The sequence below is a fragment of the Scatophagus argus genome, chromosome 6 (assembly GCF_020382885.2).
Source record: "Scatophagus argus isolate fScaArg1 chromosome 6, fScaArg1.pri, whole genome shotgun sequence".
Taxonomy (NCBI): domain Eukaryota; kingdom Metazoa; phylum Chordata; class Actinopteri; family Scatophagidae; genus Scatophagus; species Scatophagus argus.
Window position 1 is genome coordinate 14,672,375 of NC_058498.1, and position 126,237 is coordinate 14,798,611.

Sequence of the window (126,237 nt, forward strand, 5' to 3'; positions counted from 1 at the left end):
TGTGTGTGTGTGCGTGTGTGAGGCCGGTTGGTGATGGATATGTGTCCTCATTTTTCAGCTCATATATCCTGTATATCCTTTGATTAAAAAAGAAAGCAGAACACAACAAAGTGGAAGACAACAACAGATTTGGAATTTTGTCAAACAAATTTTATCTTGATGCTTGGCCTTGACCCTTTTGGTCAAACTCCATCCACTGATGAAGATGGGAAGGAGTGGTTGAAGGGTCTGAACAAAGTAACTCTCCCATTAGTTTGAATAGAATAAAACTGAACAAGGCAGGAGAAGGTAGAGCTGAATCGAAGAAAGACACAGGAAAAGTTAATTAGCATATAACATAAGTGAAAATCAGAGTCAGTGTCAGACATTACGCTTCCATGCAGCTTTTAAATGGAACTTTTCAAACAAAAACAACAAAAGAACTTTGACGGCATACAAAGCAATCAGACTCACACGTCTCAGTTCTGATGATATAAAACAACAGCGACAGGTTTTGGTGTCAGGCTTTCACAGTTAAAGAGCAGTTGATTGTTTCCAGACAACAATCAGGGGTAAACCTTGCGCAGAAGAAGGTTTGAAAGGATGCCACTTTCTCCATTAGCAGCAGCTTCAACAGATCATGTATAGTCAGCCAGACATGCGGTTTGAGCATTGTGAAAGACTCCCTTCATGGTCAAAAACATCGTGCTAACCATCACTGCCATCAAGGGACACACAGAATCACTAGTAAAGAAGACGTACTGGCGGGTTGAGAAGGAGCAGGTATACAGAAAATGCAAATGATATATTCATGTGCTGAACATGACAGCCTGCGATAATCTCCCGGGGTTGAATGTTTCCTTTGATAAGTAGATATAGTCAGGACCTCTTTCCCCACCATGCATATTGCATTCCTCTGCCATACATTCATGAATATGACAGTATGCTCTTTAGGAAAAGTGCATTTACTCCTGTCCATAAAGCTTTTCGTCAGCCTGTCGCACGAGAAGAGACAAGACAGCAAGTAAAACGGAGTCAGCAGCAGCGTTTGTTTTTGTTTTTATTCTGTAGCTGCGGTGTTATAAAGTGTTGTCTGTGAAGGGATCTGTAATGGCAAAGCACGCCGAGGCACCAAATATTACAATTTCACCCTGAAATGAGATGCATAGAACAAGCAAGGGCCTCAGAGAAGGAGTGTGTGTTTGTGTGAGCTGTTACATATAAACAACACAGAAAGAGGGGAATACAGGCAGCGATGAGGTACGGGACTTCAGAGTAGTCTTCTGACCGTGTGCATGCATGCACTTTGTGTTTGTGTGTTTGAATCTATAGATTCCTGCTATTGACAAAGAAAGAAAGAAAGACAGGAAGAACAAAAGGAGTAAATTGGGTGTAGCATTTCAAAGCAGAAACACAGACACTGCAGGTTATGTGTCACAGCTGACTTCTCCTATCCCTGTAGGTTTGTGTTGTTCCATATACCTCATTATTTTAATTTGAGCATGTGAAGGCCACCCACTTACTTATTTTGATTTCAGTGTTTGAAGGGGAATAAAGAGAAATAAAGAAAAAAATCTTTCATTTCGAACTGGACTTCACTTACAAGTGAGGGTTTACCCACTGTGTGTGTGTGTGTGTGTGTGTGTGTGTGTGTGTGTGTGTGTGTGTGTGTGTGTGTGTATGCAGCAGAAATAGCTGGATTGAAATTAACGGCGGAATTTACTGAGCATTTATGTAGCGTGACTGACAGCGTGCGTGGGCGTGTGTGTGTGTGTGAGTGTGTGTGAGTGTTTGTGTGTGTGCGCGCAGAATAATTGGGACTTCAATGCCCACAATCCCCACAGACTCCTCAGCTCCCCTCCGCCCCCCACCACCGCCTACACCCATTCAGCTGCCGAGGCGGGTTTGGATTGGCCTGAATACCGCATGACATCAGGACCCAACGTGGGGTACCTTCGGAACGATTGGTCAGAACAAGGGATATCCACGTCCAATCAGAATGCAGAGACAGCCTCCAGACTAGGAAGTGCTTTTAAGGTGGAACCGATGTTTTACTGGTGTTTCTCACCACAGTCTAAATTAAGATGTGTACGCGTTTACCTTGACTTTCTCTCGCCTTTTGAATGTAAGTTTTGTCCAGTCTGACCACCGTTTTCATCTGGTCCAAAGGTTTAAGTTCATGTTAAATGATGGTGCTCTGATTGTGTGTGGGTTTGTTTTTGCATGGTTTCGTCTGCAAACTAGTTTTAAAGATCCCCCCCTTCATTCTGAAAGCGTGATAAGATGAAGCTTTTGCAGTGTTGCGCAAGAAATGACAAAATTATCGTGATTATTCGTCAACCCTGTGAAACAAGCAAGCCAAAAGAGAAAATATAAAGTGCTTGTTTAATGAGCCAACAGTACTTCAATGCATTCTCCAATGATAAATGTATTAAATACTAGCTTGATGAATCTGCCCAGGCTGTTTGTCCTATGGCCGACCAGGCCCCTCATATGAGGCCCACATCCTCAGCTTGGTAACCACTGTCTTTGGCAGTGTGGGTTTAATGGTGCTCAGATAACATTACATTAAATGGTTCTTGACTTTTTTTTTGACAGTATCCTGATAAAGACCAGTTGAGTATTTAGTCGACTGGGTGATGTTATTCTACTAGAATTTTTTTCTACTGTTATTAGCTGTTAGGTGTCCTTTTTTTCTGGTAGTCAGCTAATATTTGAGGCTGTACTGTCTTTGTTGTACCTGAGCCAGCAGTCGAATGTGTTCCTCTGTGTTATAGATGCTGACCGTCGCTCTGAAGGTGCTGACTCCCCTCAGTGACTGCACTGCAAAGGTAGGCGTCAGTAAAAAGCCCTCTTTTTCATGTATACAAAATCTGTAGATAAACTGCAGCTTATTTGCTCATTTTCTCTATTGTTTGTTTATATTGTTTAGAAAACATTTGCGGTAAACATTCTCAGATAAAAGAAAATCCACATGTACTGTGTGTGCCTAAAACCCGAAACACCTGAAGTCTGTAACGTTCTGAACCTTCAGACTATACCAACAAGTGATGGAGTTAGTTGGCTTTCACACCGTCAACATGGGCAGCCGCTGACAAAAGCAGCGTGTTGCTGTAGAAACATGCTACAGATCAATGCAGTACTGTGATGTGATCATGTTTATACAACTGCAAGCTTTGAACTTATGTAACTTCTGCACTCGGATGATGTCTGCGTCTGTCCGTGTGTCTGTATGTCTGCCCATCTGTCTCTCTGAAACCCAGTGTGAGGAGTCAAGGGAATAATTACCTGCATAATCCATTCTAGACAATTAGATGATGCTGATTAGTACAATGGGCTACATGGGGAATGGTGATGTTGGTGCTGAGGGCACAAGTGAATGATGATGTACTGTGTGTGTGTGTGTGTGTGTGTATGAGGGGGAAAGCTGAAAGAGGGATTTTTGAATGAAAGCAGGTGGGGAAAAAGAGCAGGAAAGAGGAAAATGAATCATCCTGTGGGAAGCACAAAGTCCCTCGCTGACTTTGATGGCAGTCTACCTATTGGACTGTAATGGATCTTTTGAACAAGTTACTGCTGCCTTACAGCATGAAGGCACTGGGTTTGAATTTTGGACATTGACTTTTTTTGTGGGCTAAGCACATTCAGGACACATTCAGGTCTGCAAGGATGTCCTTCCACAGTCTGCACAAGACATGCAGGTCAGTTAAGACAAAAAACTTGAACTTGAACTGCAGGTGCTCTGATGACCTGTTTGGTCAACAGTCGACCCTTAACAGCACAAGTGGTGGACCTTTGGGTTTGAGACAACCCTGTTGATGCTGAAAGGCAGAAGTTCCCAGAGGGAGACGTCCAAACACTGAGAATATGAGAGCTCTTGTTACCAGGCATCAAATGATATGTTTCCATCAGGGCCAGTACCTATTATTAGTAGTCAAAGAGACAGATAACCTATATTTAGAACTGATATACAATTAAGTGAAAATGAAAATAGTATTGGGCGGCATGGTGGTGCAGTGGTTAGCACTGTCGCCTCATAGCAAGAGGGTTCCAGGTTTGAATCCCGGTCTGGGCCCTTCTATGTGGAGTTTGCATGTTCTCCCTGTGCCTGCTTGGGTTTTCTCCGGGTGCTCCGGCTTCCTCCCACAATACCAAAAACATGCACATTAGGTTAATTGGCTACTCTACATTGCCCCTAGGTGAGAGTGTGAGAGTGTGTGGTTGTTTGTCTTTGTGTGTTGGCCCTGCGATTGACTGGCGACCAGTCCAGGGTGTACCCCGCCTCTCGCCCGTAGTCAGCTGGGATAGGCTCCAGCTCCCCTGCGAAAATGGATGGATGGATGGATGGATGAAAATAGTATCTATTTCCATTTTCTGTACTACCTCTCAGATGTTGTACTTCTCACTCAACTACATTTATTTGATTGCTTTAGATAATTAGTTATTTTGCAGATTCAGATTATTTAGTATTGGCTATTATTTGTGAGAAGTTACCCAGTGTTGTGGGTGACTACAGAGAGTGAGAGAGAGGAGATTGTATTTTTACATTAATTAATTTAATCGGCAATCAGACAAAAAACAGTAAAAAAAAAAAACGATCCTGATATTGATAACTGGAAAGAAAAAAAGCTGAATATTGGATCTGTTAAGTGGCCGAGCCAATAATCAGTCTGTCCTATTGTTACTGCCCTGTGGGTTGTTTATTTAATTTTTAGTCTGGCACGTTGGATGCATTTCTTTCAAAGCTGTCTTTAAAGAGACACTAAGTAACTTTTACTAAACAGCAAACACTGAAGCCACGAGTGATAATTATAGGACAGTGGTACATTACATTTTCCCTCATTTTCTGGGATTCTCCTGTGTTATTTTCATTATATGCATCATCGTCATACGGTGGCATGAATAACAAGGAGTGGTACGAGTTCCCAGGCTGTAACATGTCTGTGAGGCAAATACAGGTGTGAGCTACTGGGTCGCCCCCACTGAAGCTTTTGTTTAATCTGATAATTAATTATGCTCCCCACCCACAAATGAAATAAAAAAAAAAGACTCTTAAATCTCATGCTGTCGGTACAGTCCAATTTTCCGTCAAAATATTTTTTTCTCTAAATGTCCACTCCATGTCCAAGACAATGGAGGTTTGTCTGGTTCACATATAAAGAGGGACGGGCCCCCTTTATATGTGAACCAGACAAACCAAAATTACTCATCCCTCACCCTTCTCCTCTAATATCGTTCCAGACACATGAGTTTCTTACTCAAAATAGAACAATGGTTTCTTACCGTCACATCAGATATTGTGTACAAATTTGTTGTGGTGCAAAGTCAAAGAGACTTTGCAAGGTTCACATAAGTCTGCATTAGTTTTCAACAAAAGGATCTGTGGTGTTTGGTAACAGACAGCATTGGATAATAGGTTGTCTGTATGTGACCTTAATTGAAGCTTCAGGGCTGCCCTCTGGCTAACCCGCTTGTTATCAAATGCAGTTTCTGTCTTACTGGAAACCCTCCACGGATGCCAAGACTTGACTGTGTCCGATTTTACAGTGTCAGATTAATGGCTGTTTGATCAAGTTCAAAGGCAGAGCTGCCCTGGATAAACTCATTATTGAGAGTGCCAAAAGACGGCCAGGCCAGATCGGTGTACTGTACATGGAAAGGCTTTAAATACCAGGTCTTAGTTGGTCCAGGTCCATTCTGGACAGTCCTGTAAATAACATGCGCACTGGAGCAGCCAAAAGTAGGCAGCCAGACATTTTTATCTCAGTGTGGCGAAGATATTTGGGCAGTGTTACAGTGGTAATCCTCAAGATACTCGACTTATTTCGACTTATTGATTTTGATGACATCTTTGGCGGTAAGTGGAAGTTTCTGTGGTGTTTCTGCACTGTGTGTGACAAGTGCAGGAACACCAGACAGCGTGTGTGACCCCTGCTTTATGCCATTCGTATCCATTTGCAATTTCTATTGTAGGTAGCACATTTTCTTGGCGGCTATTGATTTTTTTCTTTCATTTGGGTGGCCCAGTACTTCTGTTTGTTTGAAAACAAGAAAATGGAAAAGTAAAATGAATCACTTCTTATGTGTGAGTGGTTTTCCCCCCCAAATACCACCTGCCAACAGATGGTCAGGGTAGCAGATGTAAAAGTTGAAGATGGTATGAGCTAAATCAGCATGGTATTGTATCATCTGGAAATACTGAGCTGCAAGAAAAAAAGATTAATGTTTGCTTACATACCAAGACTTATTTTACTTTTAGGCTGCCCTGCGTCTAAAAGTGAGATTCTCATCAGCAGCCAAGTGTTTCCAAGCAAGACATTTCATGTGATTCATTTTTACCTGAGAAATTATTATAGATCGGCATAACTGTGTCAGTGGCCGGGTTTCAGTCGTGGCCTGTGGACATATACTGCATGTTTGCCCTCTTTCTAATGCACACAAATCTAAGTGAGCATTATATGAGTAAAACATCATGTACACCCGTTAATCTTCTGAATAATTTGGCTAAGTGTACCTGATTTGCTTCTGTGATTATATGCCTGATAGGTCATGAACTGGATGCATTGTGGTGTTTTATACACAAACATTTACAGGGTGTGGTTTTTAAGTAAAATAATCTGCAAGCAATACCAAAACACAAATGATGTGCCTTCTATTATATTAAATAGACTATTATATTAAACTATTATGCTTTCTGGTGCTGATACATCCTGGACCTCTTCCTGAGGAGGTTTATGCAATCAGATCAGTGGTGTTCATCTGTGTGTCTTTACACCTGGTTTTATACGCAATTAATGACAGGCTAGCTATCCAGTCATCCAAGTCACATTGTAACGCATCGTGCAAACTGGGTAATAAACTTATCACTCTGAGTAGCTGTCATGTGTGTGTGCAAGTGTGGATGTCTGTGTGTGTGTGTGTGTGTGTGTGGGTGTGTGTGCGCCTTTGTGCGGTGTAACGAGTGTGTCCACGTAGCTGTCATGAATTTGTGTATGAGTGTCAGAGCGTTTGTGTGTGTGAATCTCGATTCATATCAGTTTGAGCATGAGTCTTTGTGCATGAGTGATTGCTTTGTCTGTCTGACCACAACTGAAAAGGGATCCATCTCTCTCTTTGCCTCTCTCTTTCTCTCTCTTTCTCTCTCTCTCAGCCTCTTTCTGTGCAACTGGGTGTCTCTATCTACTCAGTTCCACCTTAAGAGGAGCTTTAGCAGCCTGTCGTGTTTGTGTTGAAGCCAACAGGCACAATATATTACAGTCTAGGGCTTGCTGCTGAAAAGCCCGCTGGATCCTCCACTGACCTGCTGTTCTTTCCTGCTTTCCTCTTGCGTTTTTTCCACATTTAGATTAAAAACAAAGCTCTCTCTCTCTTTCTCTCCCTTGTCCCCTCCCTCCTCCCCCTTCTTCTCATCCTTCTTATCCTTCATCTTCTTTTCTGCGGCAGCAGTCAAGGCAGAGGCTTCAGTGTGTCAGAGAGAGGGTGAAGAGGAGGAAAAAGCAGAGAAGAAGACTGTTTGGACGGAGCTGAGTGTGTGTTTGTGTTTGTATGTTTCGCCATTGGGCGGCCGGGTGAAGGGGCACGAGGAGAAGAGTAGGAGGGGAAGAGGGGAGCCAGCCTGGATGAAATCCTCAGTGTCATGTCACTACGTGTGAACCTTGACTGATCACAGGCTGAGGTAAAGGGAGAGAGACACTGAGAGGAGGACGAAGAGGTGGAGAGAGAGAGAGAGGAGTAGAAACTGAGACTTTGATTTGACTGGAAAAAGAAGAAGAAGAAGAAGAAGGAGGAAGATCAGGAGGTAAAGTCCGGTGCTTTGTGTTTATGTTTTATCATGACATTGTTGGATAAACGAGCTGACGGAATGAGCCCTCCTCAGTTGTGTGTCAACGGGAATTTGCCTTAGGAGACAGAGAGAGGGAAAGACTGGAAGAAAAGAAGGAGAGAGACTCTGGAGGAGTAAGACTGCTGTGTTCAACCCCGCTAAGGAGCAGGGACTGGACTTACTGAGTGTGTGAGAGCTTGTGAGTCCTGTGTGTGTGTGTGTGTAACCGGTGGAGGGCAGAGGAGTGGAGGGCCAGGTGACTAACCTGGCCATCAAACGGACTGGCAGCCTCTCCTCTCCTGGGATCATGTACCCTCAGGGCAGGCATCCGGTAAGTACCTCCTTATGTCTCTCTCTCCTGTCTCTCTGACTCTTTTTCTAACTGTCTCTCCATCTCTGTCCATGTCTTTCTCTCAACTACAATCTCTTTATGCCTCAGATTCACCTTGTCACTTCTGTCCTCCTTTTGCTCTCTGTTTCCTTGTGCCACTCTGCTTCCCTTATCTTCTGTCTTTCCTCCTTGTATTTCCTCTTGTTCTCTCCTTGTGTCCCTTTGCTTGTTGATCTGCGATCAAGTCTTTCCTTGTCTTTGTGTTTCTCTCATTCTGTCTTGTCTTTTCCAGCCTGTTTTCTGTCGTCCCTCTCTCTTGTTTAGTTATAGGGACTGTACTGTAACATGAGAGGAGCGAGGAGTGAGACGTGACAGGAGGAGGGTGTCTGTGCAAAGAGATTCCCTGTTATGTACACACACGCATGCACACACACACACACACACACACACACACACACGCATCTCACTCTCTCTTTCTGTCAGCTGCAACCAGGTGCCTTTGAGATCCTGTTAATGGTTAGCTGTGTAGGTGGCACATAACCGAATCTGCACTTGTCAGCCTTTGGATGAACATTTGTGTGTGTATATGTTTGTGTATCAATTAGTGTTTGGCTGTTTCTAGGTGTGTGTATATGTGGAGACGAGTGTGAGAATAGATCTGTCCTTATGAATGTGTGTGTGTGTGCGTGTTAGTCAGCTGCTCATTTCTGTTGCTAAGCAAACTTGTGTGCATGCACACACACACACAGACCATTTAATTGATAGTTAAATTCCACTTAATTCATTTCCGTTGCCAATAAGAAAGGTGGTAAGTGCACAGTACTTCGCCTTTAATACCTGCTTAAAGTCCTTTCCCTCCTTCAGTTCCACCCTTCATCAGCAGTGAGAATTTGCTGTTAATTTACCTGTCAGTGTAAAATAAAGGTTAAATACACAGGAGTAAAAAGCACAGACGTATGAATGACAGCATAGGCTCAGCCTGGCTTAGGCCATTCGTTTCACTGTGGCCCCGGTCCGGTTGCTATAATCAGATTTGGTTGTCAGTCTCTTTGTCTCTGGTACAAATGGGTCAGTGGCCACTTTGTCTCACAGCCAGCTAACCAGCCAACCACTCAGACAGTCAGCCAGCCAGCCAACCACTCAGTCAGCCAGCAAGCCAGCTAGCTATCATACAGAATTATGAATGACATTTTCACAAGAGGAAGGCATGAGGAATCAATTATATGTACAGAGAGAATGCTAATAAGCCAGCCTCTGGAATAGAAGGGAGAGAGAGATGCTGAGAGAAACAAGAGAGAAGTGAAAAACAAAGGGAGAAAGTAAAAGATTTAAGAGCCAAGAAAGAAAGAAAAAAGAGTGAGAAAGAATTCTTTAAAAAGGCACGGCCGGGGGTGGAAAGAGAAATGAAAATGAATGAAAGATGCAATGGAAGAATAGAGTGTGAACATTCCTCTGTTCTCTCCTTTAGAGGCGTATCAGAGAGCTTCCTGCTGCGATGTTCGGTGTTTGTGATAAAGTTCAATCCCAGATTGAGCCAACTCCAACCGATCGATAGCCTCTATCTCTCTCCTTCTCTGTCTTTCTCCTGTTTTTCCTCCCTCTCTGTCTTTCTGCTCTCTCCTTCTTCCTCTGCAGCCCTCCTTTTCCAGTGGAACTTTATTTCTGGTGTTGCTATGAAATGTGATCTGTGGAGATGTGTGAGAGTGCAAAGAACAGTTGTGTGTGTGTGTGTGTGTATGTTTGTGGTTACAGACTGTGTGTGTATGAGTGTCTGCATGTACATACACGTGCATGTATGTTTTTCCTCGTAAATTCAGAACAGGCTTACTTGTAAAATATCCACTTTATTTCGTTTTTTTTCACGAGCACAGCTGGAACATAACCCCTGTCAAAACTCTCTCTTCCAGTGCGTATAAGAAAGGCCGAATATTTCGGTTGGATGCTAGAAAACATTACACTAAAGAGCTGATGTGTGCTGCCGGAAAACAAAATCAGAAACCATATCAGTGGTACACTTTGACGATGTGAAAAGAAGTATGAGCTTTGGTGCATCCTGCTTTTCAATAGCTGACTTTCAGACCTCAGATGTCAGCTTATTCTTGACTGCACCAACAGAGGCACTTTTCAACATCGTCTCCTCTTGCAACTGCAGGCCCACAAGATGATAACATAACGTTGACATAAAATAAGGAGGGTTCTATTGCAGCAGCATTAATTTGAGTTTGATTTTCGTACCAGCATCGAGGTGAGTGGCTGCTACAAAAGAAATCTTAAAACTGACAATCATTTGTGTTAAAATAGTGGGTAGTAAAGTAACATGTGATTTGTAGTTAATCTCAGAGAGTTTCGTGGTACTGCGTTAGTATACACTCACACACCTGTTTCTTAAGTGACTTTGCAGTAAAAACACTCAGTGGGCTTGATGTGGTGTCAGTTCAGTCAGGCATCGTGGTCTGCTTCCTGTCAGACAGGACAAAGATGCCTTGAAAGGCGCTCCTCTGAACCCCTCTGTGTGTCCTTTGCGGAAACAATAAAGAAGGTGTCCACACTATAAATAGATAAAACAAACAACCAGTGCTGGAGCAGTGTTATTATCATTATTATTATTATTTTTTATCAAAGAAAAAGTCTGACTTTGTTCTCATTGCGCTCTGGCAGGAAAAGGTTAAAACCGAGGGCTGATTTGCCAGGCGAGTGGAGCTGTAATTGGTTCCACTGGATTTTTTGTGGCAAGCATTATCAGAACTGTGTGAATGTGTTTGTGCATGAATATGTGTGAAGTGTGTAAATTTTGTTTAATGTGTGTATCTGCTGTGTGTGGGATTCCTTTAAATGTGTCCGCGTCTCTTTGGTGTGTTGTGAGCCCCTACATTTTTGTGTTAACAGCGCGTGTTGCCTTGTGTGTTGACCTCGATGTGTGTAAATGTCTGTGGATCGTTTTAATGAGATTCACTTTTGTTTCATGTGTGTACTTTCTTCTTAAGTGTCGAATGTCTTTGTGCGTAAGTATATGTGTTTGTGTGTGTGTTTGTATCATGTATGGGTTTGCATTTGTCCTTGTGATCCTGTTAAAGTGTGTGTGTGTGTGTGTGTGTGTGTATGTGTGTGGATCTGAGGAAAGAAGGAGAAAGCAGAGCTGTGGTGGTTTATGTGTGTTTGTGTGTCTGTGTCTGTGCATGTGTGTGGTTATGCACTGTGTGCCAACAACAATAACAATAAATAATGTTCCAGTTCGACCTCGACTGTTGCTCCGAATGCTCTTGATTGGCTGCCACACCCCAGTGAGAGAGGGAGCGAGAGGCAGGATTTACTGTGTGTTTTCACGGTTAAGAAAGATGTCTGTAACTGCTAGACTGCAAACAGGCCTAATCAGAGCTAAGACTCACACTCACATGCACAAACTTTTGTATTTTACATCATTTTACACGTACAGTATACAGTATATTCATGTGATTACAAACAGCCATGGCTCCTCTCAAACATGCGGGTTTCTGTCGTACTCTGGGCACGTTTACTTAAAATCCAGAGTCTAGACAGGCTTGGCTGCTCTGTGAGTATACAGTGTACTTAAAGCTGTTGCTCTGTGTGTTTGTGTGTGTGTACTACTGAATGTTGTCGTGGCTGTGCTCGAGAGCAGGATGAGCTGAGTTTATTGAGCGGGCGTATGAAAGGGAGAGAGGGGGAAAGTTGGACTGATGCTGAAAGTGTCTATTGTTGTCCCTCAATTGCAAAAATCAAATCAAATCATCTCTGATCATTATTATTACAGCATGCATGAGCATCATTCAATCACTTTCTGCTTTGGAAATGTGTGTCATGACAATCTGAACATCTGTTTAATTATTACCAGCAGTGCGTGTGTGTGTGTGTGTGTGTGTGTGTGTTGGAGGACAATGAGAACACAAGTATGCCAGAGTGTGGTACGATCTAACTAGCTGTTGGAAAATTGTTGGAACCAAGATGTTTAATCATCTGTGTGTGTGTGTGTTTGTGTGTGTTAGTTACAGTGTGCATAGGGAAGGCTTCTCTTGGCCATCAGTAGGGTAACACTTTATTTTTATGACCAAGTAAACAAACTAATGGCGAATATGTGGCCACAGAAATCACATATGCTCGCTTAATAAGGGCAGAGCCGCTCTGTTTCTGTGTGTCTTCTGGATGGATTTTTGGTGTGCAGGAGATGGAATTCGTGAGTTAATTTTGTAGTTGCAGTGGTAGCACATGCTTAGCTTGTGTTGAATCTTGTAAGTTTGTGGATATGCAACTCTGCGCTGTTTGCTTTTGCGCACACTGGAGGACCGTTTTCTGACATGTAGCTGTGTAAGACAGTTGGCTTTTCTCCAACATTTGTGGCTGTAATGAAAGCCATGTACGGTAAACAGCACAGCAGATTGCTGTCACCACCCACAGATGACATTTTCCCCTCCTTTCCATTCTCCTCGTCTTGTTTACTTTTAATTTCTTACAGCATTTCAAAGGCAACCCCGTAAAATGGCAAAAAGTCAAGTAACAACAATACAGCTGCAGAAACGACCCAGAGGAGAAGCAAAAAGTCATGCAAGCAACCAGCAGCTTTGTCATGGGCCACCCAGATTAAGTCTGATCTCTGATTTAAAAAAGATAAAATGAAATAAAATGGATCATTTTCTATCCTCAAATCTTTTTTTCTTTCTTTGTCATTAGACGAAATGATCAGAACGAGTCTTGGATGCAGTCCACAGACTCTTTTGGCTGCCAGTCTTCCCCCGATTTGTAATCCACCGCTGGCTGTGTGACTGATTTGCTGATTGGTTAACTTCTTTTGTTGGGGAGCCGGTAGTGTCGCTCTCTCTAAGTTATCAAAACCTGTGAGGTGTCTGTGGAAATGCACTATCAACACTATCAGAAAGAAAGAGAAGGCTTCATAAAAAAGGTGACAGATATGTAAGTTACATTCCTGTTCTCTCCTGCAGCTCTTCTTCAGTCTTTCATCCACACAGAACAAACCAATGAGCTGTTGCTGATGTTCATTGCTGCTGCTCACTTAAGCAGACACACACACACACACACACACACACACACACGTACACAAGAGGAACTGACACTCCTCTGCCACACTTGGTATTTCTCATCTATTCATGTGCTTTTTTCCTAAATATTTCACAAGCCAATTATTATTTCATGCGCTATCCAAATGTGTCTCTGCTTGTCTCAGAGAGACACAGGCAAAAAGAGAAACAAAGGAGAAGAAGTAAAGAGCGAAACGAGAGGAAAGGGAGGGAGGAGAGAACGAAAGAAAGAAAATGTGTTGTTTATGGGTGTTTTTGTTTGAATGAATGCATCCACGTAGAGGCATGTCTGCTTATGCCGTGTTAATATTCATGCATTGGGTGAAAGTGTGCCAGCGGCTGAGCAGCTAGCTGGAAAAGACAAGTAGATAGATACAATCATTTCTTTCCCAATCACTCACAGACGCGCATCTGTTTCACAGTTGCTGTCTCTCTCCTGCAGCGGCTGCCAGTGGTGGAAAAAACAGGCAGCTGCTTGAACAGAAGACTTCCTTGTGACGAACAGACAGACAGACAGACAGGGAGAGACAGACAGAACCAGACTGACCTAATATTCACATGGAAACCGGGTGGTGGTGGTTGAATATAGGCGACTTCGTTTCAACTTGTGAAAATTTGGGAAAAACATATTAGAGCATTAAATCCTACAGCCATAATGGTTATGGCGTTTAGTTGAAGCTGTTTTAGAGACGAGTTGATTGAACTAGTTTTCTGTCTTGTAAAATGTTCCAGTCAGTACAGTACTTTGTCATTTCTCTAATAACCAAATTTAAGGGTTGCTCATCAAAAATGTTTATATTGAAAAATGAGCTAAATTAATCTTTTAACTTTAACATGTCAATGTCTTTATCAGCTTCTAATATCCAGCGCTGGTGGGGTTGGAGTTGTGTCCACGCAGTGGCTGAATGACAGCCACGCAGGAGTCTGGTGATGGTACAGAGTGATGTTTTTGGTCACTGAAATATCGAGTATTTCATCTTCTTTTCTGATAAATGCGTTTGCATGTCATCACATCAGCGATACTGCTAGTTTACTATGAAGCTCGTTACAGGATGACAGACACTGACAGACAGGTGATGGTTACAGCCACTGGGTCACACCTCCGTCCTGTTATGTGATACAGAGCAATGGGCTTCACCCCCCCTCCTCCCCATTCCCCGCCCCTTGCCTTCCCTCCCTCCCTCCCTCCATAGATAATCCCTCCTAATTCTCTGCTTGCCCGTGCCAGCTCGACCAAATTGTGATTGACTGCTGTCCCGCATGGTGTCTATGTGTGTGTGTGTGTGTGTGTGTGTCTGTGTTTGTCTGTGCACAAGTGACCCTTCCCTTCCGCCTCCACCCCCACCTCCGAGATTAACCGGATCAGTTTTGGGTTTCAGGATCCCCTATGCTAGCTGCTACGGTGTTCACACACAAACACACACACACACACACACAGGCGGTAGGCTGTTTTTTGGCCCTTCGTGATGCGCTATTGGACCCCTAACAGTCTGGGCTGCCATCTGTCACAATACAGGAGAGACCAAACACACACACACACACACACACACAGCAAATGTTTGTTCTGGTGTACATACGGTGCGACTTGATGATCCCGCCAGCGTCTTTGTAAACACTGCAGAATGATGCACCTATATCCTCGTCTATAACTTAACAGTTTTGCTTTTCCTGCTGAAGTGTCCTTGAGCAAGACTCAGATTGTCCTGTTATTACTAATAAGCATGAACTTGATATCAGCTTTCTGTGCTTGTATGCTTGTGTCTTTATGCTGACAGGCAGAGCTCACCACAGGCAGAGTATTTCTCTTTTTGCCTCAGGACCATTTAACTTTGTGTGTGTGTATTGTGTGTATTTTTCATTTCCTTTTTGCTCATAAGAAGTTTTATAGCTCTGGGGTCCATGAAACCCATTCAAAAATGTGCAACTGGCAAATCAAAAGCAAAGCAATTTGGACTTTTTGTCCGATAGATGAAAGAAATTGAAATCTCTCTCATCAGCACAGTACAGAGGACGCCATGTTGACACCGACGGTTGTCACTTGCAGCTCTCTTGTGTAAGTCTGATCTGTGACTGTGGGCTTTGTTATGTGACTTAGTGCCGCTGATGTAACCTGCCAGCAGCACTTTGTTTGTGTGCATCCGCATGAGTATGTGTCTGTGTGTTCATGGCAGCAGATGGTGGGAGCGGTATTACCACAGACCGATGGACAGTGCACGGGGTAAAGCTTCACGGCTGTGTAGACTGCAGCAAAGACAGCATGACTCCCTCGCCCCCTCTCTCCCTCTCTCTCCCTCCCTCCCTCTCTCTCTCTCTCTCCCTCCCTCTCTCTCTCTCTCCCTCTCCCTCTCTCTCCCTCTCTCTGTCTCTCCGTCGTCTTCTTATCCCCTTAGTGTGGGACAGATGAATGGCTGGCTATCTCTCTCAGTCAGCAGCCACTCTGCTCTTTCATCATCTGTCTCTCTGCTCGCTCTTTCATTCCTCTGTGAGGATGTCAGACCAGTCTATCACTCCCTCCATCCCTCAGTCCATCCATCCCTCTCTCTGTCAGATGAGTATCTATCTCTCTTCCACCTGTTTTTCCCCCTCATAAATCCACCCCCCCATCCTCCCACTGTGGGTTTGTGTGTTGTCTGTGTGCCTGCGTGGGCTTAAAGTGTGAATCTGCGTGTGCAGTCGTGTGTTTACTTGTTTGTTTGTGTGTTTTTTGCTGCGCACATGGATACATGGGTGTGTGTGTTTGTGTGGTTATCTGCGTGTGCCAGATCACTATCTACTCCTCCCCTCGCCTGCTGTGTGTGTGTGGTGTGAATCAAGGTCAGTGGGGATCTGTTGGCAGACACCCCCCATCTATCCCACCCACCCCCCTCTACGCCTCCCTCCGACACACACCCACACATACACACACACACACACACACACACCCAGAGGGTGTGTGTATGTTGTGCCCATCCAGCCATCTAGATGTCCCTGCTATGTCTGCCTCAGCTCAGTTTAGCTCAGCTCAGCTCGGCTCTGGATTAATTACTGGGGAACCCACCGCGTCTCTGACCTCCACCGTCAGACTAATTGAAATCTAATTGAATTGTGCTTGTCTAGACTAATGAAGCCCCGCCACTGAAACCGCCAATCTTTTAGCCATAGCTACAGGCCGATAGCCACCCAGCTGCACTGCAGCGACTGCACCGTGCTGCTCAGTTTGGATGGATGGATGGATGAACAGCTGAACAAATGGGTGGATGAATGAACTCCTTACTAAAATAAAAAGTCAAGTAAAAAAGTCCATATGCCTTTTGACTTTAGGGACTGGATTAAAGGTCACCTTATCATCAGAAGTATTATAAAATTGTAAAGTTTAACAGAGAAATTTGATCTTAGCTCCTGTCAAAGCTGAATGTTGTGTTTCCTGTTTACTGTGGCCAAATAAAACAAAACTTAATTTTGAGGTCCACAGCAGCTAAAAACATGTAATATGATATCAGTAAACGTCAACAGGGTTAGATCAGCTCAGTTTTCTTTGCTCGCTGCATCTGTCTGTCATTTAGGCTGGCAAGGTGGGGGTAGGTTGGCTGGATTTGACTAGGGTTCAGCTGGGTGCACGTATCGACACAGGGGGCAGCATTTACAGAGTAGGATGTCGATGACATGGCCGCGTCAGATCGCTTGTGCAAAGGCAGGTGGCATCTAGGCGAGATAGAGTGAACAACTCAATGCTGAGGCTGATCACTGGCAAGTGATAGGAAGAAGTGGCAGAGACATCTGGATCCTGCATCCTCCCCAGGGTAACAGCAGGAGTCCCCCCATGCATGGATGATCAGCCAATCCAATTTTATATATATATATATATATTTGGGAGAAAAAGGAAAAAAAAAATTGCCGGATTGCCGCGTCTTACATAAAAATGCACTCTAGATTTGCCTGCCTTCAAACTAATCCTTATCCCCAAACCTAAACAACTACAGCATCGACAAACATTCACAGTGTCCTTGTTTCTAAAACTTCATGAAGCCGATGGGGGAGGAGGGAGTCTGTCAAAAGTGTTCTGCAGACATGGAGGGCTGGTGGTGGTTGTGGGGGGGGGGGGGGGTTGGACCCCAGGGAGGTGCTTGTTTTGTTGGGCCTTCTTTAGCTTTTAGTAGGTGAGAGACGGTACTGTGATTTCCTATAAGTTATTCATTTGACGTTTCCTCCCTTCTCAGCTCTTTGTAGGCTGGAATACATTAGCAACCTGGCAGAGTGGAGAGGATGCTAATGTGGAAGAGAGGGAGAAGAGAAAAAGAAAGGGTGGGGGCAATGGAGGGAAGGAGGCAGAGTCATTAGAGGATGAGGAGAACAGAGAGAGAGAGAGAGAGAGAGAGGACACGGCTTTATGATGTGTGGGAAGGGGAAGTGACCTTCCCTCTCACTTTCATCTTGGCTTTTTTCTCTTCTTGCCTTGCTCACATACACACACACACACACACACACGCACACACACACACACGGGCACTTGGTCTCTCCCACACTGAAATATATGGTGCATGGAGTTGCACGTGTGCCTACACAAATACATTACAGGCAAAATACATGCAATCTCTTTTCTTAAGCAGGAAAAACACACACACACACACACACACACAGTGTAGGTTTTCATACCCAGTGGGGACATTACATAGACCTTCATTCATTTCCTGCAGACTTACTCAAACCAAAACCATAACTTGCATAACCTTACCCTAACCTTAACCTAAACCTCAGACTCAACCTAACCTAAGTCTTCACTCTTAAAGTTATTCATTTCCCCATGGGGATTTGCATTTTGTCCCGGTAAGGTAGGTGAGTTCCCACGTATAGCTGTGCAAACAGGTTTTTGTCCCCATGAGACCATAAAAACACATTCACACACACACACACACACACCTCTGTATCTGTTTTTCATCTTTTCTTCCTCTTCTCCTCTTTCTCTTTTTTACTGTGCAGGTCCCCTTGCAGCCTGGCCAGTCTTTCAAGTTCACAGTCCTGGAAACTCTGGACCGCATCAAGGAGGAATTCCAGTTCCTCCAGGCGCAGTATCACAGGTACACACACAGAATTACTTTACACACATGACACAGTAGGTATACAAAATGCACAAATGTCCACATCATACTTTTAGGAATATTAATATTAATATCAAATGTTCTCTAAAATACATGTAATAATTACAGAACCAACACATTGCTCAGTGGAAGTGAGTGTTGACTTCTTGAATTTATGAATTAGTAAATATAATATGACTGTGTGCTTTAATCTCTGTTGCTACACTAAACGTACAAGATACTGGAGAATAACATTGACTTGCATCCTCTCATGCTGAATCCAGTGTCAACTATCTCAAAGCTTTACATATTTCCCTAATTCATCCTCTTTGCCCTAATCTATACATTGTCTTCTTTGTAACTGGTATACATTGGCAATGATTAGGAAATTCAATAAAGGATCACAGTTTTACCTACATTCACAGTATAACTAAAGTCGTTGATAACTGAGATTATAGTTTTCATCATACTCATGCAAATTGTAATGCAATTTAGGTCTACAGCTGGAGGTCACCGATGGTCACGTTATGGTATGGCTGACCAGAGGTGACCTTGGCTGAGAGAGGTAAACCATTGTAGGTTAAAACATCCAGCCTCTTGCTCACACCTCAGTGGGGAGACTCAACACCCTGTTGTGAGACAGCAACACCACTTTACTGGTGGATCTCAGTGACACACACATACTTCTATCCTTGTGAGGACTCTCCCTGTAATAATACATTCCCTAATTCTAACCCTTAAAACCAAGTCTTAATCTTCAAACAAGCATTTGAAGCTGTGAGGGCTGGCCAAAATGCCTTCTCTTGGTCATAATATCACGCATGGCAGTAACACTTTGCAAACTGCGACCAGTTATCAGCATGATGCTGTAGCCTTTCCTAATAATAAACCATTTGACTTGGCTGGTAAACTCATACGCTCTTTCTAGTCAGTCCATGTCAGGACCCACTGGACTCTTAACGTGAACACACTACACATGACATATGTAACTCGACACGCACATGAAGTTGTGAAGTGATGAATTAAACACACCCTGTTGGCAGTTGTTACCACAGAGGTGATATTTTTCAGTGTTACTTTCAGCAGTAATAGGTTGCCTGACTGTATGACTAAGAATAATTTTTTGGTATCCTTGCATGGCCTTAAACTATGTTTGACCCCTTGCAATATCTAAATCCTTTGGAAATTCTAATTTTTTTCAGTGGATGCAAATACACCGTTTAATCCGTGTGTGTGTGTGTCCTTTTTTGTCCTTGTGCAGCCTGAAGCTGGAGTGTGAGAAGCTGGCCAGTGAGAAGACTGAGATGCAGAGGCACTACATCATGGTGAGTCCAATCAGGTTTTTACCAGAGCTGTATGGTGATTTGCGATCCTGACTGGGCCACTCGGGAACTCTGAAAAGAGTCTGATGGGTTCTTATACAGGAATTACAATCAAGGGAGTTGTATCTGTGCTTTTGATTAACTGGACTGTTCAGTGTTTATGCCATTCGGGAGTAAAAGCTCTGTTTGTCTTTACACTTCATTGGTGTTCTTCCTGTGTTCCACTCATTCTTTCTTTGTTTTTTTCTCTGTCACTCCTCTGTTTTAACTTATTTCTTCACTTCACTTACATGAATAAGCTGTTTACTTAACTAAAATAATGCCAAGACAATAGACTGTATTTTCAAACCCTACAAACAGATTATACATTTAAGTGGTTCTTGTCACCATTAATGCCTTATTTACTTTACTTACTTACTTACTTTAACATTTTGCAGTTGTACATCTTGAACATCTGTAATAGCGGAGTATAGTTTAAAATTTCCACAAGCTGTGCAAACCATCACCAAAGCAGTATAATATGTTCTTGCACACCATTTATCTTCACTCACAACCTCTCTCTAAAACTTACTTTCCAATATATCTCCTCATTTTTCCCCCTCCCTCAGAGCCCCTGTCTTCTTCAGTCTATTTCTCTGTCTCTTCTTCCTCTCTCTGTTTTTCTCTCATGCGCTAACAGCCTGAGCTCCCTCTGTGTCGGTGTGTCTGTGCGACTAAAGGCTCACATGTATCGTAAGCCTTCGTCTGTGGTACAAAACCCACACAGAGCCGACCAGAATACGATATGCACCATCTGCTAAGCTGCTCGCATTTCATAAACCTGGGAGAGCAGGCAGGATCAGGGCCGTAAGCTAGATAGACACACAGATGGATAGACGGAGAGAGAGGGAGAGAGAGAAAAACAGACAGGCAGACAGGCTGACAGATAGTCTGAGTGTGAGAGAGAAACGCTAGCAGGCAGACAGACAAATGGATATAGAAGCACACAGACAGGCAAATGATAAACAGATTAAAATAGACACACAGGAGATACACCATATGCATATTAATAAAAATCTACTAAAATCTTCTGTTTACAAATGCATCATTGGTCTTAACCTGAATTGAGAAAACTAGCTAAGAGCAGCTACATTTAGTGGCCGTTAGGTGCTGCTTTAGCAGAAAGTAAAGCTATCTGTCCATCGAGAAGCTCAAACCCAAACCAGCAGGAGTTGAGGCAGAGCAGCCGTTGGACATCAGACAGCATCTCTTGTGTACTCATTGCATGAGAAACAATTTTGCCTGTTGTCGTGGCTTGTTTTTGTTCCTCTTCTTTTTCTTCTTATACATGGCAAGCGAAATCCCTCGCGTCACATTGCTGTCACAGGTCAGGATGAGGTTGCAGTTTAGTGTATGTCTGTTTTGAAAGGTAATCCTGATGCAGCATTGTGGCTTCTTCTTTTTATTTTACACGTTAATATGACGTTGTTGGGACATGAATGAGTATGCATTCCTGTTGATGCAGAGAACGTCAGTTGTGTATGCTGTCCTTCAGTGTGACCCAAGACACATTCATATACACACTGCTAAAAGTGTCATCTCAGACCACCTCTAAACGTGGTCTGAGTGATTGGATCTCTGTGTCCCTTGGAAGCATTCACACTTGTACTTAGAGCTGTTTTCCAAAGAAGGATGTTAATACTGGGTGTCTTAAATGCAACAGACTCGAGACAACATTGAGAAGTGAAGGGAGATTCAGTGTCCTTCAGTTGTTACTAGTGACTGCTGTTCAGCAAAACTTCATAAGCTCGTTAGGTCTTTCTGTATGCATACACTTAACTTTCCTTGTCCTTGTCCTTGTCACATCTTCAAACCAATGAGGGGATATTTTTATCACATTTTTCACAACTTTGAATAAATCACATGATCCATACCAATGGCAAAGCCAAAACCTTGTTGAGGTTGTGTTTAGGGTCTTAAACTAACCAAACACTAACCCTAAAGAGGTCCTTTGAAAAGAGAAGGATTTTTCAAGCTGACCTCATTTTATAAAAATATCCTCAATTTGCTTTTCAAAGTAGCAAAAAAATATGAGAAGAAACGTGCACATAAATATGATACAGTGCAGAACACACACAAAGAAAAACCTCTTCATACCACAGACTTCTCACAAACACCCACTTCTCTAATCTCAGGCACTCCCCATTTTAGCTGTGGTTTCACAGAATTACTGTGTGGAACAAACAGCCCAGACAAACATCCACCTTCTCCATTGCAAATCCTCACCACCTGATCTTATACAATAGGAGGGTTGGTGTGCCAGATGCAGTTCCCTGCCTTTCCTCAGACAGGGACAACAGATGATATTTGATCTTGAACTTTGTGCACATTAATTGTCATGGCCTTTGTGACCACTGCGCCATTGGTAAAGTAAGGAGGGGGAGGAGCAGAGTATCTTCTGCTTTATGCCTAAGTTCAACACTAGGCTTTAACAGTTCCCTTTGGCAGGAGGTCAGGGAGCTGCAGATACAGATGATGTATCCATGTAGGTTAGCATGGCACATGGTTAACACTCCAGGCTATAAGAATCGTGCTGGGGCTCACTGTGTTGCAGTGGATAGCTAACACAGTGCTATGCTACTTTATAGGCATGGCTCAGAAATGAGAGGGAGGGAAAGAGGGAGAGAAAATGAGAGGGAGGGGAGTGAAAGAGAGGCTCAAAGGGAAAGATAGCTTGAGAGAAAAAAGGCTCAGAGAGTGTCAGACAGAAAAAACAGGGAGCTGCTGAGGGAGGGAGGGAAGGACACAAAGGGAGGCAGAGATAAAGAGAATAAAAGAGGAGAGGCAGAGAATGATAGAGGCAGAGAGATACAGAGGGAAAGAGAGAGCGAGAGAGTGAAAAAAAAATGCTGAAAAGAAATGAGAGAGATGAAATGAGGAAAGAGAGATACCAGGGGACAGAATTGCAGAGGAGAGATGGAGGGTGAAAAAAAAGATGCTGTGAAGGGATGAAATGAAGAGAGTGAGAGAGTAAAAAAAAACCAAAAAAAAACACAGAGTGCAGGAGAAAGAGATAGTGATGTGTTTGTGTGGGGGGGCGTGAAATGAAAGAAAGAGTGGTGGAGAGGGAAAGAGAGAGAGGTTGCATGCACAGACACGTAAATAATGTGAAGCAACAACGAACTCGGTGCGCCCACAGAGGAGATAACCCAGAAGGCTATATTTAGCTCGTTAGGCCTGTCATCCACACTGAGGCCTGTTTCCACAGGCTGGGGCTGTGCTCACCACGCTGCACTGCTCCTGCTTTACTATTCATCAGTTTTAAGCTCTTTAAATACTAGGGTGAAGGGTTAGAAAGTAGAGAGATGGTTACAGGACTGAAACATGTGGCATTTATTTCTGAACTTGAACACGTTAACACCCACAAAACGTGACAATTAAGAAACAATGCATTTCTTTCTTCATTGTTTGTTTCTCCCGAGGAAAACACCGGCCTAAATACCTTAAGACAGTATCTTTACGTTAAAATGCCAATGACCTCTCGTGGCCATAGGGAGCAAAGGAGGGAAGGACTGTGAGGTTTTTACAGAGGCAGCAAAGGTACAAAGCCTGAGTGGTTCAGTTGGTCGAGAAAACATTGGATTTTGATAATTTTCTGACAGACACCCAACGCCGGTTTCTTTTAACCATGTCCATGGCTGTTTCCTAACCTTAACCAAGTACTCATTTTATTCCAAACCACATCTTTTCCCAACCCTACCAAAGCCATTTTTGGGCCTAAACTTAACCAGTCCTCAACTGTAACAATGTCACATCAAAAAAACAAACAAACAAACAAAAAAAGGTCCTTCCATCACGTCAGACTAAAAAAATGCATGCATTGTTCTGGATGACAAAAAGGCCTGGCTCGCAATCATCCCATAGGTGTTCGGTGGGGTTGTGGTCAGGGCTCTGCGTGGGCCAGTCAAGTTCTTTCACACCAAACTATTCCAACCATGTTTTTATGGACTTTGTACACTGCGGCACAGTCATGCTGGAATAGAAAAGGGCCTTCACCAAACTGTTGAAACAAGATTGGAAGCATAGCACTGCTCAAAATGTCTTGTTATGCTGAAACATTAAGATTTCCCTTCACTTCAAGTAAGAAGCACAGCCCAACCCCTAACAAATATCCCCATAAAGAGGTGTGTCTGGATACTTTTGTCTATACAGTATATTTATCACACATAATCTATAAATTCTTTGGAGGCAAATACCTGACAGTCCAATGAAGACGTGTAGTCTTCATTGGAGTGCTGGACCTTGTTAAAAACTGACTCTAACCCCAGTGCTCCAGATCTTATTTTCTGCTAAGCTAACCTATTCAGCTATGTGTCTGAGAGGTACAGTTTTCATATGTCACATTTTGTCATATTAGTGATCTTGCGGCTAATAGGGGTGAACAGAGGTAATAGTACCTAAGTAGAAAAGACTGAAAACATCCCCACTACCTTTTACTATGTTAGAAGATGTTACACTAGCAAAGCAAAAAGCTGAAGTAAGCCAATAAGTGTGGTAATACTGAGCTGTACTTTTCTACCAGCCATCATGTTTTAAAAGAGTTAATTTCACCGTGTTGCTAGTTATCTCCTTATGCCATGGAACTTTTCAAAGTCGGGAAGTTTGTTTTTCCTCGCATTTTGCTGCTTATATTCTATAGCTGGCAATGAGAACATTTTACACATTTCACGCTGGGAGAGATGATGCCATAACCCTCTCAAATTACTCCCATCCATGGAGCGTTGCTGCAGAGCCAGGTTTGGATATAGTGTTTTTATAGTGTTTGGCAGACCCACTCCCGCTCTCTGTGTACTTTTGGATGGAGTATATGTTTTATAACTGCTGTAATAGACTCATTTCTTTGTATGTGTAGATAGACATTGGCTGTGTGTAACTTCAGTGGTAGCTGCAAACACACCAATATCAAGTCGCACACATTGAGATTGTCTGTGGGCGTCTTGCTTTTTCTCCTGCTGTTGTATTTATAATTCATGGCTCTCAGACTTCACCGCTCTCCTGGAATTCCACTGGGTATTTTTAAGGTTGCATTGTAGCCCCGGCTAATCAGGAGGCGTAGACGTGTCCGTCACATGCTTACACACAGCGAAAGCAAGTCTCTCGCCTGCAGAGCCGTGTTCACCCCTGCTGGCCAGAGGCTGAATCTTGCAGAGAGGAGATACACAAGCACGAGGCTCAGTGGAATGTGAAAGGAGAGGAGATAAAGTCTTGCATCATAAAAACCACAAAAGAGAACATTTTAGCACAGTAGACTGTTGAAGACCTGCTGGCCAAAAGTGAGAAAACCTTTATGATAGACTTAAGGATTTACAATTAAATATATGTTAAAGTTCAGTCACTGCCCTGATTTTCTCCATTTTTTTCTTTTTTTTTGGTAGGATTAAATGTCTTCAGGAAGCTTTTTTATTTCCTCAGTCTGCAGCTTTCATCTCATTCCTACTGTCAAACACAAGACAAAAACTCTTATGGGGGAGTGGACTGCACAGGCCCTTTAATGTAAAGTATAAAAAAAGACATGTCTACTGGAGGGTGACAGCTCACAGTTGGGAATCACATTAGTTGGCCTCTCCATTGCTGCGTGTGTGTTTAAGTGAGGTACAGAAGCACAGCAGGGGGCTGCTGTTAATGAACAGCCATGCTGCTGGCAAGAGACAAAATATTGTCGCTTCAAATTTTAGGATAGAAAATAATGACATAATGAAACGTGATATTAAATTGCATCTGACCATATTTTCACTTCTGTGAGTCTGTGGCTCGTCGAATAGGGAGATGTTGGAAGTGCCATTTTGTTTCGTTTTAAATCTCTGAATCGTGGTCACTGGTTTGGAGGTCGTTCGAACCGGGCCAAAGTGTCAGTATCTCATTTAAGTAAGACAACGGAACCAATGCAAATCGACTGATCATCAAACTCCCATCATCTATAATACACTACATATACAAAAGTATCCAGACATACGTCTTTATGAATGGAGAAGAATTCCCACAGAAACGCTGCTCTTTACCTAACACTGTGTAACACTGGCCCATAACAGGACAACTGTGGTTACCACTACTGATTATAATATTTTTACTTCCTGCTGTTGCTGCATGATAAATTGTCTTAATTGATTCTTTGCTTGAAAGACTTTTACTGTAAGCCTCTTGCAGATGCAGTTTATGAACCGCATGTAAACTGTAAATTTATTTGGACTTAATAGTACAAGTTATAGGGCGGCACGGTGGTGCTGTGGTTAGCCCTTTTGCCTCACAGCAAGAGGGTTTGAATGCCGGTCTGGGTCCTTCTGTGTGGAATTTGCATGTTCTCCCTGTGCCTGCGTGGGTTTTCTCTGGGTACTCTGGCTTCCTCTGAGAAAACATCTGAGAAAACATGCACATTTGGTTAACTAGCTACTCTACATTGCCCCTAGGTGTGAGTGTGTTTGGGGATGTCTGTCTTTGTGTGTCCAGGATGTACACCGTCTCTCGCCCATAGTCAGCTGGGATAGGCTCCAGCGGTATAGAAAATGGATGGATGGATTACAAGTTATAAATCTTGAGCTTAAATCAGGCGATATGATTGGTTGTTGGCTTTTGTATAACAGTCGTATATAACAGTCTAATTCCTTTACTTGGTTCTGTGTGTACTCACCTTGCATTTAAATATGTCTGACTTGCATCTTTCGTATCTGGGCGACACAGTCAGACATTTACAGGTAAAGTACATTTCACAATTTTGTCCTTTAGAAGTACTACAAAATGGAAATGTTGAAGACCAACTTCAGCCTTCGTGGTGGCCTAACTACGGATGGGTGAATTGACCGGTATAGCTTTATCTTCAGGAGAAAATACACTTGCTACTGAAGCTAAAAAGCCTGAGTAAAGTGGAAGTTGGCAAACAGTTTTCAGAGACATCTTACTAACGCTCTATCCCTACTGTCACTGAACACTAACCACCCTACCTGATTGCATGATTAAAACTTGATGGATATAACAGGACTGCGGTTATAAGGCTGAACTGGCAGGCTATAGCCGAGATTAAGCCAACAGGGAAGCAGCAGGTTAAGTTAGGTCTCTGAGCTAGTTTGTTACATAGCAGCTGCGTCCTTTTAGGTAGCCAGGAAGACCTACTATTTCTATTGGAACGGCAACACTTAATGTTTTAACTTGTTAACAAAAAGAATTGACATTGGGTCGAATAACACTCCTCAGCAGTGATTCAACACAGATTATCACATATTTTGCTTAATATTTTGTGTTTAGTAGTATTATATGGCTTCGATTTTATATATTCCATCAAAATTCCACAAAATACCATCAGTAGTTGTATTTTTTATATTTATTTATTTATTTTATTTTTTTTTAAATTTGTATCAGGTATGTCTTTGGCCTGCCAGCAGTCATTTGTTGGAACATTGTGAGCATGTGTGTGTTGTGGTATGTGTGTGTGTGTGTGTGTGTGTGTGTGTGTGTGTATGTGTGTGTATATATATGTATATATATATATATATATATATCAGTGTGTATCGTCCATTCAGTACACCCCCTCAGGCAGAGAAGAAGTGTGTGTGTGTGTGTGTGTGTGGATTAATGCTCTCAGCCTCTTACTGTGCTCCCAGCTCATCTGTCTGATTCAGGCTGACACACTGTGTTCTCTTCAGCAACATTACAGTCACAGACTGCTTGAGGAGGGAGGGGTCAGAGAGGAGGAAGAAGAGAGGAAAAAAATGAAGAAAGAAAATAGAAGTAATAAGGGAAGTGAGGAGAGAGATGGGGACAGTGAGATAAAGAGAAAAAGAGTGAGCAAGGCAGATAAAGATGAAAAAGAAATATGAGACAGGGCACAAGGGCATTGGCAGAGAGAGCAGAGAAAGTAAAAAAAAAAAAAGAAAAAAAAAACAAGGACATCGGCAAAAGAAAGGGAGAGGAAACACATCAAAGTCAAAAAGGGTGCATTTCTCTGCAGGACAGAATAAAGGAGATGGAGGAGAGGTTTACTAGACACAGGAGATGAAGAGAAAACCAAGAATGGGAGAAATAGAAGTAGAAATGAGACTGATGTAAGATAGCAGGAAGGAAAAGGGCCAAATCAGAATAGGGATTGCTCCTCTCTGAGCTAATCGTTACTCTGCCACCTGATAGTGGGAGTTGGCTAGGGGATTTAAGCAGGGCCAGATGAAGGGAAGGATTGAGTCTGTTTTAAGAGCCTTAAACCTGTCTGAACTGTCTGGAGCAGAAGAACCAACAGGATATAAAGATGGCCTCCCTCATGGTACTTACTGTACACAAGTGTTTATAGATTATAAACCCCATCAAATTCAAGGTCAGTGTTATCCAGTTGTTGTTCTGGCTCTCCCTCTGATGAAACTGGCTGCAAGCTGAAGCTGCAGTGAGACTGAATGTCTGCCATGACTGATTTAGTCGTCACCCGCTGACAGGACTCAGTGGAGAAGGCAGACCTGCTAACCTAACCTCTGATGTGGGTTAGCGCAGCACGCTAATAAATGTTTTAACATTGTTGTTGTTGTGTGTGTGTGTGTGTGTGTGGGCGTGCGTGTGTGTGTGTGTGGGCAGTCAGATGAAAGAGAGCTCACCCGAGAGACATCTATGAACAGTGCGTTTGTTGAGGTCTTTACACACACACACTCACGCACACACTCACACTCACACAAATGATGCATGCAGGAGTAAACACAAAGCGCTTGCACACGCGTATGCAGGACGCACACGTATCGTATGAATACAAACACACGTTAAAGTCATGCATGCACAAGTGTAGATTCACACGCACATAGACATACACACATGCACACAAATGTCCCATTTAGATAAATCACCTTGGATTAGACCCACTTCCTAAAGCTCATTTTTAAAGTCTGCCAGCGTTCTTCGCAGAATACACAGAAGAGAGAGAGAGAGAGAGAGAGAGAGAGAGAGAGAGAGAGAGAGAGAGTCTGGCACCATCGTCTGACACTCACTCAACACCGTGAGGGTGGAGGGAGGGAGGGGGTAACGAAAGAGCAAACACTCCCCGAAGAATGGAAGAGTGGAAAGAGGAGGGACACATGAGTGGGGAGAAGAAAGAAGCAGAACGAGAGGGGGAGAGCAGTTCATTGAGAGAAAAGCACGAATGCCTTTTGTCTGTCTTGCCCTGTTGATGACAGTGCAGTGTGTGTATGTTATTAGCAGCAGATAGACGTTGGATATGATGCTCAGAAGAGTGAAACCTTACACTGCGATCACATCAAACAAGAATTACACCGCAACCTCATTTATGGAAAGTAACCCACCTTCTGAGCTGATATAATGAGCCAAAAAACTGCCAAAAAAAAAAATAAATAAATAAAAGTTGAGCGATAATGATGGCAGTAAGTGAGATGGAGACTCTGCTGCACATCTCACAAGGTGTATGCAAGTGTTTTCATGTTTTCAGATAAAATTTAAACTGGAAATTGAAAACAGTTTAAACTTCCAAAGATTTTTATTCCCCTCAATTAGATATAAGCTTCTCTAGCAAATAGAGTTGTCAAAATTTTAAAAAAGTACACAAAGCCATTAGGTTTTGCAATGAACAGTTTTATACATGAGGAAATGTTTTGTTCTGAAGCTCACAGGCACCATTATTATTATGTCTTTTTCTGGAGATAGAGCACATAACAAGAGCTCAGTTCACATTTACCACAATTAATTTATGGTAATATCATTATTAGATGAATATAATATTTAAGGAGCAAAATCCATCCATCCTTCTGGGGTCGGGTTGTGGTGGGGAACAGGATGTTAGGGTCTTCTGGACGTCCCTCTCCTCAACCACCTTTTCCAGCTCCAGGCCAAATGAGATATGTGATCTCTCCAACAAGTTCGGGACTTAGCCTAGGTTCTCCTGCCAGTTAGACGTGCCCAGGAAGCGTTATAATCAGATGCCCAGACCAGCTCAACTGGCTTCCTTTGACTCGAATGAGCTGTTGCTCTGCTCAAAGCTCGGACTGTCTGCTACAACACCTGCATTACTGCTGACACTACACCGATCCGCCTGTCCGTCTCACTGTCCTGTCCATCTCACACGCACATATTTCACCACCACTCATAAACCAGACTCACTTAAACACAAGTCGAAGAGAACAATCCACCAGTTGTACCGCACTTTGCATTATATGCACTTAACAGATGTCATATGCAGTGTAAGGTACTGTAGATGCTGATGTGGATATTATATAATATCTCATAATAGTACTCTGGTAGTGTGTACACTTGTAATGTTCACAATTCACATAGGATGCACATGTATGTCCATATATGATCACATTTCTTGCTATAAGAAACCATTCTTATTTGACATTTACATTACATTTTTTACATTGCATTTAAAATATAAATATATAAATACACAGTCTCTCTCTCTCTCTCTCTCTCTCTCTCTCTCTCTCTCTCTCTCTCTCTCTCTCTCTCACACACACACACACACACACACGCACACACAGTCGTGTTTCCATCACTTTCACAGTCATTACATAGACTTACGTAAATTTCCTGGAGGCTTAACCACCACCTAATCATAACAGCAAACATTACTTGCATAATCCTAACCCTCACCATAACATAACCTTAACCTTAAAGCAAGTCTTCACCCTAATAGTAAATGATTTACGTTGTGTTGACCCTTGTGTTTTGTCCCCACAAGTAAGACAGGTCCTCACAATGTGACTATGTAAACAGATTTTTGTCCCCACCACCATAGGAGTACATATCCACACAAACACACACACACACACACACACACACATAAGCACAAACATAGAGCTGTCTATCCCTGCTCTCTGGGAGGGCATCACTGCGTGCTCTTGGTAAACGACGTCAATTGGCTTAGTGTCCCTGTGCTAGGTTTAGTGCACGCGTATACACACACACACACACACCACATGCACCTTTCAGTCAGCTACACACACAAAAGCCACATATATTAGAGATATTACCCACGGCGCTGAATAAGAACACAGTGACACAACAGAGGGATTATATAAGGCAGAAAGGGGGGGTAATTGTTGGTGGTGGTGGGGGGTTGGGGCAGAGAGGATGAACCTATTAACAAAGTCACTATAACGTCAAAATGCATACTGCACCACTGCAATTTCAACTGTGCATGCAGTGTGGTTATTATAATACTACAGTCTAGACCTGTCATAGTACGACTACTGTACTCAAGTCTGAATGACACACATTATCACAGTGTTACCTGCTGTATGTTTCAGTATTTAGGTCTATGGGCTAAAATTAAACTTGCTTGTTAAGCGTTTGCTTTCACTCTGAATGAGACAAAACAGGAGTAGTAGTCTTATCGTAATTATTTATATAGCATTTACATCTGAGTACTGTGCAAATATGAAGTTAAGTCAGCCAGGTTAATTGGTCACGTGATAGCATCACAATTGGGTACAATTGTGCATCTCTTAAAGGTTCAGTTGTTCACAAACGAGGATGAGCCGGGGTTTACCACTTTACCACTTTGTGAAATGCATAATTGTACCGATAGACTCAGGAACACCGAACACACAAGACCATTTCCAGTAAGCACAGTTCGACAGTAGCACAGTAAGACATTTTGCACAGCGCCACAACTTTTTTGGAATCACAGTTGTATATAAATCACAGAATACGTTGTGTGAATCTTCCTGTGTGCATTCATTAATGTCAAGACTCATCTGATTCTGTAGTACACGCACACACTCACAGACTACAAAGCACAGTTGTCACCACACTACAATCCAGACTAAACCCCCATAGAGTGTTGTCACTAGAGTGCTGTGCAGACTGCACAAATAGTACAATAGTCACTTCACTGCTGTCTAGCCTACACCCACAGGACAACTGCTACCACATTTCAGTCACTCAGTCTTCTCCTTTCTGCCTCTTCAAAGGAAACCCTGACTGGACCACTTAGCTGTGGAGCTGAATTTGTTGTAATGTTTAAAGAGCACATTTTTAGCCGGAGCAACTTTAATACTGGACGATATGGACAAAATTGTGCATTACAAGAGTTTGGTTAAAAATCCTGAGATTGTAACGCTGCTCACAGCCTGATGATCTCTGCTTTGTTGTCTTTAGACTGCATGATTTAAGTCCCAGCAAACGAATGGCCTTCCAAACTGTTTTGTGCTGTCTTAAAGGTGACACTGTTTTCTGTCTGACCTCACTGAAAGGAAGCAAACGAAGAGGAAATGATCCTGCAGGGACCCACAAACCATCACAATTTGATATTGTTATCAGTGATAGTGCAGCAGCTCTGTAGTGGAAGTACAGTGAGGGGCATTAGGACATAATGCAGTGAATAACCTCCTGTTTACACTTGCATATTGCCCAAAACGTGGACGGATAATTCATACATCCTGTGTTCGTGTGTTCTCTAATCCTGATGGATCAGTGGTGGGAAAAAAATGTATTGCTCAACAAAATGGACTTAAAAGTAAAACCGCTCATTTTGCAGAGTGGTGGCTGTGAAAGTTCTAGCATTTTATTCTATTCTTATCTAGTAATACATGTGATGATATAAGGTATGTTTTCCATCCATTTGTAGTACCTGTTAAGAGCATTTTATTAGTAGGTAAAGTGAAAAGTACAATGTTTTCCTTTGATTCAGAAAGTAGCAGCATATGGGAATACTCAAGTTGAGTATCACAAAATCAGCATCCGAGTAAATGTACTTGGTTGTGTCCCACCACTGCCGACTGGGTACACCGTGCAGAAGATTTATTAGACCATTTAGACCAATGCTTTACTCTTGCTGTCTGCCAGGTATTTTCAAGAATCTGTGAGATGCATAACTGAAGAAAAACTCAACACACTTTTAATGGCTGTAGAATGCATTGACATGAATTGCATTTTTTATTAAACAGTCTCAATGAAACTTGACAGAATAAAACTGAACACTTTCTCACTGAGTCCGCTGACTCACAAGAATCAAAGCTATTTAACTTTTGCATTTGCTACAGAGCAGAGTTCCCATCATACCTTTATTGCATTCCTTTTCATAATATTGTGCTGTTTATGTACAGTTCAGCCTCTCATTTTAAGTCCAGGGTGGTGAACTGTTGCTCAGGCCAGCTGCAGAATTGCGTTGTGTTGTAACTTGCAATGTTGCATTCAAATCCTTTGGCCCTGGTGGTTGTAGGTGGGGGGATGGGGAGTGAGGGTGAGGGTGAGGGTGAGGGTGGACTAAATGAAAAGAGAATGTTGGAGAGGAGAGAATGAAAGGGGAGCGAGTGAAAAAGAGAAACGGACGGTAATGACAGAGAGGTGCAGAGGCCGGTGGGAGAGATGGAGGGAGAATTAATAAGGAGAGAAAGACGGGAATTGAGTTAAAAAGATGGAGGAGGGCTGAGGTGATGTGTAATGATGGAGAGGTGATGAGAGAGGCTGATGAGAGATGGAGGGAGAGAGAGGGGGAACAAAGAGAGATGTCACATATCTTTCATGTTGAGAGGGCTGGAGGAGAGGCAGACATGGAAACACAAAGAGCTAACTGAGGTATATGTGTGTGTGTGTGTGCGTGTGTGTGAGCACGAGCACTCTAAATGCGCTTGCTCTTACGTGTGCGCATACTTGTGTGAAGTGCGTGTGCGTTTTTACATGTCAAAGAGATTCATGTGACGACTGTGTGTTGCGTGCGTGAAAACCCATTTGTGTGTGTGGCGGTCTGTCCGTGAGAGAAGTAAAAAAGGAAAGAAGACAGAAATACACAGAGGAGGTGAGATCGACAGAGGGAGAGGAAGGAGAAAACACAGATACAGCACTCGACGAGGACAAGAGAGAGTGCAAATATAAGAAGTGAGCGAGCCAAGCGGAAAATGGCAACAGAGAGAGAGAGAGAGAACATAAAGGAGAAAAAAGAGTGATAGAAATGACTTAGAGGAGGAAGAATTAGAGAGTTAAGAGGGGGCTGAGTGTAAAGCACAGAGACTAAAATGATACAGCAGATAGACAAAAACAAAGAGAGCCAGAGAACAACAGACAGAGGAGGACAGAAAGAAGGATAATTGGCAAGAAAGACAGGAGCAGCGAGCGAATGCACAGGAGGGAGAAGGTGACACATAGCAGAGACGGGACGAGAGGCTGACACCAGAGGAACGGCACAAAGTAAAATAGATTGAAAGGTGTTGTTGTTGTTGTTTTTTTATCGTCCACCATAACGACCCCCGTATTAACGTTTTCTTATCTGAAACCTCTATTTGACAAAAAATGACTCAATAAAGATCGCAGTCAAGGCTTAAAGAAACCTGCAGTGATTGTCAGTGAGTGACACGCTTCAGTGTTCGGTCCTTCCCCGACCGCTTCTCCGAGACCTTCTGCAGTAATGTCACTTTACATCTCCCTGTTGCTCCTGGAGGACAAGGTTAGTTATTCTAACTACCTACTAGAGATCCCATTCAAGCACACAGAATTCAGCTCTGGTCTCACTCTCCGAGACCCATGTGTAATATGTACTTGGGGAAAAAACTGACTTTGCCACTGAAGCAGTAAAATATGTCAGAGCATGTCACCACCAGTGAAACAGCACATAAAAGTGTACTGAAGTCCTTCAGGCTCTGCCCTCGTGAGTTTTATTAGATCTGTTTGTCTCTTGTAGGTCTCACTGCTAATCAACTGTAAACGCAATTTCTTTTTACATGTTTCATTATTTTTTAGCAATTGGTCTCATTCATTTTTGTTTCATTCTCATATTTTGTGTAGTATAGTACTTTTGCTATATGTAACATAGTGAATGTCTGTGGTTTTGTACAGTATATGTAGTACAATAATGTGGAAACCATTTGTTTCTTTAGTTTGAATTATTACACTTACACACAATGTGAGCTGGCAGTGCAGAACTTAATTACGCCCGTGCCAATAAAGCAAATTTGAATTTAGATAGAAAGGTACATACATGGGTGGAAACAGACAAAGATAACAAGTGAGTGAAATGAGACAGGAAATAGAGCGATAGACTGAAATGGAGAGTGAAAGAACATCTGACAACTAAAAAATAAAGGAGGGGGATAACTATAAGGAGGGGTGATGGAAAAGACAGACTGACAGCCTCTGAAAGATAGAGATAGGAGTGAGAGGGAGGGACTGAATGAGGCAGGGAATAAATGGAGAAAGAGAGAGAGAAGAAAGCGATAGAGCGAAAATGGCCAGGAGAACACAGAGAGAGAGAGAGAGAGAGCAGTGTCTCGCTCTCATCAGTCAGAACGTTGCTCATCCGGCGGCAGAGGCTGCCTTTGTCACCATGACGGATCCTCGCTGTCTGCGTGCCGCTCGCCACCAACACCATTACAGCACATTACTGATGTACGCACGCGCACGGAAACACGCACAGAGGAGAGAGAACAACACATTCAGCAAGCACTCACATAACATGCAGGGGTGGTAGGAGGTTTGTACCAACACACACGCGTAGATTCAGATAGGAGCATGACTTGCTCGTGTGTTATATGATCTGGATGCACTATGTGGATTCGATTATTTTCATTATTATTTTGTCTACCCATGTTGTCTTATTCATATTGCCACTCCACAGATTCCAAAGACATTCATTATAAAAACAAACAACAACAACAACAACAAAAACTGCAAATACTCACGCCCAGTCCTGCTCCGACAGAAATGTGCTTTACTGTTCCTTCAATCCAGCAGTGATGTCACAGCATCCTGGAATACACGCACACATCACTGCAGCAATGTGCTGAGTTACGTTATTGCCGTATTCGACAGCATCGCATTGCATTCTGCGTCTGTGTTTCTCCTCGCATGGACAAGAAATACCAGGTTTAATAGGACCTTAGCTAATACAGACATGGACTTATCCTGTAGAAACACACACAAGCCCACACTGAAGAGAGTCTCATTATTCTGAAGGCCGCCATACATAGGTCTTCATAGGCACAGACACAGAGGCAGGAACACAACGCACTACACACACACACACACACACAGATTTCTGCTCATTTGGCAGTCGTGCATAGACTCAAATCGTCAAACTGTAAAATTCCCTTGCACACAAACATACACATGCTGAGACAGTGATCGCACATAACTCACACAAGATATAAATACCTCATTATCTATACACAGACACACACACACAAACTTGTTTTACTTTACATTCACACACACTCTCTCTCTATCTCTCCCTCCCATCACTTCACTGTCTCTTCTCTTGCTTTCATTAACACCACACTGACAAACAGCAGCATATGCAGCTACACTGAGCAGCAGATGTTCAATGGAAGATATTGTGTAAGTCTGAATGTTAATGTGTGCTGTGTCTAAAATGCTAACGATGCTCCTTCGTTTGCGTTTGTCTCCACAGTATTATGAAATGTCCTACGGTCTCAACATTGAGATGCACAAACAGGTAAGAAATACAGTACTCGGTATTTTTTTGTTCTTTCAGCTTGTATCCAATGCTTTCTGTGTGGAAGTTAAATTTACTGAGTAGGCGGGAGGAGGTGAATGTGTTATTGTACTCATACAAACAATGTATGCCAGTGTGTCATTTTGTGTGGGTGGGTTTGTACTAAATTATTTTCATTCCTGTCCTCATTTATATTTTGTATTCATGCCAAGTGACATCTGTGCATGTAAATAAGGTGAACGCATTATTAGAAACAGCTTTCATTAAAAGCTGCCTAGTATGACAAGGCTACAAGGAATAGCTTCAAAATGTACCACAGCATTTGGTCCTGTTTTTTCTGGTCACTTGGTGCACACTGTGTTGGTATGATGAAAGAGGATCTCTTCCAGCTTGAATTGCTTTGTAAGGATGATGAGTGGGGAAAAGAGTTGGGAGTCACTTTGGTCAAAAAGAAGAAACATGGCAAAGGAATTAATACTGATTTTGTTTTTCCTTTTCTTTTATTCAATAGACTAACAATGAGTCAGCAAGAGCAGCAAGCAGTTTCGGCACTGAGCAGTGGAGAGCTGATTTTATTAGTTTTAATAAGGGTCAGTGCAGAACACTGTAGTGTACCTCTCTATGTCTCTGTATGGAATATAAACGCAAGCACTGCTGCATAAAACAAGAGGATTACGGAAAAACAGTGTGTTTTCTGCACAACTATGATATTCCTATTGACTAAACATTTCTATGTGCACTGTCACTTTGGTTCTTAGAGAGCAAAACAAGTGACGGCTGCTGTAGGTGAGAGACGAAACAGTTACTGAAGTGAGGATCAGGTAGTAATAATACTATTAAAATGGCTGCTACAAACAACAACAAATTTATGTTTTACAGATGGTGACAGGCTAACTCACTCTAAATGTTGACAAGGCATAGCTATCTACAGCGTGGGATAGTGTGGAGTGGTGTGTGAAATCACCCACCGATGTAAAGACCAAATGGCAGGTAGAGGGTGATAAAAGAAGGTCACTGTAAATTGTGTATTGTTTCCATTTATCCTCACTGAAAGGACATTCTTGAATGAAGACATGTCAGATGAGCAGCATGCGTTCTCAGGAGCCTGTGACTGCTCATCACTCCTCACACTCGCTGCTAATTTGCTGTCTGGGTCACAGTGCAGGAAGGGAAGACAGAGAAACGGCAGACAGACAGACAGTCAGACAGCAGATACAAGGTCTGTTGACAGACTGTGCAGATGGACAGAATTATTATCTAGTTGAACAGCATCTTTCTCTGACTCCCTCTGTCTCCCCGTCCTTCTTAAACTTATCTGTCCGTCATGCTAACTCTCTCAGTTTTGTGGACTCAAGCACTGTCATGGAAGACAAGATGGGATTGGGTGTTTATTTCTCACATTTGCAATGAATAACCCAGCATACCTCACATATGCATTTAGAAGGAAGCTCATTGTTTGAAACCATCTTTGAAAACGCCTTCAAATGAAAGCCTCTGCACTTTAACCTCATAATCACTGTGTCATTTCATGAGCAAGGTAATTATAGCACAGAGACATCAAACAGTGGGTTTCTGTCCAAATACTTGCAGTGCAGCGCACACACTCACCCCAGGCTCCACTACTGGCTGACATGATGCCCAGTGGTTGAAGTTATGGATGATGCATGATGATTTTAAGAGACCATCGCGGTATATTTTGATTGATCAGTATCAGCTATATTATGTCTGATCCAGAAGCTGCTGTCAAGAATTATTACTGTACATTCTGTTACAACACAGGAACCTCTCATCTAATTCACATTTTTCTGAACAACAAAGCAAAATGAATTTGCATTTGTACCTCAGTGAAGAGTCTGTCCATAAACTTTTGCTGCAGCACTTCCAGGCTCTATGCGCAGTATCAGCTACTATGCAAATCAGCTCGGATCCCAGTTTCGTGTCAGCTGTCTAGGATTATGAGAGTAGGATGGGTGGCTGTTGTCAAACGAGTATTCAGGATTTAAAATCTAAAAAAACAGATTAAAATCCTGATCAGCTGCATATTGGCAAAATGATTATGATTGCCGCATCTGTAGATACTTGTGATATGATTCAGCTGGAGAAGTGATTATGTCTTGTGGCACCTTGATGTAAGGTAATATTTAATTTAAATGAAAACCGATAGATAGGATGGGTGATATGGAACATGTCAGTGTAACCCTTAAGGCTCCGGATTGACTTTGTGCCTCAATATGTTATTCGAAGCTAACGTTATTTGAAATTGCCCCCCTCCAGGCTCTTTATGTCAACATGTAAATGTTGTTGACTTGAAGCACCAGGCAAAATGCACAGAAATGTCTCCTTTAATTACATGAAGAGAATCTATTACGCGACCTTGTAGACATAACAAGGGAACAGAGATAAATAGAGATGGAAGGAAAGATACAGGCAGAGTTTGAAGAAAGACAGAGAGTGGGAAAGAGAGAGAAAATTGTTGGCAACAAAGAAGGACTGGACTGGACTGTCAGCTCTTGTCGCCAAAAAGAAGAAATGGACCGGGGTGCTGGCTGCACCTCTGAGAGATGGACAGAGGAGGAGGAGGCAGAAGAGGGAGATAGGTGGGGGAGATGACAGTGGGAGGCCAAAGAGAGAACAGCATGGAAAACAGGAAGAGAGGAAGGAGAGAGGCGGAGAAGGGGTGAGTGTTGGGGACGGCAGAAGGAAACCAAAAGTGAATGAGATTCAAAAAAAAGAGAAGTAAATGAAGAGAGAGAGGCCTGGAGTCAGGGAATATGAGAGAGAGGAAAGGTAGGAAAAAAAGCAGCAGGTAGAAAAGGAGCACGCGTGAAAAAAGTGATCCAGAGAGAAAAACAAGTGAGCTGGTAAAAAGGTTTAACAGCAGAGGCAGTAGGCGAGCCAGTGAGAGAGAAATATGAGGCCGACAGTGAAAGAGACCTTAAAGTATCGCTGATAGAAAGGAAGCGCAAGGGGAAATTGACAGAAATAGAATAAAGGCAAGAAGGGAGAGACTGAGCTTGATAGAATAAGAAATTGAGGAACTGGTTTAAAAAGAAGAATATCAAAAAGATACAGATAGTAAAAAGAGATGACGTAGGGAATCTGAGAGAAAAAGTCGATGAGGATAAACCACAAAGAAGAGAGGTTGTAGTTTAGACTGTGTTACAAAGGGAGAGCGGGACGAAAAACTGAGTGGGATGGTTTGGGGGAAAAAAGTAAGAGTAAGGTAATTTAGAAAAATGAGGACTTTGAAGATATAAGAGACCGCAAGAAGAAGAGAGAGCATGATGGAGAAAAGTGCAGTGGGAGAGTAAGGGAGATAGAAAATCAGAAAAAAGAAAAACGAGAGATGGCAGGGAGAGCTAATGTTGGAAAAAGTGTGAGAGCGGGGATGAGAGGAAAAGAGAGGATAGAGATTAATTGAACGGATGAAAGAGGAGAGGGTAAACAGGAAGGATGGAGCCTTTGCAGAGACAGATAAAGACCTCAGAGAACACATGAGGGGGAGAAAAGAGATGGAGATGAAAATTAGAGCCAAGAAAAGAAAAGCAGCAGAGGGAAAAGGAAAGAAAGAGGGAGGGCAGTCGAGAGAAAGCTATAAGAGAAAGATGAAGAGAGAGAGAGAGAGAGACATCAAGGGAGGGAGAGGAGCTTTGCGCCGCAGTGAGAAATAATGAATCATGAATAGATTTAACAGTATCTGCTCTTATTTCCTCTCCTCCTTCTCCTCTGTCTCCCCCCTCCAGCCTCCTCCTAACATCCTGTCGAGATCACTGCTATCGCCTCTCTCCCCTCACTGTCTCTTTCTCTAGCACACGCTCTGTCATTATCAGTGGCAGGGCCATCTCATGCCCCGGCATTAATTGAGCTGTAGCAGTCATCTCGTGCCTTCCTTTTAGCCTCTTTTGCTTTTTTTCCCCTTCACCATCTCTCTCTCTCTCTCTCTCTCTTTCTTTCATTCTTTAAATTTCACACTCGCTCTTTATCTTCGCCCCCTCCCTTACCCTCTCTTTCACTGTCTTGTGCTCCCTTATTTCCTTTCTCTTTCTCTCCCTTCATCTCTTCTTCTCTCTACCTTTCTCATTCTCAGATGATTTTATCTGAACTATATGAAGGCACAAAAAAGATATCCCCCTCTGCAACCTCCTCCTCCTCCAAGCTGTATGGATGCAGTGAAACACACACACACACACGCATGCATGCATGCATATGCCATCACATTATCTCCCTTGGTTCACTTCCATTATCATATCATAACATATCATGAATATACTATCTGCATCCCCTGGAGGAGTGAGGTAGGCTTTAAGGACTTTATGCTGCTCTCTGTGGTTGTTCTATATTCATTGATATAGCGCTTCTGGGGCCTGGATAGTTATTGCCTGTATCCCCTTGCTATGTACAGACACACAACATGTATATTCAGTGACTTTGTAATTCTGTGGACTCACTCAGGGATTTTCCATTGACACTTGTGGCCGCTTTGAGACAAACCATACCACACTGATTGGCGTTTCCATCACCAGTTCAACCTCCAGACAGGGGCCAGAGTCCGTCCAGGCTAACTCTAAATGTGCTACCGTGACATCTTGCCAACTGCGGCCAACCCGTGATGACCCTCCTTCTCCCACCTCAAACAAGAGTGCGTTGTGGTACTCATGTCTGGGCATGAAACTAGAGAAGAAAGAAAGACATTTTTAAAAGTCAGTGTGTCTTCAGCTCTCAGTTCTCTTGTAGTTTCTAACTGAATCTCTGTGGTTTGAAGTTCACAGAGTTTCTCTCTGTAGGAGTCTTGTTAAGTTACTGCTAGTGAAAACCTAATATTTCCAGATTTTTATTTATTTTTTTTTAGCTTCAAAATAAAAGTATTTAAATAACGCAATAACGTGGGAGTTTTATTGCAAAGATTTTCCACTGAATTAGATGAGTTTTGTTAGCAGCTTCATCAATAATACCACAGGGAGGAAGAGTGCAAGTGGAAACAGCCACAGTAGTAGTAGTGAGATTTTAGATGAGGAGCTGCAGTGGATCGTAAGTTGAAGACAGACCTTCAAGTGGGTAGCCCGGTTGTGATGGAAAATGCAAATCCCTGCTGTGCCGGGCTGACATGCTGAGTTACACCATGTTAAGCCAAGCCAGCACATGCGTATGGAAAAGCCCCAGCAGTGGTTACTGATACGTTGCTGTGCTGTATGTGTGGTTGGTGAATGGGTTGAAGCAGCTTTTGTAATGACAGCTGATTCTAGCAGCTGGACAACAGGATGATAGCGGAAGGTGAAGAAGAATAGGCTCTTTGTCAAACTTGTGTCCCACAAGACTTGTGACCAGAGTGCAGCCTTGGGAAAATATGAAAATATGGAAGGCAGGAAGTGAATGAAATATGCCTTTCCTTCCATCAGCAGCAAGCTTCAAAGGGTCATTAAACAAAGCACAGTGCTGCTCAGAGCTTCTAAGTGGCAGTAAGATACAAGCACAGCATTACCTAACAGCAGCTGAATGTTCTTATCTATGATCAGCGTACAGTTTTTGGTGCATTTCCTGTAGAAGTCTTCATAGGTTAAAAAACTTGATGTGCATAAAAGTAATCTTGAGGGGGATAAAAGCAAACTTGACAAAAAGGGACCCAAGGATAGTCTAAACCAATGCAAACAGTATAATTAGACTGGCACCAAAAAACCACATTTTGTCTTTTGAGGCTTACAATGGACTATTATCAGGAGCTGACAGGATTCTGCTTTGATCCATTCAGGTATTATACATATTAACTCTCCAGTCTTGCAGCATTAAAATGAGACGCTACCCAGATCTGATTAGGCTGAACATAGTTTAGATCCGCTTGCCCAGCCAGGTCTCCATTTCCCAGGTTCCACACATTCAAATCAGCCCACCACACCAAGTTGACTCATTCTGTTTCAAGATGTAAACAGTGAGTGTTTGGGGTTGATATCAGGGAAGATTAATATTAGAGATGATCTGATTAACTTGATACACACTGTAGTTGTAATTATTGAAACCTAATTGTTTGTCTTGTATGGTCAGCCACACTAATTAAAGGCACCTTTATGGGTGTGCAGGGTGATACCAAACTATAATGTTTTGTTCTAGTATGCTGAAATGCTTGCAGCAGACATATCATTGTTGATTACTGAACAGTGTGAGGGTTTGATGACAGGGAAGGAGTAATGTCTTGCTGTCTGCAAGGGCTGAATCTTTTGCAATGACACCAGATAGTCTGAGGCGGTAAACAGCCAAAATATGTAAGCACATGTATGATCCACACTATTCTACCTTCTGGCCTTGCAAGCTGAAATTACCTTTAGCTGTAAAAGATAGCATATCTCTCCATTCTGTCGTGTGGTGAAATGTGTATTTTGACGTGTGGCTGATTTTAGCAGTACGGTCCATTACTTCTTTGCTGGGATAGTGTCCCCCAGTAGACTCCCAGGGCCAGCAGGGAAGCTACTGTGGCAGCATTTCAATAACAGTGTAGGTAAACGTGTTTCTGAATGACTGAGTTGGGACCTGACAATGCATCACAAAAAAAGATGACTGTAATGCTTCATCCGTACAGTGGTGCTGTCGCTGCACCGTGCCCACTTCCTATCAGAAATAAACACCACATTTCAGTGTCTTAGTTTTGCCCAGAAAGGGAACAGCAGTGCAATGAATACCACATGGCTCTAGCTTGCGTTGCATCATTCATTTATTCTCCTCCTCAGCAGTCACTGCACAATCATATCACTGGAAACAGGAAAATCCCCCAATTTGGATGACTCAGTGTTGTTAATTCATTGTGATTGTGCGTGCACAACCATTAAGCTACTGCTTTTAAGTGTATAAAATGTCTTCCTGATTTATTTAGAAACCAATATACTAAGGACCCAAATAGGAGCCAGTGTGAGTCAGGCCTGTGTGGTTGCTGATTGAAATACTGTAGACTCAAAGGTTAAATTCCTTCAAAGTTGTGCTTTTTACGTAACGTCGCACATTGAACTGTGACACCAATTTAGCTTTTCGGGATAAATTCTTGATGTTAGGAAGCTGAAATTGTTGCATTTTTGTTTGCATATTAGTAGCCCAATGCGGCAGGATGTCAGGAAGGCTCCTGGGCAGCGAGGGTGCTTAATGAGAGATTAGACAGCAGAAACCTGTAGGGGCCCGTGTAGTTGAAAGCTGGGTCACAACTGAATTTTCAAAATAGTTCATGCTGCGTGATGATAGCCTTCTAGGTGGTTTGGACATGAGCAAGCTGCTGGAAAATGAAAGAAAATAGTGCTTATTTTTCAAATACTTTTATTTTGCTTTTCATTTAAACTCAGAAAAGTAGAGCATACGCAGGCAACAAGAACCCAATAGCCTGTGCATGAATTTAAGAAAAGTACACTGTTTAGTTCATACCACATACTCACAGAGCTCAACTGCTCGAAAGTAATTAAAAGTGCACACATTACACAATACTGTTAAAAACTGTACATTATTTGGCAAAACTCTGTCGCAGTCCATTTAAGTATGCCGTGTTTCTAAGCAGCAATTTTTCACATTTTTTTCACATTTTCAGCATAATTATGTCTCATTTCTCTTGTTCTCATTTGAATTATAATCTGTCAGCAGTAAAGTCCTGAATTGGACTCTCCTATAATTCTTATGATACTGAACTTACATATTCACGTTTTGTTCATGTTACTTTATCTTTTGCAAAATTTAGGTGTCCTATAAGTGTTTCAAATACTCTGCACCCACGTTATGAGTAAGCTCTCCATCATGCATAATATGCTTTAACTCAAATTAAATATTCAGATCATGTAAGCACCTCAAATATTTTGTTCATGAATAAACTCATAAAAAGTGTTTGAATTCCTTTACCTCTAAATGTAACTCTTTTTTTTTTTTTTTTTTTTAGTCCTCCGTAATAATTTAACAGGTTAACAGGCAGAAAGGTGGCCTAGCGATGCGATTGAACATCCCATTAGTGAAAGGTGTGAGTGTGTGTCAGTGTGTGCTTGAGCTGATGGTGAACCTCTAGCTGGTCACTGATTTTAAGCAATTCAGGGTAATGGCAGCATGAATTAAAAAAATTAAAAATGACCAGTGAGGAACTGAGTAAGTCACCTGGCGTTTTACTGAACGAGCAGCTCTGGTGTCAACTTTGCAACACCTGACCTCCACAGAAAGTCACTGAAATGAATACTAACCAGGTTATCACTGACATTATGTTTCTGTATTCACCACCATATGAATGCCAGGTTCACACACCACGGACGGGATATTATAAGAATCAGTGTTGGTATACGTACAGACATTACATACATTACAAGTACCAGAATGCTAGATAGAGAAGCACTGTGTCTCACACACCAGGCAGGATATTATAGGAAGCTGTGTTTGATAGTCAGGATGCTCAGCAGCCAGACTGTTTCCCCTGTGGACTCCTGAGGACAGATGAAGCAGCTGGCTGTCCTTCCTTCCTGCTCCCTCCTTTCATTTCACCACCACGCATATGAAGCCGAGGGTGTGTATGTGTGTGTGTGTGTGCGTATGTGCATAGTAAAGAGTGAAAGGCCCAGACTTTCTTTTATAATCTCTGTCATGTGATAATTGGTGTCATATAGCGAATAATGTTGGGATTATTAGCATTTTTAGCAGTCGTGCATTTACAGTCTAAATCGAGCTGAAAAGAAAGATATAAATTGGAACGAAAAGATGAGAACTTCTGTTAACAGAGTGAAGAAGTGGAATGAGAAAATGAATAAAACAGGAACATGGACTGAGGAAGATTAAGACAGGGTACAAACAAGCAGGAGAAGGAGATCACATGAGAGAATGTTTATCTGTTTGTGTTGTATGAAAAAGTGTGTGTGTGCATGTGCTTATCCTCCTGCCTAATTAGCCTGAGCTGTCTAGCCTTTTTATGCATGTGTTTGTGCTCGTGTGTGGTATGCGACGCGCACGCGTTGGTATATTTGGCTGAAGTTGTGACCCGAATCCTCATTTCTTCTGGGAGAGAGTGAACGAGACCAAGAAAGAAAGTGAGGGAAAGAGTGCAAGCAAGAGATGCCTTCATTTTCAACTCACCCCTTTGGTTTGTAATAGGATTGGGCTTTTCTCTCTTTGCCCCCTTTTTTTTCTCAATCTCACTCTTTCCATCCCCTCTGCCTCATCTTTTTTCCTTCCTGTCATTCCCTCCCTTGATAATCCCATGGTTGTGGTTTGAGTTTTTTCTCCTTTTTTTAACTGATTTTATTTAAAGGGCTGGATTAGGTTGAGCCTGTGTATGTGGGTCAAACAGAGCAGGCTTTGGAGAGGTCAATGACAGTGAGTGTGTGTGTGTGTGTGTTATGGTATATGTTTGCTCTCTCTGTGATCATTGGTGTATGCAGTCCCTCTCTGCACATGCTGCAGCATCTGTGCTCTGTATGTGTGCAGCTTTGATGTCTCTCCCTCTCATTCCCTCTCATAGTGTGCGTGAATGCCTGTGCATACATGTGTAACAGAGCTCATTTGTGAATAATGAGGCATACGGAGCACGATAGAGTGCGATATAACCCTTTAGGAATGATAGAAAATAAGTTGAGAGGAGAAAAAACAGGGAAAAGGAAGGAGAGAAAGAGGAGAGGAGAGAGAAAACGAGTGGTTAAATTCCCAGGGAGCTAGCCCTTTTAGCGTAATGGCTTTGTCACTCTGGCAGAAGGGCTCTGAGTAGCTGCACAGACTGTATTGGCTTATCGGAGAGTCTGCATGTCTTGTGTGTCTTCGTACATGTGCATGTATTTGATAGCAGCTGCATGTTCCACCATGTTCTGCAACCAGTGCTTGAACTGGAAAAATACAAGGTGCTGGTACCCTGATGGAGCAGCTGCACAGCATGTGACTTTTAATCCAGGTATGAGTGCTAAATGTCCCATGTGGAATGTGAAATCTGTGCATTAAAAATCATGAATAAATTCAGGAGGAGCATGTGCTTGATTACTTATTTCTTTTAAATCCTGAAATGTAGTAAGTTTAATTGATGGCCCAGAATTAATGTGCAGTATATTGTTGAAGGATAAAAGCTTTTTTGCCTCTTGTGGTGTGGCTAAAAAGATGACAATATGCTGACTGAAATGTCTCAACAACTACTCAATAGATTGCTGGGTTATTGTGTACTGATATTCATGGTCCACAGCATATTCATGGTTACTTATCTACTGAGATATCCCAACCTCTACGTGATAATTGGCACAGAACAAACATACACTGGGCGGCACAGTGGTTAGCACTGTTACCTCACAACAACAAGGTTCTGAGTTTGAAATGGATCTCCTCTTGTCTACTGCCCATAGGTGTGAACGGTTGTTTGTCTCTATACATCAGCCCTGTGATGAACTGGCCTGCCTCTCGCCCAGTGTCAGCTGGGATGTGCTCCAGCTGCCCTGCGATACCGCAAAGGATATTCGAAATGAAATCTGTGATAAGATAATCAAGATAAGATAAGATAATCCTTTATTAGTCCCATAACTGGGAAATTACAGTACAGTAGAATAAACAGTGGAATAATGGATTCATGGCTTCCACATGATGTTTTCCTAAAGAATTTCGGGCTCTACTGACGTTTCCTCTAGTGCCACCTTGAGTTTGGCAAATTTTGTGTGTGCAGCTAACTGTTGTCACAAAATTTGGTTGAAGCATTCAAGTTCTCTGCAGGATGAACTGGTGATCCCCTGACTTTTCATCTAGCGCCATCATCAGCGCAAAGCCTTTAATTTATCTAACACTTTTGTTACCAAATACCTTCTAAATTTATGACATTCCTATGAGCCTCGGCTCTATTTTGTGGGTGCACCTTTATCTAAAAGCACATTAGCATTGTCATCTTGAGCATCTTTACGTGCTGATGCTAGCTTTTACCATAATGCCTTGCTGTGCCTCATTACAGCCCTACAGAGCTGGTAGGATGGCTGCAGCCGTGCTCAGTCTTTTTGTGTTTTAGTTTCATTTAACATGTATCATTATAACATCTGCCACCATAGACAAGGCCATATTATACGGGTCATGTTTCCAACTGTGAAGGCAAATGAAATGTCATTTTGAAATGCTCAGTTGTAACACAGATAATACCTCCCTTGGTCTGATTTTTCACTGCAGCAGTTAGAAACAGGGAGAGTCAGTCAGTGAAGATCTCTTTTTTGATGGAGATTTCTCAGAGGCTTTTTTTTTTTTTTTTTTTTTTTTTTTTTTTTTTGCTTTTGGTATTCTGAATCACTCTCCAACAAGGATGTTTTTCTTTGTTTAGGGTTCTAGTTGTGCGTACTGTACCTGCCGTCAGAGGTATGGGTACTAATGTGGACAAAAATCTGATGTCTCTGGAAGCAGGACCAACCAGTTCAAGTGTTGTCTCTGTATTCCTGCACCACAGTATGTGCATGCTGTAGCACCTCAGACACAAACAACAATGAGATGCGTAACGTGTGTGTGTATATGGATATTTGTGCATGACATCCACATTTTTACATGCCTTTGCATGCATGTATATTATGCAGCCAGCTTCGCTACTCTGGCTACTTTGTGTCTGATTGCATTGCGGCTGATGTGAGTTTGAAGCTGTATGCAGTCTGTCGATGCAAGCTGGTGAGCTGGCACAGTGTGAATATGACTAATAGCTTAGTGTATTATATAGCCAGAGAGAGAGTGTGTGTGAGAGAGATCTAGTTGGTTGTAAAACTACAATCTCAGCTGTCAGTTGCAGATTTTGTCTCAGTCACGTGCCCTGCGAAGATTTCCTGTGTGTGCAAACAGTATGTGTATTTTTTTTAAAGTACACGTGTATTAGTGAATTATTACATGTGTGTGTACCATAAATCTGTGTCCTTACAGACAGGCCTATGCATGCGTTTTTGTGTGTCATATGTTGATAACTGTGCTGAATATCCAACAGTGTATTTATATGTCTGTGGTGTGTGTGTGTGTGTGTGTGTGTGTTGGAAGGGTAGAAGTGAGCTGTCTGTCTGTATTTTTCACTCTAAATGTTTCTGCTGGCTGGTCTGCTGTCTATCTTGTATTGTTACTGCACTGAAGGTTGAATGTGTGTCTTTATGTGTGTGCATGTGTCTGAAGAAGTGTGCGTTTGTATGGTTGTGTGTGTGTGCGTGTGTGTGCGCTTGTTGGTCTCATGCTGGGAGACTCTGCTTGCTGAGCACACAGCTCTTTGTGTGTGTGCTCTCGTCTGCTCTGTTTGGATTGGTTTTCTGTGTGCCCTTGTTGCTTTTGCGTGCGTGCAAAACTGTTTGTGGTGGCTTGTGTGTGTATTTGTGTGCACTAATCTGAGAGTGCATGTGTGCACATGTGTGTGCCTTTTAGTGTTTTTGTCTGTGAGTGTGTGTGTGTGTGTGTGTTTTAGAATTTGTGTGTGCTTTGCTGCTCCCCTTCCTCAGCCTCTCCCTCACGCTCTCTGTTTCCCTTCCTCCCCTTCCAGAATGGAGGGGCCATCAATCAGAGGCAAGGGGGATAGAGGAAGGGAGGGAGGGGAGGAGGAGGAGGAGGCGAGAAGGAGAGGAGTTGGCTCCGCGCCAGGGAAGAGGAGTTGGCATGCTGCCCAGAGGAGAGTGAGAGAAGGAGAGAGAGAGAGAGAGAAAGGGAGAGAGGGCGAAGACAGGAAAACAAGACTGAGCAAGAAAAGAAAAGAGAGGGAGGGAGATTGTGTGAGAGAAGCAGGGCAGAGGGATAGAGCAAGAAGGAGAAAGAAATGAAAGAGAATGAGAAGGAGGGCAGGTAGAGAGAGCAAAAGAGCACGGCCGAGAGCACTGAGCGAAAAGAGAGCATGAGGGGAGAGAGAGAGAAAGAGAGAGATACTGTGAAAGTGGAAAAATGAGCCAGCAGAAGAAGAAGGCTGATCACATGGAGAGAAAGAGGGAAGAAAGAGGGAGGTGGGGGAGTTGAAAGAGAGAAAGCAGGAATGGTTGTTTTTATTGAACAGCTCTGTGGCTGCAGCCTCAATCGGTGGGTGATTAGTACGTCATTGGCTACAAATATTTACCTTAAACTGTTCACAGAAGGGAGAGCAGTCCAATTAGAAAGCAAGGGACAGAGATAAGCTCCTGGATTGTGTGTGTGTGTGTGAGAGAGAGAGAGATGCACATACCCTGTAACTCTTTAAAATAAGTGAGGCTATTCGGCAGCTGTACACATGCAGTGCACATGCTGAGATGATGCTGAGGTGATGTGTTATATCAGTGATGACACAAAAAAAATTAAAGATAAAAAGATAATGTGATGACATTTTTTATCCCAAAGGTCAGAGGTCAGCTTCAATGTTATAGCATAATGTTATACAAAAACAATTTTCTGGCCTTTAGTCAACACCATAACTCAGACTGTGAGTTATCACATTTTGATCGGACAGTGGATTGGTAATGTTAATCACCACTTTGATTGTCAAGATCATTCGTGCTGCAGAGTTGCAGATGTGTGTGAAGCGTCCATGTTTCTAGGATTTGTAGCTTTTCGTTTTTCCTTCATATTTTGTCATAAATTATTGTTGTCAAATTGCTGTCCAAAACCCCAAAATATTCAGAATGACATCATTCAACAAAGAAAAGCAGCAAATCCTCAAAAACGAGAAGTTTTAAGGAGACAATATTGACATGTTCTGCTTCATAAGCGACAAACAATTCATTTATCTAAATAGTTACCATTAATTTTCTATTATTCTGTTATTCACATCAGTTTACCAACTGAACTCTTTACTCTTAACTTTAAGGTCTAATTCTGTTGTACTGTAGTGCAAACCTTCACACACACCGTATGCATTTATAATCCAGGGGAACAGTGGAATTAGCCTTAATTTCCTGATTGACAATATTGTGAACATCCAGTCATAGGAAATATAATGGTCTCAACCTCAGCACTGTAGCCACTATTTTGCATAATGAAAATATGTACTGTATAGTGCATGAGTCTTCTGCAGATGGAGGTAAAGATACTCAAGTTCTTGCCGTAACGACCCAAAGAGAGGTGCCAAAAATAGAAGTAAAACTAAGAGAGGCAGGCAGAGAATTTCGTTGAGAACAATAGGAGTAGAGGAGTGGGATATCACACACATACATATACACACACACACACACACACACATACGCACAGCCACCCCAAAGTTGGCTCTCTCAGCCGTAGTGGGACTCAGAGGCTGGCACAGCTGGCAGTGACCGAGCACACTGGGCACCATCTCCCTCCTCCCGCGCCAATCTCAGCCCACGCTCGTCACATTCAAATTCACCAAGCTTTATCGGCAAGATGAACATGGTCACTGTCGCTTGCCACCATGCTGGGAGAACAAATACAATGCTGATCTTTAACAGGGAAGTGGCTTCCCTGTTCATACAATCCAGGTTCACTTTGGTGTACAAGGAAAAAAAACGTGAGCTTGTTTTCTGTCAGTTGATTCCTCTTTTTGAGCTTGTCTGCCTTTCTGGTCTTGGTGAGAAGGCATTTCATATGGATCGCCATATATCACCTTCTGCCTCTCACGAGCCTGTTGATATGCAGCGGTTACACAACACCACAAGACGCCTTGCCGTTCCAAGCGTGTGAAAGAAAATAGCCACGGGGCAGATCTTACTTCAACAGGCCCCCTTCCCTCTAAAACAAGCTCATTATTTAAAGAAAATTCCACATGCTGATATGCTGTTAGACCATTAGTTTTCGATGGCTTGTTTTGTGAGCGAGCGTTAATATTTTCTTTCTCAGTGTATACCCACCACCTCATCTACTCACCTGTCTTGTCTATTTCTACTTCAGTTTGTCATCTACTACATTTCCAAGAATACTTTTCGACAGCCCTCACAGAACAGGCAGGAACGTGCTGCATTTGTGCTGTGGGTTAAGCATGTGGGTGGAGGAGGAGCAGTAGCAATAGTGATACCTATTGCAAAGTAACTGAAAAAAGACTGAGTGTTTTCCACTCAAGAAAAATTAAATCAGAGTTGCGCCTCTTGCGCAAAGCACAGCTCTTGCATTTGGTCTTCTGAACCAAGCTTTGGTGTAAAAAATTGCTTTCGCTGCCTTTTATGCTGATGCTAAAAGTTGGGTCAAGGAAGAGTTTATTGCTTTGATAGCAAATATGACCTTTACTCTGTATGTCATGTAAATTTTCATCATAATGAACTGTTAGACGGTTCTTTCTAGATGATGCAGACCAGTTATTGCAAAATTTATTAAAAAATATACGTCAGAAGCAGGCTCAAACTTTAGAGCCCATCAGATACTTTATTTATTGTTATATGGAGTATTTTCATAATCCTTGGTTGCTTTTAACAGTCTGAGGCACATGATGTACTACAGGGACAGCAGACAAAGCCACAGTCAACTTTCCTTGCCTTTTTGGAAACAGATAGAGACATACCTGTCTGTGCTGTCTGTTGTTGTATGTCTGGTTACTAGTGAGTATTTAGCATTTAGTTTTTTTATTTGGAGGTGTGTGTGCGTGTGTGTATGTTACCTTTTCAGGTTGTATCATTATGCAGCAACAAGGCACTGTGATCATATAAACGTTTTGCTGGCTGTTATTATCATATTGTCAATGATCTGACGAGATCTGAGCATTCTGCCACTGTGTGTGTGTGTGTGTGTGTGTGTGTGTGTGTGTGTGAGTGAGTGAGTGAGTGAGTGAGAGAGCGTGTGCACATGCGTGTGCGTGTGTGTCCCTCAGGCTCCGACAGGCTAATATGCACCACAGCCTCTGGAACAGGCTGTCCTTGTCCTGCAGTACATTTTCTTCTTTTTATTGTCTTTCTTCCATTTTCTCCTTTTCTAATCTTACTTTCAGCTTTCATCCTTTCATCTCTTTGTCTTTTTTTGAGAATAATTTTGAACGTTTTTGCTATTCCAAATGAAAAGCTGTAGTATCCTTCTCTCTCTCACCCACACTTTTATCTCCCTTTCATTTAAAGCCTCTCTTTCTCTTTCTCCTTCTCTGTCCTAATGCCAGTTGGCAGCTTATCTGCCCTCAGGTGTTTATTGACCAACCCCCGCCTCTCTTCCTTTGTACGTACCCATCCGTTCATCCCTCCATCCGGCCGGTCTTTGCCAGTACTCCCCGGTGGCTGTGCTTTGGCAGGGCTGTGGAACGAGACTGTGCCGTGTTGTTTCTGACACCTGGCCCAGCTCAGACTGCTTCAGCCCGGCTCACTTTCGCTCTATTGTTAACCCATCGGCTGATTGGCGTCTTCTACCCCTTCCACTGCCTCCCAGTCAGAATGTGGAGTTAGTGATGCATATATGAAAAATGTACAAAATACACGATGACTGTAGTTGCTATGGTTTAACATTTAGCATTCTTTTATGCTTTTGTTAATAACAATGAATTAAACAGATCAGTGTAATCATAGTGTTGAGAATTACAGCTTCATGCAGCTCTGCGTAGCCTTTAGTTTAGAGTCTGCATGGTGCCTATTACAGGTTTTCATGGTGCCTCCTGACGTTGTGCAATGGGCAGCTGAAAACTCAAAGCATTCATTACATCTGAAACACAGAGCTTTCTTACTCCTACCTGACACTTTATGTGGTTAAAATCATTCATTAGTTCAACAATATCATCACTGGCCATTATTGGAGATAATTAATTAACTAATCACTTCAGAACTTGTTGGAGTACGTTTATTTTGTCAGTGGACAACATTTAAGCCCTCATGGCTGTGCAAAGTGACTTATTTTTCCTCCGCTGTTACAAAGAATCGAGCTCTTTCTTACTGAAAACTGCACTGAAAGAAAAGCTTCTCTTTGCTTTATCTATTCAGTTACATCTATTGGTATTAGCTTTCAGTCAAACCCACAGTCACCTTAGAAATAGTCAGTGAAAGCAGTTTCACAGACAGACCATGTTAAGGTCAGTTCTCTCCTAATCTGTCTGATTCAACTAAGCGTCCGTTCTGTCAGATCAGCTTTTATCTGGTCTAAACTGAGCAAGGTCATCTGAAATGATCAGTGGCTTGAGGAGCACCTTTTCGTTCGGTACACGGCAGTGGGGTGTAGCTGTAGAGATATAAGTGAGGGAGAAGTGATGGGGAATAGATAATACAATATGTTTGAACAAATCAAAGCAAATGAGTGTCTTATGTGTACCTTTTATGTACAAAGTCTTATTATTTGTCCATGAGGAAGATGATTTGCACCAGAGGTTAGTGCTCAGCAGTGGTGCACTCGTGATGGTCGATCCTGCCACTAAATAATATCACAATTCACAATCGATTCTCCTCTGTTTTCTCTGTTCCTTTCCCTCCCTCTCACTTTCCTCTCAGTGGTCAGGACACACGCATTACACACACGTATCATTCCCAACGTACATGCATACATTGACACATATACGATGTGAGAAGACTTTGTCCTTGGAATGGAGTTGTGTGTCTGGCGATAGTCAGTTTATGAAGTCATGATGACACTGGCTATAGCTGACAGGCTGGGTGATTGTGTGTGTGTGTGTGTGTGTGAGAGAGAGAGAGATAGAGAGAGAGAGAGAGAGCCTTTGCATGATGGTGTATAGCCCCGTCATTCATTGCACTGCCTTCCATCGTCCTTTTGCTGTGTTTCTTTTTTCCTCTCCAGTATCTTCAAGTGCCTGAACCACATGTTAGTGAGGATAGATTGACGCTAAGAGAGAAAGCAAAGTAGGCAAAGTGAGGGAGAATGTGTGCATGTAGTAGTAGTGATGTGTGACAGCAGAGTAATAAAGAAAAAAACACAAGAGAGCAACTGATGTAAGAGGAGGAAAAAGGGCAGCTGAGAGGAAGGAGGGAGGATAAATTAGAATAGAGAGAAAGAAGTGATATAGAAAAAATATAAAGATGGAAAAAAATGAGACAAAACGAGCAAGGGAGAGAGAGAGAGAGAGTGAGAAAGAGAGAGAGAGAGAGGGACGGCAGGATGGGAGGAGGAGGATGAATAGGGTAATAATGGCTCAGTGTGAGAGCTGTTGTAGAAAAAGACAGAACGGCTGAATGAAGAAGAGAACAAAATGAGGCTGAGGGCACTCAGACAGATAGAATTAGACACACCGCAGAGGTTCAGTGTGTGTGTGCGCGCGCACGTGTGTGTGTGTGTGTGTCACACTGAGAATGTGTGCTTACGTTTTATGTTGTGCAGGCAGCTGTATTCTGCTGATGGTTGCTAGGATGTGTGTGTGTGTGCATATGCTGTATGTGTTTGTGTGAGCCTGTGGTAAGAAAGAGCATTTTTTTAGATTTTTTATGATTTTTAGGAAATGCACAAAATATATGTATGTTATGTTTGTGTGTGTGAGACAATAAGAGAGTGAGAGATGAAGACAGAAGTGTGTAAGAGAGTGTGAGCCTGGGCTAAATGAGAGTGTGATGGTACTACAAGATCAGATGATGACTGGAGTGCTCCATCCATCCTTCCACCTTTGTTGCAACCCCCCCACCCCCCAACCACACACACACACTCACACACACACTCACACACACGTACACACACACTGTTCTCCCCTCAGTCTCTTGGAATTGTCACTGACAGGACAACTCACTCATTAGAAGGGTGTTGTAATGCAGCAGAGGCTTAATGTGCTGTAAAAGACTGGCATATTCCACGTTCATTGTGCATTTATGTACAATCGTATATCCTTTTCTCTCTCCTTCTGTTTCCGTCTCTTTCCGTGACAGGCGGAGATCGTCAAGCGTCTCAGTGCCATCTGCGCTCAGATCATCCCTTTCCTCTCTCAAGAGGTGAGTGTCACCACGGCCAGACACACTCAGAAAAAAATAACACAAACTGTGCACACACACTCCAGTTCTATATCATATATTCTTGGCATTCATAATAGATAACACCAGAATGGACGCAAGTTAAAGAGAAATTCTCAAAAAAAACAAAAAAATCATTCAGTGTCATGTGAAAAAACATGAAAGATTTCTAATGTATTTATTATGTGATACACTCTGCATGCTGCAACAAATTATTGTGTGAGTTAAAAAGTTTCAATTCAAACATGTTACTTCAACTTCATGTAGTGGTGGAAAGCGACTACTTTTATTTACTCAATTACTGTACAAATTTTTCAATTCCCATTTTCTGTTTTTTATACCTCTGTTCCACCACAATTCAGTTTAACTTCCTCTCGGCTGCATAAGCCCCATAATTCAGAGGCAAATATCACACTCTCGTTTCATACTTGTAGTTACTAGTTACTGCTTCAATAAGCCACGTGTTTAAGAAGTCAGTCACTCAACAAACCTATTGACATTTTATTAAACCCCCATTTTACTTAATATGTCTTCATTTAACACATTTGGGATCTTTACTGCATATGATTGAAACTGGTTTGAAACCTGCTGAATGAGCTAGAAGAAGCTCAGTTCTGTTTGTGGTTAATTGTTTTGTTTATACTTTTGTTTGTGTAGTTATGGCATAGAATAAAACTGCGGACACAGATGTATCAGAATGAGAGAGTTATTTGTGTTGTGTGCAATCACAGTGATAAAATAATTTACAAATTTTTCAGTCAGAAACACTGACTTCTTAGTTTTGCAGTGTGGCGAATACAGCTACCGTTGTAACCGCTACTGCATCATGGTCAGTTCATCACGTCAGCTAGTCAGCTGACTTCTTCTTATGTGGTGCTGTGATTTTGTCCCAAATGGTTTATATATTTCAAAAAGTACTGCTAATAAACAAATTCCCACGGCAGTCAGCCCCAATGGAAACAATACAGAACTTTGTTGGCATTAGAGCCAACTACGTAGGCACAAACAAGGCTCTCTGACTTTGAGAGTAACATTAAATTATAGTGTTTTCCAAACATTTAGATGCCATTACTTTTCAATTAAATACACCCACTCCTCATTCAGCAACATAATCACCCATCACATCACTTTAGATCTGCTCAAAACAACCTGAATAGGCAGGATCTTTGAAGATAATATTATTCTATTGTATATTTGTGTATACATGCCTGTGTGTTAGCGTGCTGTTCCCAGGTGTGTTCTGGTGGTACGTGCGAGTGTGTGGCTTGGAATACAAACCTGCAGACACACTTTCTTTTGTCTGTGAGTGTGAGTGTGCATTGATGAGTGAGCTCCCTGGAGACAGGATGGTCATAGCTCTGTCAGTTTGATCAATATTGACACTGTGTGTGGTACGTGTGGTGTGTGTGCGTGCATTCATGTATGTACAGTATGTGTATTTGTGTGACTGTGTTTGCGTTGTGAGTGAATGCATGGTTGCTCAGTCCTTTTCCATTTATATGCCCTGTACAAGCAGAGATGAGTTGATGTAACACCTTTTCTTAAGTTTGCTTCATGTAATGGTTTCTTTTGTGCTCCTGCAACATACATAATGTTTACTTTACACTATGTAATGTAACATACAGCGTAGATACTAATGCAACCTGCATTTCTACTTTTTTTTTTCCACGACTCTGAATGTGTGTTTATATACTACGTGTGTGTGTGTAGCACCAGCAACAGGTGGTCCAGGCAGTGGAGAGGGCCAAGCAGGTCACTATGGCTGAACTCAATGCCATTATCGGGGTGAGTCATCTCCATTCGCCATGACGACGCAAACCCACACGCACATGCACACACATCAACACGTACATACACATTAACTATGGATGGTCCCGCTGAGCTGACTGCCACTGCTGAGAGTCAGATGAATGAATTTCCTCACTGGTCTCTGAATATGGAGATCAGAGAAATTCATCATCAAATAGGTGAAAGCATTAACATAAACATCAACCAAGATGTTTAGGTTTACTGTTTGTGCCCCAGATGGTGATGTTGATCATCCTGAATCTAGATTCAGTCAGGCAGGTATTTTACACACACACACATATATATATTTTTACAAGTGAGTGCTTTGATAACATATGAATTACTGTGGCTAATGGGCAAATTTTTTCTGTCGTTTCTTTGATCTAAATGAAAATTGGCTCTTTGAGAATTATTTAATGATGTATCTGCGTTTTAAGTGTTCTGTAGCCACCCTGTTGGAATCAGAACCAGCGGCTCCAGTTATATAAAGATGTGGAAACTGCAATGTTGCACCCAGTTTTAGTCGATAGTTTTGGAAGATAGAAGATACCACTGAATCTACCAAGATGTAATGATCACTGCTCCCGGTGAAATGCTTAGTGAGTAGCAATTTGGAAAGCTCCCAGCTGAGAGCAGTTTAAATAAATAAGGATTTATGTAGAGAAATATACTCACATGTTAGTACAACCAGTCCAGCATGACAAATAGCATAGGCCTTAAACATGGAAGCTTTTGCTCAGCCTCCCTGATGTGGGAACTCTCTTTTCAAAAATATCTGAGAAGTGACTGTAATCACATCAGTCACTTCCTCTAATGTCATTAACTGCTATTGGAGCATTGATAACATTACTGTCTAATTACTGTGCGACAACAATATGGTTTACACCTCATTAATTGAAGCTCAGTTTCCACATATATGTGTGTGTGTGTGTGTAGTTCATCAACGCTCCCTGGACAGCAGGCACTTTATATTTAAGTTAAACTGATGCTGACTGACACAATATAACTATAGAGTCTTATTGAAAACTTAATACACAGTCTAAATGCACCTACGCTTGCATTTAATAGCATGTGATCCCCTGACCAGGAGCAACACAGCATACACATGTGTGTGTGTGTGCACATGTATGTCTTTACACGTACACACACAGACGCTCTGATGCTCCTGAGTGCCCCAGTAGATGGGGCTTTCCGGAGCTTGTCTGAGCACTGATCACATTACTGTCTACTTAAAGCCCTTTGTTCCTCCCAGCACTACAAACACTGCTGTCCCCAAGGTGTGCGCCTGTGTGAGTGTATGTGTGTCGACCACAACGGCTTCACAAAACAACACACAAAAGCACACCGTAACGCTCCCTTCAGGATAATAGCCTTTCTTTATCTGTAGCTGCTCCTTTGCTCTCCACTCTCTCTGTCCCTGATCACTCTCTTTTCTTCCCCACTCTCTTCTTGTCTTTCTGTTCATTTTCCTTCTGGATTTCACCCAGAATCATCTCTCCCTCTTCGTATGGGCCTGTCCTCATTTCTTCCCTCCTATTGTTTTCTTTTTCTGTGGCTATGTCTTATCTTCTGCTCTCCCCGCTGCACACTTTCCCTTCCTGTGCTCATTTATCCTCTCTTCCTATCTTCTACCTCCCGCTCATCTAATTCTCCTTCACTTTTCATTGCTTCCATCATGATTTTCCCCTGTTCCTCCCCATCATTTACTCTGTGACTCAAATATTTTCTTCCCCCTCTCTTAAACGATCTGTGTTTTCCCTTTGCCTCTGTTCCATCTTCCTCCCCCTGCCTTTCCTTCATAATAAATCCCACTCACTGACTCTTCTCGTCGTCCCTCTGTCTCTCTTTTGCTTCTCTTCTCACTACACTTTCCCTGTGTATCTTGATCATTTGATTTCCTTCTCCCCTTCTTTCTCTTTCCTCTTTCTCGTCTTGGTGTTCATCTTTCTCACCTCTTAATCCACTAATCTTTTTAACATCCTACCTTCCTTTATCTTATTTTCCTCTCTCCATATGAATTTGATTCCATTTAACTTCATTCCTTTCTCCTCTCTCTCTCACCTTCTGTATTCCAAGCACAACCCCCACTCCCTCTAACTATTTCTTCCTTCCCGTTCATTTGTTATTTGTCATTTACTCCTGCATATTTTCGATTAATTTCTTCTTTTCTCTTCTAACCACCGATCCCCCTTGTCTGACACCATCCCTCCTCGCCCCCTCCCTCCCCGCTTTCTCCCTTCCCTGTGGCCACAGCAGCAGCAGCTCCAGCACCTGTCTCACCACGCCCCTGGCATCCCCCTGACGCCACACCCATCAGGCCTGTCCCTGGGCGCTGGGGGCTCAGGACTTCTTGCGCTGACGGGGGCCCTGGGGGTCTCGGCCCACCTTGCCTCCAAAGATGAGCGCAACCACCTTGACCCCGAACATCTCAGAGGTAAAGAACTGCAGGCTTTTAGTCCTTCCTTTTGTCTCATTTTCAAATTGGTCTTCAGCAGCCAAATTCAACAGGCCAAAAGGACATTTGCGCAATCTAACAACAAATTATACTCTAATAAAATGAAGAATTGTGTCTCCCAAATAAGTTAGATCATCTTTTCTGACCTTTCAAATTACTATCAGAGTAACAGACTGTTGGAAATCATCCAGAATGAAGCCATCAGATCACACACATCCAAGAATCATTGTTTTCTAAACAAAATATTTAGTTTTTCTGCATGTACGTGTGTGCATTCGTATGTTTATTTCAACTGAGTGCATTTCATACTCGAATGAGCACAAAGCAGCGGTGAGAGAACCTCTGACAACAGCCACAGAATAAGAAATAGATCGTTTTATCATTTCAAACAAGATAACATGCAAAGCAATACCAGGCATCATTTGTGGCAAGTTTTTGTGTGATTTGTACAGCAGATCACCTTTTGGACTGAATTTGAACTTCCTTGTTTAGATTGCTGTCATAATATGGACAGAGGCATTCATGGCGCTTGATTACATGCAGGGGAAACGATTTCTCCCAACGAACTTTCATTCACCCCAATAGAATATCTTATCTTTGCGCTGTGTTTCAGGCACCATGCCAACAGAGACTTTCTCATGAATAAACTGAGAGCTACAAAGAAGAAAAAAAAAGAGAAGGAGTGACTGAGAATAGAAAACAAGAGAGACAGAGAGATCAGTGTGTTCATATCGGCGCGTTAAACGTCTGTGTGAGAGCTTATGCGTGTCTGCTGCTGGGTGCGTTTCTGTTCCTACATGTGAGAGGACGAATGAGTGAAAAGACAGTGAGTGTGTAAAGAGGCAGCAGGGGAAGACAGTGAGCTTTGTCTGGTTAGAGAACAGAGAAAGGGGAAGATAGAGAGGAGGCTGGTATCAAGCACAATAGCGGGTCTGTGTCTTTATTAGAGAGGAGTCGTGGTTGTTCAGCCTAACCTTGGCTGACTGGGGGACTGTTGTTATTATTATCAGGACTGACGTCAAACTCTCTCTTTTTTTCTCTTTAAATCCCCCCCTCCCCCCTCAATCCCTCCCTTTTCTCTTTACTCTGTTCTCTTCCCTTACCTTTCTCTGCCCCATCCCAGAGGGAGCACCCAGCAGGGTGAGTAGTTGTGTAGTATTGTGTAGTATGTTCAGTGTGTGTGTGTGTGTGCACGTGTGACAGTGATAAACTGAGGGAAATGGAGGTGCGCTGTAAAGTGGCCTCTAAAAAAAAAAAAAAAAAGGTTGGTTACTGCTGGAGCTCAGCCAGGAGTAGCACAGTTCAACACCAGCACAATAGCCGCTCAGCGCTATCAACCTTGAGCTTCTCAAGGTTTTCTACATCACACCAACACCTGAGCTCACAGCATTTCGCTGTTATCTGGAAAAAAAAAAACGTACAAACTGAGTGAATGCATGAACAGGCAACTGCTTGTTTTTCAGGACCACAAATTCTCTGATAATCTGCAAGATTTACAGAACAAGTGAAAGGATTAAAACTCAGACAAATGCTGCCCTAAACATGCCAGTTACTCAGAAATTCTTGCTTGAAAATGTTTGCTTGAGTCTACATGCATGTGTATTATGTATCTAGTATATAACATCACCTCAGTGAAAGAACCACTAAATATTTCTTCACAGATCACAGCACTCAGATCTATTTGTAAAGATCTTTCCCAACAGAACCTGCTTTGTTATACCGATAGTTAACGTTATTGCACAACAGTCAGTCACTATGGGAGCAGTGAGGAGCAGGTGTGCATGGGGAAACCATTGCAGAGGACTGGAAGAACAATCTGTCCATGATTGTTTGGTTTTACTGCTGTCACCTCCAAGAGAGAAGCCTGTTTTGTGACTAGTATATTTCCAAAACTGTGTCCTAATGAAACCTGATTCTATGCATTCATAGGTACAGTAAACACTTTTTTTTTTCCTTTAGTTGTCTTTCTTCTAAGATGATTGCATGTTGCCATCACACTAGTGTTCTTTTAGCTGAAGAGGTTTATTTGCTCAGTTATTCATACTGGGTTGTTTGAAGTTCAGATTCAACAGTTATTTAATTAGCTGTGAAGGTGAGGTGTGACAGGAAGGTGATTAGCATAATTGAAAAAAAAAATCATTCTCAGAAAAACTGAGTAAACGCAACATGTAGTGAAACATGAAATGTATACAAGTGCTCATCTTGTCTCACAGGTTTTGCACATATTTTATGTCACTGTAGTTAAACGTCCCCGTTAATCGCTTGGAGAATTAATGCGGTGCAAATGGGCTGATTGAAATTCAGTGGGCGTCTGTGGTTTGTCCTATTCTCTTTGGCTGCTTTATGAAAGCTGTATGAACACTCCCTTACTGTACTGGCTGCAGTGGACAGCTGGGCTTCATCAGTGTTACTGTTGATAAGAGAGAGAGAGAGAGAGAGAGAGAGATTAGAGGGAGATGGAGAGTGAAATTGGAAAAGGTAAGAGAGAGAGGGACTAAAGAGAAAGAAAACAAGAAAAATAGGGAGGAAAAGGTTGTTAAAAAATGCCAGTGAGTCTTTGTTCTGGCTTTTATTGCAAAATGAAAATGATTTAAGAGCGCTACTGACTTAACTTTCCCTCCCTCCCTCTCTCTCTCTATCCGCAATGAAACCCTTAGCATAATTTAATTGCTAAACACAATGCTGATAAGCACCAGGAAAATATTTCTCTTATGAGTTGAGGTTTGTGCTGAACTTAGCCAAGCATTACAGCGTTTGGGGAGGGGAGGGGACAGGAGGGAGAGATGCATATCAATTGGCATTTGTCAGAGAACCCCGCACCAGTAAAACATGCTGGAATTTTAAATGGAGGGGAATAAAAGGACAGCGAGAGGAAGTCAGGAGAGGAGGGAATGAGGCGGCAGTGGAGGAGAAGAAAAAGAAGAAGGAAGAAGAGAGGGAAGTTTGTTGAGCCGCACTGTGGTTCATTGTGTGGTTTTCTCCGTTCGTCTGTCCGGCGCTCCTTCCTGTTGGCCCCGTGGGCTCCTTCCTGTGTGACTCACTGCTGTGTTAAACCCTCACTGCTCTTGTCATCCCCATGGGGGAGGGGCAGGGAATGACAAGTGGCCCTCATCAAACCTCTGGCCCCTGCCCCAACACAAAAACACCACAATGCTTTGATCGGCTTTTCTGAGTGCTGAGCGCCAGGTCGGGCTGTATTGTAAATATGCCTGCACAGCTTTATAGCCCAATAATGAGACTCATATTTTACATGAGGACTGCTGTGTCGAGGGGAGAGCACTAATTAGCCATATAGGCTGTCTCATGTGCTTCTGTGGCTACGCTTTAACCTGTGCTTACGTCTGCTGTTCTTGTTGTGTGTGTGTGTGTGTTACGTTATCATGTGTGTTTTATGGGGCTTTCTGTTCATGTTTGTGTTACTGTCCTGTGTGCTTTTGTGTGTACATGTTTTGTCACATCATGAATCGGAAGCTCCACTGGTGGACATGGGTGGGATTTATGTGTTTGTACAATGCTGGGTTTGTAAAGAGCTGCGTAGAATTATCTGTTTTTACATTGCATGTGTTTTCAATGGCTTCACCTAAGCTTTCATCACCTGTCTTTACAGTGGTAGTATTAGTAAGTGTTTGTATGTTAAATGCGTTTGTCTTCCTCCAGAGTAAGTCAGCGTCTTCTACAGACAGTCAGCCCAATGAGGAGCGCCAGGGCCCGTCAGGAGGCTACTCCTCCTCGCAGGGAGGAGCTGATGCAAAGAGGAGGCGCTGTGATGACAAAGAGCCCCTTGCCCCACACTCCTATGTATGTGTTTCTGTACGTCCTTGCCTTTATAAGATGAAATAAGCTCAGCATTAAATGTTGTCTGGGAAGAAACTGAGTAGTTGCAGTAGTACACATAGGATACAATAAAAAAAAAAATAGAAATGAAAGTAAATAAACAAATAGCACATGAATGTGTAGCAAATAATTCAATTTAAATACCACAAATGTGCTCTTGATATCTATGATATGCATAATTTTTGCAAAATACAGCAAAGTAGTCACAAAGTGCATATGTGTGTGTGTGTGTGTCTGTGTGTGAGAGAGCTATCCCTTTTAACATTAGAGGCCACACAGGCGTCAGGGGCCCGTGGCCAATTAGAGTTGTGTTTGGGTTGGATGGGTCCAATGGGGAGGAGCAGGGGAGCCACAGGCGATGTAATGCCAGGAGAGAGATGGCCAAGGCAGATAGCTGTAATGAATTAGATGGCTGTGTGTTTGCAGTCTGGAGGATTGATTGACACTGGGAGTCTGTCTGTGCAAGATGGCCTGCAGCTAAATCAGTTTGGCATCCACAACAACAATCCAAATCTTCCCATTAGTTGTGAGCAAGAACAAGCACAGTTAGTTTCCACTTTCTGAATGTTTTTCTGTCTGTCGAGCAGCATTACAGCTCCCATTCCTCTCTGTTTGCCTTTTGCTCTTTCTATATCTCTCTCCATCTCTTTGTCACCGCCTCTCAATTTCTCTACTTTCCCCACTCTCTGTCTTCTTGCTGTTTTCTTTTCAATTTTCATTCCATCTCTCATTTCTTATTTTCTTCTTCTTCCTTCTTTTGACTTTTCTCTTTTCACTTTTTCCATTCATCGCTCTCGCTCTCTCTCTCTTTCCGCCGCTGTCTGTTTCTGTATTTTTGTTCTAGGAATAGACTGTAGACATAGCCCTGTTATGGCTCTGTATAATTAGGTACTGATGTCACTCCACACTGATGTCAATGGGAATATCAGGCCATGATCACATCAAAGTGCTGTTGCCATGGTGACTAAGTGCCATCATTCTCACCCCAGAAAAGAGAGAGAGAGAGAGAGAGAGACGGCTAGACAAAGAGCAAAAATGTTCTGTGGATGGAGAAAGAGCAACTGTGTGTGTGTGTGTGTGTGAAATTGTGTTAGTATGAAGGAGATGTTGAGTGAAAATATATGGTATATGGTATCTCTGTGTTAAATGTTGCATGGTGCACAGCTAGTGAAAGGAAGCAAAGAGCAGCCAGTGATATTGATATATCGATCCGTGTGTGGGCTTGTGTGCGTTTCCGTCTTTATTATTAAAGTCGTCCGTACACATACTGTATCGTGCATGTCTGTGTGGGTGATAGAGAGAAGAAACAGCTAATAAAACAGCTGTCTTACATCTGCTCCTCAGGACAGCGATGGAGACAAGAGTGAAGACAATCTCGTAGTGGACGTCTCCAATGAAGTAAGTTGACTGTCTGCATCTAAATGATTTTTTGGAATCCAAATACTAGAGGTGGCTACAGTCAATATTTTTATATTAAAAGTCCACTGTGTAGGATTGAGGAACTAAATATGAATACAGCATTCATTCATTCATTTATGTTTTCATCAGCGTATACACTAATCATCTGAGTCTAAGTGTGGTTATGTGTTATATCGGCTTGCCCTCTTCTAGGGAACCTGCCATGTTGCACCGCCATGTTTCTACAGTAGCAAATAGTGGTGAGGTTACAGATTGCAACCCTAACCCTAGATGCCATCAAATCTCACTCACTGGGCCTTTAATAATGCATAACATGACTTCTCGCATGCCGATAATCACCTGAATGTGTTCTTCCTTCAGCCCTCCAGACTTTCAGTTCTTGTTTTTTTTTTTGTTTTGTTTTGTTTTGTTTTTCACAGCCCACAACATTACTGTTTTGGCTCTCTCTTCAATCTTGTTCAGCTGCAGCAAGCAGCTGTTGACAGGAGAAAAAAAAAACCTGATAAACACACTGTACGCTACCTGTTCAGCAAATGGGAAACAGACACAGTTAGCAATGACCTGGTGAATATAGTGCAGCATTTAGCAGCTCAGGAGTCAGATATTTCCCTCAGGAGACCAAAGAAGAGCTAAACGGACAATAAATGTCGGACTTTGAAATTGCAAGTGGCTAGAAACACGACTTCAAATGAACAATAGTGTTGCTTAGTGTCTGCTGGACATGTTAAGGAGTTTTCAGTATAAATTTAAAAGTTGATAATATGTCAGTGTTCTGTTTACAATGTGCCCAAGAGGCCAAAACCTGACTTATTAGAGGTCTCAAACTAAGTGCTAATTTATATAAAATGATCTGTGGCCATGCCTGGCACTTCAGTGTTGAAGGTAAGCAACATTTGCCTCAGAGATTAAAATGAAATATATATAATTTTGCACCATAAAAGGTTGCTTCCTTTATTTCCTTAGCGAACAAAATTAGTACCCAGAGTGGAAGAATACTCCACACACATATTTCATGAGCCAGGTGCACTGGAGAAGGACACGTAAATCTTGCAACTTTAGGAAATTACTATACGGAACATAAATTTGTGGTAACTCACCTGAAATACTAACAAAATCAAATGTTATTGAATAGAGAAGGTGACCTGTTAGGGATATATGGGTCACACTGTCTAATCGAGGCTTAATGGAAAAGTTTTTTTAATAGGCCAACGTCCCAGAAACTTTATACTCTTTTAACTACGTTCACAAAAATCATTCATGCATCAGTGCGCCCTCACAATTTTACATCTCCACCATGGAAAATAGCTAACTCACTCACAGAACACACAGTCTTTGCACACACACACATCCTCACAACTACGTCCTTGTGCAAGAGCTGTACATCCCTGTTACAGAAAATATCTTTGATTTCCTTACAAAGCCACAAGTTACAAGCCGCCTTTATCCATCAGAAGCTGACACTGTTGCAGCCCACACATGAATAAAGCATGTAACCATTGTTGGGAGGGCCGGCGTCGCTCGTGGGAATAACTGTATAACAGCTTGGAACCACCCCCTGTCCTCTGCATAAGCACGTCTGTCTGGCTGTCGATACTTCAGTTTAACACACTCTTGCGGTCATATATGTGTGTGGGATGTCAATTTTTATTTTATTTTATTTTTTCTGAGAAATTTATTGTTTCATTTTGGTGTCATTTTTTTTTGGCCATTTTTTTGTTTTTATGGTCAGTTTTATTTTTTCCTGATTTGTTTGAGGTTAAATTTGAGCATTTTGACAGTTTTGCAAAAGGAAAAAATATCCTGATTCACCATTCACATGGCTGTGTTGTAGAGAAGACCACATTTACATATAATTGCTTGAAGAATGAGCGAAGTCTGTACTAAGAGACGTAATAGGTTAAATATCATAATTTCTTTTTTATTTGTTTTATTTTAGTTACTTTGTAGGCTTTGCATCATTATTTTAGCTCAGTCACTCTGCCTCGCCATATCACACTTCCTTATTGAATAATCTACAAATTATTTTTTTAGATTAATCCTTTGTTCTGTAAAATGTCAGGAAATAGTTGTTTTGTCAGAAAAAGTCCAAAACCCAAAGATATTTATCTTTATCATCAGAGACAATTTATTCATGCCATCAAAGACAAATAAAAGCAGTAAATTATCACTTTTGTGAAGCTCAAATTTGTGAAATTTTGTCATTTTGCTAAAACCACTGAAACGAATTGCTCATCAAAACGCCTGCAGATGAGCCTTGTTTTCTGATGATCAACAAATCAAGTCATCGTTTCAACTCTAAACAACATAGTACTCTCTGTGCTGTGTGTGGTTGTTTTAGTGTCATCGTCAGTAGGAAGCTTGGTTTGTGTGTGTATTGTGTCTGCATTTGTGAAGTGTGAAATGATTCAGCAGGTATGTAACCAGTTCGGCTTTTCGCTACAGTTTCCTTGTAAATAGGAAGAGCTATGATGTAAGCTCATTACCAGCCGCTGCTGTTTGTGTTGTCAGCTGTCTCTCCACACACACACACACACACACACACACACACACACATTCCCAAAGACACGGTCTGCCTATCTCTTCTCATCTTCTGTGTATATTTTTGTTCTCTTTCCAACCTCTTGAAGCCTGACTCCTTCCTCCTCTCTCCTCTCACCCCGTTTCCGCCTCCCCTCCTTTCTCCTAGATAACTGCAGTCTGGTTCGTGTAATATATGCAAAGCCGTTTATGCCCCTGGAATATTTTAGTTCTCTAAATACTTCACGCAGTGTACTAAAATATGTTTTATCTAAGCTCTCTGTATTTTGATATAGCACACAAAAGAGGAACTGGTCTCTTGTGTGATTTGGAAACTGGTACAAAAGCAGAAAGGAAAAAAAATGTGACAAATGTGGGTAATGGCAGAAAAAGGGAGGGAAATTCTCTGGTGAATGGTGAGTGTGTGTGTGTTGAAGAGAGAATGCACATGCATGTGTTTGAACATAGACGCAAGCCTGTACATGTGTCGAATGTCTGTGTGCGGTCGTTTGAGTTGATGATTCTGTGTGTGTGTGTGTGTGTGTGTGTACAGAAATGTCTGTGCTGATCACTGTGACCCAGTGAGAAGTGCTTACTGCAGCACTCTGTTCTGGGGGAGGCAGCGCTAACTCAACAGTGGCTCCAGTAATGAAAGCAGCTGTAACAGCTACATCATCTCCAGGTCCACACACTACTGTACCCGTGCCAGTGACAATCTCGACTGTTTCATGTAACGTTTCCTGAGCTCCTTTACAAATCACAATACAGACTGTACCACCAAAGGTTGTATCTTATCCGTTAGGTGAGAATCTGCAGCATTTTACCATAAGTGAGTGTATTTCAAGACTCTGTAACCAGCTGCTGGCACACAGAACAGATGTGTTTGTGTTTTGCAGGAGAAACAGCAGCGTTTTGTGCTTTTTGTTGGGGTGTAAAGTCCCCCTCCAGTCTGGAAATGTGTTTTCCTTCTTGTTCCTAGAGTTGAATGCCTGAGCTTCACTGTGCAGAAGGATGTATATGCCGTTTGACACTTTAAGGTTGTTCTCAAGTTCATTGCTGAAAGAGTACATTTTCTCTGTGCTCACTGAAAATCAGAGTTTAAGAGGCGGAGCCTGCGAGCATGATTTGCTCATATAATCATATCATACAGGAATGTGATGTGGAAGCTTCAAGTGCACATACACTGAGAGATGGCATTTATCACGAACAGAGATTTACCCATGGTGGCTAAAAATACATCAAAAATACTTGTACGAAAAACACAAAAAGTGGGTGTTAAAACTGTAACAGTGATGCATAAAACCTATTAGGGACTGCATTTTTGGGAGCGTGTTGCTTCAGGTGAGACAATGAATATGATCCAAGAGTTCCATTTGGAATAATGGGGTAATAACTTTTAAAGATTATCAGTCACTACAAGCACACACAGTGGGTTATAACATCACCAGGAAGAATTATACAGAGGAAAGACATGTTGGCCATTATTTTATCTTTCATTTCTTTCATTGTGAGCAAGAACATAAAATGTTGATTGGTCAACACTGTGCCTTGCGGAACATACACACATTTCTATAGGTGGCAAAGTATAGGAAGAGCAGTGCAGAAACTGCTTCCCATCAAAAATGTCAGTGTGAAAGAACTGCCGAGCACTACGTTAAGGACAAGGATCCCTTCTTTGAAGAGAAAATGTCATAGTGATTAAATGCTGTGAAATGGACTTGACAGCAAGACTGAACACCATAATAGCTGAAGCACTCTATGACATCCTGAGACTGGAAAAAACAGAAATAAACACCAGTTTAAACTTTGCTTAAGTTTTTCTTTCTTTCCCTCTCAGGAGCCCAACTCTCCTGCAGGCAGCCCTCCTCACTCCCCCCACGGGAATGGGTTGGACCGGGCTCCTACCCTAAGGAAAGAGCTCCCGGGCTCCTCAAACACAGGAGAGGCCCCCTCCACCCCAAACCCCCGCAGCCCCACCCCAGGGAAAGTCAAGGACCCCGCACAGGTAAGACAGATAGATAGATCGATTGAATGATTATGTGACCCATGACTCATCGTGTTTTTATATGTATTCATTTTACTTGTCTGATCTCTTCACAGATGGATAAGTCCCAGTCTCCATTGTCCAAGTCTGGCACCCCATCCCCGTCCCACCGTGATGCCCTTACCCCTGGAGCACCAGGAGCCCCAGGAGCCCCTGGTCCCAGCACCTCCTGCCTTCGTCTGGTCAGCAAAGCAGCATCGAGTGCAGACCCCCTTGGTAAGACCGTGAGATAGAATAAATTTTAAAGCTAAAAAACTGTTTTTGTAATATTTTAACTGTTACATACATTTCTAACTGTCCTCTCTTGGTTTGTAACTACTAACTCAACGGTACTAATGAAAAGCCAAGCTAAAGTTGCAACGTTTAGGTCATATAACTGATCACTTAGAGGAGAAAGCAATTATAACACTGATTACTTTAGATTTACTTTTTGATGTAGCTGCCCAGCTTGAGGTCAGCTGGACCATATAGTTTCTTGAATTAGGCTGTGTTGACTTGGATGGGTTTTGCACCCAGACTGCCCCTGCCTTTCATGCCATTTATCCTCTTATCCCTGCGTTTTTCCGTTTCCTTATTTGTTTATGTCTATGCAGTGACATTACTATTGCCTTGAAAGTTACTGTTTTCTGTCAGATTTTTTTTTTTCTTTAATTTGATCGGAGCAAAGTAAAACAAAGCAAATGCCTATAGGGCTGGCATTGTGAATATTTAAAACCATAAGAAAAGATTGAGATCCCCTTAACTGTTACTATTACAAGTGTGCTCTTGAGCAAGGCTCTTAACTGCTGTCGGCTCCTCTGTGGCCAGCAGTGAAAACTGTTGTTTCAGCTAATAAACTAATGAAACCAATAAAGCATAAAAGGATAAAGGAGAAAAAGATTCCTATTCTTCTCAGCCCCTCTGTGACTGTGCTTGTGTGTCATGTACTGTTTCCCCTCTTTATTTCCATCCTTCAATCCCTCCTTCCTCTGTTCCTTCCCTCCCCAGCTCTCCGCAGTCCCATGTCTGTGCCCCCCGGTTCATACCCGGCTCATTTTGGCGTGGTGTCCCACGCAGGACTGAATGGGGAGCTGGCCAGCCCAGGAGGTTTCGCCGGGGCTCTGACCCTCTCCCCACAAATCAGCGCAGCAGCCAATGCCTACTCCCGAAGCCCCATGGTGAGTAAAGACAATTTATTCATCTTTGTCAAGGTTTGATTTATAGTTCAGCGTCTGATCCTGTGACTGTCATAGCACCGTTAAAAAATTGATGAATGTGTTCTGCGTTATCAGGTAGAGTCGCACATCCATTATATACCCTACATAAACACAGAGTAGCCCGAGCAGTCCAGTCAGTTTATATGGCCTCCTGTAGCCCGCATAGCTTCAACGTGTAGTTACATTTTTGTTGATGAGCAAGTCCGCTGTGGCCAGATGGTTGTGTAATGTAGCTACAGCCTTGGCACATAGATCCCACAAGACTTCAACATAAGTCATCCTTAAGCTAGGGTCTTCAGTGCAGTGTCCTGTTCAGCACTCTGTCATCAGTCTGGAGAATGGCAGTGTGTTCACAACATCACATACTAGTGACTGTCAGCACACTCACACACCTCAGCAGTTTTCAGAGTGCGGGCTTCTGTTTTGTCGTATTATTGGTCACCATAGTCACCAAATTATTTTTATCTTAAAAAAAATAGATTCCTTTGATATTATTGCCTTTTATTTAGTCTGTCATTGCCACGTGTATTTAATGAATGTTATCCAGAAATCAGTTGGTGCATCTTTTTTTTTTTTTTTTTTTAAAGTTAGTCCTTGTCAAGATGTTAATTGTTTGTCCGTTGTTTTGTTCCCACCAGGTGGCGTATGACTCTCGGTCTCACCTGAGGGCCCCAGGGCTGTCCTCCTCTTTGCCTGGTTCCTCTGGTGGCAAACCGTAAGTTTGTACTTCTGAAGCTCGTGAACAGAGTTCTTCTTCAGCATGCATGCAGCAAACAGATGCAATGACAACACATCTGGTACAGAGTCAGTTTGTTAAAGCTGTGCTGTCGATACTTAGTAATAAAAATTGGGCGTTATTTGAATTTGGCAGACACATTTAAAGCCTTTTACTACCATTAGCATGTTCATAGTTAGCGTGGATATTTGCAGTATATTCCACAGTTACACAGGGCAGTTAAACAGTTAATTTTCTTTTCTCTTCATTGTGATTAAAAAATAAATATGTGGAAGCTGGGCAGGATAATCACCTCAGGCTAAGAAAATAAATATGGACAATTTTACATATTTTAGACAAACCTTGCTGTGTGATAATTCAAAATATTTCACATTAACCTTGTCTTAGCCTGAAGTACTGTAGATGCTGTGGAATTTCAAGTATCCAAATCATCTTCTCTAGCGCACTTGCACATAGTCCATTTGGCTTTGCTGACTGAGAAATTGTGTTGTTTTTGTCATTCGGTGCAGAGTAGCAATTCATTCTTGCGGTGCTAATTTGAAATCATAAAGCAGCATTGGCTCCCATCCACTCCAGTATTGATCAGCCATTAGCAATGCCACAATGACTCTGCCCTGTAATACAATATGCCATTATGCATTCCCGCCCACAGCAACAGAAGGCCAAGTAATTGCCAGAAATCAAGCAAGTATTACTGAAATTCCAGGGCTATTATGGTGTCATCAGATTTCACAACTTGCACACAAGTTGGCTGTGCATAATGTATGTTTACCTGCTCTCACTTACTTATTGATTAATTGATTCTATGTTGTCTGTCCTGTCTTTGGCCCGTTTCTCCAGTCCTTCAATTTCCTTTTGCAGCACTTTCTTGTCCAAATTCTGTTTATTTTTAGCTGTTCTGAGGTATTGAATTATTTCTGTTCCCTTCCCTCCGTCTTCTCCTCCAGTGCCTACTCGTTCCACGTGAGTGCAGACGGCCAGATGCAGCCGGTGCCCTTTCCCCCTGACGCCTTGCTGGGACCAGGAATCCCACGCCACGCCCGTCAGATTCACAGCCTGAACCACGGAGAGGTGGTGTGCGCCGTCACCATCAGCACCTCGACGCGTCACGTCTACACAGGAGGCAAGGGCTGCGTCAAAGTGTGGGACATCAGCCAGCCGGGGAGCAAGAGCCCCATGGCCCAGCTGGACTGTCTGGTGAGACATGAGGGAAGACGTCAAACAGGCACACAGACAAGTGTTAAAAATAGGACTGGGTACATAACGAACATTCACACATCAGGCCATGCAAACAAAAGTGCGTATACGCCGTATATTCCACTGAACTGATTTATTTTTATTGCCTATGTCGTCTTTCCTCTTCATATTTGATAAGTGACATCAAAATGTCCACATTAATTTCCTGAATGTCCCCAATCATGTTACCATCTGTACCATAAACACTTTCTTTCTTGATCCACAGCAGGCATAAGCTAAGATTTTTTTTTATCTTGTCCAATCAGAACAGGGATAATTACATCCGTTCCTGTAAAATCCTCCCCGATGGGCGAACCTTGATTGTAGGAGGTGAGGCCAGCACGCTGTCGATCTGGGATTTGGCCACGCCCACTCCTCGCATCAAGGCGGAGCTGACGTCGTCTGCTCCCGCCTGCTACGCTCTGGCCATCTCCCCTGACAACAAGGTCTGCTTCTCCTGCTGCAGTGACGGAAACATCGTCGTCTGGGACCTTCACAACCAGACTCTGGTCAGGTAAGGGCAGAGAGGGAGGAGAGGACAGTGGAAGGAGAAAAAACACATAAAAAAAAAACAATAAATGCCACAAATAGACTGTAGTCAGGAGAGAGCACAGAGGGGAGAGGGAGGGGGGTGGGCAGTGAGAAAGACTGGAGGACATGAAAACATTTCCGGAACTTCTTGAGGAAGGATGAGGAAAAGAAAGGTTTCCTTACCTAAGGTAAGGTAAGTGGGAGGTGAAGTAGCTATGGGGGAAATGGGTGGGAAGAAACAGTCAGATTCTGGCAAGGTAGGAGAAAAGGATTTGAGGGAGATGGGGGGAGAAGAGAAAAGGAGAAATCAAGTGTGTGTCTGTGTGTGTGTGTGTGTGTGTGTGTGTGTGTGTGTGTGCGCGTATTCCAGTAGTTGGGGGACAAAAATCTGTTTACACATTCACACTGTGGGGACCCGCCTCACTTATGGGGACAAAACACAAGTCCCCACAATGTAAATCATTAAATATTAGGGTGAAGATTTGCTTTAAGGTTAGGTTAAGGTTAGGATTGTGTGTGTGTGTGTGTGTGTGCGGTGATAGCAGTAAATGCTACAGGGTGAGAGACGGATTCGGATGTATTTGGTCTGACACTGACATGAAAAAAGAAGCAAAGAAACACACAGGATGCAGAGCCTGTAGAGTGTGTTGTGCGTCTCCTCCCTGCAGGCAGTTCCAGGGCCACACAGACGGAGCGAGCTGCATCGACATCTCCAACGACGGCACCAAACTGTGGACAGGAGGGCTGGACAATACTGTCCGCTGCTGGGACCTCAGAGAGGGACGCCAGCTCCAGCAACACGACTTCACCTCGCAGGTAAACACACACACACACACACATTGTCTCCCTCATTCACTCCTCATTGTCACAGCAGAGCTATAGAGTTGACCACTGTTGTCAGATGAGTTTCGATCCACAGTGTAATGACTTTCTCTACCACTTTCCCTCTCTCTCCCCTCCTGTTCTTTCTCTTTCTTTCCCTTGTATTTATTCATTCACCCTGGATTTGCTTCTAATACATCATTCTTCTTTCTTTTTTCAAAATCCCATCATCTTTCCTCCTGTCTATTCTCACTCATCATCCTCCTCTTTTCCTTGATATCTTTCATTCCCTTATTCCAACATAATTCCTACATCTGTTCTCCCTTATTCTCTCCATTGTTTTCTTTCTTTCATTAACCTTATCTTCCTCCCTCCCTCATCCCCCATGTTCCCTTATGTCGACTCCTCCATTCCCCGCTTTTGTTTTCATTTCCTTGCTTCCTGCCCCTTTATCTTCTGTTCTCCCCTCTTCCTGTCCCTCCATGTTTGTCTCACTCCATTTCACTCTGTCTCCTTGCTTTGATTCGTCTCTTCCCTCTCCGTCTCCAGATCTTCTCTCTGGGCTACTGTCCGACAGGCGAGTGGCTGGCTGTGGGAATGGAGAGCAGTAACGTAGAAGTCCTGCACGTCTCCAAACCTGACAAGTACCAGCTGCACCTCCACGAGAGCTGCGTTCTCTCCCTCAAGTTCGCCTACTGTGGTATGAGCACACACACACACATAACGACTCGCATCGGTCCCTGAATGTTTCTAGTATATTTGCAGCCGCTGGCAAACACTTTTCTCTGTTTTTCGTATTTCAGGGAAATGGTTTGTGAGCACAGGAAAAGACAATCTGTTGAATGCATGGAGGACACCTTATGGAGCTAGTATTTTCCAGGTGAGAGATGAGTGCATCGCTCTGAGGATGTTTATGCTCTCTGTATATTTAAACATATTTGTGCATATATAAAATGATGTATGTGCATATGCATCTGTATTTTAGGCTACAAAGTCATCTGTTAGTCAGTTTGGATAGTGTTGTTGAAGCTATCTGTTCTCACACACACACTGAGCCCTAGAGGCAAAAGTGGAAAAAAAGAGTGGGTTCAGAGGGAGAAAGGGACCGATAAACATTTTTTTAAATTCCAGGTTTGTTGATCCTTGGTGACTTGTGAAAGTTTATCAGGGAGTGCAGGCTGCCAAACACACGCGCACGCAAATGCAACACAGAACAAATAATTCCATCGCGTTCAGTTGCTCCGTTTGAAAGATGAATACGCAGGGGTGAAGTATTTTTTTGCTGCGCCAGTTCATCTGGGTGTGAATAAAACTAGCAAAAGGAAATCAAGGTACATATAAGATGGGTGTTTAGTGTGTGTGTACCATATTTCTGTAAGCCACAGTGGGCAGCAGGGTTGGCAGCTCCTGTCCCTCCCTGTGCACTGAAAGGAGAATGCTGGCTATCTGCTTTGTTATCCAAATGCCAAATGTTTCTCCAGCTCCCTCCTGTCACTGTGTTATACAGAGCTGCTCTCTCTCTCTCTCTCTCTCTCTCTCTCTCTTTCTCTCTCATTCCTCCTCTCTGGTTTATCACTGTCCTCTCCACTTTCTGTCTCCTCTCTTGCCTCCATGCTCCCTTTTTCATCTTTCTCTCTCTCTCCCCGTGTCTCTCTGTTTATTGTTGTCCTTTTCTCCCCTTTCCTCTCTGTGTTAATTCCTTTTTATCTTTCTCTTTGAATCTACCCTCTCTACCCTCACTTTTTCCCCTCCTTGTCTTTTTGTTTATCCCCGTCCTCTCGATTTTCCCTTACATATTTTATCATCTTCATTTCTTACAATCCCCCTTCAGTGTTTTCCTTCTCTTATTCACATTCTGTCCTGCTCGTTGACTGGTCCTCATTCTCCTCTTGTCTTTGTTGTGCCAGATGAGCTTTATTACTGTGGATATTATTATTACCAAAGTCTAAATGCATGTTACTGAATACAAAACAAAAAACAGAAAAAAAAAATTTTTTGCATTTGGTGAGTAAGAAAAGCTGACAGCCTTTTGTCTTCTCTTGGTATGCAGCAGCATCTGCCCAGCCAGGCTGTCTAAAACTGCACCTTGTCAAACTTTTCCTCAGATTTTCATCGACTGAATTGAGTGAAGGTTGTTATTGAACAGAAGTGTTTACATAAGCAGTCCCTGTTCGATAGATCAGGTACTTCCCTGTTCAGGTGCAGGTGAGATTGTTTAGTGTTTGAGAATTTCCCCGCTGTGGGACTAATAAAGGCCCATCTTATCTTAACTTTTCTTATCTTGTCCTTTGTGTGTGGATTCAATTAAAATGAGTATCATAGCCACCCAGGTAATCACATAATAAACATGATAATGCTAGAGGTAGATGTTAAGTCCATACTATCAGGGCAAGTTTTCCATCATGTCCCCCCCTTTTTTTTAAGTCTCTCTTTTTCACATCTCTGGCTCTTTCATACTCATCCTTCGGCTTGTCATTGTAACCCACCACCCGCCAACCCCACCCACCCACCTGCTGTCTTGGTGTTATATGAGGTATCCTGTGTGAAATGGCCTCTCACCGGAGGCTTGGTGATTGACAGCCCTGCTGTGCTTGTGGGGGGGGGGGGTGTTTAGAGAGGAGGAGGAGGAGGAGGAGGAGGAGGAGGGGTCGACACGAGAGTGGAAGGATGGAGCGAAAGGAGAGCCTAATAGGAGGAGGAGGAGAGTCTGGGAAGAAAGGAAGGAAGATAAATGAGGATGGAGCCGTGAGAGGGAGAGGAGGAGGAGGAGGAGCAGGGGGCGTAGAAGAAGCTTTAGATCATCTAAAGTCAGGTGCCCCGGTTTGCCTTTCAGACGGAGAGCAAAGAAGGAGGGGAAACAAAATGGGATTGTGCATTTTGCTGGTTCATGCAGACCATCGGACTAGTGCTGCTAGTGACTAGTGCAGTTAAACCTGCAGTTAATGAGTCTGCATGTCTCCAGAGACTGGGACGGAGAGAGAGAAAAAGAGAAAGAGAGCTCTGTGTCTCACACTGAGGCAGAAGAATGAGTCAGCATCCCGGAGCTCTGGAGTTGTCTGTTTGGAAATAATTGCAGACTGTTTTGAAATGCAAATATGTCTTGTATGATTGAGCATTAAGTGATGAGTCATATCTTTTCTAACATTTTCTCTTTGTGTTTGTGTCTCTCCATCTGTCTCCAACCATCTATCATCACATCTCTCTCTCTCTCTCTCTCTCTCTCTCTCGCCTGCTCACAGTCCAAGGAGTCCTCTTCTGTGCTGAGCTGTGACGTCTCACCGGACGACAAGTACATAGTGACGGGCTCTGGAGACAAGAAGGCCACGGTGTACGAGGTGGTGTACTGAGGGCCGTGACAAGATAGGAAGAGACAGGCAGGAGATTTTGGGGTGATTTTTTCTTTTTTTGTGTGGGGGGGGGGGCAACCAGTCGCTCTTGATCCTCATTACATCAGCAACAGCAGCACCCCCATCTCGCTCCCCCTGACCCTTGCCCCAAATACATTACCCCCCCTCCCCCTTTTCGGTGTGATATAAACTACTGTGGAAGCTCCCAAATGCCCCCCCCCCTTCCTCTTTCAGTTCAAGGAAGAAGCATGATAGCAGAGAGAAAGACAGAGAGAGAGGGAGGCAGAAAGGGAAACAGCGAGATAAGAAGGACAAAGGAAAAGGGCGGTGGAGCATAAAGATAAGGTGGGGAAGCGAATGAGGGAAAGACAAGGAGGAGAGAAAGTGAGAAGGAAGAGAAATGACAGGGAGGAAGAGGAGGAGGAGGAGGAGGAGGGAGGCAGGGTAATTAGGGCTGTTTCCTGATTAAGAGCTCAGTGGAAGGGAGGCCCCCAGAGGAGGCGCGGAGCGGCACTGTGGGAGCGCCAGCCAGGAGCACTGATACCACACAATCGATTCATTAGCCAGACAGTGGAAGCCTTAATGAGGCTGACGCCGCAGCTCGCTCTCCCCAGCGAGAGGTGTCAGGAGCTGGGGAAGGATGACGCTCCGAGATGGTGGGGGCTGCTTCAGATGTCCTCACACACTGACGTGAAACATGGACCTGCTCACAAAAACACACACAGACGCACACAAGGCTCACGTCATCAAGCAACAATACACATACACACACGCACCACACACACACACACTAAGATACACCCCCTTGAGGTAATCACAGGAAGACAGAAACACACACACACAACACGCAGAGCACCCAATTAAACATTCATCGTAGCGCTCCTCGTCTCACTGCTTAATATCTATTTTATTTTGGTCTGACAAAGGCAGCGTCTAATGAGCAGCGGAGTCAATGGGATTCTCCCAGGGCCCACAGACACAAACAGAGAGCATCAGCCGAGCTGTTCCCTCTAATTCCTCTGGATTGTTCTCCTGACACCGGGCGCTGCACTCACTCTCATTAAAGGCACTGTCAGCTAGATGAAGTAGCAGCACGCCAAGTTCACTGTAAGGCAGAAAAGAGGGCAAATTAACACTCCCCGATTATGCTATCATCAGCAGCCAACTAAGCAGCGACTAATCCGAATCCTTTTAAATTGTATGCAACTAGTTGCTGTTGTCATTTGCAAACCAGATGAGATTACGTGTTTATCGGAGTCATTACATCCATCTCTGCCTGCCTGCTGATGTGCGAGTGTTCAAAGTGCTCTGGCTAAATCTTCAGTAAGCTATTGATTAAATGAGATGCTAAAAAAAAAAAAAATAACCCCTTAAAGGAAAAGTTCGACATTTTGAGTGCTTATTTGCTTTCTTGACAAGATTTAGATGAGAAGATCAACACTCTTCTTGTTCGTAGGTCAAGTATGAAGCTACTGCCAGTAGCATGTCAACCTTAGCTTAAAGCCTGAAAACAGGTAAACTGTCACAAAATCCAGCTACCAGCACCTTTCAAGTTCAACAAAAACTGAAGGGTGAAAAAAAAGACTATTTCTTGTCCACTGGTTTCCACTTGGTCCCAGCCAAGAAAAAGTCATATGACAGCCCTGTAAAATGGAGAAATATGTTACACTTCAATTATGATTAAACAAGCAAGATAAAAAGTTTTAATTGGGGGGTCCACGGGTAAATTTTGTTACCTTTAGCTAAGAGTTTCCATTTGTTTCCTGTCTATATGTTGAGCTAAGCTAACAGCTAGCTATAGCCTCATATTTACTGTGCAGATGTTAAGACTGGTATCAATCTTCTCATTGGCGTGTCAGCGATAAAAGTGAATAAGTGTCTTTCCAAAACATCGAACTATTCCTTTAAACTGGATTACCTTACTTTTCACTCCTCCTTGTATCATATTCCAAACTGGCAGGCAAACTGTTTATCAGAGCTCTCTGCTTCTATAGAACATGCGTCATCAGTGTGTAGAATAAAAAGGCACATCTCCAGCTTTTCTTTTATTACTCATTTATTTCAGTATTTTTTATGAATTGTGATTGCTCGTCTTATCTAACGATATGTTTATGTATTGGGGTTTGCCTATGACTGTGTTACGGGTTTTGGGGGAGCAAACGGAGAGGGACGCACTCACACATGGACGCTTACAAAGTCAAGTGGAACACAGGTGGGGAAAATATCTTTGTTCTGTTATCTTTTTTTTTTTTTTTTTTTTTTTTTTTTAAATCCTTGGTGATGGTGACAAGCAGAGAAAAAAAATAAGACCCTCTGTTTTCTGTCTTCTGTTTGTTGTTTCTTTTTCCAAAAGTGGTATTAAATGTGCTATAGTCTATTTTCAGTCCTTATTGTGCAACTAAACTATGTCTCTCTTGAGTCTGTGGTCAGTGTACAGCAGGCATCGGCTGCGACATGACGATACAGATTTAGCCATCGAAGAGGTCCCACTTTTTAGTGCGTGCTTGTCGCGCTAAAACTCCACTTCTGCTGATAGAGCGAGACACATTCAGTGTTACTCAGTAGGTGCAGTGAATGGTCTCACAGCAGCAGTTCTACAGAGGGATGAATTTTACAATACAGTAAGCAGTTTAGTTCCAACTGTATAAACTTTAAGCAGGATCTTGTCTGCGTTTCACACTGCAGCCTGAGTGCAGGTTAGAAGAATTACGAGGGACTTCTACAATGGCTACTGTACCAGTGAAGAGTCAGAGATCATCTGTACAGTTTAATGCCTTTGCCTGCCTCGCTCCCTTTCTGCTCGTCAGCCACAGGCAGACCTAAATGTAATTCTCATACACAAGCTTGTATAATACTCAGAATGATGCTGTACAGTATAATGGCTATGCATTTGGTGGTATAGCGTGAATATTCGGGACATTGTATTTGATACTCTTCTTTAACTGTCAGTAACAACCCCCCCCACCCCCAACCCGCCTGTGCTTTCTCTGTTCCAACTCTATAAAAAAAACGTTTTATTTCCATTTTACAAGCCCATGTTTGGTTTCTCTTTTAAAAAGCCAAGGAACCTTTTTTTTTTTTTTTTTTTTTTTTAAATGCACTGTGTCTTCTCCCCTCCTGATGCGTTTCCCATGTGCTGAACAAGAAATACTGTGTGTGAAAAATAAACCAAACTTGTGTTCATCCTTTCAGGATTCTGGCGTGTCGATTCCCCCCTCCCCTCTGATTTAAATCCTGAAGGAAAAAAGCCAAATAACCAAAGAGAAATCATTTATTCTCTCCACATTGAGGACCCGTTTTTTTTTTTTTTCCAGCTGAAAGTCAGCGTTTCACCCGCAGGTCTCCCAGCACCCTCCTCTCCCAGCGAGGAAATAAACCTTCTGCATAGTCCAAAAAATGTCAAACTTTTCAATAAACTGCAAAACTTGAATTTTATGAGAGCTCTCAGCAGTCCAGCTTTCACCACTGTAATGCTGACACACCGAGGACATTGTCTTCCCCATCACACTAACAAAAAAGGCATATTGGTGAATCATTGTTTATAACAACGCGCAGTAAAAATCGTTAAACACTGGGTTACAGCTGACCAACTGATTCCTGGAGAGTGGCCAGTGTTGGAGGTCTGCGCTCATCTCTTTTTCAAAGAGATGAGCGCAGACAAAAAATAAAGCAGAGATACTGGAGCTCATTTACATAGAATTACATAGAATTTTAAAGTGATGCTGACACGCTGGGCCTAAACTTAAAATATGTCCAATCTATTCAAAGACTGTGTTGTTTAATTGGCAGCTGAAATCCTCGTTCACTGAGGTAATCCTTCTATAACCTTAACCAAGAGTGATATGACTAAAGCAGGCCACCAATCTGTTTTTGTATTGCTTTACTCAGCTATTTATTCTTCAGGTGGAAATGTAAAGCAATAACAACCTTGAGGATTGTCTTTTCAAAATCACAGCTCCAGTCTTGCACCAAAATAAGTTTAATGAAGCTAAATGATTTAATATCTGCATGTACACAGTAATCCTCAACTCTGGATAGGAGATAAATGATTTACTTTCATTGTTTCCTGTCCTTCACTGTTCAAGCTTTTGTTCTCAGTAGGACAGTCAATGCTACACATGTAACTACTGAAGAAATCCCTCTTGGACATTATTGCTGTAATGATCCATTCCTCAGCCTACTGTTTGCAGGTCACCTTTGTCTTGCCACACTACAAGCCAGCTCAGCACAAAAGCACAACTGTACAGCTGCACTATTTACAGAGAGCCCCATTCACAGAGGAGCTGTGAATGCTAACGTGCTCACGCTCTGGGTTTGAATCGCGAAACACTTTGTCGGACATGTGAGGGTGCAGACGATGACTAATGGAGGAGCTTTGTGCTGTTGTGCTCCCTCAGTGAGAGAAATGTTTCCATCAGAGCAGAGCAGAAGCAGCACTCACCATTCAAATCCTTAATTTTTTTTTTTTTTTTTTTAGAAATCAAAATATTTCCAAGACGTTTTCTGGCACCTCACATTGAGCACAAGCCCCTCTGAGTGTTATTGTTGAAATAAATATTCAACAAGGGCCAGAGCAGTTTAGGTTTGTTATTTCTCAACAGACAAGTGACCGACACCCTGATCAGTTTTTTTCAAAGCAAATCCAAGTCACGGTCGTTTGCCTTTAGAGAACTTTATTTACATGTCCATTTATAGCAAGGTTCAAGGTTCATGTTGCAGTTGTGAAAATACCTGTCTGCCTATATGTGCCCTAACAAATACAATAGGAAAAAAAAACAAAACAAAACAAAAAACAAACATTTAATGCTGAATGTTAAGGATGACGATGATACAGCAGAGGCCACGTCCCCGTAACTGGAGAGTACCTGTTGTGAGCTGTTTGACCAGACTTCAGTTTTCTGTCCTCTGGGTTGCGGTGTTCAATACTGGTTTTCCCCAAATCATCTCCGGAATAAGTCTGGATTTGTTCTTTTATAAAGAAACACAACCAAATGAAAAGGAGCGAAGACACTTCAGAGAAAACCGAGCCCTGATCTGTCATGTACGTACTGAAGATGATACAATCATGTTGCTGTTGAAAGTTAACCAAGAGAAAGAAAATAGCTGGAACTTCACAGCACACCATCCTGCCATCTGCCAAGCATCTGCTGCACCCGAGGAGCAGCCACGTGCTGCGAACTGAGCTGGACCGAACCAGGCCAAACTGGACCAAGCTGACCCAGGCTGGGACTTTTTACACATCACAGAATATGGACCGTATTTTTCCAATAAGAACATCCAGCCCTCCCTGAACCCTTCCCACACTTCCTCAGTCCCACGTCTCTGTCTTGCTCCACTCGATGCAGTCCAACTGTTTGCGAGAAATTCAAAGGCTAAAAAAATATTTTTTTTGCTAATGTCTTGTTCACTACAGAGGTTTTATTTTGTTAAAAAAATGGAAAAAAGGAACAAAAACAAAAGTTCTTTGGAGGAATCGACAATTGCGCAGCTATAGACTAACCAGCGTTCTCAGAGCATTAAAAACAAAGTTCAGAGTTTGTTTTATTCCAGAGATGTGACTTTGTGCCCCCTTGTTTCTCTCACTTCTTTCCCAAAAGTAAACAAAACAACAAAGTAGGAGTTGAGTGTCTTGTTTTTCATGCCACCGACGCTCTGTACAGTCATTGGTGCAGGAGGGAGCCTTGGCCCCACCCCCCTGATGATTAGTTTTTTTTTTTCAGCCAATCAGAGTTCAATAGATGACTTCATAGACTGTGGCCTTCTTGTCCCCAGAGCCGGTGACGATGAACTGGTCGTCAGGGGAGATGTCACAGCTGAGGACTGACGAAGACTCCTTCGACTACAGAGTGAGGCAGACAGGAAGCCGTATTAGCTCTGGACAGTCAGCGAGTTATGATTTTGTACAAACAGACACACAGAAATTCACGCGTTGACTGGTTTTCTAAATCAAAATTGATGTACGTGTGCCCCAAAATGCCCTCCTAGCATTTTAGGCGAGATGATGAAAAAGCAGGAATACTATTTCACTTTTGACAACTGATTTTTTTCCAGACCAGAAATCACAATTTATCAATTATTTTGTAAATGACAACAACAACAAAAAAAACCCACTCTGTTCTGGCAGAAGGATAAAAAGCCTACCTGGAATATGCTGGATCCATAAGGGGTCCGCCACGCATTCAGGAGGTTATCTTTACCTGTGCTCACGAACCATTTACCTACAGGATGAAACACACAGAGCCATCAAGAGATAAAGCCTCCAGGGAGGTGAGATATGGAGGCGCCTGTAGAGGAGGCGCTGCTTTTGTAAAGAACACGAGAGGAGAAGAGCAGGAAACAGTTTCTGAATAACGAGGAGCAGGAGATTCGTTCTGCTTCCCTGGCCTACACGCGTGTGTGCGTGTGTGCGTGCTCATACCACAGTAGGCGAACTTGAGGGAGAGAACGCAGCTCTCGTGGAGGTGCAGCTGGTACTTGTCAGGTTTGGAGACGTGCAGGACTTCCACGTTACTGCTCTCCATTCCCACAGCCAGCCACTCGCCTGTCGGACAGTAGCCCAGAGAGAAGATCTGGAGACGGAGAGGGAAGAGACGAATCAAAGCAAGGAGACAAGTGAAACGTGGAGCAAGAAAGCATTTTTAATCATCAGCAGCCTGTTAAGCAGCACATCAATGCATATTAGTCTGGACTGCAGCCAGTCTGGTTTGTGTTTAAACGCATGTGTGTGTGTTTACCTGCGAGGTGAAGTCGTGTTGCTGGAGCTGGCGTCCCTCTCTGAGGTCCCAGCAGCGGACAGTATTGTCCAGCCCTCCCGTCCACAGTTTGGTGCCGTCGTTGGAGATGTCGATGCAGCTCGCTCCGTCTGTGTGGCCCTGGAACTGCCTGCAGGGAGGAGACGCACAAGAGCTCAGCCTCCTCTCTGTTCCTTCACAAACACTTTATGACACGCTGTAGCTAATGCATCGCACCAAAATGCACAGCTTCATTATCTTTTTTACATCTGTCATTCCTTAACAGATACCGAATGACAATTTATATCGCAATATTATTATTGTCTTCAGGAGAAGTTACAACAATTACTGCATTTCTCTCTGTAAGCAGCTACACTATATTGTGTTATAAACCCTTACTAAATGTCAACTTTATACTCACAATTAGAGGGCTTCAAATGATTTGTCACCGTTTACTTTTTTAGTATCTACGGCGTACTTTGGCATTTATACCTCATGGTTAGCTAATCTGCACTGCCATCCCTACATGACTGCAACTGTGTTTTAGCTGGTGAAGCACTCAGTTTTCAGGTGGGTCAGCGTTTCAATTTGAAACTTAAAGAAATAAATAGAAATTTGCACCATTTGCACCACCAAAAATGACTTTTAGAAATACAAGCTGCATCTGCCTCCCTGTTAAAAAGACACGAACAGGTTGTGCTTGACGATGCTGCGTTCATCCTCCACACTTCGGTTGTCCATCTACAATATTTGCTTTTCCTTTCTCTCTCTGCTTTATGACTGACAGTGCAGATAGTGCAATTTCAGAAACTGCACCATTTCCTCTGTCTCTCTGTGCCGACTTCTCTCTCTTCTCATTTCCCACTTCATAACTTCTCCTCTTTTTTTCCCCCATCACTTTCTCCTCTCCTCACTTCTCTTCTTTCTTGTTACTTGAACAGTATTTTCCCTGAATCCATCTGCTGGACTAGTCAATACGACATCCTCTCCTCCCTCTCTGCCCTTACCTGACCAGAGTCTGGTTGTGAAGGTCCCAGACGACGATGTTTCCGTCACTGCAGCAGGAGAAGCAGACCTTGTTGTCAGGGGAGATGGCCAGAGCGTAGCAGGCGGGAGCAGACGACGTCAGCTCCGCCTTGATGCGAGGAGTGGGCGTGGCCAAATCCCAGATCGACAGCGTGCTGGCTTCACCTCCGACAATCAAGGTTCGCCCATCAGAGAGAAGCTTGCAGGAGCGGATGTAATTATCCCTGTTCTGGACACACATGGACAAATAGAAACATTTATGTGCATTATTGTGTGGTGCTCTGTAATTGATGATAATGAGATACAAAAATGCAAAGCTAAGCGTGTTGCTACAGAAATAAATAATGATAAAAAAAAAAAAAAAACCACTGGAGGATTTGGCTTTAGGACAAAAACTCAAAGGTGATTCATCATCCAAAGTGTATTTTTATGTGTGGAAAAACAAGCGCATCACTTTTAGTTTTCCAGGTAGTAAAGCAACCTTATTAGACATCACATGGACAACAAACTTGAAATACAAGTCTCACCAGACAGTCCAGCTGGGCCATGGGGCTCTTGCTCCCCGGCTGGCTGATGTCCCACACTTTGACGCAGCCCTTGCCTCCTGTGTAGACGTGACGCGTCGAGGTGCTGATGGTGACGGCGCACACCACCTCTCCGTGGTTCAGGCTGTGAATCTGACGGGCGTGGCGTGGGATTCCTGGTCCCAGCAAGGCGTCAGGGGGAAAGGGCACCGGCTGCATCTGGCCGTCTGCACTCACGTGGAACGAGTAGGCACTGGAGGAGAAGACGGAGGGAAGGGAACAGAAATGGATGAATAAGTGAGAGGCTGCGGCAAAAACACTCAAACAGATGGAGCGTGTAGTGAGAGAGAAGAGAGGGCAAACATTTCATTATTTGGTCTTTGTTTCTAAAAGAGTATGTAACTTTGAGCACTATTTAAGGCTGCTAAAAAGGTTCAGAACAAATTTCCCTCAACCTAACCACATCTACTTCAAACTGTAATTCCCACATTTCCAAAAAATACTTTTGACAGACTGGTAATGAACGACTAAAACATGACATTTATTAAAGATATCTGCATCACTGAAAAATGCTGTGTTTAATGGCTTGAGTCTGCTGAAGCTGCTCACCGGCATCACGTCGATACTCCAAACTACAAAGTAAAGTTTAGCCAGGAAGTCTCAATGATAATAATATTTTTCAGGTGCTTTAAGGGTGAATACCTACATAAAAGCTCTTGATATAGGATCAGACCACTGATTTCAACAACGGTGCTTTGGTGCAGAATTAAAATATTTTCTTTTTTTCCCCTACAACAGCTTTCATTGTTCATCTTTTCTTTTGATGTTGGATTTAAATTAGATAAGAACCTGAGAGCATTTAATAATGAGCAGGTGAAGATCTGAGTGATAGCAGGCAGGAAGGGGGAACTCACGGTTTTCCGGAGGCAGCTGACTGCAGGCTGGCAGGCAGCCCAGGGACCCTCATGTGCGGGTGGGGAGACTCATAGCCCACCTGTAACAAAGAAATACCATAATATAAGACAAAAACACCTGAAAAGATACATAGGAGATGATTCACTCATAAAAGCAGGTAATAGAGAAATATTATCGGATGAAGCATCAGAAACAAAACACATAAAAGCAAGGTCACAGATTCTTAACGATTAATGACAATGCAGCTGCTCTCCATATATCCCTTTTGCCCTCTCTGACAGGGTTATATGCTATATACGACAGTGACTTTGGAAAGACAGATTATATGTCAAGGGTCTGGCTCACCACAGGGGACCGTCCGTAGCCTGCGGCAGCTGCTGCTGCTGCAGCTGCAGCTCCATTCATCTGGGGGGAGACCAAGTGGAGGCCGGCGCCGTAGCCTGCTGCCCCGGGCAGGTCCCCGTTCACACCTGGAGGGGGCAGGCCGAAAGCTCCTGGGGGGTACGCTCCCTGCACTGCCAAGGGGTTTCTCAGACCAAGAGCTGGGGGCCACGGAGAGGAAGGAAAAGAGAGTTCATTTGTTGTGAACAGGAATCAGCTCCACATTTTATTAAAGTGATTCCCTCTGCAGAGCTTTTCAGTGTGAGACAGTTGTGACTGACAAGCTGTGAACAAGCTGCTTCCTGCCATACAGAAGGTAACATCACTAGCTGCAGCACTGGACTACTACTGACCCCTGCTGGCCAGTGCACCTCCCTGCAGCAAGACAGCAGCAAGTTAGTGTGTGTTCACACACATATCTGTGAATTCACTTTCTACGCATGTAGCTGCGTCTACAAGCGTATGCATGCACAGTGTGTGTGTGTGTGTGAGAGAGCTGAGAGGGGATAACAGGTGATGTGAAAAAAGAGATACACTGGAATAGATGCAGACTCATTATGAAGCAGCTCACAGTCACAGTCCATCACCTCTCCTAATCTTTCCATTTAAAAAGTGAGGGGCGTTGAATATTTTTGCCCACAGCTGCTTATTAAGTCCAGATGGTAGTGGGTGGTGGGGAGCTTACTGACACCCATACCAACTACTGCAGCCCTATGTTGATAGAATCATTACGTATAACAAAGCCAGTCTAGGCTAAATATATCTGTGCAAAGGCAGGTTCATTTTTTTTTTAAACTGATCCTATGTGCAGTCAAAGTTTGAGTCCCTGAGAGAGACTGAGAGGAGGGATGGGGGCATTTGTCTTCTGGTCTCCTGAGCAACATGGAAATGTTTTCACCAGCTTCAGGCTTCAATACTCCCACTTAACAATAACAGCGCAGAGGATGCGTTCTTTGGGAAATGAAAGTAAGCACACGAGATGTTCTTACCGAGGTCGACGCCAGGCTTGCCAGGGACAGGTCTGAACTGCGGAGGTCCACTTGGTCCCGGAGTGTTGGACTCCTGAGACATAGGTGTCCCTGGCTTCATACCCGGAGTACTGGACTTCTCCCTCTGCAAGAGCAGAGAAGCGTTAGAAAATAAAAATGGAAAAGAAATAAATGTAGAATGTAAATTAGAATAAACATGCTGCCTTTAGACTTACATAAAGACAGGAAAAACAAACAAACAAACAAAAAAACTATTTAATCGTGAAGGACCGAGCCTGCCAAGGAAGAAGAAGAAGAACAGTACAGAAAAGCACACAAACAAAAGAGAATGACAGTATGACTGAGGGCAGATGAGACCTGAGGAGCACTGAGGGATGTCAGCAGCCCAGACTGAATGTGTGGGATGTTGAATATACAGCGTAACATCTCTGAGACAAACTATTGACCCAAACAAAACAGAAGAATAAACAAGGTGCTGACAGCATGGAAACACTGATGTTCCGCGCTGATGTATACCAAGTGTGTTCTGCAAAAGTGATTCAAATATTTCTCTTTTAATGTCTTTGTGTGGTCCACTTAACTGCACATGAAAGTTGCACACAGATGAGTCCATCTACCTGTGGGGGCTCTTTGCCACGAGACGGAGAGGCGGCACTGCTGGAGGAGGCCAGGGAGGTGGGGCTGGCCTGTGGGGGGCCCTCCTTACGGGTCTGGGGCATCTTGTCCAGGCCGTTCTCCCTGGACGAGTAGGACTGCACGCTGCGGGGGGACGACGGGTCCTGAATTCAAAACACGTAAAACTTGCTGAAGTAATGGAGGTTAATTCCTATTTATTCCATTTCTGAAAATAATATGAGGATTCAGCATTTTAAATGAATGAACCCTCAAGTTGGTATTTTCAGTATGAAATTCCTGCTTTCTGTTCCAATCTGTTGGAAGAAACATAAAAAAAAACTGTTTCATACTAAAAAGACCAACTTGTGCTTAGTTTCCTGTCCAGTTTTGCACAAAACAAAGACTGTGGAATTTTCTCTCTGTCACTTACACTGGAAGCCCCTTAATGGTTGCAGTACGGACTTGAGGAATGATTACAGCGAGCAAAATCCACTTGTGTTCAAATAGGCACACGACTTGAAAAACTGCTCGTGCCATTTCTGTTTTTCATATAATGATTCCAAACTAACTGGAGTGAAGATAAACTAAATTACTTCCTGGCACCAGAGAAGTTTTCCGAACAAGACCCACCCAGCACTGCACCAACTGTGGCAGCCGCAGTTACTATTATGGACAGAGGACGCATATTCAAGATATTCTTAAGAAAAATTTACAGATCGTGTAGATGAGGTTTTTTTTTCTTTTGTTAATCTATATGAGAAATGAATTTCATTTTCCAACATCTTATAACACTGCTCCATTTTGTCGGCACTCACTTATGAAACTAATAAAACAGTCATATCTGCTGAATTGTACATAGAGGTGTAGAGAGCAAGTGTGAGTATGCACTTGATGGTGTATGTTGTAAAATAAAAGTAGGGAGTAGTGATAGTGGTGGTGGTGGTGGTGGGGGGCTATTGTTGTTATTATCATTATTCAGATGGTCCTGCTGGGTGTGTTTATATGATGTATGCAGATGAAAGCAGAGAAGAAAGGCTAAGAGAGGCCGCCGGCCGCCTACTAACCTCATCCACCACCAAATTATCATCACTCTTATCCGCATCGCTGCCCTGTGAGTGAAGAGAGACAAAGTGAGATTAGATATTCTCTGATGTATGGAGATTACATGTAGAAATATACAGCACACACATACACACACACAAATAGGAGTGTGCTTGAAAAAGTTTTATAAAAAATATTTTGTGCTCTCTCAAGAGCTGTAATTTGTTACGCAGCAAATAGAGGAAACATTTTATTGCCTAAGATGAGGTGGCTTGAAGTAAATGCATTGGATAATACAAATGTAATTAATTTAGATGTTTAACTTGGAGAGGTGCAATCCTCTAAGGCACAGCTGTTTTTAATATTGAAGGTCTTCTTGATCAAAGCGATAAAGCAGAACTACCCATGATTCATTTATCTCACACTAAAAATAGTCTGTTGCAATGCTTAGTAAATCTGTTTTTCACAATAACACAGCGCTGGAAGCAGGGACTGTGAATATTTCAATTACTGTCTGAAAAGAGAGCAGCTCTCCACTGGTCCTATGTGACGAGGACTGGCAGAGTTGGGTGAAACTTTCCTTAAGTTACTTAAACATTTAACAGTGTTATGAAAGTGTCTCACATAGTCTGTCATGAACTCCTTCTCATCAGCTTTCCTCTTCTTGCCATTGCTGAGGTAGTCTGCTGAGCGACCCTTATCCCCATTGGACAGAGAGCTCTGCAAGGGGGGGGGGGCACAAAGAGGAGGAGGAGAAGGAGGAAGGAAGGAAGGAGAGCAGAGTGAAGAAAGGGGAGTGCGGGAAGGGAGGACAGAAGAGGGTGATAATGAGGCGAGAGGGACTGCATAAATCACATCGGGCACATAAGCTGCAGAGAGGAATGTGAGAGAGTATCAGCCGGCATCGACTGGCCGGCTCTCTGTAGGAGTGAGAGGAAGAAAGAGAACGCTTCAAGTTTTCTCTAAGGCAGCAGAAAAAGAGCGTGGAGCTTCCAGAGCATGCTTTGGTACTGATGCACTGGATTTTTTTTTTTTTTTTTTTACTGCCACAGTTTCACAGTGGTAGTGATATAGTGTTCGTGAAGTGTCATCACACTCACAGGGCTCAGCATCAGGGACAGCAGTCTTCGCTTTTAATAGCAAATAAGATAATGTTTTTACGCTTTAATGCTAATTTTACAACCAGAAATATCAAAAGCTGCCAAAACACGCCTATGTTCAAGTCTAACATAGGCTTAAGTAAGTTCTAAAAGTATATATGTCAGTACATGCTAAAGTACATGCAGTGAGTGGAAAGGTATGATTACTTACTGCTCATTAAACCTTGGTTGGTAAAAAAGCTCTATTTTACAGTAATCCCCTAATAATTTCCAAGACGTTTCCTGGAAAGAACCATCTAACGTGGTACGAGTTACAAGAAAAATACAGCATGCAACATGTAAAATATGCCTACAGGAAAGCTTACAACAAAAGCTTCCAATAACAAATTGCAAATGAAAAAATGTCTACTTAAATGTCTCACTAACAGCTCAGTTTGTTCCACGGAAAATATAATAACTACAACTACAAAAGAAAAATAAAATGATTTTCTAACAATAATAAGAAGAATTTTATATTTTACATCTATATATAGACCTTATTATTTGGACTATAGCTCTCACAGCTTTAGAAAACAGGCAAAAAACAAACACCTGTTTGCTGAACAAACAGGTATGAGTCTATTTGATATACGTGATAAGCGTTCAGTAATTTGTACTCACTGGTCCTGCTTCACGGTCTGTTCAGTCCAAGCAGAAGCACCCAACACATCCAGGAACAAGACCACAGGACGGCAAACACAGAAAAAGAAACACACACATTTGTCATATTATCTACCATTATTTTACATCACTTCATGACGACTGGAAAAAAACAGAAAAAAAAGACATCCCTGAGGTGTTTACACTGCAGCGACACATTTTAGTCTTCAACTCTGGTCACAGCCCTAACCTTTTAGTCTTCTTGACTTTTACCTTTCTTGCTTTGAGAAATTCTAAGGGAAAACAACAACAAAAACAAAAAAACAGAAAAAACCAAGCATCATTTAAAGTGTTCCTGTACCTCTGTGGTGGTCTGCAGCAGCAGCGGCAGCAGCTGCTGCCTCTAGGTGTGCTCTCTCATCCTTGGCAGCTAGCTGGGCTCCCAGAGCCCCGGACAGAGCCAGCAGACCGGACCCTCCGCCGAGCGCCAGGCTGGGGTGAGGCAGTCCTGATGGGTGCGGGCCCACTGGCAGACCCTGGGCATGCTGGGAGAGGTGCTGGGCCTGGAGCTGCTGCTGCACAGAGGAAGAATAGAAACAGAAAAGAAAGGAGACAGAAAGAGGAAAGACTGGGGTGACTTACAAGCACTGGAGGAAGTGGCTCACCAGGAAACGATCAAGAGGAAGAAAGGCAGAAGGAAAGAAAGGGAACTAAGTGCTGCGATGTGCACGAGAGGAAAAATACAAATAGGGGGAAGCTCTGCAGCCAAATCAGCGTGATGGAAGATAAAGTGGCAAATGTCTAAAACTGAACTATTATTTAAAGTCCGTCTTAATTCGCTATGAATCATATTCGCATTCTAAATATTTGGAAAAATGACATGGCCAATTTGATAAGGCCTATCATTTATTTGATGCACATTCAGGCACCTGGTTAGGCTACTTGAACAAAATAAAAAGTTTTCCAGTTGTTGATATTTTAGAATCTAACAGTAGCCAGTAAATGTGTACATTTTAGACTGGGCTAACTGATGTTTGCCTCAAAAAAGAAAAAGAAAAGGAGGGAATATAAATAAATGGCAGGATAAGGTACACACGCTATGAGGCAGAGGGGGGAGCCCACGTACCCCTATCGAAGCATTTAGCTCCCCCATGGTCACCTGTTTGGCGCGCTCCATGGCCTGGACCACCTGTTGTTGGTGCTGTGGAACAAACCAAAAAGTCAGCAAGGGCAGGTGGATTCAGAGTTAAATACAATGAGTTCTTGTTTTTTCCTCTGTAAACTGAATACATTTTAATGATGTGTAACATTTCTTAATTCTTAATCTCACAAACAGTATATTTGATAGACTGTTTTTTTTTATTCACCCTAGGAATCGCAAATGCATGCAATCATTTGGCAGTTGGAGAATGTGCTTTGATGTTTGTCCATCTGTAGCTCTGCATGTGTGTGTGTGAAAGTTATTGCCCATTGTGTGTGTGTATGCATGTGCAAGGCCCTCTGTGTGGGCTGCTGTTAGAAGAGAGAGACAGCTGGATGCAGTAGAGTGAGTGTGTGTGTGTGTGTGTGTGTGTGTGTGTGTGTGTGTGTGTCACCTCCTGTGACAGGAATGGGATGAGCTGAGCACAGATCACGTTCAACCGCTTGGCAATCTCTGTCTGCAAGAGAGGGGAAAAAAATGCTGTTGCTTTGATGAATAAACACACACACGCACGCACACACACACATATATAGATATATATACAAATACACACGAGCACACAAACACACTCAGCCAAGACTGAGCTCGAACAAAAAGAAAACACACACACAACACACACTCTCAGCGTGGCTGTGGCCTGCTTCTCTCAGGGCCAGTGTGGTAAATATTTCAGCTGCTTACATTTGGTCCATGCAAATGGAAACTCTGCCAGGGAGTTTGGCTAAAATATTCATGGACAGCATCTGCTGTGGCCTCAGCCAGCCCACACAGAGTGTGTGCGTGTGCGTGTGTTTGAATGAAGGAGGTGCAAGATTCACCATCTTTTCTCCCTATTTGTGTGTGTCTCTGTGTGTGTTTCTGATGTGTTCTTGCATGTCTCTTTGTCAGTGTGTGTGTGTTTGCATTTTGCATGCTTGAGTGTGTGTATGTTTCCTGCTGGGGGTCAGTGATTCTTGCTGTGGGTGTGTGTCTGTCTCGATCTGCTCTACTACACAGCCAGAAGCAAACACACACACACACACAACCCCCCCCCCCTTTCTCTTCATCACCACCTCTCCTTTCCATTGCACTCCATTTATCGCTCTTTCCATACATCCCTCGTTCCATTTCTCCCTTCCCAGTATTAGTGCAGCAATCAGTGTTACAAGCACTTTCATGTGATGGCTAACACACACACACACACACACACACACACACACAAACATGTTTAGCGGCAGGCCCAACAAGGCCGTTAGGGCCAATAATGATATGCATGCAGAGATCATGACAACATCATTATGGCCGCAGGCCGTTTGTCTTGTTGACAGCTAGACTCTGTTCTGTGTGTGTGTGAGAGGGTGCGAGTGTGTGTGATGTGTCAGAATACATATGCATGTGCACACACACACACACACACACACACACCCACACACACACCCCACCCCATTCTCTCTCTAAAGTGATTTATTGATGCCGGACTGCACTTCCACCCCCTCCTTTTTCCTCGCTCTTCCTCTCTCATGCTCCCTCTCTCGTTCCTCTCACTTGCCCACATCTCTCCCTCCTTCCACTCTCCATTTTTCAGCCAGGCTACATGCTCCCCTCCCCTCCATCCTCTGAATCCATCACCCCCCTCCCCAAGGGAGACACAATGATTTCTTGTTAGAGAACTCCAACTACTAAATGACATCTTCAGGAGAGAGAGAGAGAAAGAGTGGGAAAGAGGGAGAGAGAGAGAGCATGAGCAATCGGGAGAAAGAGGATAAAGAGGGAAGGACAAAATGGGAGAGGGGGAAATGAGAAAAATGAAAAGAGGAGGCGGAGGAAGGAGAGGAGGTAGAGGAGGAGGAAAAGGGCAGATTGGGTTGAGGGAATGACAGCCAGTAAATGAAGGATGTGGGAGGGAGAGGAGAAATAGAAAGAGAAAGAAGAAACAGAAGGAAGGCGGGGGAGGAAAATCGAGATTGGGTGGTGGGGGGGTAGAGTGGCAGCAGCCGCACGACAAAAGCAAAGTGATTGAAATGGCGAAATGAACGGAGAGCGAGAGAGAGAGCAAAAGAGGGAGAGAGAGGGAGAGGGAAGGGGGGGAGAGGGGGAGAGAGAGTGTAGACGGCAGGAAGGCAGTGACCTGATTTAAAGTGAAATTCAGCATGGACTGTATGTCTGTAAGGAGACAGGGGTGGAGGGAGGGTGTGCAAAGAAAAAGAAGAGAGAAAGAGAAATCAATGAAAAGGAAGGGAGACAGAGACAGGGATGTTGAAGAAATGGAGATTAAGAGAGGGGAGCATTAAAAAGACAAAGTAAGACGGGCAACTGAAGGGAAAGAAGAAAAGGGGGGATAAGGGACAGAGCAGCAGGGCAGGAGTGGGTGGTGGAGGGAGCACAGTAACAGACAGGGATTTATGATGGGTGAGAGACGAGGCTGTTCTGAAGACTCAAGGAAGGGCAGAGTGTTCTCTGTCTGCCTGTCTGTCTGCCTGTCTGTCTGTCTGTCTGTCTGTCTGTCTGCCTGCCTGCCTGCCTGCCTGCCTGCCTGCCTGCCTGCCTGCCTGTCTGTCTGTCTGTCTGTCTGTCTGTGGTGGAGTAAATTCTGAATTCTGTTTGTGGATCCTATTAAAGCGTCCACTGCATTAAGGCGTCCGTCAGAGAGAGGACTGACACAGTAGTCGTAAGGATGTAGTTTTGCATACGCATTATAGAGACATGTCCCAGCCAGTACTACACAGAACTGTCCCGACTAATATGTGAGTCAACTTGTTTGCATTATCTTTGTAAGGGATACTGGATTATTTTCAGATGTGCCCTTCCTGAGGCGACGTCTCCAACTTGACCAGTCTAGGCTCGCAAGGCTGGCATTTGACTGGCTAAAGGAAGAGGGCTTGAAGGCTCACGCCACGTGCATATTTAATATGTGCAATATCAACTGCCAGACATGGAGGAGGCAAGAGCTGATCAATGTGTTGACACTTCAGTCTTTCAGATGACTTGCTCCCTTTCTTGTAACGCACAGCACACGTCATGTAATTTTCTAAGTGACAGATAGTAAACTAACTAACTAACTAACTACGGTAGTAGCCAGGTGGATTTAAAATCTGTAGCTACCCAACATCACCAGCATTCCCAACACACAGACAAAAACTTATATTAGAGATCATATTTCTCCTGTATTGGCTTCTCTATACTGGCTGTCTGTAAAATTCAGAATAGAGATTAAAATTCTCCTCCTCACATACAAAGCCCTAAATGGACTTGTGGTTCCTAGAGTCAGCAAAAGTACAACAGGAACCAGAGCCTTGAGTTATCAAACTCCCTTCCTATAGAATCATCTTCCGGTTTCAGTCCGGGAGGCAGACACCCTCTCTACGTTCAAGAGTAGACTTAAAACTTTCCTTTTGATAAAGCTTATAGTTATGCTGCTATAAGATTAGACTGCCGGGGATGTCCCATGATGCACTGAGCTTCTCTCTCCTCCTCTGACTGTCTTTCCATACACATTCACGTCCCTTCACTGCATGTCACTGGCTTGACTTCTTCCCCAGAGTCTTTGAGATTTTTCATCTCTCAGGTTCCCATGGATCCTGCCTGGGCCCCCTGCTGTGGTCCTGCTTGACACCAACAACTGTTATTACCATCTGTTATATTTCTGAATTATTATTATTATTACTACTATTACCACCACTACGACTACGATCATCATCATTATCATCTTGCCGCCCACATTGAGCCGGGGTCTGCTCCAAAGTTTCTGCCTTTTAAAAGCACAGTGGCAAAGGGCTTGCTCATGGGGGTTTTGTTGGGTCTCTCTGTATGAAAAATTAAATTACAGTTTGGTCTAGACCTGCTCTAATTAGAAAGTGTCATGAGACAATTTCTGCTGTGATTTGGTGTTATATAAATAAACTGAATTGAGTTGAATTAATAATGTCAATTGATGCTGGTTAGCTAGCATTAACTAGCAAACTGTCCCTGACTTCTGTTGTCCGTAGGCCTGCAGTCAGGTTGCTAGCAGGAGGAAATTATGTGATTTGAGTTTTCAGTCTATCAAAGCAATGAAAATGTCACCTTTAATGAATCATTTTGCATGCAGGAAACACAGCAGCGGGCTTATTATAATGTGGAATTATAGAGAGCATTTCAAAAGAAACTTAATAAAAAGAGACTGAAAAATATTAGTTATTTTGAGAAGAGCTGATTGGGACAAAAGAAAGAACAGTAAATAATACGAGTGGAACACAAAGCTTTAGGAAATCCAGACAGGAGGGACGAGACAGCAGAGACACACAGAGGAGAGGAAGGAGACGGAGCTGGAGTTCACTCACCTGTTTGTGCATTTCAATGTTAAGGCCGTAGGACATCTCGTAATACTGAAACACAGCAATACATCAATCAGTACACATGACATAAATACATGATCAAGAACATGAGTTGAATGACGTGCTTTCATAAGTTGAGTACATGTATCAAGAAATTCTTAAAATTATAGTATGAAGAATATCATTTTGAAACACTTCTCTGATGCAAGAACAGAAGACAAACTACCCGACTTAAAAAATGTATTTCTGCCACAACTTACGTGTGATGTTACATTTACCTTTACTGACAATTCAGGGCTGGCAATGTTTTTACACAAATAAATTCAGTGTGAGCCCTGAACCACTCACAAAGTCTTTTCCTTTGCTCCCAGCTTCAGATGAATCCAGCCCTCGTCTGTGCATTCTGAAAGAACACAGCTGTCCCAAAAAGCACATTGCTACTAATTTCACCTTGACTCAGCTGAAAGTCAATGGCAATAAATTGACCCTGAGGTGCGTTTCAGGAAGCAGGAAACCAGAATTGAGGCAGGGAAATTGTCAGCGGGCAGAAGAAGGTGACAGACTATTGCAATAATCACGTCTAATGTGAGCTATTTGACCCTGGCTTGTAGCCGAAAGTACAAGGATCTGCAAGGAACGTGGGAGGAGATGAATGCCACAGAGAGAGACAGGTGAGGGTCTCTCTCTCTCTCTACCTTTAGAGATGGATGAAAAAGGACAGTATTTTAAAGTCAGATGACTCGAAAAGTGACAGGCTGACATTTGCTTTTCAGTGTGACTGGTTGTGGAGAGAGAAGATTGGCAGTTAGGCAGCCAGAACGGGCTGGCAGGACGGGAGAGGAGATGGCAGGGGTCCTCTCTTTCCAGACATCTTTCCTGGCAGTCAGCGTGTGTGTGTGTGTGTGTGTGTGTGTGTGTGTGTGTGTTGTAGCACAAGTCTGTGTAGGCGTACGTATCTACGTGTTTTATGTGCATGTTTCCCTGCAAGTGTGTTCTCTCCGTGCCTGTGCCTGTGTGTGTGTGTGTGTGTGTGTGTGTGTGTGTGTGTGTGAGTGTATGTGTGCCACCATAAAAGACGCCTTTCCTGGCAGCTGGCGGCTCTGCTTGGCAGTTGCTGTGCCAAGTTTCGCCTGTTGCTTAGCAACATCCAAACTCATCCAAACCCAAATCATCAGCCAGGATGGGAGACCTGGTCTGTGCTTGATGCCAACTAACCCCCCTAACGTCCCTCCCTCCCTCCCTCTCATCCCATCAGTAAAACTTCAATCCCCCCCACAAGTCCCTGGTCTGTGCCAAGATTGCTGCATAGCTCTTTTTTGGCTCAGCAGGTTCTGGGCAGCCTACGCTCGGTCAGCTGAGGTTGTGTGTGGCTCTGATCTCAGGTAAATCAAGGCTGGATGTTTGCAGACTTAGAAGAAAATACAAAGAGTTTTAGCCTTTACTCTATCAAGAAAAAATATCTGCTAACGTATGTATCCTCTAGGACTCATACAACCACAAATCTACACCTAGAGAGCTGCCTCTGAATGGAGAACATTTATGCCTCCGTGCTATCAGAGGACATGTCTGTGCTTCATGTGTATAAATATTGTGGAAACATTCCTGGATTCAAACCACGGTCATGTGCCTGTGTCTGTAACTTCCTCTGCCCGCAGTGATGGGATGTAAAAGCTTTAAACTTGAAAAGAACATCTATAACGCAGCAGTTTTCAGAGAACATGTGATCACACTGACACATGGCAAGCAGTGAGCCAACAGTCAGACAACAAGTCTACATAGCTCAGCAGGAAGAGCAATGGGCTGCAACAATGGTTCATGCAATCAGTTACTCAATCACTGTCCTCACTAACCAATTAATCTTTATAATGTTATAAAATACCCAAGACAACTTCCCAAAGCCTGAGATCAAACACTAAAATGTCTCATTGGAAATGCCTTGGATGACTTACACGAGTCACCAAATTTCTTGCCAAATTAAGTCCCGCTGATCAACTTTGATTTATTGACTAATTACATCAACCGTGGTAGATTTCAGCAGTGATTCTGCCAGGGATCAATGTCTGATGGCACGAGACAAACAGAACAGGGACCTATTGATTAATAAACAGCTTCGCAGACTTACTAGAGGTCAAGAATGCCACAGGTTTCCTTAATATGATGACATAAACAGCCACAAATGTAACACAGATGTTGTGCCAACACTGAAACTTTTTCATTTATATTTTCTTGCTTTATTTTATTTTGAATTACAATCAGAGGAGTGCAGACAAGCTCCTTGAGTTATAATAAACTAAACTGAGGTGAATTTATCAGTTATTACGTCTGTCGCCAACTGTAACAGACTTGCTTGTTTCTCAATACTATCGATATAACACCTATGTTTCAACATGGATACCAAAATTATACTTTCCTTGAAACCTTACTTTGAGAAATATAAAAAGGTTTTCACAAACCTTGTTTCATCTAAACAAAAGAAACTCAAATGTTAATTGTTCTGTCAACACAAGCAGTCTCACAAAGACTTTGCCTGAACTAAATTGGTGATTTAGATCAAAAACAATGTGATGAAAGAATAAAGAAGAGTATGAATCAGAGCACACATTGGACGCCACATTTCTGCACTTAGGAGTCTGACATTTTACTTAAAACTCTGTGAGTTGGTACCATAGGCTGTATGTGACGTTGGTTGGTACCAAATGAGTATGAGGTTCTATACAGCCGCGGACAGATGTGGGTACACATCAGCAGCCTGGGACTGCATCTCTCAAACGAAACCCTTGCAAACACAAGCACGAGGTTGCACGCCCATGTAAGTGCTGTTTATTCTGCAGTCCTGTGTGTGTGTGTGTGTGGTCTTGTGTGTGGTTTTTGGTGGGTGTTGTTTGGCAGCTGTTAGCAGATGAAAGGGATTCAGTGGATTTGGCACCGCACTTGTTCTGAGTGAACGCGACTGTGTGTGTGTGTGTGTGTGTGTGCGTGTGTGTGTGTGTGTGTTTGTCTCACCATAACATAGTGTCTCTGGATCTCTGTCTTCTCTGTAGCCAGTTTCTCACATTCCAGTTTCAAACTGCAAAAGACAGAAGAGTGGGGAAACAAATTAAGGCCAGTGAGTTCTGATGTGTATCATATCCCAAATAAAAATACACAATGCAATTAGCAACACGACAACAAATTACTCCCAGCTCACTCTCTCTGCCAACCCCTCCCCTCTCTTTTCCTCCTCTCACACTCAGTGGGGGTGGGGGGAGCAGGGTGACTGGGGTGCTGACAGCCCATTATCACCTCAGAGCAGAGCAGAAATAGACGAAGTCACGCTTGGAGCCTGAAACCCAGCCAAGACTGCAGGCAGGCACATCCAAGGTGTCTCTCTCTTTCTCTCTGGACAGTTTTCAATCTATCCATGTGCCCTCCATCCTCCTCACTTTGTTGCTTCCCCAATTACCAGCCGGTCCGTCTGTGTGTGTGTGTGCGTCTGTCTATCTGCACTCACCCCCACCCCCCTCCTTCCTTTACCTTCAACAGCACACTTTACCAAGTTTCAGTGAAGTTGAAGCTTCTGCTTTAAGTGGGTCAAAAGGGGCCAGGTCTGTCTGGATGTGCAATGAGTCTGCCCTTTTCATGGTTTAACAATCACTTCTCTCTTCCTGCGTTCAGGACATGAACCAGTGTCTGTTGCTCAGTCTGTGAGCAAGTTGGGCTGCCACAGCTACAGTGGGGTCTGAGTGGAAGCAGTCTCTCACACACGTCTCTGTCATAGCAGCCTCCTCTATGTCTCTGATGCATATCTTATATTTCTGTCTGTCCTCTGTGTCTGCCCGTCTCTCCTCCCACCCAAACCAGTTCCCTATGACCTCTAAAACTGGTTAATGCCAGTGGCTGGATTTGCAAACACACACACACACACACTCTCTTCCATTTTTAAATGTGTTTATATCTGGTCCAAGCACACAAACTCCTCCCTTGTTACCTCTGCAACTCTCTCTCTCTCTCTCTCTCCATCACCCCTCCCTCCCCAGAGAGGTAGTATATTTTGGGTCTTCAGCAGTTTACGCCGACTTGTTTGCGGGCAGCAGATAGATTGATGGGGTGGGGGGGCACTGTGGTGTGGTGAGGTGGGACTTTGGAGGCGGCTGGAGGGAGGTGGGGTGTTCGTTTGGTGGAGGAAAATTAGAATATGATTAATACCGCAACATTACCCCCAGCCGCAACAGGTAATAACGGCCCCATCCGCTCCCCTTCTCCAGCACCGCGTGCACACACACATATAATTGACTCATTTATCATTGCCAGCCAGTTGAGGAGAAGAGGGACGAGGGAGGAGAGGGAGAGATGCAGGAAGAAGAGTGCGAGAGGGTGGTGGGGGTAGTGAGGATTAACCCCCCTCCCCTCCCACCCCCACCCTATAGATTTTATTACAGTGGAATTGCCTCTCAGCAGAAGTCACTCACAGCTGGGTTGTGAACTAATGCAACTCTGTGTGTGCGTGTGTTTGTGTGCACAGTTGCCAGTGTGTACTTGGGATGAGCTTAGGAGAATCAATGGCTACACGCCCACACACATACATATATATACACACACACACACACACACACACACACACACACACACACACCTACCTAACAGTTACTGATTGGCACAGAGATAACAACAGTAATTGTTGTGGAATATAAGATGTGATGCTGTTATTTGTAGGGTAACCAAAGATTGTTTTATTAGAAATCAGCAAAAACAGTAATTAGCTTATTACTGTTTTTTGATTTATGACTTAATGGCTTCTATGAAATGTAAAAAAACAAAAAAACAAAAAGACAGCACTCATCAAAATTTTCCTAAGTAACGCTTAATTTCGCTTTATTTGTCTGATCAAAAACCCAAAGATTCAGTTCATATGAAGCAGAGAAAAGCATCAAATTCTCACATGGGAGGAGGTGGAACAAGAAAGTGCTTAGCCCTTTTGTTTTGATAAACAACGTAAATGATTAGTCGGTTATCAAAATTATGTAAATAGTTCAAGTCTGGCTGTCATTATGAACTGAATTCTCTCTCACCCCTTATTTCTCACCCATCTAATAAAGCTGTAAAATAAACAAAACATGTATATGTATATCAGCTTTATCACACGATCCTTCAACTCAAATGTGAGATTATTTTTTCACTATCAGGTCATTTTGAGAAAATTGACAGCAGGTCAGGTTATTTGTCTAGTTTAAGGTGATTCAGTCCTGAATGTCAGACTCACAAAACCACACTGGCTCATCACATTTTGTTCACAAATGAGCAGCAGTCAACTATTCTATTAAATAACATTAATGAGAAAAATCATAGCCTCTACACCCGTAAAACCAGCTCTGTTTTTGGCATGGTGCTAAAGAAATTATACAACAGCACTACAAGGTTATATAGCAAACACACACACACACACACACACACACACACACTGCAGACGGACGCTTGTGCTTACAGGAAGCACCCCAAGGTCGCACAGAAAGAAATAATCATTCCCCACAAAATGGACTTCAAGGAACGAAATTACTGTGTGCGTGTGCGTGTGTGTGTGTGTGTGCCATTATGTGACTGTAGGAGCATAAAAGAGTTGGAGGAGGGAAGAAAATGAGGGAGAGATGGGAGGAGAGTGGTGAGCAGGAAGTGGGTATTTCATGTTGAAATGATTGCCTGTAATAATTAGTGTTTGGCTCAGCACCATTTGCTGAGAGCGAGGGAGGGGGAGAAGGTTTGGAGGAGAGAAACACACAGCAACACAGAGAAAGAACCAGCAAGGAGAAGGCAGATATGACTCTGTGTGTGTGTGTGTTTGTGTGAGTGCCACGGTGGGCTCGGTTCCTCCAATCTTTCACTGTCGGTGACAGGAGATAAGATGATCAGCCGAATGCGCTACAAATCTGCAGCCTGCCAGCCTTCAGACAGCTCTGTCAGTGCTGCACTGCTACTGAACACACACACACACAAAGAGAGAGAGAGAGACACACATAAATGCTCTCTCACACACACACACACAGTAACCCACCAACATGCCACTTTTTTAGTTGCGTTTCTCCATGTATGTGTGCTTCTACACACTAAAAGCACAAACTGCATGCCATGCACAGAAACAAAATGCACACATGAGCACATATACAGTATATACACACACATACAAACGCGAAGAATATACACAGGCATGAAAACACACACACACACACTAACAAGGGCCCACAGAGAGTGAAGCATCTAATTAAGATCCTGCACTTTGCAGCAATGTGCCGACTGCCTTTTTAGTCTCCATGTTTGAAACAGGCTACTGGGTATTGTAAAAATGTCAACTCTTTCCAGTGTTTGTTTTTCTTCACATTACTTTTACTTTCACTACTCCCTCATTGATTATTTTACTGAAAGGAACAAAAGACATTTTTCAGCTTCACTCTTTTCTATAAAACGCCTTCCTTGCTGGTGGTTTTTGAGTTGTTTTTTTTACTGCGATATTTCATAGAAATAGAAGTTTGTTTTTTTTTTTCACAAAAAGACATCCGTGTGAGCACGACTGCAGAAAGAGAGAGTTAAATCAGTTGAGGCTAGCTCGTAAAACAATACTGACAAAAAATAATCAGCTGCATGTAGTTTTCTGTAAAGCAGAACTGGGGAGTCTCTTCTACAAGCACTAGTCATGAAGGAGCCCCAAAAAGCCAATCAAGTTTAAAGTAAAAAAGTTTATCTTCTCATTCTACATGACAATCGTATGTGTGGTCTCAATAAATCCCCACCACAGCGTAGAGGACACTGAAGTGCGAAGATTTACCAATGTGACAGACATGACATTAACAGCAGTCAAACAGGGCCCGAGATTGAAAGAGAAAGCGATTATTTGAGTGATGGTTCATCCAATCAGAAGAAAAGCAATAATTCTGATTATCATCTGTTTACTGCCTTATACAAACTAAAATGCTGAAGATTTCCTTTCTGGCTTCACAGAGGTGAGTATCTTGACAACACACTGCATCACACTGCATTTTGAACAGCTGGTTAGACAAAACAAGCACCCCCCCCACTGCACAATCTTCTGACAGTTTATAGACTAAAATGACTAGAAAATAATTGGTAGATTAATCTATGAGAAAAATAACTGTTATGTGCAGCTCTAAAAACGCTGTGTTTTTTGAGCAGCGAAGGGAACGTGAGTGAGCTCCAAGACTGCTGAGCCACTGAAAGCTGGCCAGATTCTTAGTGTTTGTTGTTTATTTTCTTATATCATGATTTCGGTAACTTCAGACCATTTTATTAAAACAGAGCGTGTGTTAAGACACATTTAACACTTGAGTCGTTGCTTGTTGTTTTGTTAAAATGTGAAAGGATGTGTAAAAAAAAAAATGTTCACAGTTACCAAAGAAAAGGCATCAAAAACAGGACTGATGGGTATCAAGTGACAATTCACTCGAATATCAATTAACCTACAGTTTATCAAGTCATATATTAATAGCAAATCATAAAATAAAAGTAAGAAAAGATCCCAGAGGTGTTTTAAAACTCAAAGGTATTTGATGTTCAAGTGAGTATAAACAAAGAAAAGCTGAAAACTGTCACATTTGAGAGGCTGGACAGAGAATTTTGTTTGCATTTTTTGCTCAATAAATAACTTCTAAACAATCCCCAATGTAGTAACACATTCATTTTTTTTTGTCAATTGACTAATCAATAAAAAGCACTAACTGTTTCAGTTCTACATTTAATAGAAACAGCATAATGCTGATAAACATAACAGAGAATCTGAGAATGTTTTTTAACATCTCCATGTAAAACTGCTCAGCACTAAGCCCACTGGCGCTTATTAATCCTGGCATGCTGCTACCAAGTCTGGTTCACCATCGCTTGTTCTGCAGTCTGGAGCCCATCGTTGTCTTGGCAAATAAGCATCATCAGTGACACAAGTGCAATACAAACACAGATACACCAACCAGTAAAGAACACACACACACACACAGATGGGAGCCATGTAGTGACTGCACCAGTGTCGTGCCTTTACAGTGTCAGTACCATTTAGCCTGCCAGCCCGCAGGTATGTGACTATTCACTTTACATCACATTAACTATTGATCAATCCTTCCTCTCTGCTCCACTGGAAAAACCTTCAGCTCCTCTCACAGTTTCTCTCTTCCTTCACACACACACACATATACGTGCACACACATGCACGCACACACCCAGACATGCTCACCATGGACCCACCCAACTGTGTACTCTTTCATCATCTCTCAAGGGTGTATACAAGAGCAAATACACACCTACACACACACACACACACACACAAAACAGAAGTGGGATCTTGTTGCTGGGATCGTCTCTGCTGCCAGACTCACTTTAAGGGCTGCTCTTTCATAAATATTTGACACATCACACACAGAGAGAATTAAAACAGGGAGAGGTATCACACAAACCAAACCACAAATAGAATACACACATAACTAACTGTACGTAAAAAAACCCCAAAAAAACACACCGCTCAAAAGCAAATATAATTTCATCATTTGGTGAGTGGCAGGCAGGCAGGCAGCTAAAGACAGAGGATCCCTGACTATTTTAATCTAATTATATCTGCAAACACACAGCCGTTGCTGGATACACGTACTCTGAAGATACTTCAGCTTCTCAGCCTCCTGCAGACCTTCATTCAGTGCAGCTCAGACACGACTCTGCTTTGACTGACAGAGGAAACGAAATCTAATTTAACATTCGTGTTTAAACTGTTAACCGAGTTATCATCTTGTTTAAGAACCCAGAAAAAAAAGACAACAGAGCTGAAGACTAATATTATGAGGTACTTAAGCTATTTGTGGTGTAATTTTATGATGTAGCATGAATCAATCTACATACGGAGAATGACCATTGTTTTTCCTGTTAATCAATTCATTGTTAGGCCTATAAAGTACTAGAAAATAGCAAGAAATGCTCCAAGAAAATTTCTAAAGTTCACGGTGACATTTTAATTTGTCTTGCTTTGCCCAACCAATAGTCCAACCCCAAAGATGTTACATTTATTATAAATTAAGAAAATTCTTACATAAAATGGGCCCCTTAAATGTGTGCTTAAAAAAAGGTAAGAAAAGTGAAATGGAATAGCTGCCAATTAATTATTTTTTCTAGCTCTACTAACAAGTACCGGTATTCTCATGGATGATTAACCAACTGACAGTTCTTGAGAACATTTAATACATGAAATGTTAAAAAATGACAAAGTGAGCGTCACAAACCTCAGGCATTTTGTTGCAGCCAACAGCCTGAAATATGAGCGACAGAAGAAGCAGAGAGAAGCAGCTCACAACGAGAAGCGGCCAGCGTTCGGTACATTTGACTGATGAGTGAACCGTCAACCAAATGACTACTGTGAATCATGACCACCTGAGATTAACCCGTGACAGCCGTTTAATATGAACGAGCTCCACTATATCTGGTCAGTATCACCAACCTCTCTCTTGTAGCAAACTGTAACATCGGCTGGTGACGGACAAATATTTTAGAAGATGACACACACTTAGGCTGGGCGCATGTGGCAGTAGTTAATGCAGCTGTGTAGTATTTGGTCAGAGATGAGTGGAGGGCCTCGTAAATGATGAGTGGCAGCGTGTTAGCGGCAAGTGGAGAGCCTATCTTACTCTGCAGACCACACACAAACAGGTTGCATTATGACTGATATACGGCTGTGTGTGTGTTTATAGAAATAGAATTACAGTAATGAGAGCCCTGTGTCAGCAGCTCCTCCCACCTCCCCTCAGTCTGCTGATTACAGCCTGTTTAGATAGTTACACATGCACACACACATGCACGCACACACACACACACAGAGCAAAAATCAGAGCAACTGACCAACCAATGACCCTTTAATTAATTAACCCTTCCCTTTCTTTAGCCTCCTTAATCTTTCTCATCCCTTCATACCAACTACACATGTGCCAAAAAAAAAGCAACACCCAAATTTAGAAGCACACCCTGCCGCCCACCCATCCATCCTCCCGCCTACACACATAAAATTGCAGCTCATCAGTGCTAATCCCTTCCCTCCATCTCTTTCCTGCCACCTAATCCAACATCTATCAGAATCCAGCCACCTTCTCGGCATACAAAATACACAACTAAGCTCGGCTATTTCTGGACAACATCTATTTGCGTGTGCGTGAAGATAATTGGAGAGGCCCTCGCATGTGTGGAAGAGTGTGTTAACCACATGCATCAGATTGGGAGTCTCTCTGAATGGATCAGTGTGCTTTGCGTCTGGCTTTGTGGGCGTCCAGTTCATGTTTTCCCTGTAGACTGAATAGTGTACAAGTGGGTCTGATTACATGAAGGTGGCTGCCATCACATGTGGATCTGTACTCTGGCCTGTCTGCTGTAAGACTAAACAAAGCCACTGTTAATCCTACTGACCGCTATCTGTCTGGACCTTTCCAAAACTGCTGCCAAACTGACTTTTCACGGTTATGTTTGGAAAGTAAACCGGAATCTAACAGCTTCTAAGAGTTACACTAAAGTAGGTTTGCTGTGCTGATTAAGTAATGTTTAAGGGTGATTACTGTTTTTACTACATAATGTTGGTTTTATGACCTGAAAGTAGCACAAGACCCAAGAGAAGTCAACATGCATGACTGGGTGCCTTGGTGATTGAGATACACACAAACAAAAAAATGCCTGAGTAAAAGCCATCTAATACAATCATTTTCCTCATCTGAAATGCATTTAAAATGACGTGAGCGTAGAACTGAGCGTAACCTCAGATGCCACTTTATTATGCACACCTAGCCAACTGTCCCTCTTCCTTTATGGGTCTAAATAGGGTGGAGAAGAGAAAGAAGAAACACCTCTCAACTACAATAAAGTGCTACAATTCAACAGCAGACAGATCAACAGATCACAAAGTTAAACCAATAACAAAGATCCCAACCTTTGTAAAGGTCAGATTTATTTCAGGACTGTTCAGGAGTTTCTTTTAGCAAGGTGCACCTAATGAACTGGCAACTTGACAAGTTTGTAAAAGTTGCATAATGAAGTTGATGCTCAGTGTAATTAAACGTGCTCAACAGTTTGGCTTAAAAATCACAAAAGACTCTTCAAATATGGAAAACAAAACCTCAAATATGAGTCGATTAGTTTATAATTTGACTGAGATAAATTTGTGACTTCGGACTCAATATTCACTTGACTTGTTGATAATAAGACAATGCAATCACATCATCACAGCTTCAAAATCAGTTCACAATCAGGTTGGTGGTTGCTGGTGCTCTTGCTGTGTCTCTAAAACAGAAGCAGCATGTTAATACCTCCCTGTCACATTAAACATACATCACAGACACACGCAAAGTCATCTAATAACAATCTATAATAGACTTTTGCTACTGTTATGAGGTGTGGTGACAGTATCAGCTTTCAGTTGTAGCCAAACTGAATCTGCGTTAATCTGTTGTGTTTCTGTGCTAAATATCTGTAGAAGGTTAAACAAATCTTTCCGGGAAAACTAAACCTGCTAAAACAGTGTGCGGCGGTATTGAAAGTGGAAGATAGAGATGGAATCGCAAGCTAGCTCTTGCTTCCAATCGCGTTCTTAATCTCATCATTCCTTCATTGTTTATCCCGTTTGCTAGTTCTCAGTACTGGTGCTTGGCAAGAGGGCGACGCTCCAGGTGTTTTGTAACATGAGGTGTAACGTTGAACGGCTGCCAGTGGAGTCGATCACACCATCTCAACGGACGGATGCAGGGGTGAGTCATGCTCACTTAATGGCTTGATTTGTCTATGTAGCGCTGCTCTAAGTGCAGTTCACAGGAGCTCTGCAAAACGTGCATCCAGATGAGCAAATAGATATCAAAAAGAACACTGAGCTAAAACAAGGGATCACCATCACAGCCTTTAGTGTTGCGCTGGTAAGTGCGGGTATGTGGGACCTTATCTGGCAGGGGTTCATGTAGGATGACATCGACAATAATCAACAGGAAACAGATGCAGGTGTTGGGTAGAAATATTCTGCCGAAATACATAAAAGACACCTACACACTGCTATCTCTTTCCCGGTTCTGTTGTCACACATGGTCATGGCAAGAGTTCATCCACAAATGGTGTCTTTGTTTTCAGATCATTTTGGTTAGATGTTTTGATCATTTGTGGTCAAGAAGTTTTTACATTTACGTAGAATGAAAGAAGAATGGGGAATAGACAGCAGTGTGCAAGTACTGTTTCATCTTTTGGAACTAGACAATAAAAAAAAAAACTTATCAAAATATGATTCTCACCATCCTAAATGACCTCCTTAAAATGTTAAATAAATGAAGCACTGAACTCTAACATAGAACCACATGTTTAACACACCAATCAGCCAACATCCCACTGTTTTAACTTTCATTGTACTTAACATATACAGTAAGTGAAACAACATGATAAAGGAAATACATGGAATAATACTTATATTAATCAGCTGATAACATCTCTCGATACTGAAGTGGGTCCTATCTTTCATTCCTTTAAAGTACAGAAATGTCTGCATGTATGTGTGTTCAATCATTCTAGGCCCAGTTGGACTGCTGAGCTTGTGGTGAGCAGAACAGTCAGAAGCATAGGCGTGCATGCATGCCTGCGCACACACACACACACACACACACACACAGCCATACAAAAGAAGTTTGAAGTGGGACAGAGAGGGAGGGAGGGGAGCTACTGGCCGGCTAAATCAAAGCAGGATGAGAGGAGAAGAATGAGGGGGAGGGGACCCTGTGAAGGTGTGCCACAAGAACAGAGACGGGAGGTAGTGAGGGAGAGGGAGAGAGAAAAGGCCGAGACTCGAGAGCCAGCCCAAATCCCACATTCAAAATGCATTCTGGGCACATTCCTGCACATCAAGCACACCATACAGTAATGCAAAAAGAGGAGCCAGCATATGTGTGTGTGTATCTATATCTAGATATATACAGTATATAGATATCTATATACACAATAAAACAATCCAGTCTCGCTCAAACTTTGACCAAAAGTCAATGCAAAATCAGGCCACAGCACACTGCTTTGGACCAACACACGCAAATGCACATTTCTGGAAGATTACTTTGTAACGTGAAAGAGGCAATCGTATTTTTTTACCCCTCCGAAATTGTAAAATCTTATCTCAAAGTATTTTAAACGTCTGTGCAGCGTTGTGGTATCCGATAAGCCTTCAAACTCACAGATCTTTTGCCAAACAAGCCTTCCTGAATCGCATCACATCATCTCACCTGTACCTGATGCATCTGACCAATACAGACCCTTGTGTTTTCTTAAATGCCATGTTGTTTTTCTAAGTAACACAGTGAGGAAATTTTGAGGGGAAATGCCAGCACACAAAACTCTAAAGTAAAAACTCACAAACACCCACCTGTGGTACTGGGTCTGGAGGAACTGAAACTCCTCCTTGATGCGGTCCAAAGTCTCTGGGTAGGTTAGTTTCAGAGACTGGGGCGTCCCCGATGCTGCCGCCGCTGCCGCTGCTGCTGCTGCCACCACTGAGGCTGAGGACCCTGGGGGTGGCTGCAGAGGTGCCTGAGAGGAGAGGAGGGAGCCGATTTAAGCATTTGAAAAGACATGTACAGTACAGAATTGCTGCAATACTTCTCCCAAATATGGTTTTTGTACTGTGTCAAAATCTTAGGTCCAATGGCTGAGTAACTTAATGAGTAATATGGTAAAAGAAAAACTTCAAGAAATCAAGAAACTGTATCTACAGGGAAGATAAAAGAACCACAGGAAGTAAATTTGAACACCACTTCTGCACAGGCAGGCCAGAATGCCTGTGTGTAACTATCGTGAGGGGCTGTCCATTAAAGAGACATTGTCATCACCAGCAGGACCAGATGAGACTTGAACAAGAGGGTGGAAAGGTACAAGAGCTTCTTAGCCAAATGAACACTTTGTTTAACTGAAAGTCTGAGAAGATACAGAAAAAAAAGAGAGAAACAGTGTGAAGGCGGGGCTAAAAAAGGACACCATCATGGCCAAATACTCTCTCAGCCCTGTGCTTAGTCTCCCATCTCTGCAGGGTTCAGAACAATTAGGAGACTACAATCATAGGGGTAATGCTGCAGGACAGGCAGACAAAAGGGGGCTGAGAGCTGGACTGGGAGGGTGGTGGGGGCTGTCCGTCTGTCAGTCCATTTGGCTCTCTGTCAAGACGGGGCCAACGGGGGCCCGGGACAGCCAGTTCACAAGCTTCACGATGCTCAAGTATGACTGGTGAGGTTAAGTTAGAGCAATAAATTGTCAACTGGTTTTAATATGGCTCTGTTAGTTTATTACAGACCAAAGTCTTGTCGTTGATTCAGACTGTTTTTGCTCGTTTTCTCAGCCTGTGATAGGGGGTGTAAAGAAAGAGGGAAGATCGTGGGAGGACACAGTTAGATTCAATGCCAAGTAGGATTGCTTGATCTCATAACAACCCCAAATAGCACAGAGTATTACCTAACATTTTGTAATCAAGAGTTCTGAGAATAAGCCTGTAATGTTAATGAGGTTCTGGTGGCTTTTTGTAATAGAGATCAAGGTTATTTTTTACAGATTTCTAACATTTGCAGAAACATTACTTAAGATTTGTGTAAGAGCTTTACGTGAGGTGGAAACTGTTAGCAGATCCAGCAGATTGCAGACACAACTTGCCAGCCATGCCCTGCTGCAACATTTTTTCCCCAGGAAGGCAACTCATTTTTCTCTAAAGTGCATCCTTAACCGGCAGTCATGTAGTGTGCTCGCCTTTGTCTGACTCGCTGGGGATTCATTATGCACTCAACTTGCTTGCGCAACTTGGAATAAATATTATAAATAAAGAGGTATAGTTCTGTAATTTTTAGACATTCAAACCTGCATATATGTTCATTACAGAATTTGCTGGGCAGAGCCTGTTTGTAAGTAATGAAAACCTACACCGGACTCGGCAGTGAAATAATACATCGTAGTATTAGTTTTTTTTTCCCCTATATATTTTGGTTGCTATTTAAAGCATTTCTTCCATTTCCCTGCTTGTTTGTGCCTTTGTAATCCCATCCCTTCCCTTTTATGCATGTCTCATCTAATAATTTCTTTTAAATGAGATAATGTTAAGTCTGTAGGTCTCTATAAGCTTTAATGCTACCTGGCTCAACCCAATGTATAAGATGATTTTTGTTGAGCAAATAATTATACATAAGGACACACTGTTAAAAAGTACAGACATGGAGTATAGAATGATTAGACCACCTATACATTTGTCCTGACTCACGCTCACAGGAAACCCAAAAACAATGTGTCCACATTTCCAGCTCACCAAAACAACAATACAAGCGGAGTTCATAAATAACAGGCATACATGTGTGCAGCCCGGAACAACAGCAGTTAATCACAACATGAACCAACTCTAGGGGACGCATATGAAAGATAATCAAGGCATTTGCATGGTGGCATGACAGGAGCAGAACGTGCAAAAACACACACACAGTCCATACATGCATGTGTAGGAAAACTTGCATGTTCACATGTGTGTTTGCAAATGAGAGTGTGAGATGTGGTGACAGTGAGGAAGAGACCAAAAAGAAGTTTCAATATATGAAACATTGTCAGAAAAGAGGAAAGCAAATACTATGGAAAGGAGAGGGAATGGAGAGAGGGAAGGGGAAGGGGGAGGGAAAGAGAGATTGAAGGGAAAAAGATGAGATGGAAAGTAAAATGGAGAGATAAAATGGGTGAGAGTAGCAAGTGAGAGAAAATCAGAAATATACAGAGAAGACTGAAATTTATGGTTTTAAAAGGAGATGGAAATGACAAAAGAGAAAAGTGAGAGAAAGAAAGGGAACACGTGAAAGGAAAAAAAAGAACAAAAAAGGAAGACAGAAGAGGGGCTGTGGCCTCATTTTTCCTCTTTCTAACAAGCTGCTCTCAATCTGTCGGCCAGATCCCCCTCCTAGAGCACAGACAGCCACACACAAACACACACCTTTTCCTTTGCACAAAAACCCACGATTAAGCCACATGCACGCGCGCACACACACAACACACACAGAGCAATTACTCTTTACGGAGTTAAAAAAAAAAAGAAAAAAAGAGCACCAAAGCCATTTTATGGGAGGATGGAAGGAGGAAGAAAGAGGAGACTATCCTTCTTTTATCTTTTTATCACCCCCCCATCTTCTTTCATTATTTTTTTGTGGCTTTCTTTTTTAACATGGCACCGTCTCCAGAGGACAGGTGAGTGGACAGGGAGCAGTTTCCTCAGAAATGGAGGTATGGATGAGACGATTATTTATTTATATTTTATTTATCCAGAATAAAACACTGTCGCTCTGTTGGCTCGGCCAATAACAATCATTACACACAGCTCCAGTCTGCTCCTCAAACTCATTTTCATCACAGCTGATCACATATAAAGTGATGCAGACGCTTTGTCCTGCCCCTGTGCGTGTCATCCAGAGGTGCAACATACCCATGGGCGTCTGTGGCCAGCGCACAAAGTCGTCTCTTTTGCATCTGTGGAGTACGCGCAAAGTCATGCGCCATTCAGACGTCATTCAGACACACAACGTACCCTTCGGGGTCTGTGGGCAACGCTCAAAGCCTTGACATGTGCTTAATATGAAAAGTCACTTTGGTTAATTTTAGGAACAAAAACTAAATGGTTAGGTTCAGGAAAAGATCAGTGACGTCTGTTTCCTTCTACATGGGATGTGAGCTCTGGTCTCCTGGGTGAAAGGCATGTGTGTGACCCACCACTCCACCCTCACCTCCACACCTCTTGGGGCTTTCTCACTTTGTAAACTATGTTGCATTGTCCAGTTGCTCTGATCATCTGATACGGACGTGGGTGTGTTTGTTTTGGAGGTAGATTAAAGCCTGGTACATCTCATCCAGACCCTTGTGCGTCTGAGGGACTTGCCAATATGATGGTGTTTGATGGCCTGGGAATGAGACCTGGCTTAATGGTCTGCTGTTTAGGTTTGTTATGATGATTCAGATTGGTGTGACAGATGCCATCTCTGAAACACAGGCACAACATAGATGTGTCCCAGCATTTGTAATCCCCCTTCCTCTTACAAACCACTGCTCATTTTCTGTCCCGACTTCTGATCCAGCAAACAGCTGAGCAGGCTTTACCGTGAGAGGTCAGGTCATTGAGCTGACCTGATGACCTGCGGGAATGGATCTAGGCTGGGAGCCTCACCTGATAATCCTGCACTCGGTTATTTCCTCCCTCTTGGCCATTTCCTGGCTCGCAGGCAAACAAGAGACATGCCGTCTACCCTTGAACAAAGCTTACATAGACTGAAAATCACTGCTATACAATTACAGGCTGGATCTTTCTGTGGCTCGTGCAGGTATAAAGTCGGGTTCTGTAATACTGAAGATAGATTAGATGAGGTTGGACGACACGCGCGTTTCCTGATATGATTAGAGATCATCTGATTACTCATCTGTTTAGACAAATCAGTGGAGAGGTGTTTACACGCCCTGAGAAGCCCGGCGTTGTTACCAACCTGTGGATCCATTTCATTCTGGAAAACCACCCAAGAAAGACAGATGTTAAATTTACGGGTTTTAAGGCCACCTATTGCACAACCTCGATGAGGCAGAGCCCAGATATGACCCTGACACATGAGGTTCACAGGCATGCACATACACACCCACACGTTCACACTAATCTCTCTCTCTTTCTCTCTCTCTCTGAGCCCTGGAAGGCCTAAGTCAATTTCGGTGATTAAATGGAGGACCTGATGATGAGAGGATAAGAGAGAAAGTGTGAACGAGTCATCTATGGGAATAGAATTAGAAATTATTTAAATCCAACCTTTCATCCTTTCAGTGAGATAGGATATGAAACGATCCAACACACCTCCTTTAAATGTGCTAACTGGAGACAAACAGCTGAACACCGACCACAGCCCTGTGCTAGCAGGGCTGCAACACAACAGATCAGGTTATATGCTCTGCACACACATTATATCCAAGGTCACATGCAACAAAAGCCATGAATGCAAAGGCACAAACACAAATGCACAAGCAAATGTATGCATGTGGAAAAAATGGTGCTGGGAAACAAACAAGATCCGTGCACGCAATAATTTCTGACGTGAAGGGACCATTAACTGTGTGGCATTCACTGAATGAAATCATTCCTGTTTTCATTTGAGTTAACTCTAATTACACCACAAGCAACAAACCACTATGACCTCACATCCTTGTTCTAACCCCCACCCTCAAAAAAAAACACGTGCACATGTACACACACACACACAGACAAAATTGCACACCCACACATACCCACTACAAACACTAAGTGGATGTGTGCACAATGCAGTTCCACAAGTATTTACAAGCACACATGCACTTTATTGTATTTGCACATGAATGTAGCTCCGACGTCAACATTATAATGGGAATCCGCAAGAGTGTCCCAATCCTCACTAGACACAGTGACCCACGGTGATAAATAATTTGCTAATGGAGCTGAAATAAGGCCATCAGTGTTATGATGTGGTTGTGTGACCGTAGAAATATTAGGTTCTCTTACAGGAAAACTCTGGTGTCTTCATTGTACGCAAAAAAAAAAAAAACCTTGGATGACCTCTCATATTTTCTTTTGCCATTTCCACTGCTGAATATGCAGATTCTTCTAATTTCATTTAGACACAAAGCACAGACTACTTTGTAATGAGTGGTTTCCACGCACTTTGTTTATTTTCTGCTATATTACATTTCTCATTACAAATCCTGCACACTGATTGTGCTTTGGATCAGAGAATCCAGCTTATACCAAAACTCCACAGGTGGTATTTTGTCTGTTCACAAAGAAATAAAAAAAAAACCCCAACACTATAGGGCTGTCCATAAATCGAACAGTAACTATAATGATAACTATAAAAGATAACAATGTGAGCATCCACACTGATGAATGGATACTGCTTGGCTGTAAGTGTTTCTATCGTTCATCAATCACTCTGAAAGTGATCCTAATAATTATCATTTGCCAGTTGCTGTTATAGCTGTGGTGTGGACTGCCATCCACCAGAGCTCAAACGATTTTTAAAATGATATATTTAGATAGTTGTGCTTATCGTTCTTAGTGTGGACGCCTACAGCCATGTCAGCACCTCAGTGAGACTGTACTTGGGCATGGCGGTGGCATGAGCCATCTGCCAATGGCAGCATGCTAAAATGCTCACAATGACACATTGATGCTAAGCAGGTATAACCATTTTAACCATCTTAGTTTAGTGTTTTAGCATGCTAACATTTGCTAATCAGCATAAGCAGGCTACAGCTGAGGCTGAACCAAAAACTACTGGACAGAATGGCAGCACCAGATGGAAAGTCGGCTGGGTGGAGGTGGGCATTTGGAGTCATCCTCAGGACATCCTGAATCTCTGTACAAAAGTGCACCTTATTCCAGCAAATAATTGTTAAGATATTTCAGTCTCGAAGACAGCAGGGGATTGACTGACTCACTGCCATTCATAGAGCCGTGTTGCCAACACGGCTTAAAAAAAAACTGATCCCAATGTTTTACTAGATTTTAAATTACAGCTTTTTTTATTTGTTTTAATCGGAGCCGGATCTCTCATCTGTCTCCTTTAGCTGGGGAGATGCTGTGCTGCTGCCTCCCTTCATATAGCTCAGACCATTAGTCAGGCCACTAATTACACTGCTTAACCACGGAGTCGATCATCAGAGTAAACACCCACCGAGCTCTCTCTCTCTCTCTCTCTCTCTCATCCGACTACCACCAAGGACGCAGTGACAGTAGGTCTAACCCAGAACAACATTCCTGAATGTGTATCCACCCACCCACACACATGCCTGGGGGGGAAAAAAAAAACCCCACACACACCTCCCCATCTCACCATTAAACATGTCAACACACTGTCCCGTCTCAGAAGCATTTGAAGTTAAAGCTTCTTATATCAAATTATTCAGATGCGACTGTCAACATTCAGTGGTGATTTGCATCGTTAAAGCGGCTTGCAGTAGGGAAGAAAAGACACAGGTTCATAGCCCCCACCTCCATCCCTCCACCTTATATCAAGTGGCTATCTGCTGGAGAAACACGCTGGTAATCTCCCAATGATTCCTGCACTTTGGAGGGGCTGCACCTGTTTCATTAGCACCACACATCTTTCTTTCTCAGCCCACCCACCCCCACACACACCCTCCACCTCCTCATTCTTCTCTCTTTCCTCCCGCAAGCCTCGTTATTCAAATTTCCCTGCTGTCAGCCCACATTAGCGAAGCGCCACAGTTTGCCTGTCAGCTGGCTTAATTGCTGGAGGTGCCTTCTTTTATTAGGTAACCCCCTCTGCTCGTTTGTTCCTTCCACCGAGACGCAACTCCACAACCGCTTGTATAAGCCAGAGATTCTTTCAGCCTCCTTTCCTTCATTTTCTTCAGGCTTCTCTCTCTCTCTCTCTCTCTCTCCATCTAATCGGTGGCTGAGCAAAGCAGGCAAGCTCCTGATCGATAGACACACTCTCACTGCCGGACAACAGTGGTGATAAAGAGCTAAAAGCATGCTAGGACTGGGGAAGTGGAGGCTTGCTTTATGCTAGCTTTGAGGACAGAGAGGAGAAGACCTCATCTGAGTCACTCATTCAAAGTACTCTCCCCACAACAGTCTGTATCTCCTACCTGGCAATCTCCCCCTTCACTGATATTAATTTAGAAAGACCACCTTTGTTGAAGAGGTTGGGACAATGAGAGATAGGACACATGTAAATAATGTGGCCACACTTATTTCACCGACTTAATTTGGGCACTATTACCAAAATCAGGGAGCAGATCTTCACATTAAGACTGTCAAAAAACTACCCATAGTTTAACCCATACTGTAACAATGACAGAGAACCAACATATAACACAACAATCACTGGCCACCATTTCTTGGATAATTTGAATCTAATCTAATCTAATTTCTATTTAATTTTTAATATGGCACTGGTACCAGGTTTGGTTTTCACTTACATACTGTAGGTGATTAATTAGACAGCTTAGGTGACACTCTCCAATGATATAACAAAGAAAAGGTTTAAAGTGCTGGATTCGACAATGTGCTAACGGATCCACTTGATGAAGACATTCACAAAAAAGAACACTGTCTTTGGAATTACCTTTGTTTGTAGAGGTTTGTTTTTTTTTTTTTTCAGTTCATGGAGACTGCGCTAGATAAAATGAACTTCTCAAGACAGTCCACCGGGACAAGCAAGAGGAACAGTCAGCCATAAACAAATCCACACAAAGTATATTATCTAGTCCAATGTAATTTGGAAGATTGGGATAAACACACCAGAACCAAAAATCTAATTTATTTAAACAGTGTGGATAGCAACCAGTCAGTGGTTTAAATATGTGATCACCATTTGCCTTGATATATTGTAAAACACTATCAAGACGGATAGAAACGTTGGCTTTAACTACAGCCAAGGTCCACCAACAATAGTAGCCTCTTAGCAAACCCCTCCCCCCAGCCCAGGGTATTGTTCGGGATAAAATAGTTGGTCGAGGGCTGGTAATATTATCCCCAATCTTAGTGAGACCTTTGAAAGTTTTGGATGTTTTTGATCATTCACTGATAATTTAATTTATCTCCCACAGATCACATTAAAAAAAAAGAAATCAGTAAAGCTACTCCCCCCCCAGAAGCAAAGAGATGGACACCAGACACCTTTTAGGCTCTAGTGAAACAGAGCGATCCTGCTAACACCACCATTTTGTTTTTTAAATGTATTTAGTTTATGTATTAGTTTTGTTTCATTTATGTATCATTACAGGCCAACAAAACAAACTTTTATATTCTGCTTTGATCTTTTGCTTTCTTCATCTGTTTATGTCTATAGTGTAGATTTGTATGTTTCTCTCACTGTAGTAGATTTGAAAGAATGTTGAGAATTTAAGTCAGTCAGCCATGTCTGTCACATCCTATATACTTCTCAGTTAGACTCCTTTATTTGTAGAAATCCTAAAGTCGTCAGTGCACATATGATGTCCTGAAGCATCTTCACATTTCTGTATTTAGTTTATGTAAAATTTTATGTAAAGACACCACAGCATAAAACATATGTTCACATAATTAGATTCTTTATCAGCTTAGGTGTGTTCTGTGTTTAGTCAGGAAACATAACAAATGAGCGAGATGTGCAATTAAGACTGTGATCTTAACCTGTTGCAATTTACACAACAGAAAGTATGCCTTCCAAACATGTGTGTCACACGGTGGAAACAGTCTCCCCCAGGACAAAAGGTATTGGCAAGTTCAGATTTTACATTAAATCTTGAAAAGAAGATCTGCTGTAAGTAGCTATAAAAGCAGGTTACATTATGTGCTTGAACCCACAAAATCTCTTTTTTGGGATCTGAAAATGTAAGTTCAATTATTTAATAAACGGTCGCTAACCATTTATTAATACGAGTCATGTGTTTGTGAAATATATGTGTCACATGCATCACAGCAGAGCAGTAGCCATCAACGACAGGTTACAGGCTGCCTTGCGTTTCAGAGACCGAACAGCTTGCCGGGTTCAGTGGCCCTTTACTTCGAGGTGCAAACAAGGGCCACCTTTCTGAGGACTGGTGTCCCGCGCTGTGCTGCTGAGAGCTGCAGAGGGTTGAAATGAAACGGAACCGCTGGCCTAAACATTCCACCCAGACCCGCCGCAGTCTGCTCCTCTCACCCTGGGATGCCTGCCCATACATTAAGATGTGGTTTGGAGCTCTCACAGGAACACAGCGAGGAGAGGCTGGATGAGAGGGATTGGGTTTACAGTGCAAACCACAGACCCACAGTCTGCCTCATGCCCTGCCTTCCTGCAGTCATCTATACTACATACACAGCTGCTGGTGCGTGCATGTGTGATGTTTGTGTATGTGCTGTATGTTTGGGTAGAGGCGACTCACAAGATTCCTTTATCGCTCAAAGGAAGTACAGGCTGAAATAAAAGTTACAATGCATTGCGTGGCTGCAATTGGAGTGTTACGTAAACACACAAAAGCTACAAAAAATAAAAACAAAAACAATGGATGTTTGTGTGTGTGTGTGTTTGTGTGTGTGTGTGGGGGGGGTCCTACAAAAAGGAATATTTGTGGAAAAACTGGCATACAGACATATTCACATGAAGTTATACCTCACAGTGTGCTTAATCTGGTTTTAATGCATGGGCCATGAATGTCAAAACACTGTCAGGGGTGGGGTGCAGGGTGGCATGGCTGAGGGAAGTAGATGAGGGTTAGGCAAATGAGCAGGTCTTAATTGATACTTCACACAGCTGGAGGACCAGTGTTTATGTATTTCAGTCGGCTCAAAAGCTCTCCACCTAACTCGACTAAAATAAATTAAAGCCATGCGGCATGATTATCGCCCCTAACCTCGCAGAGATCTGTCCCAAAACACAAAATGTACGACAGTTTATCTTTTTCATTTTTTTTTTTACTGCCACAATGCTGGCTGTTATATAGTTTCTTGAAAGAGAGGGGCCAGCTTCTAGTTTTCAGTCTATCAAATCTGCAAGTGAGGGGCATGAATCACCCTTGATATGACTGAATAGGAATCAAGAGCAAAAAGCAGATTTTCTTTTTTTTTTTTTTTGAAAATGAGTGGCTCTTTAGAAGGGCAGACCATTGAGTGAATGTGTCAACAAGCCAAAGCCGCCCCCCCCCCACCCCACTCCAACACACACACCGTGAGGAAGAGAGAACAAACACACACTTCATCATCTGGGTCAACTCCACAATAGTGTGGATACAGAAGGAGGCTCCATGTTTCTGAACTGCTGGTGGCCACCAAAGACATGAGATCCATACACAAAGAAACTCAGCAAAGTTGGACGTTGTTTAAGATGAGCTTTGCCATACTACACCACACTGACAGCAATCTGCCTGAACGTCATAAGACAAAAATTACACAGGACGTCAATTAAAAAAAAAAGACAAACAATATGGCATGTTGTATATAACAGCGTATGGAGCATCATACAGTATTTTCCCCACCAAAGCGTCCCCGGAAATACACACTAAGAATGGCAAAGACAAAAAATTTCGGCTTGTACTTTTCTTACTGTGGCTCAATGAGGTTTAAAAATCAAACCTGGCGTTTATCACAGACGCGTTGTATTCAATGGAGGTTCCTGATAGACAAGACAATAACCTCGTTAAACCCATGCACACGGTTACATAGAAGCGTAGCCTACTTACCGGTGGTCGGTTTTGAGGAAACATTGTAGCCGCCGACTTGTATGTCTCCGTGTGCGTTTTTTGTCCGCCTTCTTTCTCCCTTTTGGGGCGGAAAGCTTCGTCGAGAAATACGAGCAGTCGATGTACTATTGTTGGTCTCAGAGAGGCATTTGGCCCGGTTTCAAATGCAAAAGCGAAGCTAGTCTCAGCTCGCTCATTCCTTGCTTCAAGACTCCTTTGTTCTGGGTTATATCTCCAACCCCAAACCGCACCGCGCTCGACGTGTAGTGAGGACGGGGAGAGGAGAGGAGGAACACCCGGTCCACGGGAAGCCTTCTTCCAAGTCCTCAACTTTGCGCTTCCAGCAATTATGAGATCGCAATTGGTTTCCCTCTCCGGTATCTCGTCGCCGCCTGTAGCATAAAGGCCAGAGGGGGGGGGGGGGATGTGGTTTTGCTTGTGGCTTCGGAGACGGACACACCACCGGCACATTCACTGCAGCCGCAGCCTCTTTTGTCTCGCTCGTTGGCCTGCACTCTTTTCACACAGCACTCCCAGTCCCTCACTTCTCTCACTCCCCCCTTCTCTGATCCTCAATGGGACATAACATATGAGAAGCTTTCTTTAAGGAGGGGGTAGACCTCAAGATACGGTTTACCACCTCCCACCCCCACCCTCTACAGTTTGTTTTTATCAGAATTAAGAACCTAATGATGGTTTGTTCGTGCTGTTGTTGTTTTGTTTTTTTTTCTTCAGAGGAATTAATTTAATCCAATCTGCCTTTTAAAGTTAGAAACACTGGACAAATATGAGCATCACACAGTGCTGTTCTTCAAATAGCCTCATGATATTTGCAAAAAAAAAAAAAAAAAAGACAAAACACTGCCGTTTTCTTTTTCTCCTGTTATCGCTGCATTGTAATTAGCTTCGGCCTCATATAGCCATGTAATTGAAAATCTATCCACGCAATTAGGAAATTTTAATTTTATGAAAAGTGCTACAAAATTCTTTAAAATGAAGGGGTTCAGAGGAAGTGTTCAGTGATTGAATGAAATCTCCACGTGGGGCTCGGCCTCGGCACAGTAAACACTGGTAAAATGAGCCAATGACTATTGAGAACACCCACGTGGGGCGTGCTGACCGTTTGCTGATTGGAGAGTACAGGTAGCACAATGCTCCGGACGTCAATCAAGCAGGCTACAACTGCTGTGTGAGGTTAACCCCTTCCTGGGTACAGGGAGTGATTGAGGAGTTGTGTGGTGGCTGTATCAAGATTCAGTGGTTTTCCTTTTTCTCCCCACAAACCATCAATGCATTGAAATATCTTACACCCCCCCCCCCCCCCCCAAATTTCGTCCTTGTTGGTGCGGAAATAAATAGACTTTGTTCTAACTTCTGCATCATCCTGCTCATTTCTAAATGTCAAAAATTAATCATGGCCATAGGGAACTGACCAAACATGAAAAGACTGAACAGATCTAAATAAAAGCCCAAGAGGGCACCAGAGCCCACAGAAATAAAGCAGTGATAATGCTGCAACGCTTGCGTGGCCATATATTGAATGTGCATTGTTGTTGCCGCGAAAATGGAGAATTATTCTGGAGACGAAGGGAGAAATGGTGGAAAAATTGGTATTCTGGTGGCAAGACCCCTTTGGCGGGGCTCATAATTAGAGAGAGAGATATTGAAAAAGCAATTTCTGACAGTGGAAATCACAACCTGCCAGAGGTGGAGTTGGAAAATATAGATGGGTGTGTGTGCATGTGTGTGTGTGTGTGTGTGTGAGTGAGAGAAAGAGACGGGGAGAGGAAAGGCAGAGGGGGAGGGAAGGAGGGAGGGAGGAGGAAGAGAATAAAGGATGAAGGACAGCAGGGGGGATGCTGAGAAAGACGAGCCAGTAGGAGGGTTAGAGATTGAACGAGAGGGAGAGTGCACACGGGTGATGAAAAAAGTGTGTATATGTGTGCCTTGAGTGTGTGTGTGTGTGTGTGTGTGTGTGGTGAGCAGACGAGTGAGGGACTGAAAAAGAGAGAAGGTTGAGAAGAGCAAGTGGGGAGAGTGGAGAGGGAAGGAGAGAAAGAGCAAAAGAGAGAGAGGAGAGAGAAGAAAGATTTTATTGCCATTTTTTTCCCATGAATTTTAATGCAGAGCACTGGTCTCCCTCCTGGATTCTGGGATCACATTTATTAGAAAAAAAGTCCTGAGGAATGCAGTGCCTTGCACTCTGCTGCTGCACCGAGAGATGTTTCATGTTGGTGTGTGTGTGTGTGTATTGGTGTGTTTGGGGGGGTTACTTGCCCGGCTGGGCTGCAAGGTTGGGGGTGCACAGGATGTATGAGGCTGCATTGCATGGTGCTGGGGGGAGGCATAATAATATAGATGATAGAAAATGATAAGTGAAGGACACATATTATTGCTATTGGCAGGTCAGATGAAGGAGTGTGCAAGGTGTGTGTGTGTGTTGGCTGAGCTCCAGTGATTAAATACACCAAGTCCACAATGCCCTTCTCTTCTCTACAGAGCAACGGGACATCAAAGTGGTCCCACAATGGGATGACACACAATGGTCGTAATGCTGCAGGAGCTTTTGGTTTTAGCTCAGGCGTGTGAGGTCGTAAAGAGACTATTCTGTCAAACACATGTATGCTGAATGCAACTAAACACATGCTTACCTACACACACCTGTCTCAGAGGGCAAAACAGTGGAAAAGTGCCCAAGGGAGCAGTAACATCTCTTTATAACCACAACTTAAACCACAACTTAAAGCAAGGAAGAAAAAACAGCAGTGTGAAACTAACAGTTATTCACACAGTGGGCAAATTATCACCAAGCAGCCAAACATGAGGAGCGTGTCGTTTCTGAATGAGGTGATGAAAACATGGTCGCCTCTCTCAAAGCTTCAGAGATGACTTCATTCCAGTGTTGTTGCCAGCAGCGGTGTCATTGTCAAACTGTGTCTATGATATTAGCACCAGATCTACTGGACAGACATCTGGTCAAAAAGATGAACTATCATGTCTTTTCTTTGGTTCACCGGAGGGCAGCACAATGAGAGTCTTTGGATCAATAAGCTTCCATTATCTTTTGCTTGTGGGATTGTATATTAAAATCAAAACCATCAAAAAAAAGTATGAAGTCCAAACCCCCCCTAAAACTAAAGCTCAAAGGGAAAATCCACTTAAATAACAGCAGAATTGCTTGTGCACCATGCGTTTATTTGCCCCTTCTTGTTGTTTAGTCAAGTATTTGTTTTAGTGATGAAAGGCCAAATTGAGACAACCTCATGTCACTTTAGTTTATTTCCACTAGAGCTACTTGTACAATTGATTTCTGAAAAATGTTCAGCTATGTAAAACATCAACACCAGAGTTTTGGACACAGTCCTTCAGAATCAAAGAACTTCTGTCCAGACCTACAATTTGGCACCAATCATATTGGTGGGGGACCATTGTAGACACAGCAGGGAAACCATTTTCTCCTGCAGCAGCAAAGCCTCTACAGTCCAGAAGGCATCAGAGCTACAACGCATGCGGCATTTTGAGGGCTTTTGTTTTTCTTGAAAGTTTTGGGAGATGAAGAAAGTCACTAGCCTGAGTGATCTCTAAGGTAAAGACGGGATTTTTCCTTCAGTTCAACTTTGCTCAACTCAACGCCAGACAAAAAAAAAAAAAAAAAAAAAAAAAAATCCTGTGGGAAATAAAATGGTACTAGAGGAAGATGTCTTAGTTCAGGTCATAAACTTTTGGTTTTGTGGTGTCCCTATTTGCTCTCCACCCTTCACGCCACCAGCACCTCTCCCCCCAATTTCCCCAGTGCCTTCGGGATGGGGTCGAGAATGGCTCCTGCCCAGCGTGAGCTTGAGTGACAGGAAGACAAGGCCACAGTGTTGTCATGGTGGTGCCCTCCCCCACTCTCAGCCCACCTCACGTCGCCCCCACCCCTTCCCTGTCCCTCATCAGACAAGCTTGGTGTCAGCATAGAGACGGCACCGTGATTTATTGGTCTCTACTCCTCTGGGGTACTCTGCTCCTCCTCCTCCTCTTTCTCCCCCTCCTCTCCTAACACACACACACAACCTCACCCCCCTCCCTCCACCACCCTCCATTTTTCCCATCCCCCCCCACCACCCCCTTTACCACCACACCACTCCATCCAACCCCTCCCCTTCTGTCCTCTCCTGCTGCATGGCCCCTGGGGGAAAGAAGGGGTAATGACCCACATCAGCAGCAGCTATGCTCACATGCACACACACACACACACACACACACAAACACACACCTCTTTGCCTCCTTGCAGGCAGATACAAATAAATACCCTCTGTGACACGCAGACGTATGCACACATAAAACAGACGCTGACACATTTACGCCCACAGGCATGTGTATGTGGGACTTCCAGTGCTGCGTTGTAATGCTGTTTCTCCTCTCAAAAGTCTCCTCCAGTCTTTGTGCCACATAACACAGCACTGATGAGATCAAAACCGAACCATCTACTTCTATGGTATTTGTAAATAGTTCTTTCTTTTAATGAAGAGCTGCCTTGTAACCTTGGAAAGAGGAAATGCGCACCTCTCCTTTTCAATGGCCTTTTTGTTCTTAATAAAGCAGAACAATAAGATGATTTTGGTCTCTCTACAGTGAAATGTAATAAGATCTCCCTTTGACTTTCCAAATATCTCTGAATGCACCAGCTTGCACAATTTGGCCATGAAATCCAAAACTGCATTGCATGCTCACAGAGATAATGATGAAGCAAGAGGACTTCTAGAAAACAAAGTTTCCTCATGGTGTCTTGTTGCAAAAAAAGATAACTTGTGCCAGTGGAATTCTTAGACAAGGTCAATGCAACAGTTCATGCTATCACATTCTGCTGCTTTGAAGGGCCAAGCGAGGAAACGGCATCTTTTCAGCCGCTGCTTTTGAATTCAGGCAGTCGATCCACTCTGAACGGAGAGCGAAGAGGTTAAATCTGAGCATTGACTTGCAAATGCGACTGACAGCACTCTGCGCGTGCTGTCAGTCATCTCACAGCGAATAGATGCTCTCTGGCAAAAAAGTATGCAGTCACTGCCACAGGTTTCCACTTTACATGAGTGTTGGCAAGCTGGAGTGTGCAGGTCAGGTGTTAATTTCAGTGTTAAAATGGGAGGGAGAATACATAAATTATTTTTTTCATGCAGAGGAGGACAAGGGATGGAGTAGAGAGAATAAAATGTTCTGTTGGATGTTTGCGGTGTCTGGCTCCAAAATGAGGCCAAAAACATTGCTACTCTCGCCCTTCATTTCTTAACAAAAGGCAACCAGCAATCAGCAAAAGAAAGCAGATAACTCGCATTTATGGTTGACACAATGACTGTCGAGATACTGAACTTTAACTAAAATTAATATGTAGCTCTGATTGGCCACATTTGTAAGAAAGTGAGATGTTAAATAATGAAACAATTTCAACTCTTTTGTTAGATACAGTAAACAGTCAACCTAACGATGTCTGCCCTCCAGACAAACTCCCATACCTTAACCCAAATACCGTGTTGGAGCCTTTTGTGGGTTTCTACCTGTAGGCATACAAGCCAGAACACTGCATTATACTGCCACCTATTGTTCAACAGCAGCATTGCAGGTGAATTAAACTGAATAAATCTGGAATACGCATAGTGTGTCTTTGCTAGCTGCTCTTAAGAGCAATACTGCAGTTTAATGAATAAGTCACCGTCAACACCATATGATAATGTTTTATGTAATCACTGGAGGGGAAGACCGGTTCTTTAAAGGCAACAATTTGTGCTTTTAACACTGTTATGATCTCACTTTAAATGTCGGTACACGCTGCTTTTCAGGGGAACTACTTCTACGTTACCTGCTGCTCAGCAAAAAGTCCAGGAAATCCTGGAAACTACTGCCGACAAACTCTGCGCCTACAGCCACTTTAAATATTTCATATCCACACATCAGCGTCTGTGGAAAAACTTTCTACAGTTAGAGGAAAGCACTGAGCTAGAGGATGAAT

General features: G+C 42.9%; 2 protein-coding genes across 7 annotated transcripts; one reads left to right on the forward strand and one right to left on the reverse strand.

Annotated features, from left to right (window-relative positions):
- The first annotated feature begins 1,998 nt into the window (after window positions 1-1,998).
- On the forward strand, window positions 1,999-79,790 carry tle2b (TLE family member 2, transcriptional corepressor b). Of its 4 annotated transcripts, none has more exons than XM_046390551.1 (21): window positions 1,999-2,104; window positions 2,757-2,810; window positions 18,137-18,234; window positions 19,496-19,559; window positions 35,914-35,958; window positions 54,597-54,659; window positions 56,388-56,462; window positions 58,719-58,899; window positions 60,044-60,060; window positions 62,578-62,718; window positions 64,099-64,152; window positions 68,528-68,695; window positions 68,791-68,950; window positions 69,722-69,891; window positions 70,569-70,645; window positions 71,614-71,863; window positions 72,169-72,416; window positions 73,102-73,249; window positions 73,805-73,955; window positions 74,059-74,135; window positions 76,495-79,790. In XM_046390551.1, exons 2-21 carry the CDS (start codon window positions 2,757-2,759, stop codon window positions 76,600-76,602), a joined length of 2,349 nt encoding a protein of 782 aa, XP_046246507.1. In that variant the 5' UTR covers window positions 1,999-2,104; the 3' UTR covers window positions 76,603-79,790. The 4 variants fall into 4 exon arrangements, with proteins under 4 accessions (XP_046246507.1, XP_046246508.1, XP_046246509.1 ...); XM_046390552.1 differs by having other exon boundaries at window positions 58,722-58,899; XM_046390553.1 differs by lacking the exons at window positions 1,999-2,104; window positions 2,757-2,810 and adding an exon at window positions 7,289-8,132.
- A 1,468-nt stretch (window positions 79,791-81,258) lies between these two features.
- tle2a (TLE family member 2, transcriptional corepressor a) lies at window positions 81,259-120,896 on the reverse strand. Of its 3 annotated transcripts, none has more exons than XM_046390547.1 (20): window positions 120,252-120,896; window positions 109,435-109,598; window positions 99,060-99,123; window positions 96,063-96,107; window positions 92,159-92,221; window positions 91,660-91,764; window positions 90,925-91,138; window positions 90,585-90,601; window positions 89,449-89,544; window positions 88,848-88,892; window positions 87,786-87,947; window positions 87,169-87,292; window positions 86,144-86,340; window positions 85,798-85,877; window positions 84,887-85,136; window positions 84,341-84,588; window positions 83,337-83,484; window positions 83,021-83,171; window positions 82,744-82,820; window positions 81,259-82,441 (listed from the first exon to the last, which is right to left on the reverse strand). In XM_046390547.1, the coding sequence occupies exons 1-20, from the start codon at window positions 120,720-120,722 to the stop codon at window positions 82,334-82,336; spliced, it is 2,829 nt and encodes a 942-aa protein (XP_046246503.1). In that variant the 5' UTR covers window positions 120,723-120,896; the 3' UTR covers window positions 81,259-82,333. The 3 variants fall into 3 exon arrangements, with proteins under 3 accessions (XP_046246503.1, XP_046246505.1, XP_046246504.1); XM_046390549.1 differs by having other exon boundaries at window positions 91,723-91,764; window positions 120,252-120,894; XM_046390548.1 differs by having other exon boundaries at window positions 91,690-91,764; window positions 120,252-120,893.
- Between the last annotated feature and the right edge of the window lie 5,341 nt (window positions 120,897-126,237).

Bases quoted from the DNA above. Each gene is read 5' to 3' on its own strand.
- tle2a (XM_046390547.1), bottom strand. From the start codon at position 120,722: ATGTGCCGGTGGTGTGTCCGTCTCCGAAGCCACAAGCAAAACCACATC. The intron at 92,222-96,062 runs GTGAGTGAACTC...CCTCTCTTGCAG, and splicing joins ACATTGAAATGCACAAACAG to ACAGAGATTGCCAAGCGGTT. The intron at 82,821-83,020 runs GTATGAGCACGC...TTCATCCTGTAG, and splicing joins CCTCAAGTTCGCCTACTGTG to GTAAATGGTTCGTGAGCACA.
- tle2b (XM_046390551.1), top strand. From the start codon at position 2,757: ATGCTGACCGTCGCTCTGAAGGTGCTGACTCCCCTCAGTGACTGCACT. The intron at 2,811-18,136 runs GTAGGCGTCAGT...TTTACTGTGCAG, and splicing joins TCAGTGACTGCACTGCAAAG to GTCCCCTTGCAGCCTGGCCA. The intron at 56,463-58,718 runs GTGAGTCATCTC...CTGTGGCCACAG, and splicing joins AACTCAATGCCATTATCGGG to CAGCAGCAGCTCCAGCACCT.